The sequence below is a fragment of the Rhinatrema bivittatum genome, chromosome 1 (assembly GCF_901001135.1).
Source record: "Rhinatrema bivittatum chromosome 1, aRhiBiv1.1, whole genome shotgun sequence".
In the NCBI taxonomy this organism is placed as follows: domain Eukaryota; kingdom Metazoa; phylum Chordata; class Amphibia; order Gymnophiona; family Rhinatrematidae; genus Rhinatrema; species Rhinatrema bivittatum.
The window spans coordinates 289239487-289361382 of record NC_042615.1 but is presented as its reverse complement, the minus strand read 5'-3'; the positions used below and the strand labels follow the sequence as shown (position 1 = coordinate 289361382).

At 42.4% G+C, this 121896-nt stretch overlaps 1 protein-coding gene across 1 annotated transcript; it reads right to left on the bottom strand.

Annotated features, from left to right (window-relative positions):
- Positions 1 to 1846: 1846 nt before the first annotated feature.
- On the bottom strand, positions 1847 to 64999 carry FAM241A (family with sequence similarity 241 member A). The gene is made up of 2 exons (XM_029596184.1): positions 64513 to 64999; positions 1847 to 2475 (listed from the first exon to the last, which is right to left on the bottom strand). The coding sequence occupies exons 1-2, from the start codon at positions 64642 to 64644 to the stop codon at positions 2230 to 2232; spliced, it is 378 nt and encodes a 125-aa protein (XP_029452044.1). The 5' UTR covers positions 64645 to 64999; the 3' UTR covers positions 1847 to 2229.
- Positions 65000 to 121896: the final 56897 nt, after the last annotated feature.

Here is a 121896-nt window from a genome sequence, read left to right as displayed (position 1 = left end):
TGAACTTTATCATCTTGGATTTCTAACTGCAAACGTTTCAGCTACCAAAAGTGTTCTGCAACCTTATCCTCCACATCCAAAGTCCATCAAGTGCGAGCAATGGCTGCCTCCATCGCACATCTTCACAATGTATCTTTCTCTGATATCTGTAAAGCAGCCACATGGTCATCACTGCACACTTTCACATCTCATTATTGTTTAGACAAACAAACGAAAGATGATGCAGAGATGGGGCGGATAATCCTAGCCAAGAGCACTACTACTTCAACTCACTTAGAAGAACCGTTCGCCTATTATGTAGTATTGAGTGTCAATTACATATAAGTCCTCACATACCTACATGCTCAATACTTCAGCTGGTGACTCCCAGACAGCATGGCTAATTCAGCTGCTTATCTATGGGGGAAAAAAGCAAGTTTGCTTACCGTAAACAGTGTTTTCCGTAGATAGCAGATTAGTTGTTGGGTTTTACAGTTTGTGATTGTGATGGGTAGACTGCTGCCTTTACTTTGTATACTGTAGTCTTGTCTTGTTTTTATTATGATTTTACATGATGGAGTTTGTATTTTGTAATCTGCTGGGAGCAAGTACTTCAGATTGGCAGGCAAAAAATGCTTGTAAATAAAATCTGGCTCAGATTGGTCTTGGCCTAACTTCACCTTAAAAGCATTATTTATTTATTTAGCATTTTTCTATACCGGTATTCAAGATAAGAATCACATCATTCTGGTTTACATTAAACAGGGGGTGTAAAGTAAAATAACAATTGAAAAACTATAACAGTGTAAAGAAGAACTCTGAAGTTACAATAAAACAAGGAAATTCAAACTGGGTGGAGAAAAGTCTAAAGTAATTTAACAGTAAGAGCAATTATTTACAGTGTTCTAAAAATGGCTGACTCTGGTTGTCATTGAAATGAGATTTAATTAGGTTCTGGAAAGGCTTGTTTGAACAACCACGTCTTAAGCCTTTTTCTGAATGTTCGAAGGCACGATTCTTGACGAAGTTATGGTGGAATGGAGTTCCATAGTGATGGTCCTGCTGTAGAGAAAGCCCAGTCTCTAAATGTTATATGTTGAGAGTTTTTGGCATGGGGTACATGTAGTGTACATTAAAATGAGTCAGTTCTCTCATATCAGCTGCCAGGTTTCAATGCAGCCACAAGCCATTTGCAAACGTGTTTACAATCTTTCCGGATGGCCTCTGTAATCCACGGCAGAGGCACATTGAAAGGCAGTGTAAGTTAGTACACACTGCTGTTGTCCATGAAAAATGTCCTTCAACTCCATGTGTTCCACCTTGCCGTACTGTACATTTTGAATAGAAATTGGGAGTTTGTGTATCATGCTCTCTCTCTGGCCTTCTTCAAACCCAGTTGAAAAAAAACACCTTTTTGAGGCTTGTAAATTTTAATCTGTGATGCACTTGATCACAGACTTGTTGGTTTTAATCATTTTCTTAATAAATTAATTTCCCCAGCTATTCTTTATCCTATATTTTTGTTTTGATTAGATTGAAAGCTCTAGTATTGCTATAAAAATAGTTGTAGTAAATGCAGGACTTGTTTACAGTACTATTAACTCAGCACCATTCAAAACTGCCAAAATCATACACACAGACCCTACATGTATTTTATTTAATTTTTTAATAACATGTTGATAATCTGTTTATTCGGTATATTGTTTTCATATATTCCAATGCGCAGCAAAGGAAGATTTATTTAAATAAGAATTTCATGTCTTATGTAGCATTCAGATCTGAACAAGTTTAGAATACTTGGCATAACACATTTCACATCAATGCAGTAAAATACAAATTTTAAAAAATATTCTTTAGCGCACACAGTCAACCATTTTAATGGCAGATGTAATGTAAAAGGCTGAATGCTTTTTTTTTTTTTTTTTTGGAAGATCAGCTTTTGCAGTATACAAAACAGTCAACTTAAGAATGGTGTGGCATGTTGCTTTGCAATTACAAAAATGATTTGTTTCAAGACAAGATCAAGAACGTCTTTTCAAATTTGTGTCCAATTTTAAATGTGCTTCAGTTGTTTAATTCCTTACTGCAAAAGGTAATTGCACTTAAAAGCAAGACACCGAAGTCATACTAAAACCACTGTGTCACATAACTTTTAACAATGCTGTTTTAATAAAATCTCTGCTGTTCTTGTTTTCTTCACTATACAAAGCCTTTGAACCATGTCAGCTAACAGATGTCTTTGGCCACACGTTATTGTTGCATATGGAGAATGACAAGGCTTAGAACAGCAACTAGCCCAAGAGCTTGCACACCAAGGAACCACAGCATAACACAAAAGAACAATATAAGCACTGGTTCTACAGTCCGTTCACCAAAGTACATCCTTGTGAAGCCTGCACTGATCAGGATTTTGTTTATTTCCCCAAAAAGAGTCCCCAGCTTTTTATAATCATCTATAACTTGCTCTGTGCTGTGGTTACTTTGCTCCTGATTGACCTGTTTGGAGAAAAATAAATAAATTAGTATGTAAGGACACAGTCAAAAGCATGTGAATATATAGCATGCTATTTTCTTTGGATAACTTGCAGAAATATTACAACTACTTTACTTCTCAGGCATACTACCAGACTCCCCTAAAAACTGACAATTTGGTGAAAAAAAAACCATATGCATCATATCAGGAGTTCTAGTTCTAAAGGGTCAAAAATTGGGTCTGGTTTTCAGTATAAACAATGAATATTCAAGAGATATATCTGTATTAGGGGTGTGAATCGTGTGATCGATCGTCTTAACGATCGATTTTGGCTGGGGGGGGGAGGGAAATCTTATCGTCGTGTTTTGGTTTTTTTTTAAATCGTTAAAAATCGTAAATCGGGGGAGGGCGGGAAAACCGGCACACCAAAAAAAACCCTAAAACCCACCCCGAATCTTTAAAACAAATCCCCCACCCTCCCGAACCCCCCAAAATGTTTTAAATTACCTGGCGACGTCGCCCGTATGACATAGTGAGGGCAAAGGTAGCGCCAGCGCCATTTTGAAGATTGGCAATAAGGCCCGTGTGCAGGAGGTCGCTCCCGGACCCCCGCTGGACTTTTGGCAAGTCTTGTGGGGGTCAGGAGGCCCCCCAAAGCTGGCCAAAAGTCCCTGGGGGTCCAGCGGGGGTCCGGGGGCAATCTCCTGCACGTGCGACGTCGGGAACCAGGAACCAAAATGGTGCCGGCGCTACCTTTGCCCTGTCACATGATAAGGGCAAAGTGCCACCGGCGCCATTTCTCTCAACGCAGCCGTGGCCAGAGAGAGGGAGATCGCGTCGGGACCCCCCCACTGGACCCCAGGTAATTTAAAACATTTTGGGAGGGTTCGGGAGGGTGGGGGATTTGTTTTAAAGGTTCGGGGTGGGTTTTAGGGTTTTTTTGGTGTGCTGGTTTTCCCGCGCCCTATTCAACGATACAATACAAATGCCCCTGACGATAAATCGGGGGCATTTGTATTGTATCGTGCACTCTAACGATTTTGGACGATTTTAAAATTATCTGACGATAATTTTAATCGTTCAAAAACGATTCACATCCCTAATCTGTATGCATTTGGATTATCTGAACAGTTTGGTTAACCTGGAAACCAAACTGGATTACCTGCATATGTGCACCCTTGCATTAAATGCAAATATCGTATGCTGTGCAACACCAATATTCCAAATGTTACATTTATCTACATCTTATTGCAGTTTTCTTACACTGTCATGTGTTCTTTATCAACAATTTATTGATATATGATCATAGGAATAGTTTGATTGCAAAGGAAACATTCAAGTGCCATAACAGATTGAAATTTTTATTTATCTGATTTATATTCCACTATTTGGCACTTCAGAATGGATTACATTCAGGTACTATGGGTATTTCATTGTCCCCAGTCTTGTGTATGGACCTGCATGCATACCTTGTGACTAAGTCCAAAGAGTACTTAAAGGATTGAACTAGAGTACAGACACCAGAGCTTCTCCATTTACTGAAATTCTTTTTTCTTCTTCTTTAACAATAAAATGGCCATGATTAAGATTACCGATCCAAAGTAACCTTAAAATGAAATTACACAGGCAATCATGGGCAACAAACCTGACCAAGATTTATGTTATTAGGGAAAACAGAGTTGCAGCAAACTGATTTTCTGTCCCCTGTGATTCAGTAATGGTCCTGGATAACTATACTAGGAAAGTTGGTCAATTCTTTTCAGATCAGTGCAGAAATGCCTCACTCCTGTTTCAACTGAATAAGCAGTCAAGAAGTTTCAACACCTAAATACTATAATTTCAATCCTGCACTTAGCAACTTGCAGAGAAATAATTTAGAAACAATTTTTCCTCAATAATTTATACAAAATTATGTTCAAAGAATGTTATCCTGATAAACTAATTGTTGCTTTAAAAAAAAAAAGAGAAGCATTGCTCTTTAAAGATAATCAAGCCAAAATCCTTTAATGCTTCCGTCAGAAGATATGAAAGCCATCTTCCAATATTTCAGCCATTAAATCAATGTTTCTAAAAGGAAACAAGGTTGGTAGTAATAGCTGTTTGACATTAATTATGGTTTCTCAAGTGAACAGCCCTTGGACAGAAGTGTAGGCATAATATAATTCTATTATTTGATTTTATTATTAGCACTAAGAATCAATACTATAAGTCACTGCAACAAATATTTGTGAAATGTATTTGTATGGTATTATAGAAAGTCATAAGTCAACATGGTAATACTGCCCCCATTGTGTATGTCAACCATACCTGTAAACCCCAGCTCCTTATAAGACCTACCTAGCCATGGAAACCATTCTTTAACTTTAATATTTTAGGAAAACCACCATGGTCGAAGCAATAACCAGTCCTCAGCCAATGTACTTTTAAAAAGCATTCAAGTAGCAAATATTTGACATTAGTGAAAAGGCCCATAAAAAATGAGAGGCAAAATAGGGATGGTTTCAGCCAATGTTGTCCCTAGGCACCAATTTGGTGCCATGCTTTGCCTCCCGCCCCCATGGACCTGGCTTCAGCAATATCTTCACAAAGCATTGTGTGGGGACTAAGTCTGCACTCCAGGCTAGACCCCCCCCCCCACTCGCTGCATTGTGAGAATTGGTTTACTGGAGCCAGGGTCTGGGAGGGGTGCTGGCAGGTGGGGCAGGGAGAGAGGTCTGGGTGCAAATCTGCCACCTCTCAAATGTTGTGACTTTAGGCACAGGTCTAGTAGGTCTGTGCATAAAAAGGCAGGTAGGTATGTGCATAGACAGACTGCCCTATCACCCGCTAACCCCAGAGAATCCAATATGTCAGTTTCATATTCAAAAAACAAAACTTTTTATTGAGGAGAAACTGCAAAAAGCAGAATACCAAATTTAAATACCCTTAAAAACCCTTAAAAAAAAACCCATGGGAATCAGTATCAGAAATCTTCAGTGCTGCAATCTCATGGGCTCTTGCCCGCAAAGGGCTACAACCCCTCTCCTGTATAGGCACTTATTATCACGTAATCTACCTCTTCCCGTTCCACTATTTTTTTTCTTTTTACTTGTGAAAAACTACTCTACTTATTCCCATTACACACACCCTTTAAAAGGAATCTTGGAGGGAATCTCAAATTGAGTGTCAGCAAAATCCCTCAGCTTTCCCCCTATCATCTACCTCTTCCCAGCTCTTATCGCTTGACCAGCTGCCTCCATTTAAAAAGTAGGTGCTAAGCCTGGGGCTGGGGGGAGGGAACTGTACTAGGAGGAAGTGAGAGAATGCTGGGAATAAGAAAGCTGAGACTGAGTTCCTGTGCTGGGAAAAAGTTTGCAGGGGTTGTGCTTAAACAATTTGTTATTCTATTTTAATAAAATGTAAAGAGAGGTTCAGGCCCACTAGAATAGTCTTGCCCCTGCTGAGTGCTGGCCCGTGAGGGAATTTAGTCTCAATCCTGAAATAGAAAAGAAAAAAAGAGAAAAAGATTAATACGAGGAGACTCTGCACACACCATGCTGCGTGGAGAAACAGAAGACTGAAGGAAGCGGGAGAACCACATGGTTATATGCACAGGCAGGCACATAGGGCTTAGCTCTGTGTGCTTGGAGGAGCTCCGCCACCTAGAGGACCGGAGGATGATCCCCAGATAATATGGCTAATTCAACCTGCTTATCTGCGGAAAATGTTCTTTTTCATGTAAAATCCGTTTTTATAAATGTATAATTTTTAAATGTGTGTGAGGAGGGTGTGATTGGGTGGGGAGATGCAAGACTGTAAAGTTTTCCTAGGGCACCTAATACCCTTGCATTGACCATGGGCATTGCTGTACAAACATTGAACAGTCTCTCCCAACTCATGGTGTCATGTGTTGTGTAATGGGTGAGGGTGCAGTTTTTCACTTGGCTATAGGCGCCATTCTTATAGTCAATTTCCTTGCTCAAATGAATTTTATTTTTCAGAAGAAACAGCAGATTTCTCAAATTTCACTAGGAATCCCAGCAACTTTACAAGAGGGATTTCTGGAGAAAAGTAAGCACTCCTTGGGAATGAATTTGTTGTCACAAGCCAGTCACCCAGGTAAGGGAAGACTTGGATATCCTGATACAGTAAATGCACTGCTACTTCAGCTAGGCACTTTGTAAATACTCAGTGTTGTTAACAGCCCAAAATGGAGCACTTTGTCAGTACACTGGGAGGATTACACCATCAAGCACAGGCAATGCTAATAGGAAGGATGGATAGAACAGGAGCATAAACATCCTTTAGAACTAGAGTACACATCCACTCCTCCTCCTGGATGAAGGGGAGGATTGTGTGGAGGGAATTCATCATGAATTTCTCCGTTTGAATGTTTGTCCAGCCTTCTTAAGTCTAGGATGGGTCTCAGTCCCCTAGATTTCTTGGGGATATTGAAGTAATGGGAAAAGAACCCGACCATGGTAGTGAGGAGGAACTGGTTCTATCGCCCTTTGTTTGAGGAGTGACTTTACCTCCATGTGAAGTTGTGTCAGTTGAGACCGATCTGGATTAAAGGCTAAGCAATGAGGAAGCAAGGAAAGCCAGGAGATTGGTATCCAATCTCCACTGTTTTGAGAACTCAGAGATCTTTGTGATCTTGTGCCATTCCTCCAGGTAGTGCTGGATTCCTTCCCCTTTTGGGGAGAATGTTTATTGGGTTTAGAAAGACATAAAAAACTGGGTTTTTGGCCGACATCGCTCATATATTCGAATGCAAGGTGGAAGTTGTTGCTGTTGTTGAAGTAGAAGTGGTATCCGGTATTGTTGAAATTGCTAGAAAGGGCATCTCTGGAAATATGGTCTTTTAAAAGTGTATTAATTATGTCTTGCAGAAGCTTGCTGTTCTAGTCTCATGGAAAGGGACAGAATTGCTATGTGATGTTAATTTGCACTACTATTTCTCTGAGCTTTTCTCTGAAGAGGTTATTGCTCAGGCAGGTTACAACTGCTAATTTGTCATGGAGATCACTGCAAAGGCTGCTGGCTCTCAACTAGGCTATACAGCAAGCTCTGATACAGGCCGACAAGGAATGTGAGGTACTACTAAACACATCCTAATTAGATCAGATAAGATGGCATATACACTCCTCATCATCTAACAGTTGAAGGTATGCAATTCCGCCTTCACCAGCTGGAAAATAAGTTTCAGTTTTTGTATACAGTCATTTAAGTATTAAACCAAGAAGAATTGGTGGGCAGAAATGTATGTACTGAGTATGAAGCGTTGGAACAACTTTTTGCCAAATGTGTTTAAGAGGCTGGAATCCTTTCCTGGTAGAGTATTTGAGTATATTCTTGTTTTCTTGGCTCTTTTAAGAACCAACTATGACAACTAATTGATAGGGTAACTGCTCTATTCCAAATCCTAGACATTTTTGCACTCTGTATTTGAGGTAGTTTCCTTGCTACTGGTGCATAGGAAATGGGAGGTTCCCACATTCTCATTTATAATTATTGCAGGATATGAGGGACAGGATTAGCTACTGGCTGCACTGGTGTTTCCTGAATCTGGAAGCAGCTAATGATGTTAACACAAGGATCTTTGTTCTTACACACATTTATTCCCAGTGTTTTTCCCAACTTGGAATAGAAAAGGTTTTCCAGAGATGACGAGTGATCTGAAGGCTCTGGGAAGGGGGGCACAGAGAATCCCTGTCGACCCTTCTTCAAAGCCCAGCGATGAGGAAACACTGATCTAGGGCTCCAGTGATGAAGATGGTGATTGAGGAGGGGGTCGTTGGTTGCCTCAGGGGTGTATACTCCTGGGGTACATCCTCTGGGTGGCTAGAATTCACTGCAAGAGAATGCCATGGGCTAGAACTATCCTGTAAGGATTCTGATAGAGTATCCCTATGAACTGGGGATACTGGGACTTCTCCTAGTGGGAGCAAAGATATCTGGAAAAGGAGAGATTGGAAGGTATGCTCCCTATTCTTAACCACCAAAAAGACAAAGATAGCTTTCACCAACTTCGCTACTTGGTTAAGTGGCTGACATGCCCTCAAACCTGCTGTGGGTGGTGGAACATCCTTTTCTGATATTAGAATGGAATATTGCCCATCTTGCAGACTCTAAAATTTTTGTTGGAGACAGAGTAGAAATGAGAGGTACTGGAAAGCAAATGGGATCTGGTGTTTCTAGACAAAGTCCTTTTTCCAGTAATTTTGTTAGTAAGAGTGTTCTAGTAATAAGTGATGGCAAGAAGATATCGTCCTCTTCTGCTCGCGATAACAGTTTGGCTCAGTCTGTATATAGTTGTGTATGAGACATCAAAGTTTTCAATTGATCAATGGCCAAAAGCATTGAGGATCAATGTTCTGGGACTCGATGCATCATGAACTTTAAGCACTGAAAGTGCGGGGCCTTGTGATGTTTCATCAGTGCTGATGAAGCTAGGGCCCTTAAGCCTCTATGCTTTGTCAGCACCGGCTGCTCTGGCAATTCCACAAAACGGTGCTTCTTTTTTGAGATGCATGCTGGCTATGCTTACTTGATCCTGAGGATCCAGCCTGTTCTGCTGACGGGGAAAATTTTTGAGCACCTCCCGCGCAACTCCATTCATGGTGAGGCAGACTAGGCTGGGCTGCGGGAGAAGTGACTATGGCTTCTAATAGAGTTATGCAGTTCCTTCATTTTGGAGGCCCTTGATTTCTGGGTACGAGGAGATATATATATTCACAATTATAGCAGCTGGCCTGGTCGTAGTCTAGTTCAAAGCAACAGTGGCAGAGAACATGTCCATCTATAATGGACATTTTTCTACCATACACAGACTTTAAACCCACTTACTATGGATTTTTTTTTTTTTTTGACAGATATTCTGTGGAAGAGAACATTTTTTACTTTTTTTTTTATGTTGTTTGGAGTCTGCTGAAGCAGCAAGGCAACCTTTGAGGTATAAATTTTAAAGTTATTCACAGAAAAAATAGAGGTAAGAGGTACATCATGCTGGTGCTCGGATGATAAAAGACTGAGGAAAATTACAAGGCAACACCAGAGCGGGAATTCCCACATAAGCTCAGTAGAACAAAAGCTCTCCACTACTAAGAGAGAGAAGTCTGTTCGGTGCCGCTAGAGGACATCACCCACATGTAATGGCTAATTCAGCCCTCCTTATCGAGAGAAAACAATAAGGGCACAGTCAATAGAGACTTCTTCTATAGAGCTGATAGAACATTATAGGTCAATGCTTTGAGTAAAAAATGTTGACAGCAAGCATCAAAAGCATGAGTTACTTTAGAGAAGGGAAGAAATCGGAATCAATTTGCTTTAGCAGGTTTGAAAAACTGTCATAAAAAAATCTCAAGATTAGTACAGAGATCTGATATAGGGGCCAATGTAATAAAACCCATGCTAAAACTGAGGTTAAATTTTAGAATGAATTTTATTTTAATCCAGCAGTAAAATCCAGTGGCCCAATGGGATACAGTAAACTAATGGCATGAAAATGAGCCATCAGTAAATAAAAGTGCACTAAAGCTAAAAAGCACATTTCTTTTTTTTTTTTAAACTCAGGAGTCATTCGCTTGCCACTGATCAGCAAATCCATTCATTAAAAAAAAAAAAAAGGCTCTTATGTGCAAACAAGGAGGAAAAAAATTGCAGCAAAATAAAAGAATCCTACACCATACAAATCCCGATCAGATCATAAATTCCCAACCCTCTTCTTCCCCAAGTTGAACCCCATGGTAGAACAGGCTGAGCAGTCGAACCCTCTCCCTTTCATCCAAGTTAAAAAAATAAATAAATAAATTAGAAGCCAAGGGCACATTCCCAACTCTCTCTTCACCTCGATACAGTAAGAAATGCGGGAGAGCGGGCGCTCCATGTTGAGCACCCGCCCAGGCACCTCTCCTGGACACACGATTCTGTATTTAAATTAGGTGGTGCTCACACACTTGTGGGGAGGAGTCAAGATGGCTGCTGCTGCAGGACGCTGAGTCGCACTGCTCTGCATTATATTTCCTAAAAAGTTTTTTCCTTCTTAATAATTTTAATAGAATGCCTCACAAGAGGAAGGGCAAGGTTAGGGTATATCCTCCTGACCTACCTTGCTCTTCAGGACAGCGAGTGATAACAGACTTCGCGACCTTAGGCGCTCAGACGAGGGAGCCAAACACCGCTGCGGAAGTCCCGAGAGGAGCGAGACTCTCGCCAGGCGAAATCACGCTGAGCCCCCCGGATCTCCGAGGCCCGCTATGCAGCTCTCCCCTCCTTGATGCTGGTGGTATTATACTTGCCGACCCAAGTTGATCGAACAAGTCCAAGATGGAGGAACCCCCAGCATTTTAGGAGCTGGGACAGGAGTATCTGACCAACCCCCACCGGAGAACGTGCGGGAAATCCCAGAAAGGGGAAACCCTAGTTCGGGAATTGACTCACCAGGGACATCGGGCGGGAGGCCCCGACGGGAGGAGGTAGGAACTGATATCCCTGTGCCCTGGGAGTTTATGAAGCCAGCGGAGATAACATTAGAGTCCCTATGGGTTCTAATGATGGTTAATGCCCGGACCCTCAGAGAACAGTCTCAACAGATGGGGAGTATGGTTAAAAGGATGGATGTGGTGGAGAAGGAACAGAAAGAAAAGGTTTCTGAACATACTACGGCCATCCAAGAGATTTCAGTTACAGTAAAGCAGGTCCAAGAATTAAATATTTCTCTTTTGAAAGACTGAATAACATCTCAGAGAAGAATTGAATCGATTGAGAATTTCTTGCGACATAAGAACATAAGAGTGGTGAATTTTCCAAAAGTGATGGGAGAACCTGCATTGGTGACTTTTAAAAGATACATGACAGACTCTAAAGATCCCTATAGAATCGCTACCTTCTCTTAAGAAAGTTATATTTTTACCTGTTAAAGGAGTATTTTCTCAATTACCTCATGGTGATAATAGGGTTGATTTAGATAATCTAACGCAGTATCTTGAAAATTCAAATATGGAAATTACAGAGAGGGCAGTTCTTTTTGTGTCCTTCTTCACTGAACCAGAAAGAGTAAAAATGATGAAAGCTTATTTCCAAAACATTAACACTCCCTTTATGGGAGCCACAGTTAGGGTCTATCCAGACCTTTCTAGGGCAACCCAACAGCAGAGGAAAATCTTTATAAATATGCGCCCCGAGGTTTTGGCCAAAGGGGCAATTTTCCTTCTAAGATTTCCATGTAAATGTATTATAAAGTATATGGGTAACACCTATATTTTTTTCATGCCCGAACAATTGAGACAGTTCCTGGAGGGAGGGACATAACCTATATGTATTAAGGGACATATAGTGAATTGAGGCCTACTCAGCAGTAAAATTTGGTACAGATTTCCTTGTTCTCCTTTGATTTTCTCTTTATTCTCCTCTCCCCCTATTTCCAATGTAAAGCAGTTATAGTATTACCTTAATTATATGCAGAATACATGTGGATGTATAATTTAATGTTAATTCCATGTTTATGGATTGCTGTATTTCCTTACAAGGTTGTCTTTGTTATATTATTTAAAAACGAAATAAAATATAAATTAAAAAAAAAAAATTAGGTGGTGCTAGGGACAACAGCGCATCCCTAGCACCTCCTTATTTGCGGTAGAGGTGGCTGTCAGCGGGTTCGAAAACAGATGCCAGTAAAATTGAGCATCTGTTTTCCTAACCACTGACCAGTGGGCAGATTTTTTTTTTTTTTTTAGTTTTGGTTCCTCCGACTTAATATCGCTAGGACATTAAGTCGGAGGGAGTACAGAAAAGCAGTATTTTCCGGGTTGCTCAGAATTTAACGCCCTTGGGCAGGCGTTAATTTCTGAGAGTAAAATGTGTGGCATGGCCGCACATTTTACTTTCAGTATCCCGGGCGACTTACTAATAGGCTCATCAACATGCATTTGCATGTGATGAGCGCTATTAGTTTTTGGGGGGTTGGCTACATGTTTTTTGGGGGGGTAATTAGCGCCCGTCGAAAACATGTGGCCAAACGCATGCTAAATGATGTGCTCGGCACCGTACTGTATCAGCCTGTTAGTTGGAGAGCAAGCTGAGCAGAAAACCTCTTCCCACCTAAGTTAACAAAAATAAAAGTAGTGACCAGGAACCTAAGTTCCCCCCCTCCCCCCTCCTGATATCCCAACCTTAATTAATGCAGGTGCAGCCAAGAGCTGTACTGGCAGCCCGGCAGGAGAAGCTAGGGGCTTCTCCATCTGAAGTTGGGAGATTGGGGAGAGGAGGGTTGGGAACTTAGGTGCCCTGGTGCTACTTTTATTTTATTTAATTATAACTTGGGTGGGAGGAGGTTTGCCCCTTAGCCCATTCTCTGGTCGGACGTTTAACTTGGGGAAGGGGTGAGTAGTTTTATTTTTTATTCTTGGATAGGAGGGAGGTAGGAGGTTCTCCTGCTCAGTTCCCCTCTACTGCAGGAAATTTAATTCCTGCTTTGACTAAGGAGTTACTTTTCCCACTGTAAACAATTTTTCCAAAAGTGCCACCCCTATATTGCAGAGTCATTTCTAGTAAGTTTGTTACCCTGCAATTTGCATGCACATGCACTATACCAGAGTGCAGGTTTTAACTTGTGTTTTTTTTCAGCGCTAAAACCACTATTACATACTGGAGTTGTATTAGTGCTGAAAAATCCATGCAAAAACAGAAGTTAAAAGCTGTGCTAAGGTCAGTGTGGCTTATTATCTTGGCCCCAGAGTATTTATATTCCTTTGTTTCATAATAAACTTTGGCAAAATACAATTTTGTTTTAAACAAGCATAAAGTTTTCTTATGGGTCTAAGATGCTCAAGTGTCAGTTGATATAAGGACACAGAATATGCTATGCTGAGTCAGAGCAAAGGTCTATCGAGCCCAGCATCCTGGCTCAGACAGTGGCCAATTCGGCTGACAAGAATAGATCCATTTCTTTGTGCTCACTCCTGGGAATAAGTGGTAATTTTCCCATACGTACTTGGTTAATAATTGTTTATGAATGTTCCTCCAGGAGCTTGGCCAAACCTTTTTTTAAATCCAGCTATGCTAGATACCTTGACCACATCCTCCAACAACAAAATTTAATTTGATTGTGCATTAAGTGAAAAAAACACTTTCTCCAATTTGTTTTATATCTGTTACCTGTTATTTTCTCAAATAGTAATGAGACTAGGAAAAACTAACTGTTCCCTATTTACCTGTTCCACCCCATTCATGATTTTATAAACCTGTCATAACCCCTCTCAATCACTTCTTCTCCAAGCTGAAGAGTCCTAACCTGTTTAACCTTTCTTCATAAGGGATCTGTTCTATTCCTGTCATCATTTTTGCTGTCCTTCTCTGTACCTTTTCTGGTTCTGCTTTATCTTTTTTGAGTTAGGGTGAACAGAACCGCACAAAACACAAAGTACAGTTACACAATAGACTTAGAGGCATTATGACATTCTCTGCTTTATGTCCCATTCTTTTACGAATAATCCTAACATTCTATTTGCTTCATATATGATGTAAAGAACTGACCCAGAGTCATCTAATTACTCTGAACTCCAGTTGATAAAGCAACCACAAGCTCAAAACACAGACATGTTTCTAACATGTGCAATCTATGCACATGGGACTTCAGTACTAGAATACAAACTATTTTATTTAAAAACTTGTGTACCGTAAATCAAAATTTCTAAGCAATTTACAAAAACATTTATAATACATAAATAATAAAAGAAACAATACATTTAAAATAATAAAAATACCTCTCTCAGACTAACTGCACCCATAGTCATAACTGGTCCATATTCAGTACTGGCCTTTGGTTCTTGCATGTCAGTGCTCATCATAAAAATTTGCTCATTACTGGCTACACATTAAGGGGTAAATTTTCAAAGGTGCACACCACCCGGTGCTCACACAGACGCCCGATTTTATAACATGCGCACGCAGGTATGTGGGAGGGAACGGCCTTCCCCCGTTCCCTCCCAGGCCGCTCTGAAATCAGAGCGGCCTCGGAGGAAACTTCCTAACCCCCTAACCTACCTTCCCCTAACCCTCCGCCATTTCTTTAATTTACCTTTTGCAACTGCTCCAGGCAGGCACAAGTTGCGTGCGCCAGCAGCCTGCCGGCACGCGATCCTCCAACACAGCAGCAAATGGCCGCTGTGCCGGAAGCCTCTGGCCCCACCCCCCCAAGATCTCCCCACCCCTTTTTTGAAGCCCCGCATCTTAGACGCGTCCTGGTGCTTTACGCATAGGGCTTTGAAAATCAGGCCCTAAGTGACAAAGCCTGGGAAAATAGAAAAGTCTTTAGAAGTTTCCTAAATTTTAGCAGAGAGGACGCTTCTTTTAAACCTCGAGGGAAAGAGTTCCACAAAACAGGGCCCTGCATATAGAAAAGTCTCTCCCGAGACTCATCAAGGCAAACAATCCTATGTGAATGAACATTCAGAAGCATTTGGCTAGAATAGGAGGAACAACACCATTTAAAGCTTTAAAAACTAGCATCAAAATCTTAAAAGAAATCTTCCATTTAATAGGGAGCCAGTGTAAACTCTTTAAGACAGGTGAGAAGTGCTCACGTAGCGGCATGCCAGTAATTATCCCAGCATCGGAATTTTGAACATACTGTAATGCCTTCAAGAATTTTTTGGGAGACCGAGATACAAGGCATTACAATAATCTAAAGAAAAGAGAACAAGAGAATGAGTAACAGTTCTTAGGTCTGACTTACTTAAAAAAGGTTGTAATCTGCAAAGCATATGGAGTTAAAAAAAGCACCCCCTTTCATGATTCTCAAGATATGAGGCTTTAATGACAAGGTAGAATCCATAATGAAACAGAGATTCCTTTGCTCAGCCACTATTGGATTTCAACCCCATCTAAGGTCAAAGATTTCAGGACGCTCATATCAGGGTATCTTACCAAATATACAATTTGAGAGGTGTGTGTGTGTCTGTCTGTCTGTCTGTCTGTGTGTGTGTGTGTGTGTGTGTGTGTGTGTGTGTGTGTGTGTGTGTGTGTGTGTGTGTGTGTGTGTGTGTGTGGGGGGGGGGGGGGGGGGGGGGGGTGTTATGCCCTACAATTCTGGGGCTTGATATTCCCAGTGATCCCAATATTTGGCTCTTTCAATTATGTTCTCACAGAGTGCGAGATGAACATGTGTTTTCTTTTCAGGAACATGGGTTTGGTTGACAAAAAAGTCATCCTCTCATTGGAGGGTAACTCTTGCCCAAAACCTGATCTTTGGTTTCATAGAATGGTAAAATTATTTACTTTTGAATATCTTTCAATGAGGGCTAGCTCTCCTAAACATCTTCACACCGTGTTGGACATCTGGAAGCATTTCCATGACTATCTCTCTCCTACCATTCGGAAGACTATAGCGGATGTATGAAGGTATCCTTCATAAATTTCCAGTTTTACTTATTTTCTTTATTTCCCTTATTTTCTCTCTCTTTCATTCTCTCAGTTGGGTGTCAGGAGTCTTCAGATCCCGATCTATCTTCTTCCATGTTTCTGATGCTTTGAATGTTCACTGTTCCACTGCATTGCATGGTATTGATTTACATTGTATTTTATTATATTATTTCAAGTTCTGTGTTTTATTATAATGTTATATTATATTTTGGCACAGTATTTCTCCATTTCACTTAGATGCTAGCTATGCAGTACTGTCTTTTATGTATGTCATGTGTAAGTACTGTTCTGTTTTGCTTTTTATAACTACCTCCAGAGGTTTGGTCTCTCTTCTTGGCATACCAGACATGAGGGATGGGTTGGGTTAGGAAGGGGTTATTGAAGCTGTCCTTTTAGTGTTCCACTTTACTTTTTGTGTAATGCTTCTGAAAATTCAATAAATATGATTGAAAAAAATGTTTATTTTTTGAAAACCAGTCCTTAAGGGACTCTAGACAATAGGAATTTTTTTTTTGAGAGAACAGGCAATTGATTCAGATATGGACATGAAAAGCTGAATGTCATCAGCAAATAGACTATAACCATTGTCAAGTTGTGATAAAACTTGACAAACTGGAACAATATATACATTAAACAATACTGATGAAAGGGTTAACCCTTGGGAAACCCCAGTGTCCAAAGCAAATTCATCAGACCAATGGCCAGAGACATATACCGAGTGAGAACGATTACTCAGAAAAGAAGAAAAACATTTTAATACAGTGTTTCCTATCCCTATGCTTGATAGGCGGTTGATAAAAATAAAATGATCGATGGTATCAAATGCTGCAGTCAGATCTAAGAGTACAAGAAAGAACCCTGTACCACAGTCAAATCCGCATCTAAAAATATCAAAAAATGAACAAGAGTGTTTCAGTATTATGATTGGGACGAAAACCATACTGGTGATCATCTAACATGTGATGAACATCCAAAAATACCTGAAATTGACTCAACACCACTTTTTCTATCAATCTGGCAAGGAAAGCCCCAGCTTCCAGAGGCCCCGAACCCTTTGCAGGGGCCCAGCATCCCCCGGGAGAGGAGTCCAGAGGTCGCCGCAAGCGATCCAGGGATTGACTTCCACAGCCCCAGCTTCCAGAGGCCCCGCACCCTTTGCAGTAGAGGACCACCAAAAGGCTCATCTGCATACTGCTCCCAGCATCCATAGACAGTACACCGGATCTGGCTAACCCCGGCGGAGGCCTCCCTCAAACGGGGCTCCCTGGGGACGCGGCGCCTCTCAATTTAGACCCAGCATCTTTCTCCTGGGTAGAATTCTTCAAAAGCCTACATACCTTTGTCCACATGCAACCGGCACCGCCGATGACACAGCCACAGCCTGCCCCAGAGGACCCCGAACATCCCGGAACCCTCTAAACCCAGAGAAGTGCCCCTCCCGCCTCAAAGCTCCAACTTTGGGGACACAGACACCTTGGACGAGGATCAAGACTCCCTGGAGGAAGGGGAAATCCCTCCAGGGATGGAACCTTACCGAACCATGAGGCGTTTCTTCGCTAAAGACGAACTATCAGACCTCGTGGCTCACAGCTTGAAAGAGCTTGCTATCCCAGGCACGAGTGCCACAAGGGAACCAAAGACTAAACCCCTCCTCGAGAGACTCTTGTCAGGCATCCCACCATTTCCCTTTGCTGCAGGCCCTGCAACAGCTGATTGACCTGGAATGGGAGGCTCCGTTCAAGGGGGGGACAGACCCTGGCAGCCCTATACCCCCCTGGACCCCGCTGCCGGAGACCTCCTGGCATTCCCCAAAGTGGATGCCATGGTCTGCATGGTCTGAAAGCACACTACCATCCCAGTCAAGGGAGGAGCGGCACTCAAGGATGCCCAGGACAGATGTCTCAAATCCATCCTTAAACAGTCATTCGACGTTTCAGCTATGTCACTACAGATCGCAGCCTGCTGTGCCGTGGTGACACGCGCCTGCTTATCAAAGACCAGGAACGCCACCACACCCGAAGCACTAGAACCAGCAGTATCATTCCTCACGGATGCGACCTCCGACCTGGTGTGAACCGCAGCCAGAGGCGTCTTGTCCATTGTGGCAGCCAGAAGACAACTCTGGCTCAGAAGCTGGTCAGCCGACGCGACATCCAAGATGAGACTCACGAGAATGCCCTTTAAGGGAAACCTCCTGTTTGGAAGCGAACTGGAGAAGTTAGCCGACAAATGGGGCGAATCCCCAGTACCGCAGCTACCGGAGGACAAGAACAAGAGAAACCAGTGCCCCTCCCCCCGAGCATCAAAGGGCAGGGGATCACAGCGCTTCAAACCATACAGAAGTACATATCAAGCATCTTGCCCCGCAGGCAGGGACCAGTCCTTTCGGAACAAACACAATAAATGGGGAGCCGGCGCTGGTCCAGGCCCCAGCCGCACCCTGCAATGAAGATCAGCTGACCCATCCCCAGGAAGAAGCCATAGGGGGCAGGCTTGCCCTATTCTATCAAAGATGGGTCGAGATAACTTCGGACAAGTGGGTCCTAACCATCATTCAAGGGGGATATTATCTGACTTCCACAACATCCCTCCGGACAAGTTTGTGAAATCCCCCTGGCACGACACTTTCAAGAGGACGGCAGTGGAATCTACACTGGCCAAATTGCTCGACTTAAAGGCCATAATGCCGGTGCCTACGCAACAAGAAAATACGGGGCACTATTCCATCTATTTTATCATTCCCAAGAAAGAGGGTACGTTCCGGCCCATCCTGGACCTCAGTCCATCAACCGCTAGCTGAGGGTACCTCGCTTCCACATGGAAACCCTACGCTTGGTCATAAGGGCAATACAGCCGGGAGAATTTCTCACATCCCTGGATCTGTCAGAAGCCTACCTGCACATCCCGGTCCATCAGGAGCATCAGTGTTTTTTACGCTTCTCGATCCTGGACCACCACTACCAGTTCCAGGCACTACCCTTCGGGCTAGCCACAGCACCCCGGGTCACCAAAATCATGGTGGTAGTGGCGGCGACACTGAGGAAAGAAGGAATCCTCGTACACCCATATCTGGATGATTGGCTGATCAGGGCAAAATCCCCAGAGGAAAGTCATCAGGTGACCACCAGAGTCAAAACTCTACTGGAGAACCTCGGGTGGGTGGTCAACACAAACAAGAGCTGTCTGCAGCCCTTCCAATCTCTGAAATATCTGGGAGTCCGGTTCAACACCAGACAAGACAAGGTCATTCTGACTCCTACAAGGAGAACAAAACTGATGAACCAATTGCGAAACCTGTTAAGCAGTCTTCGCCCCAAGGTGTGGGACTACCTCCAAGTCCTCGGTCTCATGACATCCACACTGGAAGTGGTCCCATGGGCAAGAGCTCACATGCAACCCCTACAGTGTTCCCTACTGTCTTGATGGAATGAGATGTCGACAGAATTACTCCGTTCGGCTCCAGCTCCCGGAGGAAGTTCGAACCCAGCTACAATGGGGGCTACAAAGAGACCATCTGAGCAAGGGAGTAAGGCTATCCCCGCCGCCCTGGATCCTGCTCACCATGGATGCGAGTCTACGAGGATGGGGAACCCACTGCCAGGAACTGACTGCCCAGGGGCAATGGGACAAGAAAGAGTCGGGATGGAACATCAACCGACTGGAAGCACGAGCAGTCAGACTAGCCTGCCTATGGTTCAGTCACAGACTCTGGGGCGAATCGGTCAGAGTCATGTCGGACAACACCACAACAGTGGCCTACATCAACCGTCAGGGAGGAACCAGAAGCCAACAGGTGTCCCTGGAAATAGACCCCCTAATGGCGTGGGCGGAATCAAACCTACAAGAGATCTCAGCTGCCCACATCGCGGGAAAAGACAAAGTCACTGCGGACTACCTCAGCTGAGAAAGTCTAGACCCAGGGGAATGGAGGCAGTCGAACACAGCCTTCCAGTTGATAGTAAACCGCAGGGGAACATCAGCCATGGACCTCCTGGCAAGCCGGTCAAGCACCCAAGTTCCCAACTTCTTCAGTCGCAGACGGGAACCACAATCCAAAGGGATCGATGCTCTCGTCCAGATCTGGCTATACGCCTTCCCACTGTGGCTGCTACTGGGCGGAATCATCCACAAGATAGAACACCACAGGGGACCAGTACTTCTAGTGGGCCCGGACTGGCCAAGAAGACCGTGGTACACAGACATGCGAAGACTACTGACAGGGAGCCCTCTCCCTCTACCTCCTCACAGGGATCTGCTCCAACAAGGCCCGATCCTCCACGAAGATCCAACTCTATTCTCTCTTACGGTCTGGCCATTGAGAGGACACGCCTGAAGAAGAGCGGATACTCGGGGTCGGTGATTGACATGCTGCTCCGAGCACGCAAGTTTTCCACATCTCTAACCTACATACGAATATGGAGAATATTTGAAGCCTGGTGTGAAGACCACGACATCCTCCCGCGGACAGTCCAAATTTGCACGATTCTGGAATTCCTGCAGAACGGCTTACAGAAGGGGTGGTCTCTCAACTCCATCAAGGTGCAGGTGACCGCATTGGCCTGCTACAGAGCCAAGGTGCGGGGCGGCAGCCTAGCCTCTCACCCGGATGTCTCCTGCTTCCTGAAAGGGGTCAAACAGATCCGACCACACCTAAAGGGCCCAGTACCTTTATGGAATCTCAATCTAGTCCTAGACTTCCTAGCAGAAGCCTCCTTCAGACCCACCCGCGGTCTGTCCCTCCGACTACTAACACTGAAGACTGCATTCCTAGTGGCAGTCTGTTCGGCCTATCGCATCTCCGAGCTTCAAGCACTGTCCTGTTGAGAACCCTTCCTCAGGTTCACACCGGGATCCATACAGCTACGCACAGTCCCCTCCTTCCTCCCAAAAGTGGTTTCTCACTTCCATCTAAACCAAATCGTCTCGCTGCCATTGCCAGACGAGCATAAGGACTCGGAAGAATCTCGCCACCTTTGCCATCTTAACGTCGGCAGATTCCTACTCAAATATCTGGAAAGGTCGGAATCTGTATGAAAGACGGAACACCTCCTCGTCCTTCACAGCGGGAAGAAAAAAGGGGAAGCGGCCTTACGGGCAACCATAGCCCGCTGGATCAAAGACATTATCAAGGCGGCCTACGTAGAGGCAGGCAAGCCTCCACCTTTACAAGTCAAGGCCCATTCTACTAGAGCCCAGGCAGTGTCCTGGGCGGAAACCAAGATGCTGTCACCCGCCGAGATCTGTCGAGCAGCAACATGGTGCTCCATTCATACCTTCTTCTAGGTTCTACCGCCTGGATGTTCAGGCTCAGGAGGACACAGCATTCGCAAGGACAGTACTAAGTGGGCCACGGGCAGCCTCCCTCCCGGTTTGAGAGTAGCTTTTGTACATCCCATTGGTCCTGAGTCCATCTGCTACACGCTAGGAAATGGAGAAATTACTTACCTGATAATTTTGTTTTCCTTAGTGTAAACAGATGGATTCAGCATCCTGCACACGGCTGCCGATAATCACAGAAAACTCTGCTGACAATTCCCTGAGAGCAAGACAAACACGGGTAAGCCAAGCTTCCCTCTAACTAGGACACCCATACCTACCGGGTGTCGGCGTTTCTCGGTTGCGTGCACTGGCGGTCTCCAGCTATATCCACACCAAGTTGTTCAGTCACACATATATCCACAATTGCTTTTCAAAGAGAATACTGAAGAGCAGAGCTTCTGGCAGGGGAATATGTACAAGGGCTCCAACTATCAGGAGCACCCTATACCCATTGGTCCTGAGTCCATCTGTCTACACTAAGGAAAATGAAATTATCAGGTAAGTAATTTCTCCATTAATCAAGTTTACTTAGGGAATAGCCACTGCTATTAATTGCATCAATAGCATGGGGATCTTCTTAGTGTTTGGGTAATTGCCAGGTTCTTGTGGCCTGGTTTGGCCTCTGTTGGAAACAGGATGCTGGGCTTGATGGACCCTTGGTCTGACCCATCATGGCAATTTCTTATGTTCTTAAAGACAGATTATTTATTGGACAATAATTATTTCTATTGGTTAGGTCAGAAATAGGCTTTTTTTTTTTTTTTTAAATATAGGTTTAACCACTGCTGATTTTAACATTTTTGGCAAAGATCAAACAGTTGATCATGTCTCTCAAAAAAACAGGATAATTCTTTACTGAGGCACTTAAATGAAGCATTAGAACATTTAGACAAAGGGCAAAAATTTGGTTTTAATTTACTTATTATCTCAGCAACGTCAACTGATCCTACAGTAGAGAAGGTATTGGCAATTTGGGACAGGAGGACGTTATCTTCTCAATCTTTTTGCTAAAAAAATGACCAAAATCTTGTGCACTTAAATCAGTCTGATTATCAGAGAGAGGAGACCTGGATGTCAAGTTTTGACAATATGAAACAGTTCACTTGGCTAGTTTGGGGCAGAATGAATTTGCATTGACAAAAATTGGTGTTTCAACTGATTATTATTACTATAGCAGTATTAAAACCTAACAGCAGAATTCTCATGAAGAGGTACAGACTAGGGCAACATAATTGGTTACATATAAACTAGAACCTGACAGGTTGTAGATTTTGAAAACTTTTTTCATTCTAGAGAAAATTTGTTTCTTGGTTCTAGAATAGCAATTTTTCCTAATGTCGCATGTGAAACTCAATTAAGGAAATCTTTTTTGGAAAAAAAAAAAGCAGAGTGTTGAATCTTGGTGCCACATTTATGCTTCAATTTCCATATAAATGTTTTATTAAGTTGAATAATGCCAAGTAATGGCCTGATTTTTAAAGGCCTGAGCGCAAAAAAACAGGGGTTACGCTTACAAGAGCCGGGCCTTGGCAAAGGGGCAGTCCGGGGGCATGGACTGGGAGGGAACTGGGGAAGCCTGATGATGAGTCACTGCACGATTTTTGCTTTACTCTGCCTCCTTTGCATGCGCCACCCGCGATTTTATAACATGCATACACTGGCGCGCGCATCTTATAAAATCACACTTGTTTTTAAAAAATCTACCCCCTGTGTATTTTTAGACCCCAAAACACTGGAAGACTTCCTTAACAACAGAGAAAGAAATGCTTATAAATCCTGAGCACAGTATATACAGTGGCATGCAAAAGTATTCAACACACTCAAGTGAGCTGATTTGTGTAGATTACAAATGACACACAGATTGTTCCAGACAGTATGTTTATTGCAAGCCAGTATGCTCTTAAAGTAAATTTTCAAAGTCACAATTCATTATTTCTCTGCATGAATATGCTCTGTAACAATAAGTAAAGATGCAAATCCCATAAGGTTTCAGAATTGTATGCAGAAGAATCCACATCAAATGATTTTCACTCTGAAACAAAGAGGACTATAAAATACAATTTTAATGTAAGAAACATGAGTGGTAAGTGCTCCTTGTTGTACCACAGAATAAAAGGAACTTAGGGCAGGCATAAATGGATGCCAATTCATGTGGCCCAAATGCAGCAGAGTTTTAAAATCTGGATTAAAAATTAAATTGAAAATGCATCATCCATGAAGCATGTGAAGTGTGAATTCATGGAAAATTATTAACATGGGAAAAATCATTTAATGCAACTGTAGCCATAACTACATTATAAACAGGTAAGCAGCATGGTTTTTGATATACAACTGTTACTTAGAAACAAGAGCATTCTTTTTCACTGATTAAATTTTATGTATTTGTTTTAGTCTCCTTATCAGTTTATATCTGAACTCGTTCCAGATGGCTAAACAGGGAATGCACTATGATTTAAGAGCAGCAATACTATTTCTTTCCAAATAAATATTTGCAATTAAAAATAGATATTACAGTTCCCATTTTGTGTTATTTTATTTAATTTCTGAGCTTTTGAAAATATCTCCTTAGCTATTCCCAGGAGTATACATTTAAGTAAATTTGAATGTGTCTTTATTTTGTTTATACATTGCTTTTCAGCCAAAATGTTTGCACATTCAATAAGGAACAACAGAATAATGCAGATATTGTCTAAATTTAATCTGGTTCCTTCTACAGAAGAAAATTGGAAAAGTAGACAATATATATAACCTTTGTTAGAATTTAGCCAAGGCACAAACATCACTACTCTTGCAAAAAGTGCTGTGCAATCTGTAATATACCAACAGAGTCAACAGTACCTAAAATCAACATTCTATCTAAAAGAAGAGTGGACACTCAGCTGTATTACATCAGTGGCTCCCAAATTCAGTGCTTCCCTATCCCAAACGGTTCTGTTTTCGTACTGTGATGAAGTGTACATCCTTCATAATAGTACAATGTTTTTCAACCACCGGTCCCCGGTAGATTTTCTGCCAGGCCACTGAGTGACGGTAATTGCAGGAGGAAGCAAGACCTGCCTTGTAGAGGCATATGCTTCACTGCAGTTGTACCACAGCCAGCAGAGTCTTTTCCTAACCCTGTCCTTCCCCCAGTTGAGGCCAGTCATGAGACCACATCTCTTGGAGGGGGAGCAGATGCAGCTGAATGTTAATGAGCCACCGTGAGACTAACTAAGCTTTTTCTCTGTTCTCAGACCCTGTCTCCCATACAGAAGACAGGAAGGGAAAGGCCACGGAGAGCAGAGCAGATATTAATTCAGTCTCACACTGGCTCATTAACATTCAGCTACGATTGTTCCCCTCTCAAAGATTCAACCTTGAGTTCAACCCCACTGGAAAATAAATGTTCACAGGGCAGAGATATTAATTGTACTAGAGTTGCTGGCTTGCCAGGAGGGAGGGATTTATCTTTTTATTTTCTTTTTTTAATGATGAGCTTGTAACTGATTTAGGGGAATGAGGAAGGAGAGAGGGAGGCTTTTTTTTTTTTTTCAACCATAATCAACTGGTGGCAGGCAGGGAGGAAGACGGAGGTATTTTTTTTCTTTTCTAAGGACAAAACTGGTGGCTAACTGGGAGAGGGGAAGAGGATAGGGATTTCATTTTTTTTTTTTTTAAGAATAGTAATTTATTTTTGTAGAAAACAATTTTCCTAAACTGACTAGATAGCTACCTTCTTAAAATGACACAGACCAGCTGCAGGGCTGACCAATAAGATTAAAAACTCAGATCCTCTCCTGCCCTGCTGTATCATTTTCCGGGGGACCCTTACCCTGCTCATCAGCACTGCAACCAGTCCATGTAATTTAAGGAAGGTAGTCAGCCGTCCCCGGCACACAAAAGGTGGAGAAAACACTGCCATAGAACACCAAAGACAGCCAACAACAGGCTAGGGATTGCAAGGCCCATTCCCAGGTAGAAGACAGGTAACAGAAAAGAAAGCAGTCCAGAAAGCAACAGGATTCTTGGGATGGAATTCTATAATGTCAGTAAGATAGGACTCTATACCCTGCCTAACTGGGTGTGGCTCACTGGAAAGGACTAAAAAGCAGCTGGAAATACCCATAGAGGGGGATGAGGATTACCTAACAAGCGCGAAAAATACTCCAGAAGTCTAAAAAATAATATTGGAGATTTGGAATGTATGGCACTGAACAAAGATGTAGATATAATAGGCATCTCAGAGACTTGCTGGAAGGAGGACAATCAACGAGTCACTGTGATACAAGGGTACAAATTATATCAAATTGATAGAACAAGTCAAACTGGTGGAGGGGTGGCCCAAAATGTTAAGAATGACAGAGTTAAACAGAATAAAAGTCCTGCAGGAGACAAAATGCATTGTGGAATCTCTATGAATAGAAATTCCATTATGTGACAGTGAAAAGTATAGCAGAAGGACTATACTACTGTCTACCTGGCTAGGATGATGAGACAGATAATGAAATACTAACAGAAATTAGAAAAGCTAACAAATTAGGCAACATAATAAGAATGGGAGATTTCAATTACCCCAGTACTGACTGGGTAAATGTTTCATTGGGATATGCCACAAAAGTAAAGTTTCTAGATGCCATAAATGACTGCTTCATGGAGCATTGGTCCTGGAATTGATGATAAGGAGTATTACTCTAGATCTAATCCTCACTGCAATGCAGGATCTAGTGCCAGAGGTTACAGTGATGGGGCTGCTTGACAATAGTGATCATAACAATCAACTTTAACAGTCACTGAAGAGAGGACATTAAAGAGAACTACTGTGGTACCATTTAACTTTAGAAAGGGAGATTATGATAAAATGAAGAAATTAGAAAAAAACCTAAAGGGAGCAGGTTCAAAGGTTAAAAGATTGCATGCAGTGTGGATGCTGTTTATAAAGAACATCTTGGAATCCCAGATTAAAAGACGACTAAATGATTGCCAATATGTTTAAATAATGAGGTGAAAGTGGCTAATAAAGCCAAAAGGACAACTTTCAAAAACTGGAAAATGGATCTAAATGAAGAAAATAGGAAAGAGCTTAAAAACTGGTAAGTTAGATGTAAAGCTTTAATAAAGTAAGCCAAATGAGAACTTGAAAAAGAAGCTTGACAGAAAGGCAAAACATACAAAACCTTTTGAGTATATCTGAAATATGAAGCCTGTGATGGGAGTCAGTTGGAATTCTATACATAATATCATTATTTTAAAATACATCTCAGGTTGCTTAGAACAACAAAAACAGTTTTCATTTCTGGAAAAAGATACAAGATCATCACTGAGCTGTTTTAAAATATGAAGTGTGCTCTCTTTTATAGATTATGCAGGTGACAAGTATCATTTGATCTTTATTTTTTCTGGGTTTAACAAGTTGGTTTGAAGACGACTGGGAGTCCTCTGCATTTTTGACAGATTTGATCAGATCCATAACTGTATTTACATCATTGTTACAAAGCCCAAATACCTCCATCTTATACCCTGCCAACACCAATACACTTATGACATGCTCAAGACACAGTATCACAAACACTTCTTAGTTTCTGCCTTTCCACGTACCAGTACCACTTAAGACACTTGTGAAAATTCTGCCCTTCAATCAAGTCTTAGGAATCAAACAGTTTTTGCACCAACAGCATCTCATCTATCTCTGCATTGGCCAGCCCTTCTTCGCATTCTCCTTCAGTACTAGTAATGCCCCCTGATATTCCTTCAAAACTCCTATAGCCTGGTATCCTTTCCACTCCCCTTCGAGCTCCCTAAGTATGTAGAGGGGCTATGAAACAGCCTTTTACCATAAGAAGAAAAAAAAAAAAAGGTATTCTTGGCCTATCTAGGATGATTACTTTGTAGACTTGTCAAAATTTACTCTCTATGCATGTTAACTATTTGTAAAGACACCCAGCTGTTTTACAAAAAAATAATTGCTACCGTAGTCCTCAACTGAACCAGGGTCTTTAGAGTGGAAATCTAATGCTCTTGCGTATGAGCTATTGCGGTTTAAGCTAGAGGTAAGACCTTTAAAACCACTGAAATACTTTTGTTTCAGTATGTCTCAGGTTTTGGTTTGGGTCCGTTATTTTACCCTGGTCAGAATACAGCCCGACAAGTTGGTACTCAATATCACCCTTATGACACAATCCAGAGAGACAAAGAAAAAAGTTAAAAGTTTATAACATAGTATTGTCACTGGCCATAATTAAAATGGAAAAAAGAATACGCAAGTACACTGAAGTCTTACTTACAGAATGAAACATCACTGGACTGTCTATGTTTTAACTATTTTAGTTTTTTAAAAAAATTTTTTTCATTTCTTAAAAAAAGAAACATTTTATGTATGTTTGGAAAAAAGGAGGGCTACAGATTCCTGGTTTGCCTACAGTATAGTTTTTTTCCCTACCCACTGCCCCTTGCTGCATGAGGTCACAGTCATGGGGCAACAACAATATCCAGTATGCAAGATTCTTGTACCTGTCTGAAAAACACAGGACACAGACTTTAGTTCAAATGTCATGTTGCCTAAAATGCAAACTGACCCGTTCATACTATCTCTGCTTTCCAACTGAAACATTTTTATTATACATGTATTTATATCATTCTTTATGACATAAGGTACAACTACTAATGCTTTTAAATAATGGACAAACAAAACATCCTTTAATTAGAAAAAAAAACTGTTGATGGGGTATCTGCAACTATCAAAGATTGTGTTGCCAAACAAAAACTGCATTGTCATCCTCTTCCAAAACATGCCCCTGCTTGTCCCTTGCTTCATCAGGGTTTCAAAGACAAATATAACAAGAGAATATCTGTTTCCAGGAGATAAGAGAGGAAAGGGGGTGGAGACAAAACTACATCCCCATCATGCCTTTCCCTGGATGTCATGAAGACATGTCCAGGCTTTGCCAGACTTGTTACAGATGAAGGGACAAGTAGGTGGTTACATTTCCCACAGCATGGCCAGACAGCTACAGTATATCTCAAAGACTGCTTTGTGTAATTGTTTGTAAAATATCTCTTAAAAAAAATCTGAGAGGAGCCAGATGATGTGAAACTTGTACAATATTTACCAAGTGATTTCAAACAAAAAAAAAATCTAACAGTTTACAAGTCTCTCAGGAATCCAGAGAGTGTGATGATAAAAGCTTTCCAAAGGAACTTCGTAAAACTTTGTGACTGGTACAAGGTAAAAAAAAAAAAAAAAAATTAATTAAAATTTGGCTTTTTTTTTTTTAATTTTCCTACAAGGATAAAAAAAATATATGCTGTTAGTTTTCAAATATCTACAGGATTTAATATGGTTTATGGGTTTCAATACTATAATTTTCTAACACTTATTGGGTAATTTCAAGTCTACAATATTGTTTTTTCCCTTTTGTGTAGTGTTACAGAGCTGTGGGGGGTGCAGGCTGTGGTATTGTCACTGTTAATGTGAATGTTATTTTTTGCATGGTGAATAGTAAGGGGAAGGCTCCTAATTCTGCTCTGTGGTTACACATTAAACCTGTGAATTTAAAAAAATAAAAATATGGTGCCTTGCCTTTTAAATATACTGTTAAGAAATTATTCAAATTATTATCATCACAATTACCCCACAAAAACTGCATGTAGCCCTGCATTTTTCCACTCCCCCTAATGCTCCTGAAAGGCGTGTCTAGGCATGCTCCTCTGGGGAAGAAGAGCACTGCTGTGTTGTCATTTCTAGTGATGTTATCCAAGATGGCTTCCCCCTTTTAACCCTGCTGTTATCCAAGATGGCTGCCCCATGGGCAAAAAAGGGGCATTGCTTGAGCAGAGCTAGGCCAAATGGCAACATTTGCTGTACCCTATATATACTACTTGTAATCTTTCAGCCATTTTGAAGTGGCTGAAAGGAAGAATCTAAATCAAATAAATATAGAATGAGCTAAAGCCTGAAGTTTTCTAACTCTTCTGGCTGAAGTTACTGTTACAAGAAAGATTACTTTCTATGCTACAGACCTGAGAAAAGCCAGCTGCAGTGGTTCAAAGGGTGGTTTCATCAGTTGCGCCAGGAATGGGAGGTTTTAGTACTGGAGGTTTAGTTTTCTACAAGCCTTTCATGCACTTGGATACTAGTGAATGAACAGAGATAGGCTTTCCCTTGGTTTGTACATAAGTTGCTATGTGCTGAGACGCATTCTTATGAAGTGGCAAGGCCTAAATAAAGTGAGAGTATATAAATCAGTAACGTTTGGTTTGCATGTGAATGAATCCAAGCGGTTGCGCTGACATCATGTGGTGGAACTTTTCTACTTAAATCCATAAGCTCTTCTAGTTGACAGTTTTCTGGCAGACATTATTATGTCTTCATCTTCACTGGGTAAGGACAATTCTTTTATTACTGAGTGTCCAACATCCAGGCCATCAGGTTGAGAGAGGAAAGGTTCGGGTGAAACAGATGTCTCTCTTCTTGAGTTAACAAGACTCAAGAGGAATCAGAGGATAGCTGGAGAGCTGAACTAGATATGCAAACCAGACTTGTCTGGGCCACACTGAAGCTATAAGAATTAGATGGGCCTGGTCCTTCAGTATTTTTTTTTACACTGTCCTGGCTATTAGCAGAATCAGTGGAAAAGCAAATATGAGATCTGCATTCCAATCATGCAGAAACACATCTTGGGCAGATCTGATTTTGCTAGGAAGAATGGAGCAAAATCTTTCTAGTTTACTGTATTAATCTGATACAAATACAACAAGTGACGGAAATCCCATAATACTGAACAGTCTCTTGGCTATTGATTGCTGAAGGCACCATGCATATGATTTTTCCAATGCTTTATCTCCTGTGTGTTATAAAAAAAAGACTTTTTTCCAACAACTTTTTTTTTTTTTTTTTTTTAATAAACACTGAAATTCCCATGCAACATAAAATAAAAACTGAAAACAAAGGTCCCTAAGCATATCTTATGGCTCTCAGCTCAAGGAAATTGATTTAAAATTGATTCTCCTGGAATGACCATATGCCTTGAGTTTCAGAAGTGCCTGTGTGGGCTCCCCAATCCTTTGTGAAAGCATCCATTACTGAGGTTCTTTGGTGAGGAGCCAGTTGCAGTGATGTTCCTTCCTGCAGAATGAAAGGGTTCAGCCACCAACTCAATTCGTATTTCATTTCTGATAAAATTTCCATTACGGTTAACTGGTCCCATTGTAGAAGAGATATGTACAGGCAGGTCAGCGATTCTACGCAGATTGCTGCCGCCACATGACCAAGAATAACCAGCTCTTCTCTAGTGGTTGACGGATCTGTGTTAAGCAGTCTCTCAAGCCAATTCCCAGAGAGTTTACACTCGATCTGAAAGAAAGAAAAATTTCTCCTGCAGAGAATCTATCCACACCCCAATGAATTTAATTTTCTAGTAGGGAATCGGAGTTGATTTCTTGAAATTCATAAGGAAGCCGAGCAACCGCAGGAGATGTATGGATTTCTCCAGGGAGGTTAGAACATCCTCTTGGAAATTTGCTGTTACAAGTCAGTTATCCAGATATGAGAACATTTGAATGCTCTGGCAGCATAGATGTGCTGCTACTACAGCTAGGCATTTGGAGAAGACCTTCAGTGTGGCTGAGAGGCTGAAAGGGAGCACTTTATACAGACAGTGAGAATAATCCACCATAAAGTGTGTGTATTGCCAATGAGCGGGGTGGATAGGAATGGAGAAATTACTTACCTGATAATTTCGTTTTCCTTAGTGTAGACAGATGGACTCAGGACCAATGGGTATAGTGTATTCCTAATAGCAGTTGGAGACGGATCAGATTTCAATATGACGTCAGCCCTGGTACATATACCCCTGCAGGAAGTGCAGCTCTTCAGTATTCTCCTCGAAAAGCACTGTGGATATATGTATGACTGACTAATTTGAATAACTTGATTAACTTTATAACTTGAATAACTTGATTAATTTGAACTGGTTGAATTGGCTATAGCTGGAGACCGCCAGTGCCCTCAACCGAGAAACGTCGATACCTGGTAGGATGGGTGTCCTAGAAGAAGGACAGCATGGCTTACCCTTGATCACTTGCTTCCGGGGATGTCCCCCGAGAATTCCATGAGTAACGGCAGCTGTGGGTGGGATGCTGAGTCCATCTGTCTACACTAAGGAAAACAAAATTATCAGGTAAGTAATTTCTCCATTTCCTAGCGTGTAGCAGATGGACTCAGGACCAATGGGGTGTTTAAAAGCTACTCCTGAACCAGATGGGAGGCTGCCCATGACCCACTTAGTACTGCCCTTTATTTATTTTTAATTTTTATATACCGATGTTCCTGTATAGAATACATATCGCACCGGTTTCTGTATAGAATACATGCCCTTGCAAATACTGTGTCCTCCTAGCCTGAACATCCAGGTGGTAAAACTTGGAGAAGGTGTGGATGGAGGACCATGTCGCTGCCCTGCAGATCTCGGTGGGTGACAGCATCTTGGTTTCCGCCCAGGACACTGCCTGGGCTCTAATAGAATGGGCCTTGACTTGTAAAGGCGGTGGCTTGCCTGCTTCCACTTAGGCTGCCTTGATAACTTCTTTGATCCAGCGGGCTATGGTTGCTCGCGAGGCCACTTCCCCCTGCTGTGAAGGATGAATAGATGGTCCGTCTTTCGTACGGATTCCGACCTTTCCAGGTATCGGACTAAGAGTCTGCTGATGTTGAGATGGCGTAGACTTCGAGCCTCTTCTGAATTCTTATGCTCATCTGGCGATGATAGCAAAATGGTTTGGTTGAGATGGAAGTGAGACACCACTTTGGGGAGGAACGACAGAACTGTGCGTAACTGGATGGTTCCCGGGGTGAGTCTGAGGAACGGCTCTTGGCAGGGCAGTGCTTGTAGCTCGGATATATGACGGGCTGAACAGACTGCCAGCAGGAAGTTTGTCTTCAATGTTAATAGTCGGAGAGACAGGCCGCGGAGAGGTCTGAAGGAGGTTCCTACTAGGAAATCTAGGACCAGGTTAAGGTTCCAAAGAGGCACCGGCCACTTTAGGGGTGGTCGGATGTGCTTGACTCCTTTCAGGAAGTGGGAGACATCCGGGTGAGAGGCTATGCTGCCGCTCTCGGTTCCGTAGCATGACAAGGCCGCCACCTGTAGCTTGATGGAGTTGAGGGACAATCCATTCTGTAGGAATTCCAAAATCTCAGGAATTTTGACTGAGTGTGGTATGATGTCGTGGTCCTCGCACCAGGATTCAAATATTCTCCAAATCCTTATGTATGTTAGGGTTGTGGAGAACTTGCGTGCTCGGAGTAGGGTGTCAATTACTGCCCCCGAGTATCCTCTCCTCCTTAGGCGAGTCCTCTCAATGGCCAGACCGTAAGAGAATAGAGCTGGATCCTCATGGAGGATCGGTCCCTGTTGGTGCAGGTCTCTGTGTGGAGGTAGCGGCAGGGGGTTCCCTGAAGATTTGGTCTGTTCCGCTGAAGGGGGTAGACATTTTAGGAGTTAGTGCTCAACTCCATTCCCAGTGAAGCAGACAAGGCTGCACTTCGGGAAGAACATTGACTGCAGCTTCTTCGAGACTTACACAATTCCTACATTTTCCAGGCCCTAGGCCTTTGTGTTCACGAGGACATCTGTACACAGTTATAACAATTGGCTTGGTCATGGCCTGGACCCAAGCAACAGTAGCAGAAGTCATATCCATCTGTAATGGATATTTTCCTGCCACAACCCTTCTTTCTGTGGCCTTTTTCTTGGTAGATATTCTGATGAAAAATCTTTTTTTTTTTTTTTTTTTTTTTGAGAAAGGTAGCACTGAAAATGCTGTTTTGGGGCTGTTGTGACAGCAAGGCAACTTTAAAGATAAAAAAAGTTTTGAAATTTTTTCAGAAAAAACAGAGTTAGTCCATGCTAGTGTTTGGATGAAAAAAAGACTGAAGGGGCTCATGAAACAACACCCGAGCTGGAATTCCCATACATGCTCAGTAGAGTGAAAAGCCTCTAGCTGCTGGATGATGTCACCCCCATGATATGGCTAATTCAGCCCTGCTTATCAACGGAAAATGTGCAGTTCTGGTTGTCCCATTTCAATAAAGATAAAGCAAAACTAGAAAAGATACAGAGAAGGGTAACCAAAATGATAAAGGTGATAGAATGGCTCCCCTATGAAGAAAGGCTAAATAGGTTAGGGCTCTTCAGCCTGGAGAAGAGAGGACAGAGGCATTATGATAGAGGTCTAAAAAATACTGAGTGGGGTAGAAAGGGTAAACAGGGAAGGATTATTTACTCTTTCAAATAGTGCTAAGACTAAGAGACACTCCAAGAAGCTAGTATGTAGCACATTTGGGAAAAAAAATCAGAAAAAGTATTTTTTCACTCAGTGCATAATTAAACTGTGGAATTTGTTGTTAAAGGACCCGGTGAAACCAGTTAGAACAGCTGTGTTTAAAATGGATTTAAACAATTTCTGGAATGAAAAGTCCATAAACCAGTTTTAGACTTGGGAAAGCCACTGTTTTTCCCTGATTATGAGCAAGGAGGATTGGATCTTTTCTTTGGAATCCTACCAGATACTTGTGACCTGGATGGGCCACTGTCAAACAGGATGTTACGCTTGATGGACCTTTGGTCTGACCCAGTAAGGCATTTCTTAGGTTTTAACTCCGGGGAATCAGACTGTGTGCACCAAACTCAGCCTACACTAGAAAGGAGGTTATGAACTGTTTTTTGAACCAATCCTTTGCCAGTAAACATGCCTAGACTATTTTGTTGAAACAGACCTCTGCCAGTAAGAGGTCCAAACTGCTTTTGAGCCATCCCTCTGACCATAAGTGATCTCTGACTGTTTTGGAGAGACCATTGGAGAGCTAATCCTGATGTACCAAGAGGGACGCAAACACCAGTAAGCTCCGCTGAATCATAGACCATGCTATGGACCCACTATATATATCATATTGAGATTTGAAGCCTTCACAATGAACAATGGGACACCTAATCTAAGTGCTCGGAGGAGGCCCAAACAAATGTATAACTAAGGGTTCAGGGAAAGAGCATCTAGGCATTAACATGGAAAACTTAAAAAAGTATTTTGGATATTATTCTTTATTCTTTCCTTAAAAAAAACAAAACAAAACACTTGGTTAGGTTTTGTATTTGTAGCTTTATACTCTGGATATATAAAGGAAGATAAGAAATTTATTTGGCTGGCCAACTAGAGTAGCAAATACAACAATATCTACACCAGCTAGCGCAACAGCAATAGGAACAGACCCAAGTGCAACAACAGCTTGAAATATAGCATGAAGTAATTCAGCAATTAACGCATCGACAGCTGCACCTGCTTCAGCAACCTCTGACTGAAATACGGGCAATCATAGGGAAGGCAGCCTTTTCAAAATCAGACACCCTGTTGATGAAATTGGAATCAGAGGATGACGCAGAAGCCTTTTTAATAACTTCTTAACAGTTAGCTGAAGCAGGCAGTCTGCCTGGCACACTACTCGTTCAAGCCTTACCTACTAAGCCAAGAATAACTATGAAGACATAAAAGCAGCAATACTCTTATCAGAACCCATGCTGATTTCAGACAAAATTTGGTACCAATACCTAATCCTGAATTATGGCCTAGCAAATGAAGAATTTTTGCTGGCAGTGCTTCAAACTGGAAGAGTAACAGGACCAGAGATGCTAGTCCTAGTGTCAGAATAGTTCTTGGACAGACTATCTTCATGGATTCAATAGTGGGTCTGGTGTCATCAGCTGTTCACCCGATTGAACAATTCTTGGATGCAGAACCTACATCCCATACACAAGAAGTGGAGAGGATGCTTGCCTGACCTGGTGCCCCTCCACAAAGTAGAGATCAAGAACCAATTAGAAAAGTCAGGATATAGTATAAATCTCCAAGAGAGCAGACTGGAACCACGAGGCACAAGAAACTTTTCAAAGGATGGAGCCAGGTAAACAGGGGCTTTGTGAACCCCTGTTGACAGGAAATCACTCAAGTGCAAACAATCCCCTGCTCACAGGCTGGAAGTCTGTTTTCCTATGGGCAATCTGAGATTATTATGAGAAATTGCTCCTTTATGGACTGCACATTTGTGAATTCCTGCCCCACTGCAGAAGCTGATATTGATCATTGCCAATCTCTATAATTTATTGTACCCACAAAAATAAGAGGAAGATTCCAACAGAAGCCTACAAAGATTGCAAGAGTTGCTAGACCCTGGTCAGGCATGGCTTGATTCAATCCCAGCTCTGGAAGAACCGAAATCAAGTATTCATTCAATGCATGCAAAATGATTTATATGAGTATGTCAGTACCCTAGTGTCTATCATAATAGTAGACTACACTACAGCTGTAAAACATAGGATTACCTTGAAGCTCCCCAATCGAGTTCTCCAGGGTTATGATTAGAAGTGGTTTGACCACAATACCACCTTAGAATTTTCTGTTGTGACCACACACTCGAACCCATGAGTCTAGTTTAGAACATTTCCTAAATCCTGAAGAAATATTTCCTTTTTTGGATCTTGGGATATTGCATCCTTGAGTTTGGACTCAGAAATCAAAGTGAGCAAAGAATGGCAAAGAAAGTAGGCCCCAAGAAAGCACTACAGCTGACTGGAGAACCCAAATCAGTTAGGGGAGCTAGAACTCATAAGGGACGGACAGAAACTGCAAGACCCAGCCCTGGACGACCCCACCTTAACCAAACAGGAGGTGTTAGAGAAGTTCCTGAATATTATACAGGATTGAACTAATGTGATTCTTTGTCCATAGTACTCACAGGTAGCAAAGGAAGAGGATACAGTAAAGAAAGAGAAAATTGCACCAACTCTTGGTATGCCAAGTCTTCCAGAAAGGCCTCTTGGGGCTGGTACACTTTATTTCATTGGGTGGGTACCAAAGGGCAGCAAACATCTTTGCTTGGTTAGTTACCCAGTTCTTCTGACTCGGGATCTATCATCACATGACGGACTATTTTGTGTGCTGGCAACTCAAAATCTATAAACAAGAGACAGTAGGGCAGAAAAAATCTTGTCCATATGTTTTCAGACTCAGAATTTATTTTATTTTATTTTTTTAATTCTTTATTTATCGTTTTTCAAATTACAATTAGGAAGCATTGCTTAGGTAGTTTACAAAACTTTGGATATGAGTAAATAAATTCAGGTTAACAATTCCACAAAAATAATTCGATATCCAATTCCTCTGGTGGAAAATATGTATGATATACAATATAATACTTGTAAACTCTACCTATTAATTTCTAAATGCTGTTCTAAGAAAAATCAGAAGCTAGAGTTGAGGGCTTAGGAAAACAAAGTGAGAGTTTTCTTAGGAATCAAATAATCAAAATTGGCATTTACATAGAACAAACTGGAACAAATCCTAAATACCCCTTAGTCGGCCGGGGAAGATGTAATAGGTCTACGGGCATCCAAAAAATGCTGAAGCTGCTCTATTTGAAAAAAAATAAAAGATTCATCTCCTTTTTTTAAACAACATCTACACGGATACCGAAGTGTGAAAACATATCCTAGAGACACAACATCCTGCCTTAAAGAAATTCTTTCCTTCTAATTTGTGTAATCTGTGCCAGATCCGGATATATTCTTACGGCTTGTCCATAAAACATCAGAGGAAATTTTCTGAAGAAATTTCGCATCACACCATTCAAATCTTGAACAGTGATAAATGCTACGAGTAAGGTATTCCATTCTAGGACATCCGTTTCAGAATTTTCTAGGAAGCTGGTTAAGTTCATTGGGATAGATGGAACCGGAACAGTCCCTGTAGTGGAAGGTCTGTTATTTAGAAACCTGCAGAAATTTATTGAAGGCATATCTTCTTCAGTATATCCCAGGCCTTCCCTAAAGAGTCTCTTTAAAGTAATATAAGGAATTTCGCCAGCCACTTTGGGGAAATTCAAAATACATAAATTAAGATGCCTGATGTTGTTTTCTAGGATCTCCAAACGTCGGGAACAGGCCATCTGTTCTCTTATGACTGCTGCGTTAACAGCCTGAAGAGACTGAATTTTGCTTTCAGCCTCTGAAACTTTATTTTTTGTCTCTGTGGCCTGTTCTTGTATTCCGAGTATCTTTTGCTGGAAATTATAATTTAAGGAGTCCATTTTCTTTTCCAGCCTTTTCATAGACTGCCCCTGTCCTACCATCAAGTCCCACAGTGACTCCAATGTCACTGCTTCCGGTCTAATAGGTGTACTAAGGGACTCACCAGAATCACCGAATGCCGATGTTATCGTGGCACCATCCACCGGCACCTCCTCCTGCTCTCCTTCACCTCGGGAGGCTTCCAGGCTCGCGGTCCCCGAAGCTATCGCGCCGGCAAAGCTCTCTCCTGCCTGCGCTTGTTCCTCTGCTCTCGGTGTTCTCCCCGAGTCACTTTCCACCCCCCCTTCGTGCTGGCTGCGTCATCAGCCTGCGGCTGGGGAGCGACTCGGCTGGGGTCTCGCTGTGCTGGAGGCGGTCTGATGTCGGGGCTGAGGGAAGCCTCGTCTGTTGGAACGCCCTGCTCTCCCCCACAGAGGCTCAAGTCTGATTCCTCGGTTCCCTCCTCCTGTTCCAGCTGGCGCATGAACCGTACGATATCTAACTGCCCCGGAGGAGGTAAGGAGTCTGGTGGAAAGATCCTCACCTTCCCTTTTCTTTTGGAAGGCATAACTTGTTGTAAACCACAAATAAAAAGGAAAACTTCGGGGAAGCAGTATTCAGCGACACGTTCAGCGACGTGTCTATGCCGCCAAATTTATTTTATTTATAATTTTCCAGAGATATCATCAGATATTTCCAAACTTCATGAAAGAGCTACATGGACCATGTTTCTTACAGAGAATTGCATCGGGAGGAACCCAAATCACAGCTTTGCAAGGTATTTAACTGCTGAGAAACAGTCTAATTCCAGGATTCAACATATGCAAATTGAATGCATTGAGGAATTTAAAAATACTTAACGGCATCCAAAGCAATGAGATTGCCTAGGGAATGTTTCTCAGCAGTTATATAACGTGCAAAGCTGTGATGTTGGGTCCCTCCTGATGCTCTTCTCTGTATGAAACATGGTCCATGTCGGGGGACTGTGTAGCTCTTTCATGAAATTTGAAAATATCTGATGATACATCTGGAAAATTACCAATAAAAGAAATTCTAAGTCCGAAAACATATGGATGCTTGAGATTTTTTCTGCCCTATTGTCTCATTTATAGACATTTCATGGTGAAGGCAGTCACCTCCCTTCGAGTCAGCTCTAAAAAGATACCAGAAGATTCCACAATCCTCCTGTCCATAACCAAAATTCTTTTCAGTCACATAAGAGTTAACCTCATTGGACCACTGGATAAAAATGCTGGCGAGTATAAATATAGCAAAATTGCTTACCTTGTAATAGGTGTTATCCCAGGACAGCGGGATGTAGTCCTCACATATGGGTGACGTCACTGGACGGAGCCCTATCACGGAAAACTGTCAAAATTTCTAGAAACTTTTGACTGGCATACTGAGCCCACTGAGCATGCGCAGCATGCCATGATCCCTCGAGCCACAGGGGTCTCCCTTCAGTCTCCTGTGTAGCATTAAGCATTAGCAAAAATAAAATAATAAAACGTATTGGACCCAGCTCCGCGGGGTAGCAGGTAGGTTTCGTGAGGACTACATCCCGCTGTCCTGGGATAACACCTATTACAAGGTAAGCAATTTTGCTTTATCCCAGGACAAGCAGGATGATAGTCCTCACATATGGGTGATTAGCAAGCTACAGGCTGAGTCATTCTTGTATTAGACCAACAGCAAACAACTTGTGCAACAGGCACAACACCTGGTGTACTGTTGGAAAAAATGAGGCAGGCTGAAATCACAATAGGTTGGATGCGGAAGGAGTTGGGATTACGATGGAAACAAGTTCTTTAAGACAGACTGTCCGTAGGCTGAATCTTGTCTTCCTTCTTTGTCCAAACAATAATGAGCTGCAAAAGTGTGAAGAGAACTCTATGTTGCAGCTCCATCACCGCTCTCTACATTAATGGTGGGGGTGGAAGGGAAATAGAACCAAGAGCTAAGAGAAACAGATAAGTATGAGAGAAAAAATGAGGGAAGCTTGCTGGGCAGACTGGATGGGCCATTTGGTCTTCTGCCGTCATTTCTATGTTTCTATGTTACATATGTCAGCTATTGGTACTGAATGATAGTGTGCTACTGAGGTTGACATTGCTCTTACTGAGTGTGCCTTTACTCACCCTTGGAGAGGAAGGCCTGCTTTTTCATAGCAGAACTGTATACAATCTGCAAGCCAGTTAGAGAGAGTTTGTTTGCCCACTGCTTTACCCGGTTTGTTTTTATCAAAAGAAACAAAAAGAGTTGAGTGGATTTCCTATGGACTACAGTGCCAGTCTAGATAATATGCAAGTGCACATTTACAGTCTAAGGTGTGCAAAACCCTCTCACCTTGGTGAGAGTGAGGTCTTGGGAAGAATGTGGGCAAGACTGTGGACTGATTCAAGTGGAATTCCGTAACTACCTTGGGAAGGAATTTAGGGTGAGTACAGAGTACCACTCGGTCATGTAAGAACCTTGTATAGGGTGAGTATGTCACAAGTGCTTGCAACTCACTAACCCTTCTAGCAGATGTAATAGCTACTAAGAAGAGAACCTTCCATGTAAGAAATTTAATATTGCAGGAATCCACGAGTTCAAAAGGAGAATGCATGAGTCTTGTCAGTACTACATTAAGGTCCCATTCTGTGACTGGTGGCCGTAACGGGGGTTTAAGGCGAATTAAACCTCTCATAAATCTACTGACAAGGGGTTGCGCTGATATCGGTGCATCCCCTATTGTATGATGGTAAGCTGAGAAAGCACTTAAATGTACCCTTACTGACGTGGTCTAGAGACCAGAGTCTGAAAGGTGCCAGAGATAGTCTAATAAAGATGATGTGGGGCAGGAAAAGGGGTCAATACCTTTCTGTGCACACCACGTGGTGAATCGTTTCCACTTAGACAGATAGGTTTTTCGTGTGGAAGGTTTACGTGAAGCTACAAGCACTTGAGACACATTAGTTGAAAGATCGAGTGGTTGTAGGATCAAGCTTTCAACATCCTGGCTGTTAGAGATAGGGATTGAAGGTTGGGATGGTGCAACTTGCCCTGATCCTGAGTTATGAGAGTGGGAGCCGTACCCAGGCGAATTGGCTCTCTGATCGAGAGGTCGAGAAGTATGGGAAACCACACTTGTCAAGGCCAATATGGGGCTATGTCCCTTTGTCCTGTTGTAGCTTTACTAGTGTTTTGGGTATTAGTGGTATCGGGGGATAAGCGTATAGAAGACCTAAATTCCAGGGGCGAGCAAAGGCGTCCCTGGCGTACTTGCTGGTCCGCTGGTATAGGGAGCAGAAATTGTTCACTTTGTGATTCAGTTCGGATGAAAAGAGGTCTATAGTTGGTTGGCCCCAGCGCTGGAATATTCTGGTCGTTACCAAAGGATCCAGGGACCACTTGTGGGGATGGAACTGACAAGTGAGGCAATCTGTGACAACGTTGTGGATGCCTGCTAGTTAAGTGGCCCTGAGAAACACGGAATGTGTCAGGGCCCAGTCCCAAATCTGTGCAGCTTCTTGACAAAGGAGATACGAGCCCGCACCTCCCTGTTTGTTCAGGTACCACATGGCTACTGTGTTGTCTGTCTGTATAAGAATAGTCGTGTGAAAGGCAGTCCTTGAATGCATGCAGAGCATAACGTATAGCATGAAACTCTAGGAAATTGATTTGAAATGTTGCTTCGAGTGTTGACCAAGTATCTTGAGTTTGGAGATTGCCTATGTGTGCTCCCCAACCTAAGGTGGATGCTTCTGTAGTTAAAGTTACTTGCGGAACTGGTTGTTGGAAGGGTAGGCCTGTGCGCAAGTTGTTCTTGTTTGCCCACCAGAGGAGAGATGAACAAAGTTGGAGGGTTATTTGAATTGGAGACGACAGTGGTTGAATGGCTTGTATCCACTGTGATCTTAATGTCAATTGGGTTATTCTCATGGCTAATCTGGCCATAGGAGTGACCAACTGTGGAGGCCATGTGGCCGAGCAGAGTTAGAAACTGATGTGCTGTTGCCTATTTCTTTGTGCACAGAGATTTCACTAATGAGGAGAGTGTCTCTGCCCGGTCCTCTGGGAGGAAGGCTCTTGATATTATGGTGTTCAACTCTGCTCCCATGAATTGCAGTAGGTGAGATGGCATGAGGTGGGATTTCTGGTAGTTGATTAGGAATCCCAATGAGTGGAGCAGATTGATTGTGAGCCTGAGAGAAGTGATAGCTGCCTGCTTTGACTGGCTTCTAATGAGCCAGTCATCCAGGTAAGGAAAAATGTGTACACTTTCCTTGTGCAAATGAGCAGCTGCTACCGCTAGGCACTTTGTGAATACTTGGGGTGCTGAGGCAAGTCTGAAAGGCAGAACCCGGTATTGAAAATGCTGATGACCCACCAGGAAATCCAAAAACTTGCGATGAGGAGGGAATATTGGAATGGGAGCGTAAGCGTCTTGAAGATCCAGAGAACAGAGCCAGTCTCCTGCCTGAAGAAGGGGAAGCATGGTACCCAAGGAAACCATTCTGAATTTTTCTTTCCGTAGAAATTTGTTGAGATTGTCGAGGTCTAAAATAGGACGTAGGCCTCCTGTTTTCTTTGGAATGAGGAAATAACGGGACTAGAATCCTCTGCCCTGCTGAGATCGGGGAACGGTTCCATGGCCATGGCTCTCAGAAGGGTGGATAATTCTGTGTGCAGGAGAGTGATATGATCTTTGTTTATCCAAAGAGACTTTAGTGGAGAGTCTTTTGGTACTGTGAGAAAATCCAGTTGGTAACCATGTGTTATAATGGATAGTACCCATTGATCTGTTGTAATGTTTGACCAATTGGGTTGAAAGAAAGAGACCCGACCTCCCACTGGTAGATTTGGGATCGGGTTGGTGGAGTGGCTGCTGTCCTCTGGCGGGTTCTCAAAATCCTGATGCAGGGCCCGTCTGAGGCGGAGGTTGAGGCCTAGATGCACTTGGTTGTCTAGGCTGACTTCTCTGTGCTGGTCTAGAAGCCATACCATGGGGTGCTGGTGGATAATACCTCCGTGGTCAGTAATAGGGTTTTCTGGTGTCTTTCCATACTGTCCTATGTGCAGAAGCTGGTGTTTCTGTTGGAACAGCAGAGAGCTGGCGTAGAGTTTCAGGGTGTTCTTTTAATTGTGCCACTGCATCCTGAACCTTTCCTCCAAAAAGGATGTCACCAGCACAAAGCAAATCTGCTAGCTTTTCCTGAACCTCAGGCCTGAGGTCAGAGGCCTTCAGCCAGGCCCACCTATGTGCACTGATTCCAGTTGCAGCCATCCTGGATGAGGTTTCAAAACTATAGTAGGCTGCACGGACCTCATGTTTGCCTGCTTCTAGGCCCTTGTGTATTATGTCATTTACTGAGTCTTGATACTGTTGAGGTAAAGTCTCAGATAGTTGTTGCATCTGCTTCCAGAGGTTGTGTTGATACTGAGTCATATATAGTTGATATGACGCTATCCTGGAAATAAGCACTGAGCCTTGAAAGACCTTCCTGCCCAGAGTGTCTAAGAACTTTTGTTCTTTGCCAGGAGGTGTCGATGAGTGGGGTCATATCCTCTTAGACTTCTTTTGGGCGAATTCTACCACCACAGATTGGTGTGGGAGTTGGGCCTTCTGGTAACTTGGAATATGCTGAACTAGGTAGGTGGTGTCCATCCTCTTGTTCACCGGTGGGATTGAACATGGGTGCTCCCACAGTCTGTGTTGCAGGTCCACCAAGACTTTATGTACTGGAATTGCTAAGACTTCCTTAGGAGGATCCACAAACTGCAGGATTTCCAGGGTCTTCTGCCTGGTGTCCTCTTCTGCCACTAGTTCAAAGGGGATGGTATCAGCCATCTCCTTTACAAAGTTTGAAAAGGAGAGGTCCTTTGGAGGTGACTTCCTCCTTTCCTCAGGTGGGGATGGCTCAGACAGTACATCTTCTGATGAGCAATCTGTGTCTCCCTCCTCCCAGGTGTCTGATGAAGGGCGTCATGGGGGAGTAGAGTGAGGTATGAACACAAAGGCAACGATGGCATCGGTGCTTTTTGCGGTGGCATCGATGGAGGAGAAAAAGGCATTGATGGAGACACTGGAATTCTCGGCCGAGAAATCCAAGATAGCCCTGGAATAGGTTCAGGCATAGGAGAAACACTGGAGGCCTCGTCTTCAACTCATGGGCATCAGTATTTGCGGTGTCTTTGGTTGTGTGGGGAGAGCACTGATGAGGGCAACAAGCTTCGACAGGATTGGTGCGAAGATTGAAAGGTCCGGCGTTGGCATCGGCACGGGTGTCGGCTCGGATGGCATCGATGGTTGAAGGTCTCAGAGAGCGTCTTTAACTGCCTGGAGGATAAAACCATCCAGTATCTCCTGTATAGATGGTGAGTTCAGAGCAGCTATAGGGGGTGGCAGAGAAGGTGGAACCGGCACTTCCACAGGGCCCTGTGGTGGCTTGGTATCCGGCACCGATACCACCGGCACCGATACCTTGGAGTGAGAGGCATCGAGAACATAGATGGCTCTTCCATTTGAGACCTTTTCGGTGATGGTTCCTTTGGCATCGACAGCGTTCCGGGAATCGATGTGACATCGGGTGTTGACGTCCGATGACAATGGCGATGCTTTTCCCGATGGTCGGTGCTTTTCTTCTCAAGCCGGACAGCAGTCAACGACCTTCTGACAGAAAAATTCTGTTTAACTGGAATTGACTGGGAAAACACAAGTACTCACCGGCCAGTGAAGACAGGGAGACCCCTATGAAGGGGATGAAATAAGAAATTTTAAACATTTTTCTCTTAGTATTTTGTGTGAGAAAAGTCACACAGGACTCCTTCACCGTGATGCTAACTGCAGCGTGGAAAAACGAAGACCCTGTGGCTCGAGGGATCATGGCATGCTGGGCATGCTCAGTGGGCTCAGTATGCCAGTCAAAAGTTTCTAGAAACTTTGACAGAAAGTTTTCCGTGATAGGGCTCCGTCCAGTGACATCACCCATATGTGAGGACTATCATCCTGCTTGTCCTGAGATAAATACTTTTCCTAGTTGACTACACCACCTAATACCCATAGGTTGTACACGCCTTGCACTTTATTTCTTGCAGAACAATTGCAATAGATCTGGAAAAAATCTTCAACAAAGTAGGACACCTAAGAAAGATCCTCACTGATGGGGGACTAACTTCATGCATGTTCTTGGGGATCAGATCTATAAGGACATCCAATCTTTCACCCGCAGACATAGATTAGAATACTCTAAACAGTCTTTCAAGAATATGCTACAAAATTTTGCCACAATAGATACACAAGACTGGGTCAAATTGACCCCCTTTTTGTTATATGAAGTACCATCAACAGGCTCCATAGAAAAGAAGAAACTGAAGGAGCCTCTGCGTGGATGTGTGATATGGTAACATGCTGGAGCTGCTCAGTGAGGCATGGTCAAAGTTCTAGAAACTGACATAAAAGTTCTGAACCAGGCTGCATCAGATGTCACCCACTTGTGAGGAAAGCCACCCTACTTGTCTTCGGAGAAAGTAAAAGTACTTTTACTGGAGATAGTTGCTTTTGCCTTTTTGGTGGTGTGGCCTTCACTCATGGGATTTTAAGCATTTCCAAACTTGGTTCTAACTTACTTCTTTCTCTATGTTTGGCAAATAAAATAAATTCTTCATGAATTATTGGAACATTTTTCTTACGTTTTCCTCTATTTCTATTGAGCGGATCAGCTGGTATTTTTGTGGACATTGTAGGTGAAGAATCGTTTGACTCTGGGAACAAGACTAGAGGCATTTTCTACTTCTTCTGAAGCAGAGGGGTTAATATGAACAATGGTTCTTCCAGTTGCCTGTATTTTGTTCTCTCCAACTGATATAAAATACATCAGCTCCAATTGGATACTTTCTGGCGATCAGCACCAAGCAGCAGATATTTTTCTTCAGCACCATGGCAGTGCCTTTGGCTCCCTTCGACATCTTGGCTTTTCTTCACAGTGCCTTGGCATCTTTCTTAATACTTTTCATTTTAGCACCAATCAGTATTTCTTTGGCAATGTCTGAAGAAGTAATCTCTTGGCACCCTAAAGAGGCCCTTTTGTCACTCCTTAGTGGAGGAATGGAACTCTCCCTGTTCCATGGCTGGGCAAACAGTACCAGTGTACAAGGGAGGCTTCCCAAAGATGACTTTTTACAGGGCCTATCTGGAAGTAGACAGCATCAGATTACTCTGACTTGAGTCTTTAGATGATCGAGTTGATTTGGCTTTCAAATGGCAAGAAAATGGAATTTGACATTGACAGCAAAACCAAATTTCACTCAACTGAAGGCTTCTGCTCTTCCTTGCTCTAGGGAACACATGAGCACTAAGGGGTCGATTTTAAAAGGCGAGCGTGCACATGGACGCACCGATTTTATAACATGCGCGCATTCACACACGTTTCCCATGCGCGCTGGATTTTAGTGTCCATGTGGGCAGGTGGGTGGCCTGCTCCACGCGCGCAGGGGAGGGGGGGGGGAGATTTTAGAATAATATACGTGTCGACACAAGTAGGGCTTCCCCAGTTCCCTCCCGATCCGCTCCTTTATTCAAGCGTACCAGGAGGGAACTTCCTTATCCCTAATCCTAGCCTTCCTCCCTCTTCCCCTCTCCTCCCCAACCCCTAAACTAACCCTACCTATCCCCATTTTTTTTTTAAATTTTTGTACTTACTGCTCCTCTGGAGCAGAAGTAAACTTCGCATGCTGGCTGACTGCCTGCACGCGCTTCCCCAGGGCAGCATCTAATGGCGCTGTCCCAGCCTGCCTCCCACCACCCCCTGGCCCACCCATTTTAACACGCCCAGCACTTTTCTGCATATCGGGGGCTACGCGTGAGGCTGGGTCCAATCTAAAATGTGGGCAGTGTGAGCAAGGCCCAGCCACATGTGTAACCCCTGATTTTTACACATGATCCTTTTAAAATTTGGACGAAAATGAGCAGTCTGGCATGTCATGAGACAGTCCAAGGCAAACATGAGCTTTATGGCCAGTCATTGACATTTTTCTCCTGCATTCTCAGATTCTTAGGGCTTTTTTTTTTTTTTTTTTTAACATTTTGAAAATCAGAAAGGCAAAGTTGAAATCTGTTGTAAAAATTGAAAGGAATTGGAAAAGCAGAGGGGAGCTTTTTTAATGTCCACAGGGACAGAAGGAAAACACAAATGACCTGGCACCTCACTTTCCCAGGTTTTACATATGTCTGAGGAATGAATTCCCCCCTTTAATAAAGCATATTTCTTGCCATCTGGTGTATGCCCAAAGGCCCAACAAGATCAACTTGTCAACTTGGTGGATATGTTGCATTTAACCCATTATGTCTCAAATTTTTAAGAAGCTGTGCTCTAAATAGGACATTGGGTCATAATGGGTCAAATTGTTTTTGAAAAGTTATTATCCAGAGATCTATGAGGGCTACTTTATTAGTTTTTTGTTTTATTACTGAGTAAGGTTTAAGCGTTGTTATGAAAGCCTACTTTAAAAATATGAATGTTCATTTTTTAGGTTAGAATGTTTGAATTTATTTGGATTTGGCTAAAATTACTCAGAAGAGACAGAAAGGGTTCTTGGCTTTACATCATAAAGTTGGTGGTATTGGGGTCTCATTTATGTTATGTTACCACTTTAGTGTGTGGTGAAATACAATACAGATTATGCATTTTTTGCTCCTAAATAGCTGAAAGTTTTTATAAATGCCAAGAAATTAGTTACATCTTAGCCAGCATCTAGTCAGAAAAAGTTATTTAGTCTTTTGTAGGTATCAGGTTTTCTCTCTCTGATAAAGCCGTTTCTGGATATTATTTTCAGTTACTTTGAATCTTCTATAGTGATTTCGCCTCCTTTTTAGTTTTATAGGCTAAAGTAATGAGAATGTACATTGGAATTATATTTGGATTTTCTTTTTGCATCTCGTTGTGTTTCTTTATATAAAGTTTATTTGCTTTGCATTTGTTTCAAATTTTGAAAATAGAAAGTTAAAAAAAAAACCAACTGAGGTGGCTCATGAAGGGGCAGCTGCATAGGAACTAATGCACATATTCAGAAAGTTTTTCTAGCAATTTCTGAGCTCTGTAGAGCTGTTCTGTCTCTTTGCCATCAGATGACGTGTGGTTAATTTCATTCTGCTCGTCAGAAAATCACAATAACTAATATCTCATACTTAAAAGAAGGGATTTTTCATATTCCAACATGTTTTCAAATATTAAAGTACTGTAAAAACAAACATTAAAACATTATAATGCACCATAAGATGTAATGTTATGTTACAAATATTAATGAACCATTCAAAAATTTAATTTAATTTATAAACTGTCCTTCCCAACAAAAATTGTATGCAATTATGAAAATAGAGAAAAAAAAAATAATTGTAAAATATATAATCATATAAACTAATAGGTTTTGTTTTATTAAATATGATAGTATTTCACAATGAGATAGTCCAGCTAACAGCAGCAAGTTTTCAAATAAGGAGTATTACTTAAGTTCTATGCTTTTTTTTCTAAACTCAAACTATATAGGAAACATAAAACACTTATAACTCAGGAAACAGAGTATTTTGTTTTTCTTCCGCACATCAGGATGAAATGGGTGAACAGGAAGGCTGAGAGGCATTGGGTTTCCTCTAACTTGAAAAGCACGCTGCTTCTTTGCTGGCTTTCCTCTACAGTCAGAATTGCACGGGGCTAGCAGGTCTTGTGAGACTATGGGGCCCCATGTGGTTTCAACTGCAGAGAAGGAAGCAGCAACACTAAATAAAAGCTGATCACCAACTCCCCCTGCCAGCAGAAGTACATCCTGCAGGTCAGGTAGTGTGTGTCTGTGTCTGGAGAGGGGCGAAGGGAGGGAGGAAGGATTAAAAAGCTATTTCCTTGGCCAGTAGCGGTGGCAATGGTTCAGGCCCGCCTCATCTTTTTCTTCTTTTGGGCTCTGACTAGCTGGAGAAAAAGTTTATGGCAGATCTGTGTTTCAGCCACAGCACAGCAGCTGGAAAACAATATCATAGGAACTGCTCAATTGATTAAAAGATACAGAAAATATCTCAGAAGCTAGTTATTCTAAATATACAAGCTTATCTGCCATTGTAATGTAATAATTTTTCAGAATTATATTGATTCATGACTTGTCACTATTTTCATGTAATTTGAAAATATAAGGTAAATGCATTCTTCAAAATTTATATCTGAGCCTCTTGGTTTTCCATATGTGTTTACTCTTATTCCACATTCCATATGGTGTTTACTCTTAGCTGTTTTGAAAGCAATCTCCCTGTGGTTTTAGACCATCAGAAAGAGATAGGGTTACTATTATTGTTATACTGTGCTACCAAGTATACACAGCTCTTTACAGAGACACGTTTGAGACAGTTCCTGCTTCTTAGAGCTTAAAATCTAGTCAAGACAGACAGATAAGATATACAGAATGTAACTCACTTGAGCTACAATGAAAAAGGCATGAGCTAAATACACTAAATAAATAAAGATGAGAAGAAATAAGAGGCTTTGAGTTAAACAGTGAGGCCATAATTGAGAAAAAATAAACCAGATGGATATAGGTGGAATTGAGGCAGGGGCAACTTTAATCGAGTAAATCAGCAAGGAATGAAGCCTCTTAAATAGCAGTAAGGGAGGTGGGGTGGGTGGGATTCTTTCCTGTTCGGAGTTGCCAGAGTATAGCATTGTTCACACTTTTTAGGAAGGACTTAAAAAGTATAGAAACATAGAAACAGAAATGATGGCAGAAAAGGACCAAATGATCCACACAGTCTGCCCAGGAAGCTTATACCCAGGGTTAGACTGATAGCCATGGTTTCTAGACAGTTTATAGACCATGACGCTTCTTCCTTGCTCCAAACTCCTTGAGTCACCTAATTACGACAGTGAGTATCCCATCCCACAATATTCACATCTAAATTTATTATCATTCATGCGGGAGATTCCAAATTCATTCCCTTTAACAGATTTGAGGGCGTTTCCCTTCAAACCAGGATATCCCATATTTAAGGCAGCAGAAGCAGCCAAATTTCATAGTTCTGAGACCTGGGCAACCAGCAAGACAGCAAAGAAAACTGCAAAAGCTGCATGTGAACCCTGGCCCATGGGACCAGGTCCAAGGTGGCTGCCATAAATCCAAGGAACTGGATATAGTCCTATACTTTGGGCACCCTTCCAGACAGAAATACTTGCACCTACAATACCAGTTTGTCAACCTTTTTCTAAGTTAAAAAGACATTACATTTTGGCATTGAACCGGGCTCCTAAAAATTCCAAGGACTGGGAGGGATTCAATGTACTGAGTAATTACCATCCATCCTAACCATTCCAGGGCATGCCAGCTGATTCTCCTGGAATGATTGGCCCTGATGAACCAATTGTCCAGAGAGGGATGCATCATAATCCTTGGGTGAGGGTTTTTTTTTTTTTTTAGAGCTTCCCCAAACAGAGAAAGAAGGGGTGGGGGGGGGGGGGGGGGGAGAAAGGAGGAGAGAGAGATGTCCTGTTGGCCCTATTCTTGTTTTTTCTTAGTTTAAGAGCTACAAATTTCCTGCAGGATCCAGGAACCATTCGCTGGGGGCTCCACAGACCCCCTTAGGGGTAAGGGATAGCCACCCATGGCTCAACCAGGAAAGGTGCTGGGAGAAATGTTCCCACTGGGAAAATCAACCCCTAGTTGTCCCAGATGCAACAAGGACTCAACCAGACGGGGACACATCCAGGTTCTGGGAGCTATCACCCTTAGGTATTTGCAATTGCCGGAGGCAGAGACTACTAGGAATGGACTAGGAAACCTCTGTGGAAAGTGAAATACCTTCTGCACCTAAATGTGTTTCGCCCTGACTTTGGATTTTGAAAGATAATTAAATCTAAAAAATCAAAATTCAAAAATTATAGCTGTAACACAAAAATATTAAAACAAAATATAACTGCTTAAGCAAACTTTGGGGTAAAATTAAAACATGCTACAAGGAAGTTTAATTTCCTCTTATTACTATATTATTAACTCATCATGAGGAGGCAAATTTTACAAGTATCCTTACTCTCAGCTTTTTTTGTGAATGAAAATGTGCACTTAACTGTGATGAGCAGTTTCCATTTACTGGGGTTTTGCTACATACTAATGCACGTTATCACCAAATTACCTAAGAAAAAAGGTAATGATTTGAAATTGGCAGGTGGATGAATAACTCACAGAAGTTACAGACAGAAAAAGAGGGGAAGTGTGAATGAATGGCTGGGATGTTATTATGGCTACTATTCAATATTATGCCATTTCTTGCAAAGTAGATTTTACCTAGTCATGTTACCCATGATGGGCCTTAAATTCTGAAAAGTTGAATTTGCTATGTTGTTTGCTCTCTGCTCCTATCAATTTAAAATCAGTTTAAAATAAACAGTTTTAAAGTCATGCAAAAAGGTAAAATTGTTCTTACTTTACAATTTTCTTTCCTTGATTCCCTCTAGACCAGTTCAATACAGGTGGGAGATACAAAAGCTATGTTTAGGCTGGGTGGGAGGAAGACAGGACTGCCTTGGAGGACCCCCAAATCCAGGATCAGACTCTTCCCTCATTTGTACATCCAGCCTGTAATGTTTGGCAAATGAATGCAGGGATGATGAAATGGCAGCCCTGCAGATTTTGCCTGAGTAGACAGACTGTGCTTCTGCCCAGGTTTCTGACTGCACCCTTGTATAATGAGCATGGAGTACCCCTGGTGCTTGTCTTCCATTAAATAGGTAGGCTGAGGTGTTTGCTTGTTTAATCCACCTCACTAACATGGCCTTTGTCATGTTGCTCTGTTTTGTGGACCCTTGAACACAATGAACAGCCTATCAGATTTTCTAAATGGGTTTGTCACTTTCAAGTAACTTAATACAACGTGCCACAGGTCCAGAAGGTGTAATCTTTCATCTTTTCTTTTTATTCCTTTCTTTCAAAGGTTGGTAATGATACTGTTTGAGGTGAAAGGGGGACACTACCTTTGACAGAAATGAGGGTACTGGCCAAAAGGTGCTTGAATGTTGAGAACGCAGCAAGTATGGTTCCCTGCAAGAAAGGGTCTGTATTTCTGAAATGCTCTGACAGAGCAGATCACTATCAGAAAGGTAGTTTTAAGGTCAGGCCCTTCACCAACGTTTGCCTCAGAGACTAGAAAGGTGCCCTTACTAGACTTCTTAAGACCAGATGAAGGTCCCACTGAGGAACTAAAAGTGTGAAGGGTGGACATATCATCTTTACCACCTATAGGAAGCGCACCACATCCAGATGCACGGCTATCTGGGTACTTCTAATTCAGCCCCTGTAGTAGAAAATGGTTGCTCCTTGCACGCTAATCCTTTGTCCAAGCCCCTCTGCAGGAAGTATAGGATTTGTGAAATATCTGACTTCCCTAGTAAAGTCCTACAATGCCGATGGTAAGCTTCAAATAGCCTCCAGACTTGTATATAGGCCATTGAGGTTTGAGATTCTTTGAGCTTTTAGCATGGTCGTCACCACTGCCTGGGAAATAAACCCTACCGTGCCCTCTCAAGGGCCAGGCCATAAAAGAGAATGGAGCTGGGCCTTCCGTTAATACTGGGCCTTGCTGCAGCAATGTCTGTGCTCTGGAGAGCTATAATGGGGTCCCCACTAGGAGCCTGATTAGACCCACATGATGCCACTAGTATCACCTTTGAGGGACAATCCTCTATTCTTTTAATCACCTTGCCTAGCAGAGGCCATGGTACAAATATATACAACAATCTATCCTTTGGCCAAGCATGGATTAGGAGTCTATCCTCCTAGATGCTGCTTCCTTGCGACAATTACAGAACCTGTGTACCTTGGCATTGATAGGCATTACCATTAAATACACTGCTAGTAATCCCCATTGTTCCAGTATCATGCAGAAGTCTTCCTGGCTGAGTTCTCATTCCCTTGGGTCCAGCCTGTTCTGAGAAAATCCTGCAATGTGGGATTCTGATAGCTGGGATAGATTTCTCTTTGCCCATCTGATAATCCTTTGTATCTCTTCTGCAAGCCCTCTGGCTATGAGTGCACCCCTTGTTTGTTCACATATCACTATGGCACTGTCTTAATAGATTTCTGACTGCCCTTCCCTTCAATCTTGGTAGGAATGCCTGCAATGTCATCTCTAATCTGTTTCCTCTTCCATCCAGCTCTCTTGGTCCACCTGGCCCTGACAATGAGCTCCCCATTCACTCAGGCAGGCATCTGTTGTCAGCACCAGCCAGTCAGGTGGTTCTAGGTCTACCCCTTTTGAGAGGATGAAGAGATCTGGTCACCAGCCCAGGCTCTCCTGCATCGCCAATGGCAGCCAAATACAGCACTTGTAGTCCTGAAAGGCTGGTGCCTGAGGGGTTAGCAGAGTCTGTTGACATGGATGCATATGCAATCTAGCCCAAGGAATCACGTCTATGGTTGCCATAAACAGATCTAGTATCTGTAGATAGTCCCAAGCACTGGGATATCTTATGGTGCAAAAATTATTTTCTTATATTTTATTGCATCCTGTCCCAAATTTGTTGGAGGGGCAGATAATAAATATTTTAAATGAATTAATACTTGTTCCAAGAGCTTGGTGACTCTCTTGGGTTTGAGCGTCACCTGTCCTGGCCCTGTATCTAGTATGGCGTCTAAGAACTCCAGTGACTGTGAAGGCTCCAAATTGCTCTTCACATAGTGCACTGCCTAATCCAATCCTTCTAGAAGCAGTACTATCCTGGCTGAGGCCTGCCGATTCTCCTGGGTGTTTTTTTGCTCAGATGAGTCAGCTATCTAAGTAAGAATGTACCAGTATTCCCTGCTTGCGCAGAGCAGCTGCCTTGATCACCATGACCTTGGTAAAGATCCTGTGGGCAGCTGCAAGCCCGAAAGATAGGGCCTTGAATTGATAATGTTGGCCTAGAATGCAAAAATGCACATGCTTTTGAAATGCAGTCCTATAGGGATATGGAGATGGGCTTCTGTCGGGTCTAATGACAGATATTCTCCCTTGCTTACTGCTGCCATCACCAAGCAGAGTGTCATCATTCTGAAATGGGGTATCCTTGAACATTTGTTGACCCTTTTAAAATCTAACACAGGACGAAAAGTCCCATCTTTCTTCAGAACTACAAAATAAATTGAATGTGCCCCATCTTTCTTTGGGGGGTGGGGAGGGATAGGGGACTGGGACTATGGCTTCTAAATCAAGCAATTTCTGCAGGGTTGCTTCTACCACACTTCTTGACTTGCAATGTGCAAAGATACTTAGTATCAGGTAGGCACTTTCAGGGGCATATCCCCTTGAAATTATGTCCAAGACCTATTGGTCTGTGGTAATTTGGGTCTGCTCTACATAATACCTTGATAGGCATCCACCTATTCACATTATTGTCAGAAGGACTTGCTGGATATTATTGGGGTGGGGGGGGGGAAACCACTCCCTACGGTTGCAGGAGGATCCCCCCCCCTCTGTCTTTTGGCTCCTCAAAAAGACTGAGACCTTCCACAGTTTGAATGCACTGCCAAGAGCCCCAAACTTCTTCCTCTATGCTGATACTTAAAATGTTTGCTGCACACCCCTCGCATGTTCAATCAGCCTCTATCTTCAAGAAGTTTTGGGGGCTTAGATTCCCTCAAATCTTTTACCAATTTCTCAAAGTCCTCTCCAAATAGCAGCTCCTCCTGAAGGAAAATTTGTAGAGGCATATCTTAGATGCCGAATCTGCAGCCCAGCTGCAAAACCAGAGAAGCCTCATGGCTGCGACCCCAGAACTCACTGATCTTGAGAATAGCTTAATCAGATCATACATTGTATCCACCACAAAAGGCCATGGATGACTCCAGGCATGTTGTGTCTTGGCTCTCGGATAAATACTGAAAACTGCTCATTCTACATAACCTCCACTGATGGAAGCTTGAACAGATAAGGTCCCTAAAGAGAAAGCTTCTTCAAGATCACTTCTATCTTTCTATCCGGGGGGTCCTTTAAAGGATGTCCCCTTTCCACTGGGCTAGTAGTTCTGTGGGCTACTGATGATACCAGGGCAACCAGCCTTAGCATCTATAACAACTTATTTTTATCTTCCACAGGAAGGGGTATAGCTTCCCTATCACCTTGCCTCCTCTGAGCTCCCCCTGTGGGGATTCCCATTCAGCCAATACCATTGACCTTAGGGCCTCATGTAAGGGAAAGGAACTTGATGATCTCATCATCTCCAGTAGTATGGGGTCACCTTCTGTTGGGTCCTCCAGGCTATCTGCATGTTAGCAGTGAGGACTACCAGTTCCGCTTTGTAGAACAGTCTCACTATGCAGGGGCTCTCTTCCTTCAGTAAGCAGTGCCCCTCCTCCTGAGAGCTCGGGGGTGCACTAGGCTCCAAGGCATTTCCTGACCAGTCTCCCCCCTTAAACTCTGACATAGATGAGAACCCCTTAGGAGAGAGGGCTTCTCACAGGTGCTATGGTGCCTTGCTTTTACCCTCCAGTCCCTGATTAGGCGACTTCAATCCCACAACAAATCCAGGCTTTTACACGGCACAGAAAGCCTGGTGCAGTATATACTCTAGAGAGAAGTCTGAAGGGTGAACTCCCCTGGTCTCTAATCAGAGCCTTGTCCTGCTTGCAGTTTCTTCCTCGAGCTGCTCTTCTATCTGGGGTACTGCCGGGGCTGACTGCCCCAGGGGCAGTAGCTCTGCACCATGGAAGGTGAAGCAGCCGTTGGCCTTGCCACCACCTACAGCTCCTCTCCTGTACTGCAGGGGGTCCTCATCGGGCCTAGATACAGAGGATAATCCAGGCCCTCCCATTGCACACTGGGCAGAAGGATCTGACAGTGCTAGGGACTTTCTTTACCCTACATGATCAAATTTGGCGGCCTTAGAGCATTGTACTAGCTCTCTATTTTTTATTTATTTATTTACAGTCAATCTGCTGGTGTGCCATGGCTCCGCAGCCCTGTATTTTCTAATATGGCACCACAACGTCAGTGCCGAATCTCCCCTTGCCTTCCCGCCAAGCCATTCAGTTACTCACCATCTCCAGGGACTCTAGCAAACGTGGAGGTGACACTGCACACAGCTCTCCTGCCAGGCATTGCCATGCACTGCTTGGCTGCCCCTTTTTTTTTTTTTTTTTACAACTTTGTGTGTTCCACATTGAGCTTGGGAGAGCAGAGGCCAAGGCAAAGAAAAGTACTGGAGGAAAGGGAGAGAAGAGAGAACCAAGCATGAGAGACCTCAAGTTCCCCAAAAAAATCGTTAGAAGGGCTAGGTCCTCTCAGAACCTCTACTGTCAAGGAGTAGGGGAGGTCCTGAGTACCTCGAGAGCAGACACCCACACCTAGGTGCCTCAACCAGGGGCCACCTGGGAGGCAGCTCCAAGGGAAAAAACAGTCCCGAAGAACTGCTGCCCCTGGAGCTCAATGTTCTCCCAGGACAGGGAGGAAGTCCATCTACACTTGTCCACAGCTTGTTGGAGATAGAGAGTACTGGCAAAGGCCCAATGACAACTCTGCTTTATGACCAGGAGGAGGTCATCGGGGGCTTGTCCTCTGTCTCCAACAACTGTGGAGCCGGGAGAATTACAAGTATAATGGACAGGTCTAGCAAGTGAAAAGGAATTTTAGTTTCACTATTATTGTACTGTTATAGTACTTTATTTCAAATATTTCTGACAGACTGAAAAAAATAGATTGTCTAGGGGCTGGCACTACCAAAGCAAGAGACCTTGGAATTAACTCAATTTTTTGCTTCTCTGATTTGCTAAGGCTGAGCTCACTACTTGAGGTAACAATTACAACCCCTTTGGAGATATCTGAGCCAAGTGTTGCTTTTGTTTTGCAGCACTGGCTGCAGCTCAACACAGAACTGCATCTCAGGAAATCAAAATAAGCTGAAGAGTGGAAAGAAAAGAAAATAGTGTGGTCACAATAGAAGGTACACACTTCTATTTCCAAAAGTCTGAAAACATAAAAAAATGAAAAACAACAAAAAAGCAAAAGCTTGGTAAAAAGAAGCAGCAAAAGGGAAAGGACAGGCTAGCTGCTGGTTTTGAGAGACCCAGCTTTGTTTAGAAATATAAGTATAGATATAAGTATTTCTTAATATCTCAGGTACAAAAGTCACAAGTTTTAGCATGAATTACGACTTTGGACCTTGTTTACTGAAAATATTTTCCCATTCTCTGTCTATGGAAAACAGTTTCGTTAATCAGACGCTTTTTATTCATATGTTTTATCCATGAAAAGCATGCTATTTTTTATAAATAGGACATGTTTGATCATTTAAAAACCACTGCTTCTTAGTCTAAGCTATAAGCACAATATAGCAAGTTTGCTTACAATAAACAGGATTCTCTGTAGACAGCAGGATGAATTAACTCATCCAACAGTATCGAACAGACCCTTCTCTCTTAGCTCATAGAATTTTTGCTCTACTTAGCATGGGAGTTCCCACGTGGGCTCCATCTCTTGAACCCCTCAGTTGATTGTAGAGCTGAGCTTTACCTCAGTAATTGATTCTCCAGGGAGGAGAGCAAATAATAAGCACAATTAATTTATCCAGCTGACTATAGAAAACCCTGTTTATAGTAAGCAAACTTGCTTTCTCTGTTGAAAAGGGCTGAATTAGCCATGACAAGTAGGCAACATGATGGCTTGATTTATATGAAAAACTGACACCACTTTTGGTAAAAACTTGGGGTGAGTGCAAAGTGGAAAAACTGCATGTATGGTGAGTAGTGCACCAATGCTCACTGACTTTTCTAGCCAACATAATGGCAACCAGGAATAATAATTTCCACATGAGGAACTTCAATGAAGCTGACTCCAGTGGTTCAGGAGGCTTCATGAGATGCACCAAACCACAATTGAGGCACTGGTGGTTTGGCTACCGAAGGCCTTGTATGCCATAAATCTTTCATGAACTTTGATACTAAAGGATGATTTGAAAACCAACTTAAATATTTAAAAGAAGAGAACATACTACTGGGCATTTGAGTGAGTCTTTAAAACAAGATATGGGGAATATGATGGAACAACAAATGCCGATGAAAGAAAATCAGGCCCTGTCAAACAGGATTGAAAATTTGGAGAATCAAATCCAGGGAAGGAACTTATGTTTATTAACTTTCCTAGAGTTCCTTATACCTTGGCAAAGGATATGTGGAAGAGATATTTGACAGAAGCATTAAAACTGCCTGAACAAGCGATACCTCCTAGTACAAGATTTACCATTTACCACCTTTTAAGAAAAAATCTGAAGAGGGCCAGAATATGCAGGTTCTGTCACATGCAGATTCTGGTAATTTGAATATCTCAGAGGTCCTTGAGACCTCTGAAAGTGAATTAGCTCAAACAACTTTAATTGTTTCTTTTTTACTTGAATCAGATAGGGCTGGATTCTTAAACTTTTTTTTAGACATTCGGGCTGACAGAGTGCACTGTTAACCCGCCATTGGACGCGTGTTTTCCCTTACCCCTTATTCAGTAAGGGGCCGAAAACGTGCATCCAATCCCCCGAACCTAATAGCGCCCGCAACATGCAAATGCATGTTGATGGCCCTATTAGGTATTCCCGTGCGATTCAGAAAACAAAATGTGCAGCCAAGCCGCACATTTTGCTTTCTTCGGGCACTGGGAAAGTGCACAGAAAAAGCAGTAAAAACTGCTTTTCTGTGCACCCTCCGACTTAATATCATGGAGATATTAAGTCGTAGGTCCCGAACCTTTCCAAAAGTAAAAAAAATTTGAAGTCGGCCCGCGGCTGTCGGGTCGAAAACCGGACGCTCAATTTTGCCGGCATCCGGTTTCTGAGCCCGTGGCTGTCAGCGGGCTCGAGAACAGACGCAGCAAAATTGAGCGTCGGCTGTCAAACCCGCTGACAGCCGCTGCTCTGGTCCAAAAGGAGGCGCTAGTGTCCCTAGCACCTCCTTTTACTTGGTTTTACCGCTGGGCCTAATTAGCATACTGAATCGCGCGCAGAGGAGAGTGGCCTGTGCGCGCGCCGGGAGAGCGGGCATTTGTCCGCTCTCCCGTGGACGTTACTGAATCGGCCCGATTGTTTGGAATCTTTTCTCCATCTAAAAGTTCAAGTGTTTCCAGACTTAGCAAGGCAAACACAGAAAAGGAGGAAGCAGTTCCTCTTAATGAGGCCCAGAGTATTGCAGCTGGGTGCCTTTTTCATTTTGAAGTATCCATGCAAATGTCTTAAAATATTATGATGTTTCTTATATATTTTCTTTCACCCATCTCAATTGTTTAAATTTCTTATTGATAAATTGCCTACTGTGGAAGAGATTGTGTCTTTGAGTGCTAGCTGACCTCATATTAGCTGGATGTACTCCTTCATATAGGATTAATACTCCTCTCATGCTAGTTTTACCTGCATGATTTTGTATATTTCTATACGGAAACATGTCTGGATCCCAAATATTTGAGGACTTGGATCATATATTTGGCATAGATATTATTTCTCATTTTACTTGAAGATTTGACTTCAGGTTATTCCTTGTTATATTGCTATGATGCCATTGTTTTCTCCTCATGTTTTTGCTTGAATGTCTTTATAAAATGCAATAAATAGAAAAAAACAAAAAAACTTCAATAAGTAATTTACTTAATTTCAACAATTACTTTCCTTTCAGAAGTAATTTTTTCCTCTAAGAATTTATTGCAGAATTTTGAAATTTACTTTTTGGCTCTGTCCATAAAACCAGTGCAGTACATTTAGGGCAGGAGCAGTCAAATCTGGTCCTCAAGAGCCACAAACAGGGTTGGTTTTTAGAATAACCTCAATAAATATGCATGAGAGAGATTTGCATGCACTGCCTCCATTGTATGCAAATCTCTCACATGCAAATTCATTGTGGATATATTGAAAACCAAATCTGTTTATAGCCCTTGAGGACAACAGTTGGCCACCTCAGGAGTAGGGTACTAAATTGCTGGATATCCTGCACAAGGGATGGACTATTACTGGACAGTCTGGGGTGGATTTTCAAAAAAGTGTTTATTGGCTAACTTCTGAAGTTAGCCAGTTAAACCTCTTCTTTAAAAAAATATTTACCCTACTGACCAGCTAAATTTTACCCAAATTCTGTTTATCACCATTCGTTTATTTCTGCCTGAATTTTCCATAATAGAATTACTGTAGGCACATTGCCTCCTCATGATCCCACCTTTATTACATTCTCCCTTCCATTCTCTCTATTCCGTCTTATTTATTTGTTTCCTACTCCCTTTTTTGCTCTTTCTTTCTAAAATGTTTACCAATATGGCTATGTGTTCCCAGATATGTGTGTGTGTGTGTGTGTGTGTGGGGGGGGGGGGGGGGGGGGAGATAGGATTGGGACATGTTTATAAAGATAAAACTGGTCAATCATGGTTATGTACTGCAATACTTTGATATGCACAGCTAATATTAAGGAGCATTTACAGTTATGTTTTGTATTCAATGTTTCATATCTGTCTTTTTACTGTTTCGATTGACAATAAAACTCTTTATATACAAATTTTATCCAAATTCTCAGGATGACCACATTTAGCCAGTCATAGCCAATTAGCTCTGATTTTCAACACTACTTATTAAGTTTAGGCAGGCAACCCCCAGCCAAATAACTGTTTTAAATCTAGCTGGTCAAATTTTGGCCAGCTAGATTTAGGAAATTTTCAACAGAAAACTTAGCAGGTTAGGCTCTTCTGAAAATTCGTCCATTATCTGTTCAACAGCTCTTTGAAAATTGTCCCTTTTTGTGAATGAGGTATCCTTCAATAAGAGCAGTTTCACTGAGAAGCTAGGTGACATCCCAGGGAGAAAAGCAGGACTGTTGAGAAGGATGTGTATCTTGTTTATTGCTGATGGTTTATTCAATTAAGCGATAGTGCCTTTGGCAAGGGAGCAAGCATTCTCATGAGATGATTGTGCTGATAGCTGCCCTGAGTCAAAGGCAAGGGCATGTTATGTTACAGTAAAGACAATTATCTGATAAAATATATGCCAGCAGCATTGCAAGGCATGCAAAAAATCCGGGGTACAAACCCATAAGCCCTCCAGCTTCCTCCTCTACCCTTGAGATTTTGATAATGGGAGTGAAGTGCAGGGTTTATACAGTATGGGGCAGAACCCCAATTGAAATCAAGTGTCAAATTATATACACACCTTGCATCTACATAGCAACTCCCCCATCAATGGGTGCAGAACAGAACTAGGACATTTCCCCTTACCATACTAAAATTTTCAGATGTTAGTGTCATCTTAGTAACTGAAACACAGACTCCCTCCACTACCAAAAACCTTGTGAAGTAATACAAGTCTGCAAAAAACAAACAAAAAAACAAAAAAAAAAACCCCACCACCTCACATGCAGAACCTATAAAGCAAACACACAAATTACCAGATTCCATCAGCATCCTGCCTATGAAAAGAGAGCAATATAAATATTACACCAGATCCTAGAACAGTAATATACCTCATACTGAAAAAACAGAACAGGCCAAACTGCAGAATACTTCACCTGTGACACACAGACAGATCCTCAAATACAAACTAAGGGCCTCATTTTCTAAAGTATCGCAGGCCTGTGATACTTTAGGTAATGAGGGGTGGGGGTGGGGGGGGGGTTGACCCGGGGGGGCGGTCCTGCGCTAGCCGGCAGTGATCGCACGGCCACGGTGCGATCACTGCCGGTTTCGCACCCAATAGCGCCACCATAGAAGGTGTAGCTATTGGGCACGAACTCGGACGCGAAAAGGCCCTTACCTTTTCGTCGTCCGCATCTTCGCGGAGTCGGCCCCAGTGACGCCCCAACTCCTCCTCTTCCGGGGCCGACTCCGCCCCCATCCTGGTATCGCATGCGATAAGGGACTTTTCGCGTGTGAAACGACCCTTATCGCGTGCGAGCCACTTGGAAAATGAGGCCCTAAGTGACCACAAATTAAACATGTAGACAAAAATTGAAATGGCAAGTCAAAAAAGACTGACTTTGCATGCAGTGCAACACAGAGAAACTGCAATGCATTTCCTCCTGTACTGAGAAAAAACAAATAAATCAGAGATACATATCCCAAAAGTTAACATTCAGTCACTAAACTGAAAAAAAATCCCACTTATCTACCTCTGTTCTACGGATAATTTTATTTTCTTATAATAATGGTCCCCATATATTTTCCTCTTTCCTTTGTCTGCCTTCTCAACTCCTTTTCCTCTATTTGTGTTTCTTCTTTCTCTTTCAATTTCTCCCTGACATATGTCTGACAGTTTTGCCATCTCTTCTCTGCCTCTATCCTCTCACACATATTTCACTCCTTTTCCCTCTCTGTCATTCTCCACTCCTCAATCTCCCTCTTTTCACCTCTCACCTACTTACCAGCTTTTCATCTCCTACTCACAATCCTTTCCCAGTCCATCTTCATGCTCACATCCCTTCCTTTCCCAACATCCTATTTTCCTTTCACCCTCTCCCTATCCCCCATTTCCATCCTCTGTACTCAACCCCTCCATCTACCTTCCTCTACTTCTCATCCTTTCCCAAGCAGTTCCTTCCTTGTCATGTATCTCCTCCCATACCTCCAGTTTCTTTCTTCTCTTATCCTACCCAGTACTCTCCTCCCCAGCCCAATTTTCATCCTCTCACCCTCTTCACAAACCCATCCCTTTCCACTGCCTCTCAACCATTTCCCAGCTTTAGGTCCTTCACACCATATGTCAAGCTTTCCCCACATCTTACATCCACTTATCAGTCTCACGTTTCCAACACATCTAACATGCTCACATTCATTCTTCACCATATAATACCTGCCAAGTCCCCAATCTCCCTGCTCACCCCCAAGTCCCTGCTCTCTCCCAATCTCAAAGTCCCCAGTCTCCCATACAATTCCAACCCAGTCTCCAAGAGCCCACTCTGCCTACAGACAAATCCCCACCATTCTCCCTCTCCTCCCCACCTCCAACCTGGGAGTCCCTGCTTCCCTTCCTCCCCCAATATGGGAGTTCTCATTCTACCCTTCCTCAATCCTCATCCACCAAATTTAGGAAGTCCCTCCCATCTTCCTCCTCCATCTGAGTCTCCACTCTCCCCCTCCACTCAATCTGGAAATCTCCACTTCCTTATCCTCCCACCCCCTAATCTGGGTAATGTCATAGTCCCCGATCACTCCTCATCCCTCTCCACCCAATCTGGGAATCCTCACTCTCCCAAACTTGAGAGACTCAGTTCTCTTCTCCTTGCCCACAGAAACTGGGGTCTGTGCACCTGTACACCAAGCCCTTTTCTTACGACTATTTTTTTTTTATCTGCCTCCCTCCCTCTTCTGTGTCCCGTGCTTGTGACCTGATTACACCTGCTTTCCACATATCAGCATCTCTCATCTTCAATCATGCAGGCACAGTTTACAACAAACTATTTGAACCACGAAGCTCTATAGCTAGGGAACCCCAAATGGTTCAAATAGTTTGTCATTGAACTGTGCAGGCTACAGGTGTGCAGGCAAAGAGAGGTGCCAGTACAGCAGAAACAATTGGATTACAAGTGCAGAACGGGTATGGAGGAGGGAGGAGATGGGGATTAAAAAAAAAAGTCAGCTCCAAGCAAAGGTTAAAGCTCAGGCAGTGGGAGGGACTTGCGGCACTAATGAAGAGACTCAGGGCATAGGCCCTTTGTGGCCATAGCTATCATTACCCCTGATGCATGCTAACAAGAATACTACTGCCATTGAAAAATATAGTTTTAATAAAAACATTTTAGATTTTTTAAATTACAATATCAAAGGCAAAATTCAGTGGACTTCTACGGTCAGTTAACAGCCAAGGATGCAGGTATTAATATATCATCTAGATCATCTTCTGATCTACATTATTTTTTTTTACCATCTCCCTCGGGGGGGCGATCTAAAAGAAATACCTTGAGCTCCACCAAAACTGACAGGACATGGTCATGACTGTGACCAATGAGGCCAGTGTTGGACACCACTATTTAAAAAAAAAAAAAAAAGTGTATGAAATACACTGTACACTCACTATAGGCCGGATATAAAAACCCTGCCGTGTGTAAATCCTGGAGTTTATGCTTGTGACCGGGGCTTACATGCGCTGGGCCTATTTTCAAATGGGCCCGGCCACGCACATAAACCCCAGGACATGCGTAAGTGCTGGGCCTTAAAAGAGGGTGGTCCAGTGGGCGGACTGGGACAGCGCCATTCTTCGCTGTCCCGGCTGCTGGCAAGTGTAAGTTACTTCAGGTCAGGCCCTGAAGTAACTTGCAAAATAGGTAAAAAAAATTTAAAAAGGGTTTTAGAGCGTGGGGAGGAGAGGGGAAGGGAGGTTAGGGTAGGGACGTTCCCTCCCAGTCCGCTCCTTAACTGGAGCGGACTGGGAGGGAACTGGGGAAGGCCCCGATCTTGTCACCGTGCGATTTTGCATTATTCGACCTCTCCCCTTGCGTGCATTGCCCAGGATTTTATAACATGCGCACGCATGTTAGAAAATCGTGCACACATGGACGCGCACGTGTATTTTTTTTAAATCTTGCCCTAAATACACAATAGCTAGATACTTGTGCATTTCTGAAGCGAGCAGATGTATGTATGTGTAACCATCTCAGGATATCTGTGTGCATGTAAATGTATGAAGCACAGGTCTATTTCAAGTCTTGTTACAGGGTGTGGCAGCCTTGCCCCCTTTTGAATGTCACAACTTTTCCCTGGTGCCTCCAGTGGAGGCTCCGAAGACTAAAAAAAACAAACCTAGGCTCCTTTCAGCGCCACTAGACCTGGCTTAAATCGAGGTGGCTCAATAATGAAAAATTAAAACTAAAATGCAAATACTGCTGCTATTTGCCGTTTTCCTCTCCAGTGGCTGCAACTAAAAGAGGGGGGAAAAATGGATGGATTGGGGAGGGGGGAAGGTGGGAGCCGTGATCCTGACAAGGGAGACTTTGTGGTTACTACTGCTTGCCCAAGGAGCAACCCTCAAGACGTGCGGTCAGACGGGTAGGTGTGTCTCACTTTACCTAGGTGCTAGTTCTATGGGTGCTTAAACACCCCCAAATATTGATTAAATTCCTTGTCCGGGTCCAGGAACGGGGGGGTAATCTGTGTTGAGCTTAGCACCCCACCAAATCGTTTGCAAGAGTTGGCGCCTATAGTATGAAGTGCTGGATGGGGGGGGGGGGGGGGGAGCGGGTAGGTGTGCTAGGAGGGAAAAGGGGTCTTCCCTTTCTCAGGCGGCAGTGCTGGTGAAGTACGGCCGACGCGAGTTTCTCACTGACCTGCTGCCTCTCCGCTACTCCCTCGAAGTCCCTGCCCGGTTCCAGCCGGCGCCGCTGTTGCAGCTCTTCTTCCCCGCTCCTGCGCTCCCATTCCCTTTGGTATCTCAGCAGCTCTTCCGTGGAGGAGCACATCGCGGGGGGGGGGGGCTCTCCGTGTCAGGGGGGAATCCCACGCTGTCAGTCGCCACCGGAAAACTAACCGGCAGCTGCCGCGCCTTGCTCTCCCTCCTTCCCTCCACAGCACCCGCCTGCGGCCGCGAGCCCTCCGACTCCCGTTACCCAGCGGCTACAGGATGTGAGCCCGCCCCGCGCGCGCACCCACAGCTCCCTTGCACCGGCAGTCCCCGGCTCTAGGTTGCCTGCGCGCGCGCGCTCGTGCCCGCCGGACAAGGGTCCCTGTGACGTCACGTGCGCCTCTGCGAGAGGTCAGCTGCCTGCGCTCGCGGCGTCGCGGCGGTTGGCAGAAAGAAACCGAAAGCGCTGCCGTGCAGCGTGGGCCGGCGGGAGGGCGCGTGCGAGGGTCGGGAAGCGGCCCGGACGCCTCGGTGGCTTCAAGCAAGACAGATGGGATTGGTTTAAACAGGAAGTCTGCTTAGAGAAGCTAGGATGTGAAGCCGAGCTGTTTCGTGCCCAAAGGGACACTTCGGGTTCCTGTGGTTGTTTTTCAGAAACGCTGCGATTTGACTTCACTCAGCTGAACTGGTGTTACTGCTGGACAGCATTAAGAACAGGGCTGGTATAAGTTTCCTGCTTCTACTTCAAATGTTTTCTCCCAGTCTCCCCCCTTTCCACCGCTTTTGATGCTTTTTACTGTGGCTGCGCTTGCCCTCCCAGGTTCTCCCCCACAGCTAACACATAAAATCTACACTGGACGCTTGTGTCTGAGCGCCAGTGCTGTCAGGTGTGTATCAACTAAACTTGTAGACCAGATTCATGTCAAAACTAGCTAAAAATCACTTCAAATACAAAACTAGCCACATTTTTTAAATTGAAAACAAATACACCGATTCACATTTGGCAATTAACGATATGTATAATACAGTGGCGTAGCCAGAAATGAATTTTTGGCTGGGCCCAAGGTTAACATGGGTGGGCACTAAACAAAGTCTGCATTATGGAACATATAACAACCCTATCTATGAAAAGGCAACACTACAAATATTAAATCAGGTCCTAAACACTAATACACCTCCTATTAGGAAAACAGAACAAGCCAGGCTGCTATAGAGCCCCACAGAGAAATAACTGTAAAACTATATTAATGAATATTTCAAAACAGCTGATGAACAGAATAACATCCAACAAAACTCATAAAAATTATTAAACATTGCCCAAATATCAATAAAATATTTCAAAACAGCAGACACATCACATAATACTCAATAATTAAAATGGCAGTCAATCAAGAAAAATAAACTTAAAATGCCACTTTTACTTACCCTCTCTAGCAACTTTCCTACTCCTTTCCCTTGAAAGCACATATCAGGAGCAGCAGCGGCTGCTGAAGCTCTGTCCTCATGGTCCTCTTTTTAGGCCCACAAGTCACACACACAGGGCCGGTGCAAGAGTATTTGGCACCCTAGGCGAACCTTCAGTAATGCAACCCCTCCCCTGGATTACCTATTGGCAGCAGCTCCGGCACAGTGCCCCCTCCTCTGGTATTGGATTTGTCGCAGGACCTCTTGTGCCGGTGGGAGTTTGCAACCTCCCAAAATTGTGGCGCCCTAGGTCACCGCCTAGTTTGCCTAATGGAAGCACTGGCCCTGCGCGCACGCACGCACACACACACACACACACCAATTAAACCCTACGATCAGTCTCTGTCTCTCACACACACCCCAGTCACCTCCCTGCCCAGACTCTGTCTCTCACACACACCCGTCACCTCCCTGCCCAAACCCTGTCTCTCACACACACCCCAGTCACCTCCCTGCCCAGACTCTGTCTCTCACACACATCCCAGTCACCTCCCTGCCCAGACTGTCTCTCACACACACCCGTCACCTCCCTGCCCAAACCCTGTCTCTCACACACACCCCAGTCACCTCCCTGCCCAGACTCTGTCTCTCACACACACATCCCAGTCACCTCCCTGCCCAAACCCTGTCTCTCACACACACCCCAGTCACCTCCCTGCCCAGACTCTGTCTCTCACACACACACCCGTCACCTCCCTGCCCAAACCCTGTCTCTCACACACACCCGTCACCCGTCACCTCCCTGCCCAGACTCTGTCTCTTACACACACCCGTCACCTCCCTGCCCAGACTCTGTCTCTCACACACACCCGTCACCTCCCTGCCCAAACCTGTCTCTCACACACACCCCAGTCACCTCCCTGCCCAGACCCTGTCTCTCACACACACCCCAGTCACCTCCCTGCCCAGACTCTGTCTCTCACACACACCCCAGTCACCTCCCTGCCCAAACCCTGTCTCTCACACACACCCGTCACCTCCCTGCCCAGTCTTTGTCTCTCACACACTCCCCAGTCACCTCCCTGCCCAGTCTTTGTCTCTCACACACTCCCCAGTCACCTCCCTGCCCAGTCTTTGTCTCTCACACACAGTTTGCTTAGAGCCCCAATGCTGTGTTTCCCTTTTAATTTCGCAGTGGCAGATTTCCTACTGCTGCCACTGCCTTCTCAGCCGCACTGAAGCAGCAAACATTTATTTTAGAAAAATATGCCACAGCACTCAAGCCTTTCTTCTGACTGTCAGGATATCCCTAGGCTCCCGCGGCCCATCTGCCTGCTTTTACGGCCGCTGGGAGCTCCAATTGCCCCATCTGAAATCAGCAAGGCTGAGTGCCACTTTTACTTTAAATGCGGTTCTGCCGCGCACACTGGGGGAAGGAGGAGACTCCACGGAGCGACCGGCCTCTGCATGTTCCTGGCGCGGCTCTAGCCTCGTTTCTTTGGGGCTCTCCGCATTTCCGCACTTGCAGCCCATGGCTTGAACACTGCCACTCCTCCCAGCCCGATGCCCCCCTTCTTCCTGCCCCACCGGCCAATCAGAGGCTTTCTTCTCCCACTGGCAGGGAGGAGGCTTCCGATTGGCCCGCGGGGGCAAGAAGAACTGAGGAGGCTTCCAGTTGGCCCACGGGGGCAGGAAGAAGGGAGGAGGTTTCCCATTGGCCCGCGGGGGCAGGAAGAAGGGAGGTTTCCCATTGGCCCGGGGGCAGGAAGAAGGGAGGAGGTTTCCCATTGGCCCGCGGGGGCAGGAAGAAGGTAAAGGGAAGTATTACTGAGGCTGTGGGACACCGGGAGCTGCAACACATCAGCTGGTTTTATTAATTTTTTTTCTCCCTTGGGTGCCTGCTGATGCTGCCTGCTTTATATTGGCTGCAGTGTCTTGCAAACAAATTTGGGTGGGCCTGAATGGAAAGTGGGTGGGCCACTGCCCACCCAGGCCCACCCGTAGCTATGCCACTGGTATAATAGCCTCTGCTTTCTCTGTTTAAGAAACAATAGCAGATCAAAGAGAAACTTAAGTCTAAACCAGAAAAATAGTTTAAAAAAATGGTGGGAAGCTGCCTGAAAGTCCATATGTATCTGAAACTAAGGACAAATGGATGTGTGAGGAGTTCAAGTCACCATTCAGTTAGAGCAGAACAGGTAGATGTTGTGACCTCTAGGGTGGTTGCCAAGGTAGGAGGTAGAGTTGGTGTTTTTTTAACTCCTTGATCCTTTGGGCTGCTTCAGAAGAGTTCAGCACACTTTCTGGATAAACAGGCAGGTCTCAGTCTCTTCAACTATTGTGATGGAGATTCTGATTGTGAGTTGCCACAGTAGAAGACCGTGTTTGCATTTTTTTCAATCAGTGATCCATTGGCCAGAGAGAGGATTTGTAATAATAAGGTGCACAGCTGAAGGCAGAGTTTGTTTCTGTTGTTAAGTCCTTGATTTATTGGATTGCTTTAGAAGTGATGATGTGTCAGAAACAGAAGAAAAGAGAGGGAGAAATCAGCAATTCAGCTACCTTCAAGCCAGTATCCTAGGGTTGCAGGATTCTTGTCTCCTGATGCTTTCATTTCAAATGGACAGAAAAATCTGGGAATAACTAGTATACAATCAATATGAGAAAATTAACTAGTCATATTTAGAATCTTTGCTGTAAGAAATCAATGCAATAACTTTATGTTAAATTCTAACTATTAAAATCTATTTTACCTTTATTTATTGTCATAATTATTTAAAAAATTTGTTATGAAAAATTTTTTTTGATAGAGAGAAGACCTCAGTATTGGCAAGAGATCCGAATTCTCAGAAACTTCTTATGAGCCAATTGTTGCAGTCACTGGTCTTTTACTCTCTTTTTGTTTTTAATAAAATTGCTTGAAGTCACTTTCTGTTAATCACAAATTATGGTACTGCTGTGTTTCCAATAAAAGTTCTTATGATACCTTTGCTGATCTTTTCTTTCACACAGCTATAGATTATATATATCTTCAACTGATGTGTATCTTTCATATAGTGGTATCTTCAATTTTTACAAGCTTTGACCATAATTGTACATTTTCACCACAGCAAATCATCTATATTGAATTTTACTTCAGCCCTTCTTAAGATCTGAAAGGGAAACCTTCACACTGTTCCGAATAACTTTTCATTTGACAGAACATATGTCCTATATGTCCTGTAACAGGTACTTCATTCCCAACAAGATCCCGACAAGTTTTAATGGCAAGGCACTTATCTTTTTGCTTGTCATGTGTTTGTTTTTCTTGACCGCATAACCGTGCTTTCGCCAAGAATTGCTTGTTAACCGCTGCCAACGTGGCCGACGTTTCGCTACAATGCTGCTTCAGGGCGGACTAGTTTTTGTTGATATCCTTCTTGTTCGATTGTCTGGCTTAATCTGTAAAAAACCCACGGCTTTTGGAAGAAAAGGAGTGTTTGAAAATTTTTTAGAATTATGGTAAACTACCATAGAGAGCTATAATTTTTATTCTGTACTTTATAGTGTTTGGCCTGAAAATCAGCAATTTTTAATAAATTCATGGATTTGACTCCTGATAAAAAGGCATAAATTAATCTGAAGGATGAAATCAATTCACAATTCAAGCAATGGACTCGGACTGCAAGAACAGAAATATGAAATATGTAACTGTACCTTTTGACTTCTACTGAAAGAGTTAGCAAGTGGGCAGAAGAGTTCAAGCCCAGCCCCTAAACACTGAATCCTGGTTACATGAGCACCACAACAGTAAGTGAGACTGATAGAATTTGCATTTTTTTTTCACACCATCATCTGTTGACCAAAGGAAGATGCAACAATAGGGTTCACAGTAGAAAGCAGAGTTTGCATATCTTGTTAACTCCTTGATCAACTGGACAAAAAAGGAAGTGCAATAGAATGCATGGCAGAAAGCAGAGTTTGCATCTTTTCAGTCCTTGATCCACTGACCAAAAAAAGGAAGTGTAATAGAGTACATGACAGAAGGCAGACAATCAGGGCGATGCAATATCGGTGGACGGAAAATGGGCACTCATGATTGAGCGCCTGTTCTCCTAATACGTGCCAATCAACCTCTCCGGGCGCCTGATGCAATATGCAAATGGGGTGCCGCGGTAAAAAGGAGACTATAGGGGAAATTATGCACCCTAGCACCTCCTTGGCAGCAGGTGCCGAGGAGAAGTGGCTGTCAGCAGGTAAGGAAAAGGGATGCTCATTAATTGAGCATCCCTTTTCCTAACCTGACCACTGCCACAGTTTGAAATTTTTTTTTAACCTAACTCCTTTTTTCACTTCCTTCGACTTAATATTGCCATGATATTAAGTCGGAGGAACTACAGAAAAGCAGTATTTTCTGCTTTTCTGTTAACTTTAGGGGCTCCTCAAAACTTTATGCCTGTTCCAGGGCACGCGTTAATTTCTGAGGGTAAAAATGTGTGCGTCAGGTGCATTTTTTTCTTTGCAGTGGGAGGTAATAGTTAATAGCCTCATTAACATGAATTTACATGTGATGAGCACTATTAGCTTTGTGGAGGGTTGGACACGTGTTTTGGATGTGCCTAATCCCCTTGTTGCATAAGGGGTTGTGGACGTGCGTCCAACCATGGATTAATCAGTGCGCTTAGCTGAGCGCACTGTATTGCATCGGCTTGTTTGTGTCTTTTTAAAATTCTTGATGCACTGGGAAAAGAAAGGAGGTACAATAGAATGCATGGTAGGAAGTAGAGTTTGTGTCTTTTTCATGTTTGATCCATTGGCCAAAGAAAGGAGATATAATAAAAGGGTGCATGGCCGAACGCAGACTTTGCATCATTTGTTAACTCCTTGATCCTTTGGCAACTCTGGGAATGTTGATGCCTCAGAAACAGAAGAGATAAGCAGGTGGGTGTCAGTCTCCAAACTCATCAGCTATTTGTTTTGGAGATTCTGTTTGTGACTGGTACAGTAGAAGGCAGAATTTGCATCTTATTCAATCCTTGATCCATTGACCAAAGAAAGGAAGTGCAATAAATTGCACAACAGAAGGCAGAATTTATATATCTTTTGTTAACTCTTTGATCTATTGGGCTGCTATAAGAGTGAAAATGCCTCAGAAACAGATGTGAACAATGAACTTTCTGTATTAGCAGGTCTGTCTCAGTCTCCTAACCTCTTCAGCTATTTTGTTGGAGATTCTGTTTGTGAGTGGCACAGTAGAAGACATGGTTTGCATCTTTTTGAATTCTTGATCCATTGACCAGAGGGGGTGCAATTGGATGCATGGTGGATGGAAGAGTTTGTCTTTATTTCCTATAGAAATCTTCATTTGAGTCTGCATCCTAGCTAGCGGATGAATCATATGTAACCCCTGGGTGGGATGGATCCTTTAACTAGCACCCAGGGGTGCATAGAAATAGACGGACCCGTTTTCCACAACCACTCCATTGTCTCTATGAAACTCTTTTCCTCCTACCGAATAGTTTTACTCTCTGTGGTCCAGGCTTCTAGATGCGGGGATGAACAATAATTCTCGTAACCTGCTTCTTTGCATTTCAAGCCCCATTTTCCCATCCTCGGTACACAACACTAAGCTTTACACTGTCTCTGCATCCAAATAATACACAGGAGAAGAAGGGTGGTTTCCATCTTCTTTACTGATAGTTGATTAGATGCTATTTACAATTAAACTTTCTTTGTAGTTCAAGTAAATAAATAATAAAATAGCAAGATATAGTAAACTTGTGACTCCAAGTCTTCATCAAAATCTCTATGCTCAACTGCAAGCTCTTAGATTTATACTGAATTCCTTTAATCTCCAATTTCTTTCTCTAATACCCTAGTAGATTGAATGTAGTCTAATCCTTCTTTAACTCCTAATTTAATTCTTAAATCTTCCCACTGAAGGTGGTTAGAATGTGTATAGTCCCAATATTTAATCAGAATTTAGTCCCAGATTTAATCTCTTCCAAGAAATCCTTTAGACATACTTTAACGCCTTATACAGCACGAGGAGGGTATTTTACTCCCTTTCTTGATTTCTTTTAACTCCTTAGGCAGTGCCTGGCGGGCACATTTCACTCCCTTATGTAAAACTTCCTTCAATAGCAACAAAGTTCTTGTTACCTTCTTTGTATCTTTTTTGTTTCTCCTAATAATTCACTTTATTGGAATCCCTTATTTTAGATGGAATTTGTAACACCTTTGTATCTCTCTGGGTGAAAGACTTTCCTCTTCCAAAGGTTTGGTAAATTGACTCCCAGGTAACATGGGTTATTTGTTCCAAGTGGAAAAAATATTAGATGAACCAAAACTGGTGAAAAATCAAGCAAGCAGGGTGGAATAAAACTTCCATGCCTCCAAGCAGAAGAGATAGTTCAAAATACAGTTAATGCAGGAGATTTTGTAGTTGTCTTGGGGTGGGTTTGGGGTTTTGTGTTATTTTCCTCATTATCTTTGTCTTGGAAATTGTTTAAATAAAGAGTTTAAAAGAAAAAGACAGTTAATGCAAAATATTCTTCCTTTGGATCATATCACTGACAGGACTGTTTTCTGAAGGCGATATAACACACTGCAAGTCTTCCTTACCCCAAATCCAGCCTAGAATACAGGGACGCCCCAATCCACTGCAATCAGGGAGATTGACCCCTCACGGGAATTCTCAAAAATTGTCTCAAGAGTCCAAATCAATACTTAGACTGGATAGTCAGGTCAACGAAGGATGGCTTCTACATAGGGACTCTTCCTTACTCCCATGACTTAGAAAAAATGACATAGCAGGAGGCAACCAGCTCCTTACTGCTTTAAAGTCTAAATCAAAATCCATGAGGATAGAAGGTGCGTGGGAATGATAAACAGCTAGGAGACACCATCAGTATGTTCCCACCTGGGGGAGCAAAACCCAAACCTGTCTCACTTATTTCTTCATTGAAACCTGCCCCCCCCCCCCCCCCAGTTTATTGGTACACTCATTTAGTAAGGGGAAACCAAATGTCCTTTACATATATATACCTGTGTTGAAGAGAACAAGCATCACTTAAGGTGGTTGAAACTGGTTGCGGTAGATTTTGTTTCTTTGCATGTATGTTCTGATGTGAAGATTGTTTTCAAATAAGCCGTTTCATTTTGTTTTTCAGTTTTGTCTTTATCATATTTATTTCAGAAAATGTGTATTCTACAATTACATTGCTGAATGACGAGGCTAATAATGAAAGGGTAAATGAACCCAGCTCTGTAAAGCCCTTGTCACCTGCAGCATTTGAATAGCTTTTTCCCCTCAGTTCAAGACTGTTCTGTACAGGATTATTGTTTCTGCTCCTCCCCTCACTACCTCCTTTACCAGCAATTTGAAAATGTTAGAGAATTATTCTAGACTGTTTGACTGAGAATAATATTTATTAGGGAGCTACCATAACGTGAGCATTAAAACTGTGTGCTAGTGCATAGGCTGTCAATGCAGATGTTATTGCACCAGTCTGCTTGTGATGAGGTAAGGCCCTAATAACCCTAGTAATCAGGCAAAACCCCTCATTAGGAAACAAAACAAATGGTTACAGAGACATGCTTGGCATCTTGAAATTATCAGATTACAGAATTAACTCTAGCATCACATCACCCTAGCATAGACTTGCATATAAGGGTGCTAAGGAGCCTAACTTACTAACCCATAGACCATAGCCAGGAATAGAGCCCCAGTTTCTCACCAATGTGAAAGACTTTCAGTGACATCTGCTCCCTGCAAAACTGCCTGCGGTTCCTTGCTCTAGTGATATCAGCTCTCCATGGCTCCTGCTGTACAGCTCTTCTGCTCATGTTATCTGTAGCGTGTGGACTGGTTCTGTGGTTCTCTTCTGCTTCAGTCTCTTTTATCCCAGGTGCAGGGAGCAGCTGGCAGCCCTTGGATGGGTCATTTCTTCTTCTTCTTGATGGACGGCAACCAACCCTGGTGCTTGGCTCCTTGCTGTTTTTAGGACTTACCTATGCATAATTCAGTAACCTTCATGCATAGTACAATGAATGTACAATTCAAAGTGCGAGAGGCTCTCTTTTCCTACTCTTTTTGCTTCTTTGTCTCTTTCTCTTGTTCATTCTCAGGCCAGCCGGAGATTTCCTAGCTGTTTGCAACTGACAGTTAACTGATAATTCTCCTGGTACTTACTGGCCCGAAAGTCTAAAAAGAGGCCCAGGCTATTCTTTCCTCACACATTCATACAGTACCAATGTCCTTATGTTCTTCCCTATACCTACAGGGCACCTTCATGGCTGGCACAGCTCAGTAATTTTAGTAAGTAGTTATTTATATTAAAGCAATCAAGCCATATGCTGTACTTCTTATCCCTCCCATAGTCCATGAGAGCGCAACTCTCCCGCCCTCTCAGCTGGAGAAGGATTGAGGGAAAATCCAGTGGAACCAGCTGTCTGCCCCTCTGCTTAACAGAGGCTCCTAAAGGGGCTGGTAGAATCATAAGCTGCCACTACTGAAGAGGATGGCTGTCCTCTTTTTTTTTTTTTTTTTAAGCGTCGTGGTTTAAAAAAAAAAGAGTGGGGAAGATTATATGATATATCTTACTTTAGCAAGGTGATTTCAATATGTCTATTTCTACCTGTTTAGCTATGTTTAACCAGCTGGTAGTCTGGTCCACACAGGGAGAATTTTCTCCAGGGTGGAAAACTGAGTCAGTAAGTGAGCATTGCCTTCAGCTATGAAGTCCATAGTTAGCAGAGGAAGGAAAAAGGTTTAAGGATTCCCAGGTCAGAAGGAGAAAGCTCAACTAAACCTGTCTTTCCTTCTCATTATCTCCCCAGACTAATAGGTACAATGGTTCTGGGTCTCATATTGTACTGGCCTGGGTCCAGCAGCCCTCAGGGAGGTCAAGGTGACTTTTTCCCACAGGTAATAATCAACAGAGAGGGTGAGGTTGTGAACCTTCTTACATAAGGTCCCAGATGGAGTAATGGTTGGATTCTCGCAGAGGAGAGGTAAGTGCTGGGGGTTGCTCATCTAGCCTGGTTGGGGCAAGTTCAAGAGGGGCCAGAGGCCCTCTGCAGAGCCCCCTCACAGTAGGAGTGGAGGAGTGGCATGGTGGTTGAAGCAGCAGGCTGTGGACTGGCAAGGCCAAGGTTCAGATCCAGTGGCTGCTACTTGTGACCTTGGGCAGCTCACTTTGCCCTTCATTGCCTTAGGTATAAACTTAGGGGGTCATTTACTAGAAAGTGTTAGGGCTTTAAAACACTATATCATGCTATAAATCCAAACTTGCTGCACAGTATTTTTCCATGGTAAAAGAACCTTTTATGGACTCATCCTAGTAGGGGAGTACGTATCAGAAACTCCTTCTGCATATCAGCCAGCCCCCCACCAACCAGAGAAGGTCCTGTTTGAGGAGGTGGGGGCTGTTTAAAGGCTAAAAGCCATCAGCTTAGGAATTTTTCTCACTCTCTTCCTCGGAAGTAAGCCATGTCATGAGTTTCATCAGGCGTTAGTCACCATTGTTATTAAGGACTCCCAGGTACTGGTGTATCGAAGTCATAGAAATGCAGGGATTTTCTTCTCTTGAAGGCATAATATCAATAAGGGGATTCCCTGTCCCCTTATTGGTAGGCCTATGAACAAATTAGTGTTCAGATGCCTTCTGGAGCCCTCAAGGACAGCAAGAAGGTTTAGATGGGACTCCAGATACCTGAGAAACAAGAAGGGGTAAAGCCTAATTAGACTGGGAGGGAAATTAGTTCCTTCTTTTAAGAAAACATTAGTATAGGGCCAAGGTGAAGCCCTATGCTCACGGATCAGGATCTCAAATACTAACTAGTCTTCCCAAGCTTCAGTATATAGAAGGTCTCACAGCTTCCCTGCCTGCAAATTGCACCCTTGGCATTTGCCATATAGGTTGAAGTAGGATATGGTCAAAACTAGCAGACGTTTGGTTGGGAATCCTAGCAGAAAACCAAGGCGATTGGGCCCAGGCAGAGGACAAGAACCAACCATCTAGAATTTCCCTGATGGTCTAGAATTCCAAAGTATCGCAATAAGTAGGCAGCCTAGAAGGTAGTAGCCAATAGTGTACCTTTAATGGCTGGGAGCAACCTGAAAGAACAATTAGCTCTCACATACTCTGGGAAGTTAGTCAGATTCAGGCTATGAGGGGGTTCTCTACCACTGAGCAGCAGCTCATAGAACCAATATAATTGTCCTGTGTATGAGGTGTCTGGAGCTGACACTCTGCAGACTCAGATGGTAAGGTCTGGCAGAAGTAACCTTTGCCCTGCTAAGGCTCAGGTAATGCACTGTCATAAGGGTTTTGAGGTAACCTCATTAAGTCTTAGACAAGTAAGTTCTTAGGCCAAAAAAAAAAGAGAAAACGGGAACCAGGGGGTTCAAATGTCCTGGGAAGACCATAACTGGCATCCAGCCTTTGGAGCATGGAGTAGCCAGAAGCTTGTATAGCCACTGGACTTAGTCTGAGAGGTACACGAAAGGGTGCATTTTTTTTCTACATAGCCAAATTATTCTTCCCCAGAAGATCCATGACTTCTTGGTTAAGAGAAGCAGACTATATAAGGAGGATAGTCAATGACAGGTGTCATTGCCGCTGGTGGTGCGATGGTGGACCACACAGCAAAACATAGAGTCTGGAGCCTCTGTGGGGTCAGGTTGCAAAAGGTATAATACTTCCTGTGGGGGAGTCCACTTCCAGCTCTTGATGATGGCCTTCCACCAAAGGAGATGGGGAGTAAGGTATGTTGCATAAAGATTACAAGGGCAGGCTCAGTCTGGCTTGCTGAAAAAGACATACAAACGAATGCTTCCTCACTCCCCCTCAGATTACTTTCTTCTGAGGTCAGGCCTCCTTAACTTGGAGGTGGACTCACTTAGGAGAGGATCAGCGATCACCCTCTTTTTCAGATGTTATAGGGTAGTGTCCAGGAGATGGTGGTGGAAATTTGCCTCCATGATGCCTTAGAAAATTTTAAAGGAAAAGGTATCAGGGTGCCCAATGTGAGCACTTTGTTTCAATAGTGGTTTCTCGTAAATCAAGAGATTTCATTACTGGGCCTTAGGAAACAGAAGGGCAAAGTCAGAAGTGGGATGTCAGAGTACTAGAGGTGCATAAGGCTCTGAGGCGACAGTGAGAGTTTAGAAGGAGTACAAGAAAGCCACAGACTTGGGTGGCAGCCACAAGGGCCCACAGAGGGCAAGGGGGCTTGTAATGAAGCAAATGAACACCAGATTAACGGGCTGATACAGTAAAGTCGGCGGGAGAGCAGGCAAACGCCCTCTTTCCCGATGCATGCACAGGCCACTCTTCCTGTGCGCGCAATTCAGTATTCAAATTAGGCCCGGCAGTAAAAAGAGGAGCTAGGGACACTAGCGTGTCCCTAGCGCCTCTTTTTGGACAGGAGCGGCGGCTGTCAGTGGGTTTGACAGCCGATGCTCAATTTTGCCGGTGTCGGTTCTCAAACCCGCTGACAGCCACGGGTTCGGAAACCGGACGCCGGAAAAATTGGGCATCCAGTTTTCAACCTGCGAGCCTTGGGCCGACTTCAAATTTTTTTTTTTAACTTTTTGTAACTTTCGGGACCTCATGCTTAATATCGCCATGATATTAAGTCAGAGGGTGCACAGAAAAGCAGTCTTCACTGCTTTTCTGTGCACTTTCCCGGTGCCCGGACAAATTAGCGCCTACCTTTGGGTAGGCGCTAATTTCTGAAAGTAAAATGTGCAGCTTGGCTGCACATTTTCCTTTCTGAATCGCGCGGGAATACTTAATAGGGCCATCAACATGCATTTGCATGTTGCGGGCGCTATTAGGTTTGGAGGGGTTGGACACGTGTTTTCGACCCCTTGCTGAATAAGGGGTAACGCTAGCACGTCGATAACACGTGTCCAATCGCGGGTTAACAGTACGCTCCACCAGAGCGCACTGTACTGTATCGGTCAGTAAGTAAGCAATTACGGGAACAGGTATATTGAAGGCAAAGCCGATGCTCCGAGAACCTAAAGCATTCTCGGCATAGGCCCAGGCATCATCCTGGACATAGTATAAACTAGTGGACACAGCAGAAATCTACAGGGCGGACACAGGAGCATTTGTGCATGCATTTACAAAACATTTGAGGCTGAACCTTTAGGAGAAAGGCACAATATTACCTCAGGAATCTTGGAAGCAGGTCTAAATTACTCCCACCCAGGATAGGTACAGCTTTAGTACATCCCACTTGTACAGATTGGTCTAGCAGGATGATCAGGAAGGTTTATTTATTTATTTATTTATCGAGTTTTATATACCGTCCTTCGGTTTCGCTATCATAACGGTTTACAAAAAATATGATGTTTACAAGGTTAAAGTTCTTACCTGCTAATTGACTTTCCTGTAGTCCTGACAGGCCAGATTATAGCCCCACCCCGGGATGAGAACGGGGTTAAAAAAACAAAAAAATCTGTGTGCAGCAGTATATACATATATATGTATGTAGGTATAAAAGTTGACATACACAGAGAAATGAGTGAAAGGATATTGTTTGTGTCTAATATCTTTCTTTGAGTTCCAGGGAATCCTTATCTTCAGAAAACGAATGGCGAGTAAGTTGTTGGCCATACAGAAAGCAGCATTCCTAATCAGGAGCGTGAAGTAGGAATTCTTGCTCCTGTGCTAAGTAGCCAGGAAGTAAACTTTGGTGATGGTATCAGGTTTTGGTTATGATGGGGATTTGGTAACCAAACCTAGCAATTGTCTTTGGATGTTTTTAGCTTTGGCATAAAGGTGCTGAGGAATGGAGGCAGCACCGGATGCTGAGAAAGAGCTAATGATGAGCTTTTGGTGTCTGCCTCCATCTGCTGGTTGGAGGATAATCCCATTTGTACATTCTGGTCTGTCAGGACTACAGGAAAGCCAATTAGCAGGTAAGAACCTAATTGGAACTTGTTTTAGTTATTTGTAGTAATTTTTTTTGGGGGGGGACTGTTGTTCTTTTCTGGATGGAAGTAATCAGTACTGAAGGAATGACAAAATTGCAAATTTTATGGAATTGTAGGAGGAACGGAGGAAGAAAAATGAGAGAATAATTTTTCTTTCCCTTTCCAATTAGTAAGAGGAAGAAAATAGGAGGAAGAAGAGAGAGAAAAGAAGCAGGAAGGGACCAAATAAGGAAAACATGTAATAGGAATATAGAATTTACTTGCAAAATGGAAAAAAGGTGCTGGGATGGAAGGGACAATGAGAAAATATGTAACCTCCCAGAATGTACTTAAAGTACAATAGTTTGGCAGTTTGTTGTTAACTGCCTAATTTATGGTTGGTATGGTAGCAGGTGAAATTTTTGGTGGGAAAACGGGAGGAACAACCTAACTCAGGGCTAACTACTCCTTTAGAGATTGCAACTCTGGACCATGATCATGTATTAGTCTGGCCAGAAACACATGTTCCTTTCTGACCATAACAATGCTTGTTCCTGGCGCAAACACAGGATTTAGTAAACTATGATATTTGTACGCAGTTTATTAAATCTTGCACGAACCAGCTCATTAAGCTGGCCAGAAAACTTTCCAAAAATTAATGTCGATTTCAGAGTTTATGGAGATCCATGTTACTGAATGCCTTTGCATGCAATACAGCTCTTTAATATTTTGCTCAAGTTGGGGTTATTAGTTTTGTAATATCATAAACTTTTGCACAATTATTGCTGATATTGCATGCTAACATGGGATTAATGTCCCATTGTTGTTATAAACTATGTAGAGTTTGGTTCCTTTTACAATGGGCAAATTCGTAGCCCCGGTTTCCTATTCAATTATTCATTCTCTCGCTCTTTTGCATTGTTTTTGTTCATTGTAAACCGGTCTGATTTGTAATTTTTTACAAGAAGGTCGGTATATAAAAACCCAAAATAAATAAAATAAATAATGTGCATTGCTGCATTATCACAAATTAGCAAATAGGCCTGAAAGTGTGAGAGACAAATGGGAGGGGAGCAGGAGGTGTTGACAGGTATAAGGAAGTAGAGGAATTAGAGTGACTGAGAGACAGAGGGAAACAGTTCCAAAGTGAGGATGGAGCTGGTGGTGAGGGTGAGAATGTTTGAGAGCACCATTGCTGCCAGCACTGTCAGCCTGCCTTTTCACAAAAATGAAAGGCATCTGGGAAATTTAGTATGATGCCAAAGTGATCCTTGATTGCAAAAGTTTTGGAACCACTGGTCTGATGTGTTATTTGATACAAGTAACCATAAGTAAATTGTCAGTTCATCCAGGAAAATTGATAGTTTGTAGATTATTGGTGCCATCTAGTGGTAAAAATGGCACATCATTTATCCTCACATCATGCAATTTCTTCTGTCAATAGCAGGCTTAATAGCGGGCCAATACAGAAAACCTCGCGGGAGAGCCGGCGAGCGCCAGCTCTCCCGATGCAAGCCCAGGCCACTCTCCTGGGCACGCGATTCAGGAAGCCAAGGTATGCAAATTAGGGCCCGCGGTAAAAAGGAGGCGCTAGGGACACTAGTGCGTCCCTAGCGGCATCAGTTGTCAAACCCGCTGACAGCCACGAGTTCGGAAAATGGACGCCGGCAAAATTGAGCATCAATTTTCCATTAATTATTTATTTATTTATTTTTATCTTTGGGGCCTCCGACTTAATATCGCTATGATATTAAGTCAGAGGGTGTACAGAAAAGCATTTTTTCTACTTTTCTGTACACTTTCCCTGTGCCGGCCGAAATTAACTTCTGCCTTTGGGCAGGCGTTAATTTCTGAAAGTAAAATGTGCGGCTTCGTTGCACATTTTACTTTCTGTCTCACATGGGAATAACTAATAGGCCCATCAACATGCATTTGCATGTTGAGGGCGCTATTAGTTTGTTTTTTTTTTGGGGGGGGGGGGGGGGGGGGGGTTGGCCGCTCGTTTTCCACGCGCTATTACCCCTTACTGTATAAGGGGTAAAAATAGCGCATCAAAATCGTGCGGCCAAATGAGGGCTAAAGGTACGCTCGGCCGAGTGCACCATACTGAATCGGCCCGTAAGTGTTTTGATTTTAGTATTTGCTAACTGCTAACTAATGTTCTGTTAGTTAAAGTTAAAAAGAACTTAAGAGTGATCTTCATATAGCATTTACGTTTTTGGAGACCTTTTGTTTTAGTCATTTTTAAAATTATATCAATGTGGATTTTAGGCTGATTGGATACCAAACATATTGTAATAAATACTATGGCATGGGCCACATTAACATTCTTAGAGGAAAAGCAAGATGGTAGTCCTCACACATGGGTGACATCATCAGATGGAGCCCCATAAAGAAAAATGATGTCATAGTTTCTAGAACTTTGACTAGGCATACTGAGCATGCCCAGAGTTGCAAAAACTTATGCAAGAGTTGCAAAAATTCAGTAGTGTATCTGGCTACCAGCTAAATGCGTAGGAATCGGAATTCCTGAATATCACGTTATCAGCGGACCAAGTCGCAAGAATCAAACAGTTGTTCCCCTTGAATTTAGTTAGGGCTTATGTGGTCTTCCTTTTGAGCCCCTCCGGCAGGCTACGTTGAAGGATTTGACACTCGACTGATTTTTTTGGTAGCCATTACCTCCGCACGGTGAATTTCAGAGCTTCAAGCTTTGTCGTGTCGGGGTGAAAATAGGTGCCAATTTGGATAATCTTATGGAGGTCAATTATGATGGGGTGTGGGAGAAGATACAAGGGGACATGTATAAATGGGACAGGGCACCTTACTCCTGGGCAGAGAGAATTTGTATAGTCAAAATAACATTCTACCGAGGTTGAGTTACTTATTTCAGATGTTGCCAGTATATATTCCAGAGGCTAAGTTTCAGTTGTGGCAATTTAAGCTTTTCCATTTTATCTGGAAGCATAGGCTACCACGAGTCAGTAGGAGGGTTATGTATCTCCCAAAAGTCAAATGGGGAGATGGGAGTACACAGCTGAAAGCGACTGTAGACTGGCACCTGGGGGGGGGGAGAAGAAGAAGGTGGGTGGAGCTAAAACAATCAATGCTGCAGGACGCGCCACTCACAGGCTTATTATGGCTACCTGCCTTGCATAGAACTTTACCTGGGAAGACTCCCCCTACTGTTGCACTGACTTTGAAGCTCTGGGATAAGTGGCGGGTGAAATTGGTGGGGACTCGCCAACACTTTTATAGCACACCTATATTTTATAATACTAAGTTTATACCAGGATGCTCCAAAGTAGCAGCGAACAGATGGAGGGGCAAAGGATATTGGATGCTGGGTCATTTATGGGATGGAGAGCATGTGAAACCCTTTGAGGATGCGAAACAGATTTACCATTTCGATAGCTCTGATTTTTATCTATATTATCAGACTAGCCAGTTCATATCTAGGAAGGAGGTAAAGAGTGACATGTATAGGGTTAACCCTTATTTGAGGGTTACTGTGAAAAGGCACAATATATTACTAAAATTATCTAAAAAATTTACGCATTGCTCAGTAGAGACGAGGGACCAGTTCCTCCTCATGTAGTGAACTGGGAACTAGATCTATCCTGGGCATTAGGGGGCAAAACCTGGGAGATGTGCTATGGGCAGATAGCCAAGAGCTCTATATCAGCGGCTATAATACAACAGGGATACAAGATGCTCTATCGATGGTATTTACCTCCAGTGAGAATTGCAAACTTTTCCCCGGGTACTGACAGTCTATGTTGGAGAGGCTGTGGATTACAGGGGACATTTTATCACATGTGGTGGGAGTGCCCGGAAGTATCAAAGTTCTGGGATGGGGTGGTGGATCTCATTAGGGAAATACAGGGGGCGAGTTTAACAAAAGACCCAACCTTTTTTCTTTTAAATATACGTCCCTTTAGTATGGAGAGAGATGCCACTTTCTTGGCCCAACAGATAATCATGGCAGCCAGGGGGGAGGCAGCCTATGCATGGAAAGATACGCAACTCCCACCTTTGCAAAGAGGAGTACAAAGGTTGCAAAAAAATCTACTATTTCAGCTTTCTAACAGCAACACGGCATAAATGGCCCAATAAGTTTGAGAGGTTATGGCATCCCTGCACCCAATGGAAGAAGTAAGCTATCCAGGGGGTAAAGATGATGGAAGAAAGGGGTAGCAATCACCCTGTGTTAAGGCTTTATTACCTCTCTCCGTGCGTCGGGGGTTGGGCCGGGCTGCCTTGAGGCTTGCGGCGTGTCGGTCTCCAGTTCAGCCTGATCGGGACTGATGTCGCAGGCCTTGCCCGTGCGTGGTGTGTGCACGCGCGTCGGTGACGTCATCGGACGCGCGCGCATGCTGATTCTTGATGGGACTTTTTTCGTCCCTGTGCCATGTTTGGTGCGCATGCGTCGGTGACATTGTCGCGTGTGTGTTCGCATGCCAAGGGGGGGTTTGGTGATGACTGGTGCAGGGAGTCAGCGCGGGACGGAGAGCATTCCTCAGCTGTTAAAGTTAACAGCTGAGGGATATAAACAGCGTCGCTGAGCGTTCTGGTTGCCTTGGCAACAATCAACATCGGAGACAGGCTGGTATTCAATGTGCTCTTGTCTGTTGCCTTTGTTATTTTAGTTAGTTATTTTAATTCAAGTTAATTTGTTATTTCTGAATGCTTAAATGTTTTTGCTACTTATTACTTCATTAATTAATGGACTGTGTATTTGAATACACTTCTGTTCTGAAGCTAGCATGTATCTGTGACTACAGACCAGTCTGATCCTGAATATACTTTTGTTCTGAAAATTAATATTTTTCTGTGACAATTACAGATTTCAGTCAGATTCCTGGTTTGTTTTTTAATCTTTTATCTTGTCTGACTGTTCTGATTAAACCTCGTATTGCAGAGAAATTAAAGTCATTTTTATTGAACTGTTTCCTATTTTTCAAACCGCCTATCATCTGATCAATTTATATTGATTAGTTGAACTAAGGATCCACTAAATACTTTCTAACACCCTGGGAGATGAACATTGGGGGTCATAGTGGAAGGGGGGGGGGTGTTAAAGGAAGGTGGATGTTTTGGGCTGAATGACTTGATTGACAATACTAGGCATTTACTTGTAGGGCCGTCATAAAAGATGTGCACGGTGGGATCAAGGTCGAATATCGGCAAATATAAAATTCTCAGAGACTGCACATTTGCTTGGGTTGATGTCTAATCTTTATTAAGCAATTTGTATAACAATAGATAATATTGTTTTGCACATGTTTCCAGTGGGGTGCATCGAGGCGGCGGAAAGTAGACTGACAACTTGTTGCAGGATATTATTTTTTGCATTTCTCAATGTAAGCAGGCAGCATTTTCTTTTACATTCATGTATGTTATTTTCTAATCTTAAATGCATTTATTGTGCTCGCCTTGTACACCTGGTTTAATCAGAGCCTACCTGACAATGTGTTACTAATTTAATGTTGGAAATTTTCAATAAAATATAAATTACAAAAATAGAATAAAATAAAATAAAGGTCCAGTATTATTTTTATTGTTAAGAATGACACAAGGGAAAGACAAGTACTTTATCTGAACAGAAATTGCATAAATAGTAACCATCCCATACCAAAACACCAATTTCCGGCACTCAAACAGTAACCACGTTACCTAAGAAGAGGCAACACTGAAAATATTACACTAGGCCTTAAGACATCGATACACCTCATATTAGGAAAACGGACCAAGCCAGACTGCTAAAGAGCCCTACACAGAAACTACATGCCAGTAGAATACCTCACCTCAGTCACATGTGCAGACCCTCACGTAACAATGAATAAAGAGTCCATAAAGCATAACTAGAAACATGCAGACAAAAACTGAACTGGAAACCACAACAAGCCAGAGAGACTGTATGCAGTGTAACAAAAGAAAAAGAGAAACTTCACTAGTCCTCAAAACAAATCAAGAAATATAAAATCAATAGCAGTAAAACCATACTAACAAAAAGAACAGATTTCAAAATAGCTGATGAATGGAATATCCAATAATTAAAAACTCATAAAAATTTTCTAGATACCAATAAAATATTTCAAAATAGCAGAGACAAAGACCCAATACTAAAAAATAAGGATAAAAAAATGTTTTGTTCTGCATACCTTTTCATATCCAGGTGCCCTGAGATTGCTTTGAATTCGCAGAAGAGATGGTTTACTTGCAACTTTCTCCTCTCTCTGTCACACACAAACTCTCTATCTCACACTGTCTCTCAATCACACACACATACTCTCTCTCTCACTTTCATAGGCTCTCAATCACGCACATATCCACGTGCTTTTTGTCTCTCACTTATATAGGCTCTTAATCACACATTTACACACATGCTGTTTGTCTTTTCACACTTACACATAACACACATACATACTTTCAATCACACACATACATGCTGTCTTCCTCTCACACACATAGACTCTCATTCACACAAATCACCTGGACCGGATGGTATGCATCCTAGTGTACTGAAAGAACTCAAAAATGAAATTTCTGATCTATTAATTAAAATTTGTAACCTATCATTAAAATCATCCATTGTACCTGCAGACTGGAGGGTGGCCAATGAAACCCCAATTTTTAAAAAGGGCTCCAGGGGCGATCCGGGTAACTATAGACCAGTGAGCCTGACTTCAGTGCTGGGAAAAATAGTGGAAACTATTCTAAAGATCAAAATCGTAGAGCATATAGAAAGACATGGTTTAATGGAACACAGTCAACATGGATTTACCCAAGGGAAGTCTTGCCTAACAAATCTGCTTCATTTTTTTGAAGGGGTTAATAAACATTTGGATAAAGGTGAACCGGTAGATGTAGTGTATTTGGATTTTCCGAAGGTGTTTGACAAAGTCCCTCATGAGAGGCTTCTAAGAAAACTAAAAAGTCATGGGATAGGAGGCGATGTCCTTTCGTGGATTACAAACTGGTTAAAAGACAGGAAACAGAGAGTAGGATTAAATGGTCAATCTTCTCAGTGGAAAAGGGTAAACAGTGGAGTGCCTCAGGGATCTGTACTTGGACCGGTGCTTTTCAATATATATATAAATGATCTGGAAAGGAATGTGACGAGTGAGGTTATCAAATTTGCGGACGATAAAAAATTATTCATAGTAGTTAAATCACAAGCGGATTGTGATACATTACAGGAGGACCTTGCAAGACTGGAAGATTGGGCATCCAAATGGCAGTTGAAGTTTAATGTGGACAAGTGCAAGGTGTTGCATATAGGGAAAAATAACCCTTGCTGTAGTGACACGATGTTAGGTTCCATATTAGGAACTACCACCCAGGAAAAAGATCTAGGCATCATAGTGGATAATACTTTAAAATTGTGGGCTCAGTGTGCTGCAGCAGTCAAAAAAGCAAACAAAATGTTAGGAATTATTAGGATGGGAATGGTTAATAAAACGGAAAATGTCATAATGCCTCTGTATCGCTCCATGGTGAGACTGCACCTTGAATTCTGTGTTCAATTCTGGTTGCCGCATCTAAAAAAAGATATAGTTGTGATGGAGAAGGTACAGAGAAGGGCAACCAAAATGATAAAGAGGATGGAACAGTTCCCCTATGAGGAAAGGCTGAAGAGGTTAGGGCTGTTCAGTTTGGAGAAGAGAGGGCTGAGGGGGGATATGATAGAGGTCTTTAAGATCATGAGAGGTCTTGAACAAGTAGATGTGAATTGGTTATTTACACTTTCGGATAATAGAAGGACTAGTGGGCATTCCATGAAGTTTGCAAGTAGCACATTTAAGGCTAATCAGAGAAAATTATTTTTCACTCAACGCACAATTAAGCTCTTGAATTTGTTGCCAGAGGATGTGGTTAGTGCAGTTAGTGTAGCTGGGTTAAAAAAAGGTTTGGATAAGTTCTTGGAGGAGAAGTCCATTAACTGCTATTAATCAAGTTTACTTAGGGAATAGCCACTGCTATTAATTGCATCAGTAGCATGGGATCTTCTTGGTGTTTAGGTAATTGCCAGGTTCTTGTGGCCTGGTTTGGCCTCTGTTGGAATCAGGATGCTGGGCTTGATGGACCCTTGGTCTGACTCAGGATGGCAATTTCTTATGTTCTTATACATGCTCTCTCTTTCTCTCACTTACACACAGGCTCTCAATCACATACATGCTCTCTTACCTATACTGGCTCTCAATCACACACAGACACACGTTCTCTCTCTTACTTATACATACACTTGATCTCTCTTAGTTATACTTACCGGTTTTCAGTCATACACTTACTTTCATGTTCTCTCTCATACCCAAAGGATCTCAGTCACACCAGGCTCTCAATCACACACTTACACATACAGGCTCTCAATCACTCACATATTTGCTGTCTCACACACACACACAGGATCTCAAACACATATGCTTGCTCACTCTTCCACCACCGATCTAGCGTCAGCAGCAGCCTCCTCCACTTCCAGCCCTGTGGCCTCGAGAAAGGAATCCCATCCGCCACAGGGGCTGAAGCTCCTCTTTTGCTGCAAGCCACGCTGCTTTTCCTCAGGCCGCGCCTCTCTTCTTTGGGTTGATGCTACATGCATTAGCATGGTCTCTTCTTCCTGCGTGCGCAGCTGCTGCATACCACTTCCTCTTCCGGGCCGTAGGGGGCAGGAAGAAGAGACCCATGCTGTTGCCGCTGACTCCAGCTCTCCTGCCTTGTTCCACCCGAGCTATCAGCATATTAAGCCCGGGCGGAGGATGACTTTCTATTTCGTTGGGGCAGGGGGAGAAACTGGGTCAGTGGAGGACCGGGAAGTGTGGCGACACACCTGCGTGTGCTTGGAGGCACACTGGTGTGTCGCGACACACCGGTTGAGAACCACTGGTATAGGGCATGTTGGGCATGCTCTGTGTGACTAGTCAAAGTTCTAGAAGTTTTGACATAAGCTTTCTGTATCAGGCTCCATTTGATGATGTCACCCATGTTTAAGGACTAACATCCTGCTGTCCTCGGAGGACACCTGTAACAGGTAAGCAACTCTTCTTTCTCTCCTGAACACCTGCTGACTTCCCAACTTCTTTCTCAGCTTACACCCCCATGGCCATATCACAATATTATGGCAGTTTAGGAGATCTTTCAAGAATATTTTAATTTGTGGTTATAAATAATTTGTGCTATCTGCACATCTTGACATGCTGTAATATTTATTTATTTATTTATTTATTTATTTTTCTATACCGATATTCGATTCGAAATATCACACTGGTTTACATACAACAGGATGTTTAAAGGCAAGCCTTTTGGTGACATGATACAGTATAACAGATTAACCAAGTAAATATAAAGAAAACTTGCTTAAGGCATTTAACAATGAAATCTAATTTTGGCTCTTTCTTACCCCTCAAAACATGAAACAAAAGTTTAGTTCATTAGGGATTGTAGAGCTGAGCAGATGGTGTGGATAGGCTGTATGGTATTTTTCTGCTGTTAAATTTCTATGTTTCTATTTTAGTGGAACTCTAAGTGATACACTTTTTTTCCTCCACACATATCCCACAGTGCCCTTCAAATTAGCTTCTTAAATGTAGCTTCCATACTATCCATTCCTACCCACACTCTCTGGTACAGAACTGTTACTAAACTTTACAAGGGTTAATTGAAATATATATAAGGCAGTGCAGCATAACCAGACTGTGATGTCACAAGTTGAAGTAACCTAGGTCTTAATGAGAACTGAGATGAAACTAAACTGCATTAATATCCTATCCAATAACTCTTCAGTTTCACCTTGAATCTAGCCCTCTACTTTATTTTGTTTTGTTTTAGATTAATTACTGGAGGAAGAGCTGCCATTACAACTTTAACAATTTTATCGCAAATTGTTTTGTTTACTTTTCATGTTTTTATGAATTCTTTCTAAATTTTTTTTTTATTGTGATATTGGCAAAAAGGAACAAAACAAGTCAACATTTTTAACACTCACAATCAGTAGTAAATAGTAAGACAGACAAATCGCTTTAGTGGTATTCAAACTTCTTCTGCCATATCATTATATTCAAGATAATAACACAATCCCCTGCTATACAATTCCAGCCTCCCTTCCCTGAAGAAGCAAACTAGTTATACATACTCTCACTCACACATCTCTCATACACCCGCTTTAAGTAGTTATTCAGACACATTCTGGTCTCTCAGTCGGCCCTTCTTTTTCCATATTGACAAATACCCAATTATTCTGAGCAAATTTGTTCACTTAATGGAAATAAATCGTGTTTCCAGGCCTCTGTATACTCTACAGACATGGGCCGGGGAGCATACATCATATCATTCCATTTGCATGAGAATAGTCATTTGCACACAGCACAGTGTATAAGATGAAGGGGTTTTTGGTGAAACATTTATGCCCCACCAAAAGGTTTATTGGAATGAAATACCGACCCTTATTCAGGTGAGGAGAATTCATAATGGCCTTAGCATTCCCTAGTAATAGAATGTCATATTTTCACTCTAATCTTTCCCAACTTATGTTGGTGCAGAAATTCTACGAAAATTTACATGCAATAAATTGAAATAATTTTTTGTATTGTGCTAGGTGTGCATTCATTTTGGACTTTTTTTTTTTTTTAATCTGAAAGTTTATGTGTGCCATCTAGTGGGCACTAGAAGACTTCACTGCATACTGGACAAAAAGCTTCTATATGAAAATGTTTATCAGCACTCCTTTTGTGACAGAAACACAGAATATGAAAGCAGATAAAGGGGTACATTTTCAAAGCATTATTCAAGAGTTATGCAGGTAAAATTACACAGGTAGAATGCCTGAATCTTCTTAAGTGGATTTTCAGCTAAAATTATGTGCGTAGTTTCACAATTTGCATATATTTTGCTGCAGTAGAAAGAGGTATAACTTGGTTGTGAGATAAAACTACATGTGTACATTGAAGTTAATTTATTGTGCGCTCTCATTGGAGATGACTTAAAGTATACGTGTACTTTTTATCTGAACAGACAAGCAATCTTGAAACACAAAGTAGTTTTGTGTTTAGAGATCAAATTGGTTTGCTTGGGATGAAAAATATGCACATACCTTGTCAGGTAGTTGATTGAAAATTTACTCAAAACTGTAAGCCCCTTCTAGTAGACTCATTTTCTCTTCCTGCTGTAATATTGCAGAACTGAGTAAAATAATATGAATATTTTTTACGGTCAGCACAGGGTCATTCCTTTATATTCATATATTGAATTGGGCTAATTTTATAAAGAAGTATATAAATAAAATAAAATGTCTGATCTTAAACATGAAAATTGTATTGCTATAGGAAACAAATACTTTGTAATCATAGAAATATATATATATATATATTATCATAAATGATTCTACTGGCTATAGTCACTAGATAAACCTGTTGAGAAATCTTGGGGGGCAGAATCTTCAAATGGGTTTGTTTTGCACCTACCTTGGCAAGAATAAACCTCATTCATAAACCAATATGTTGGGAATGATCTCAGTCTCTCATATTTACTGCTAATGCTTTTCTTTGTACTTGCATTGTGTCAGAGAGCCTCCTTCTGCAGTTCATAGGATATAATATGTAGGAGCAACTTATCAAGGTGCCACCTGAAAGTTCCTTTTAATCAGGTCAGTGGCACCCAGTACAATTTTGGATTATTTCTGTATTTTTCTGCCATAGTTTTTGGTCTCTGATTGCATTCCTCAGTATCTGAGGATCTTACATTCCACAGCGTGGAGATTCTCGGATCAGCAATGCCATTGTTGTGTTTTTCTCCTTTATCACAATGTCCAGTTTTCTAGCATCCAGCTTTTTATTGGTTTGAATGGGAATGCCCCAGATGATTACATCTTCTGCATTCTCTACAACTCTGTTAAAGAGGTTTTTATTTAGTAGGCTGGCGAGCGGTAAAGTTATCCACGTAAACTTACCCGGATAACTTTAATCATGACGCTGAATATATACAGCTAAAATTATCTGGGTAACTCTATTTGGATAACTTTAGCCATGCACTGTATATTCATTGATACAACTAAGGTTATCCAGGTAAGGTTCCCTGAATAACTTAAGACTTAATCGAGCAAAAATAAATGTGTGGCAAATAGCTTTAGACTTAACCAGCTACATTCAAATATAGTCACAAAAAAGAAAGGTGAAGCAGGCGCGTTCCCCCAAACCCTTCCACCCTACAAAATAATTAACAAAAATCATTGCCTAGTGTCCGATTCCTCCCCACTCCTCAAAATAATAATTTTACCATCATAATGACCTGAGGTTTCCCTATCAGATAGGAAAATAAATCAGCTTGCTGCAGGCCCCCTCCTGCCTCTTGTCCCACCCTCCTGCCTCAGTTCAAACTCCTACTGCCATCCTCTTTCCCCATCCAGAACCCACCACCTCTCTAAATTCCCAAGGCCCGGTCAGGACCATTCCTATTCATGTCAAGGGTTAAGATAGTGCAGAATATAAATTAAAAAAAAAATAATGTTCTGACAACAAGCTGATAGCGTACACTCTATTTTCGTACTCGTTTTCCTTTATATTACAGTTTCCGTTAAAGAGATGATATCAGTTTCTCTTAATTTTCTTTTAAGGAAGTTTTCCTTAGCACATTTTTCCAGGCTAAATGTCATTTTTTTAAAACTATTTAACAAACTTTTTCGGCACTTTCTATATCCACCTGCCTTTTTCTGCACTTTCAATATACACCTGTAGCACAGCACATAGCATAAAAGAAAAGGAAATCAGGGCATAGCAGGTACAGGAGATCCATAATGTGCATGGTACAAACCCTATACTTTTTCACACTTACAAAATTTCTCTTTTAGGTCCAGCCGTAGCTTTTCAAGCTCAGCAATATCTCAAACATGGGTCCACCAGTAACCCAAATTGGGGGTAGATTTCCAGTAGGTGGCAATGGTGAAATGCGTCGAAAATAGCAGCTGATGCACCGACTTCCTACACTTCACTGGTACTCAGGGCCAGTCCCATTTTCCAAAGAGAGCAAGCAAAGGGCTAACATATAGGGGTAGATTTTATAAATGTACGCGTGGGCGTACTTTTGTTCATGCACCAGGCGTGAACAAACGTATGCTGGATTTTATAAGATACGTGCGTAGCCGCGCGTATCTTATAAAATCTGGGGTCAGCGCACGCAAGGGGGTGCACATTTGTGCAACCTGCGCGCGCCGAGCCCAGGTGCGCTGCCTGTTCCCTCCGAGGACGCTCCGAAATTGGAGCGGCCTCGGAAGGAACTTTCCTTCGGCCTCCCCTCACCTTTCCCTCCCGTCCCCTACCTAACCCACCCCCCCGGCCCTATCTAAACCCCCCTACCTTTGTTGTCAGATTTACGCCTGCGGAAAGCAGGCGTAAATCTGCGTGTGCCAGCGGGCTGCTGGCGCGCCATCACCCAACCCGGGGGCTGGTCCGGAGGCCTCGACCACGCCCCCGGGCCCACCCCCGAAATGCCGCGTCACTCGCGGCCCGCCCCCGAAACGCCATGTCACTCGCAGCACGCCCCCCAACACGCCCCCGACATGCACCTCCATGCAAGCCCCGGGACTTACGCGCGTCCCGGGGCTTGCGTGCGCCGCCGAGCCTATGCAAAATAGGCTCGGCACGCACAGGGGGGATTTGGGGTAGGTTTTCGGGGGGTACACACGTACCCCTTTGAAAATCTACCCCTTACAGTAGTATCAATGATATCAGCAATTTCCTGTGCAATTTGGGACCAAAATGTGTGAACTACAGAACAAAACCATCACATGTGAATAAAAGAAGCCTCTTTCACCACATCTCCTCTTGCATTCCGTTCTCACATTGGCAGAAAATGTTGCGTAAAACACTGGAGTGCGGTAAGTCCTATGGAGCAGTCGGACCATGAACTCCATACATCTCGCACAGATGGTAATATGATGGCCCTTATTCCATATAATCTTCCATGCACTAGAATCAAGATTTAGGCCCAGATCTGCATTCCAGATATCGATGAATTTCTAGGAGGTAACCTTACTAAATTTATCTGTTAAGATACCCTGATATAGCATTGCGACACCTTTCTTAAGTGTTTCTGTACCTGAAATAAAACTTTCCATACCATTTAGGGGACAAAGGGGCTGTGCCAAATCCATGTGACCCTCTATGGCCCATTGCAATTGAAAGTAAAGAGCACAGGAACCCTGTTCTAGTTTATAATCATCCTGAAGCTCATTGAATTCCAGAAAACCATCCTCATCCCACAACTGTGCTACATATAACAAGCTCTTATCATGCCAGAGATACCTGGGCTTGCATAGATAGGGGAGACAGGAAACAAGCTCCCTTTACCCAGAAACTTGTTAACCTGCCTCCAAATCTGCATTGTGTGGGAAAACATAGGACTATTTCTGCAGACCCTTCGTCCATGTGGTGATTCAGAAGGCAAAAACAATAAAGTAGCCAGGTTAGTCATTTTGGCCTGATCTCACTCCAGGGCCACCCATGAATTGACATGATTACCAAATCAGGCTTTTAAACAGACCAGATGAGTTGCCCAATAGTAAATGCGAAGATTGGTGGGCAAAGCCATTCCCCCTTGATCCTTAGGCAACTACAACTGCTCTATCTTAATCCTGGCTGGCCGTCTTTTCCAGATGAATTTAATAATAGAACTCTGTAAAGCAATGAAAACAGTGCCGGAATAAAACAGGGATATGCTGAAACCTATGCAACACCTTCTGCAATATGTTCATTTTTAAAAGACTAACACTTTCAGCCCATGAGATCATTAAGTGCTCCCAGTCAACCATATCCCGCTTAATTTTCCCAACCAGCCCAGCAAAGTTTGTCGCATATAAATCCTTAACTAGGGATGTAAATACCCTAAATATTTAAACCGTTCCCGCACTTACCTAAAAATTGAAAAACAGTCTGGCACAGTTATTCTAGATCCTATGGAAAAGTGTTCATAATTTTCTAAATTTATTTTATAGCCAGAAAAGGGAGCTATAAGATATCAGGAGCTCTAGCAAAGTTGGACCTGACTCCTGTGGCGCCATCACATATAGCAGAACATTGTCCGCATATAGTGATATTTTATGCACCTGTCCACCCAGCTTTAAGCCATGAATACCCAGATGTTGCTTCAACATCACCGTGAGAAGTTCTATGGCCAAATCGAATAGCAGGGGTGAAAGCAGGCATCCCTGTCAGATGCCTTGCTTTATAGGAATAAAAGAAGACAATACTCCATTTATTAAAAGCCTGGCTCTATGCCTTTCATACATAGCTGCCACCCAGAAAACAAATCTCTGTGGAAGACCTAGATGAGACACAACCTCAAATAGGAAGGCCCACGATAACCTATCAAAGGCCTTCTCTTCGTCTAGGAAGAGGATTAAGCCCGATATACCTTTCTTACGAGCCATGGAAATGATATTAAACAAACACCTAGTATCAGATGTAGATATCCCACCTTTCACAAAGCCAGTTTGATCTTTATTCACCATCTTAGGGAAGACCTGCTCTAATCTCATTTGCAATACTTTAGTCAGTATTTTGATGTCCGAATTAAGGAGAGATATAGGCCCCACAGTCTGCCTCATCCTTACCCTATTTATGAATCAAAGTGATAGTAGCATCAGCCAATTCTCCCAATGAACCTTTCTCAGTTACTTGTGAACCGACATGATGTGTCCTACGAATGCCGGTATATAAAAAGTGTTAAATAAATAAATAAATAAAATAAAAATGAACCATTTGCTAAACCAGCAGAGTTAAAAAGTGGAAAAAGGAATGGAAGAAGGTCTGAAGTATATTTTTAAAAAGATCAATAGCATAGATATCTGGACTGGGACATTTACCCCAGGGAGAGCTTTAATTGAAGATTGTATCTCTAACATAGTTATAGGAGCAGACAATGATTCCCCCTGAGCCTCAACCAGCCATGGAAGATTTAAATTATTAATAAAATCTTTTATACTCTTGACTAGATCCAGCAATATCCTTGCAGAACTCTGTAAAAAAAAGAACAAAAGCCTTTTCCACCTTTCCAGGGTCTGATGTAACTTTTCCATTTGTTTATCTGATTTTGTATATATGTGAGCACGATTAGCCTTACGCCTCACAGCCTTTGCTAGAAACACCCCAGACTTATCACCTGATTCATACAATTTGAGCCTGTATAATTTGGAGCTCTCCCAACCTTGCCTATCTCTAAGGATGCTAGTTCCCTCCTCAATGACTCCAAAAGCAGCCTTGTGCTATCGGAATATCTCTTTTAGGCTGGGCTTCCAGTACCTTGATACAGGCTGTAAACCCATCAACCTGTTTTCTCTTTTCCTTTAGCAAGTATTTAGCCTAGCTAATAATCTTGCCCCTCAAAAAAGCTTTAAAGACTTCCCAGCATAGTGTGGGTGTATAGTCATCCACAGGATTACAAGCATTAAAATCCGCAACTGCAGATTTTATTAATGTAGGAAAATGCTTATCCCCCAAAAGTGAAGTATTCAGGTGCCAGTTAAAAACTGAATGCCTAGGACTCCCTAACAAGAGGCTGATCTGAATGGGATGATGATCAGAAAGAGTACTACTCAGGATTTCAGAGGCATTCACTTGAGCCAATAAATTAGGTGTACATAAGAAATAATTCTGTTTTACATGTAGTGCCTGAGAGAGTAGTAAGTATAGTCATTTTCCGCAGTAGGATGATGATGTTGCCAAATATCAATTAAGTTGAAAGGTATCAATTATATCTTTAGCACTGTGAATGGTTGGGTACCCAGCTTTTGGAGCAGAAGTCTTGTCCACCAACAGGTCAGGGTAAACGTTCCAGTCACCTCCATTACGTAGAGTGGTAGCTCCAAAAATGACCAGCCTGTCAGTAAGCACATGGTAAAAAGAGTCTTGATCCGAATTCGGGCCATACATGTTAGCCAGAGTAAAATAAGCATTTTGAAAGGAGCAGTCAAGAATAATGTACCTTCCCTCGGGGTCCTGGACAGAACGATTCGCCACCAGGGGGAAGCTTCTTATCAATCAGTATACACACTCCTCTAATCTATGAATTAAAAAAGCACACCCATCCCATTTTCAACTTTTCATGCTACATATTTGTCAGGAGCATCAATATTTGTGCCTTATACTTACAGGCAAGTTGTATTATATGTTTCCTCTTGATAGGGGATAAGATCCCATACACGTTTAAGAAAAGACAAGTAATATCCATCATACCACAATAAGAAAACTAATATCACTCGTTACAGGATAAGTTGTATTATAGTCAAGAATCATAAAATAACAGCAAGTCTAATACTACACCAAGTCTAATGTATTACTGCATTAATGTAGAGTACACTAATAGTGCAATTAGCATTTTGTGTAAGTGCTGTACTGAATCTTAGTATGTCTTTTTTCTCCCACCCCCCTTAACCAAAGAAACTTAAAATCCTCAACCCCTTGCTCCCTGTCAGCTCAATCCCCCAAACAACCTCCTCAGAGCCCTGCCAAGCCTGTCCACCCCAACCTCCCCCAGAGATTATCCAACTTCCCAGCATTGAGGACCCCAAACCCCTCCTGTGGGATTTAAATCAGGACCTGAGGGAAGAGTCCACTTCTGCTAGGAACCCACCCATTAGCCTTTGAACCCACAAATACACTCTCCTAAACCTCCCCACCTGAAACCATTCCTCCCCCCGACTCCAAAGAACCCCAGAAACCAATCCCACCAGACCCCATATCCCAAAAAAAACAGAAATACCTCCCCACCCCATGTACCTGACGAACCCAGTTATGCAACCAGTTCAGAAAGTAATAGCCACAAAACAAAAAAAACAAAACAATAAAAATACAAAAAACCAGTGTCCCAATTTCAATGCTCTAACTCATCAGCCTGGATATGAATAAAAAATAAAAAAAAATAAGAATACTGCCCTCCCTTTCAACTCTAAAAACCTGTAATATTTAAACCTTATGGGGTAGATTTTCAGACCGCGCGAATAGGCGTACTTTTGCTGGCGCATCAGGCGCCATCATTTTCACATGTGTAACTATTAGCCTGGCACATTATTTCATGTAACCCGCAAAGGTCAATATACAAAAGACATACAGGGTTTCACTACAGGAAATTACAATAATAAACAATATAACAGCAGCCAGTGTATGTATTTTTCTATAACAATTTATGTTAACAAATTGTATCAAAAATTAATTTAAAATATTAAATATATACCAAACAATTTATATTATTCATATAAACTCATACACTCTCCACATTCATACCAAATACAATTTATCACATGTAAATTACACATCAAAAATATCAGAATAATTTATTAGACACTCCCCCTTCAATATTTTGTTCTTATATATGTGTCATCCACAGTGGTATCCTCCTTTCAATTTCTTTTCATTTCTTCTTATTCTACTTAAATGTAATTTCTTCACATTTTCCTCTTCCCGACAAGAGACTCCTGTTTCACCCAAGGTTTCATCAGGGGATATAACAGCTATTTCACACAGGATCAGCACTAATATAACAGGAAGCCATATATTTGAAATCTTCTCGTTGCTAAAAATCCTAAACAAACGACTTTAACCCTTCTTGCCCATATTCAAAAATTATCTGATCAATATATCTTCCATACACAAAAACTGGAGCATTTCCCGCCGATATTTCAATGTTTCTTTAATGTGGCAACCTTTATAATAATATCTCTCATAACACCAATTTTTATCATCGCCAAGAGCTATTTCAATGTTTCTTCAACACGGCAATCTCTATAATTTCCCTTCTCATGCCACCAATTTTCATCAACACCGTTAGCTTCAAACAATCATCTTTTCCAAAGAACGACGCGGCAATACAATTTGTTAAAATAAATCGTTTTAGGAGATCACGTGATGTGGTGAGCAGGGAAGGAGGCTGTCTTTCCGGCTCCGGGTTCTGCGCTCCCCAAAACCTAACATTTGAACTGCTAAAACCAAAGAACCCAGACAAATTCAATAGAGTGAATACTGAGATAGCGTGCTGCATCATTTGTGCAAGTGGGATAGAAGCTATGAGTGCCAAACCGGTGAGAAAAGAAAAAACAAAAATCGCCGAACCAGAGCCTAAAATGGCGGACGCCAGCACCAGCCGAGACAGCGTGGCGCTAGACGAGCAGGCTGTCGCTCGTATCACAGACGCAGTTATAAAAGGCCTCGAGCCTAAATTTGATTATCTGTCCGAGAGATTCGGGGCCTTAAAAGAAGCGATGGGAGACGATGGGCGTTGGATCGACATTGTAGAAGGTTGGGTATCGGCGGCCGAGGAAGACATCATGGCGGCGTCCACGAGGTTGTCGGCGGTGGAACAGAGTGTGAAATAGCTGTTATATCCCCTGATGAAACCTTGGGTGAAACAGGAGTCTCTTGTCGGGAAGAGGAAAATGTGAAGAAATTACATTTAAGTAGAATAAGAAGAAATGAAAAGAAATTGAAAGGAGGATACCACTGTGGATGACACATATATAAGAACAAAATATTGAAGGGGGAGTGTCTAATAAATTATTCTGATATTTTTGATGTGTAATTTACATGTGATAAATTGTATTTGGTATGAATGTGGAGAGTGTATGAGTTTATATGAATAATATAAATTGTTTGGTATATATTTAATATTTTAAATTAATTTTTGATACAATTTGTTAACATAAATTGTTATAGAAAAATACATACACTGGCTGCTGTTATATTGTTTATTATTGTAATTTCCTGTGGTGAAACCCTGTATGTCTTTTGTATATTGACCTTTGCGGGTTACATGAAATAATGTGCCAGGCTAATAGTTACACATGTGAAAATGATGTACAAAATTGTGATTACAGATAGTAAACAAACCACAAGAAATCCACCATTTTAGAGTGGTCCTGAGACATATGCAGTAGTTTTACCTTATCAGTCATTTTGGCAAAACTTCAGGAGTTAGAACAAAGGAAATTGTTCTGAGCATGAGCCAGCTAAGGACAGAAGGTGGGATAGGCAAGTCTGCTGATGAGAGCTGAAATGAGAAAAAAGACCCAGAGTCTGTATGTTTGTTGTTTGTTCCCAAACATTCTCATAAGCATTTGGTTTGTGCATATATTATACATTGTACAGAAAAATATAGCTTTTCATACTTTCACAGGGCTGTAGATAAGTGTTTCTATTTTCTTGGTTTGTGTTTGTATGATCCAGACTGCAAGGCAAATACCTCATTCCTATACCCATTACAATTTATTATATTTGTTCTGCACAAAAGAAAAAAGTATAAAAATCCATTCTATAAAAATTGAAAAAGGTTTTGAAAACAAAGTGTCTTGATATGCTTCATGCTTAAACAAATGTATTCCTTTGTAGGTTGGACCTGTTGCAGGAAAGTCCATACGATGCCTTAATAATTCTATTTTTCAGGAGGATGCCACAAGGAAGTTGTGACCAATATTTACTCTTTTCTCTTCCTAGGTATTGGAGGAACTTATTTCAAAGTTTCTCCCTGTCTATGGAAACTGATTAAACATAGAAACAGATTTGATGGCAGAAAAGGACCCAATGGTCCATCCAGTCTGCCCAGCAAGCTCCCATAGTTATCAGTTTCCCATACTTATCAGTTACTCAGACTGCCAAGGTCAGGGCTCTTGTTGGTTACTATTTGAGTCCAATTTCCTTTCACCCTTGCCGTTGAAGCAGAGAGCAATGTTGGAGTTGCATCACAACTGTAGTATCAGGTTTTTTGGTTAAGGATAGTAACCGCTGCAAGAAGCAAGTTACCCCCATCCTTATTTGTTTTCCCAAACCATACAGTTCAATGCTTTGCTGATTGTTATCTGAATCTAATTCCTCTTTTCCCCCTGCTGTTGAAGCAGCGAGCAATGATGGAGCATAAGTAGTATGAAGGCTTATTGGTTAAGGGTAGTAACCACCACGCCATGTTTATCCCATGTCCTTTTGAAATCTTTCACCGTTTTTGTGTTCACCACCTCCTCTGAAAGGGCATTCCAGGAGTCCACCACCCTCTCTGTGAAGAAATATTTCCTGACATTGATTCTGAGTCCTCCTCCTTGGAGTTTCATTTCGTGACCCCTAGTTCTACTGGTTTTTTCCAATGGAAAAGGTTTGTTGTTGATCGTGCATCGTTTAAACTTATCAAGTATCTGAAGGTCTGTATCATATCTCCCCTGCTCCTCCTCTCCTCCAAGGTATACATATTTAGGTCCTTCAACCTCTCTTCATAATTCATTTGATGGAGACCTCCCATCATTTTGGTCACCCTTCTCTGGACCGCCTCTATCCTGTCTCTGTCCCTTTTGAGATATGGTCTCCAGAACTGAACACAGAACTCCAGGTGAGGCCTCACCAAAGAACTATACAAGGTGATTATCACTTCCTTTTTCTTACTAGATATTTCTCTCTCTATGCAGCCCAGCATTCTTCTGGCTTTAGCTATTCCCTTGAAACATTGCTTCGCCATCTTCGGATCATCAGACATGATCACCCCATCAGTTCTCCACTCTGGAAAACCCTAAGGGATTTTATCTAGTGAAGGAAAGTGAAGCTTGTACTATCATGCTTTTCTTACAGAATGATGAGAGCTTCCTCCATCAAACGTGGGTTGAGAGAGAACCCGTCATAGCCAGCAGTGGCAGGGCTGGTCAGCTTTTCAATTACTTCCAATTTCCATTGCATTCTGTGGAAATTCAATGGTATGGATGTTAACCTTTGTTTTGAAGAATTGAGCATCATGCCGTGCAGGACAGTACTTACACCTGGTGTAGAGTCTGCTTAGGCCCTGGTACTAGCCCACACAAAAATGGATGTATCGCTCTCTTGGGACATCTATTTTTACATGTTGTAGTATGATGTATTGCAATGCAATAATGTAAGTTTTGGTGATTCTTCTGGAAAATGTGTGCATGAGTTTCCACTCATACTCAAATTTTGATTAAGTGGGAGGGGGATGTAATGACCCTCTGGGCTCATTACCATTAAGCCCCTTCTGAATTCCTTTTTAGCTAGGGACAAACAGTTTAGAAAATTGGGGAGGATCCATTTGGTGTTGGGATGGCTATCCCCTGTGGTTTGTAATAAAAGCAGCCCTGTCCTAGATGCTGTGGAGGCAAAATAATTTGGTTTAGGTATAAAAATGTATATCTCTCACAGGTAACGAACTCTTAAGGTACCCCTGTCACTCCAGGCCTAGGAGATGAGATTCCTCCCCCCCCCCCCCCCCCAACAAAGGACTCTGACCCTGGGAGAAAGGAGTTTTGTGTGTGAGGTAGCCCATGTGATCCAGCCCCAAGGAGTACAAATACTTTTTTGACCCCATCAGTGTTAAGAAGCACCTGGAGAAGGTGTTACATCATAAAGAATATATTTTTTGCTTCCAGTTCAATCTCCTCTCTTCACAAGCCAGGTGATAGCATTGTAGTCCACATCCGAAAGGTGCTATTGTTCTTCTTTTAAGGTTAACATCTCCTTCCCCAGAATGAATGAGAATTCACTCCTGCAGTAATCTTTAAAGGACTATTGAGCTTCTTTGACTGAGAAACTCCTACATTCTTTCATAATGAAATTCTCTGAGTTCCTGGTTCCAAAAGGAACTCAATAAAGTTAAAAATAAATCCAGTTTGAAAAGGTAACCCAAAGAGGAAAAGAAGAGTGGATACACTTCTTCCCCATAAACAAAAGAGTCAAAAGCTGGAATTTTTAAAATGGGAGAAAGACACATCTTCTAATACAGGTCTTTTTCAAGAAACCCAAAGGTCATTTTTCCCCAAAACGAAATAAAAATGGGGAGCAAGCATAATTGCATGCTGCCTCTGAAAAAGTTAAGTCAAAATACACACCTACAAATTGGAGCCTTGGGTTATTATAGGCCAGGACTCCATCGTTAAATTCTCCCATGTAAGGGAGCTAAAGCTCAACTAAACTTAATTATTTTCTCTATGCAATTTAATTGAATGTCCTTTAGTAGACACCCAGTAGGACTCTCTATATAGATATAAATGCTTCCTCCTTCATACACATTGTACTGTATATGCACTATATATCGGAGCGGCCTCGGAGGGAACTTTCCCTCGCCCTCCCCCCACCTTCCCCTCCCTTCCCCTCCCTAACCCACCCCCCCCCCGGGCCCTATCTAAACCCCCCCTACCTTTGTTGCCAGATTTACGCCTGCTGAAAGCAGGCGTAAATCTGTGCGCGCCAGCGGGCTGCTGGCGCGCCATCACCCGACCCGGGAGCTGGTCCGTAGGCCTCGACCATGCCCCCGGGTCGGCACCACGCCCCCGGTCCCGCCCTGAACCGCCCCTGACCCCGGTCCCGCCCTCAGACACGCCCCTCCCTGCCCCTTTTACGAAGCCCCGGGACTGTGTGCGCGCCGGCGGCTTATGCAAAATAGGCACGCCGGCGCGTGAGGGCCCTGCGCGCGTAAATCTGGCCAGATTTACGTGCACAGGGCATTTAAAATCCGGCCCACTGTGTATATCAAGTAGTGCTATAAATATGATAAGTAGTATTATTAATGTTACTGACTGCTGCTATTGCTACCTCAGTTTTGAAAGTAAAAGTCCTTGGAACCATCATCACTTTGTGTGAGTGTATTTATTGAACACTGGGGTTTATTAAGTGAAGCAACTTTTCAGCTAACCAACTTAAAGCTGAAATTATTGAACCACTGAAACTGGCTTTGACTTTAAAATTTATGTGCACCAGGGTTATACTTAAAGGACATATGAATAGTATATTGCAGACATCATTGTAAACCTGCAGTAAAGAACTTTACCTTAAAAGGAGCCAAATTTAATTAATTAAAACATTCATATTCTACTGCTAGGCAGATTACAATAAATAATTAATGAGAGAGAGAGAGATTAGAAGAGTGTCACAGTAGTCAACTTTATATCACTATAGGAGGGCCAGCTAATAGCTCAAGGTGAGGTGTTGGTGGTGGTTTAAGGTTTAGGGGCCAGTTTTGCATGCAAAGTGAGACGTACAAACAGCACAGTAGATCTTGGTGAAGATTTGACATCATTTGGAGATTTCTACAATGTTCTCTCATCCTAGCTTGATGTACAACTCAGATTTGTGAGACTTTCCTCACTCCAAATGACGTCAAATCTTCACCAAGGTGTACTGTGCTGTTCATAAATCTCTCTCTGCATGTAAAACTGGCCCCTAAACCCTAAACCACCACCACCTCACCTCGAGCTATTAACAGGCCCTCCTATAGTGATATAAATAGTTGAATATTGTGAAGGCCTCCCTAGAGGTGCTTTCTCCCTCTCTCTACCCCTCACCCCCACCCCCCTCCCAAGCCTAGAAATGGCCAAAATGCAATTTGCGATATTTAATGAAAATTGTGTATGGCCACTTCAGGCATATTGCACAGTTTAATGCCAGGAAAAAATGTGTATTTATTTCCAGCATTAAAATCATGTGACAGCATGCATTGTGGTATTGAACAGTGCAATATTGCCCCTCATTCTAATTAACCCAACCAAACCCCTCCCCAATCCTGCCCCTTCAAAAAATTTGCATTTGCACCATTTGGTAACACAATTATTGCATGTGTTAAGGTATTAACACGTGAGTTAGTGCGTATTCGCGTGTGTTAATGCCATAATGCATTTTGATGAATGACCCTGTTTATTTGCAAAACTGAGAAAAAACATTTTGTAGGATTCTCAGGATTGAACTGAGGAACAATAAGTGTTAAAACTGTTAAAGATATGAAATTGGTGGTGATAGCTGGCCATCGTTAGTTATGTATTAAATAATTCAACTTGCATCATTTTTTTCTGTGTCTTGCCTCTTAACTCAATTTTTTTGGTCTTATTTTAGGTATTCTTGCTTTTTCCTCTACCATAGCATACTTCTTCTGTTATTTTTGATGAGGAAACATTTCACGTGTTATCACAAGATATGTAGTTTTGGCAGCATACCATTAATCTTCATAAGTTTCCCTTTTAACAAATTATAAAGCATTACATAAAGAGCAATTTGCAGCTGTGTGCCATATGATCATATGTTATGCCAGAAGATAATATATTGCTACTGCAAGGAACCATATTAGTCAAAAATGTTAAGGTATAGGATATTCAGTACTTTGGATGCCTCTCAATTAATTCAATACAGGTTACCACATTTTGTAGTATTTATGTAGCATGTCTTCTAAAATAAATGATTCTTTTTAAAGAAGCTCTTTGTTTTATTTTTGTAATTTCTTTAATCTATTTCTTCTATAATCTAGTTCAATAATGAAGCTTTATATAGTCTCATCACCCTATCGATGGTTTCTTGTCTTGACACTGACTTTGCTGCCAGTTCTTTAATTTCTGCTTTGGTTTCTTCCTTTGATCATCACCATCATCCTACTGTGAAAGGTAAGAAACATAAGTTAAACATAGGTTTAAACATAAGTCTTTTGATGCTCTTGGTGAAAAACACTTGTAAATGCTTTCAAACAAATTAAAAATGCAATCATAAAGCAGAGAAGTGTTGTATATATATCACAAGAGCAAGGTTTTGCACTGTGGTGATTCAATCATAGTGCCTTTTATGTGCATTTAAAAATAAAATTCCTTTGCACTCAGGCAGGCCAATCCAAACAAGTGGGTTATGCACTTCTACCAGCAGATGAAGACGGAGTAAAGTTGACATCATGGACGTATAGCCCTGCCTTGACATCAGCCCACCAGTATGCTCAGTCTCCAGCAGATGGTGGACATACATCTCCCTATTAAAGATTGCTTATAGTAAAAACATTTAAAGGGGAAAAATAAGAAGAAAGGGAGAAGTTGCAAGCACCACATAGGCTCCTGAGGTGACATCAGCTGGTCCCTCCTTCAGTTGAGTGTCTTGAGATCGGCAGCCTAGCCAGGCAAGGACTTAAAAAAAAAAAAGAAAAGCGGTTTGGAGGATGAAGGAGCCTCGGTGGTGAAGGCTTTCTCCCTCTTCCCCCATAACCAGAGAACCATTTGCGCTCTCACCAGGGAGTTCTGAGTTCAGGGAAAAAAAAAAGAGATTAGGGAAGTTTTATTTCCCCTATTCTTTCCTTACTGGGTCTTCTTCCCTCGGCATTGGTGATTGGCATCTTTTCCCTTCTTCCCCCTCACTTCTCTGGGGAGTTTTAGTGAGGTGCAGAGGCAGAACAAGCTTAGCAAGTTGAGCAGCCTTTGGCTAGGCCCCGCTCTCAGGCTTGGTCTCTGCAGCTGTGTGGTAGGCCACGTTGCAGTTTTTTGTGTGCTTGTGTGTATGCACTCTCGCCAAGCGGCAGTGTACTGACGTTGACACACATGTGTGCACCTACTTGTGTGTACAAGGTTGTTTCCTATATTTGTGCATGTAGTTAGGCACTGGGTTTTCCTGTTCACATACTTCTGCGGCCTTCCGATGAGTGCATATTGAACGTGTATTGAACTATGTATTTAGCACATTTTTGAGCATATATTTTATTTTACGCATGCAAGAAACTGCACACGGATCAGTGCAGGGAAATATGGCACCATTTATGAAGAATTCTAAGTGCTGAGCGATTTGTGCTGCTTGCCATATAAGGACAATACAGTTAGGGATTTTTTGACTTTGTGTCAGCACTGCCTGGATGCTCCTACTGATTTTGCTGATGCTGGTCCATCTCCTCAGACATAGGGGAGTAGGGCTCAAGGCAACACAATGGTGGTGTCCCCTTCTTCTGCTTACCCGATAACAGAGACATCTTCAGGGGATGATCTTTTAGAGCATGTCTAATTGGGGCCTGGTGTGGACCTATCCTCCTTTTCCTGGGTGGAATTTTTCCAGGGACTACAGACCTTTCTGCATGGTTCCCCTCAGAGTCAGTGATGCCTTATACATTGAGTTTGTGTGCTTGGGGTTCCCACTTGTCCGCCACTGTGTGCAAGCGCCGTGGTGATGCAGTCCCTGATGATGTTCTGGAGGATGTGGATAAGGATATGGGATGATTCTGATGGAGATTTGGGTTTCTCCCCTCTGGAAGAGAGGGACATTTCCCCAGATTTAGAGCCACATAAAACTCTGCTCCATTTCTTTCATAGAGATGAGTTGCCGAGTCTGTTATCTCAGACTCTGAAGACACTTGATGTGGCTGAGGGTGACTCTATGGGTATGCAAAAGAAGGACCTCATATTGTTCACCCTATGCAAAGCATCATCTTTCTTCCTCCCCTGGATACAGCTCAGGAGTTGATTGACCTTAAATGGAGTGCTCCAGAGGCAAGCTTTAAAAGGGGGTACGCTTTAATGTTTTGTACCCCTTGGATCTGAAGCAAGGGAACAGTTGTGTTTCCCAAAAATAGATGTGCTGGTGTGTTCTGTTATTAAGCAGACCATCATTCTGGTAGAAGGAGGGACAGTTCTAAAGGATGCTCAGGATAGGAGAATTGAAACTATCCTTAAGCAGGCCTTTGAGGTCATAGTGATGAATTTGCAAATTGCTTCTTGTTGCTCTGCTTGGCTTGGGCTTGTCTGCATTTCCTTCAGGAGACTGAGGGAGTGAGGTCAGATAGCAGAGCGGTAATGGAATTGGGAGCTGCTTTCTTAACTGGTATGGGCTGTGATCTTGTTTGCACTGCTGCCAGAGGGATGGCTTCTGTGAGAGTAGCTAGGCATCAGCTGTGGTTGCTAAATTAGTCAGTGGACACAATTTTTAAGTCCAGTCTCACCAGTTTACCCTTTAAGGGTTCTCTTTTGTTTGGCAGTGAGTTGGAGAAAAAGGCAAATAGATGGGGGAATCCCAGGTCCCTCGTTTGCCAGAGGATAAGAAGCCGGCATCACGTCCTTTTGGGGCAAGAGGCTGCAGTAGAGATTACAAGCGTTTTCATCCTTATAGGGGAATGACTACTCAGAGGCCTCATCCCTTTGGTAGATCTCAGTCCTTTCAGCCCAGAAGCCCCAGAAGGATGAGGGCTCCAGGAGTGGAGCACCCCAATCTTCACAATGAAGGCATGTCGATTTACCTGCTGGTGCAGGAGATAGGCAGGCATCTAGCTTGCTTTTATCAGAGGTGGGTCCAGATGACATCAGACCAGTGGGTCCTGGAAGAAATAAGGGATGGCTATGCTCTAGAGTTTCTTCGCATTCCTCTGTATGCCTTTATGGTCTCTCCTTGCAACTTCCTACAGAAGAGGGTGGCAGAGGAGACTATCTTAAGGAGGCTGTTGTACTTGAAAGCCATAATTCTTGTTCCTGAACATAAGAAAATATGAGCCAATATTCCATTAATTTTATCATATCCAAAAAGGAAGGGTCCTTTAGGCACATCCTTGATCTCAAACAAGTCCATCAGCATTTGTGGATAACTCATTTCCATATGGAAACTCTGTGCTCCATGATAATGGCAGTGCAATTGGGAATTTCTCACGTCTCTGGATCTGATGGAGACATACCTGCATATTCCCATTCACCGGGAACATCAATGGTTCCTGCGGATTGCCATTCTGGGATGTCAATATCAGTTTCAGGCCCTGCCCTGCAGACTGGCCACTGCACCCAGAACCTTATCCAAGGTCATGGTGGAGGAAGCAGCAGTCGTGCACAAGGACATCATCCTGGTTCATCCATATCTGTATGACTGGTTGATTTGGGCTAAAAGCATGAAGGAGAGTCACCTGTTTCTCACAAGGTGGTCTCTTTACTGCAAGAATTAGGCTGGGTGATGACCTTGGCCAAAATCAGCTTACATCTCAGATGCTGGAGTATCTCATACTCCAGCATCTGAGTATGAGATACTCTGAGGGCAGAGTGTTTCTGATGGAGATCACATTCAGAAGTTGATTGCTCAAGTTCAAACTCTGAGAAATACTATTCGCCCAACAATGTGGTTGTATCTACTGGTCCTGGGTTTGATGGCAGCCACATTAGAGGTTGTCCCCTGGGCAGTGGCACACATGCAGCCTCTTCAGTGCATGTTGGTTTCCCAGTGGAATCTGTAGTCACAGGACTATATGGTGAGGCTTCACTTGGCATTGGAGGTAAGCATCTACTTGCAGTGGTGATAACTAGTGGATCATCTCAGGAAGGGGATTTCCTTGAGGACACCAGATTGATTAGTGCTCACGACAGATGCAGGCCTTCTCGGTTGGGGGGATTCACTGTCAGGAGTTGCTAGTGCAAGATTGCTCAAGTGCTGAGGAACGTCAATGAAAGATCAATCAATTTGAAGCACCTGCAGTTCAACTGGCGTGCTTGAGGTTCTCAGAGCATCTAGAGGCTTGGGCGGTCAGAATAATGTTAGACAATGCTACAATGGTGGCTTACATCAATCATCAGGGTGGAACCAAGAGTAAACAGGTGTCAGAGGAGATAGATATGCTCATGGTATGGGCAGAACAACATCTTCAAGACATTTTCACCTCTCAAATTGCAGGAAATGAAAATGTACAGGCCGACTTTATCAGCAGGCAGATCTTGGACCCAGAAAAGAGGGAATTAGTGGATGAAGCCTTTCAACTTAGAGTCGCACACTGGGGCCACCCATATCTACATTTGTTGGTGACTTCCGGCAACGCAAAGGTTCCGCGGTTCTTCAGTCACAGAAAGGATCCAAAAGCACTGGGTATCAATGCTCTTATTCTGGTGGCTCTGGATTGGCCCTGTAGGCCATGGTATGCCAATCTGCAGAGACTGCTGATGGACAGTCCTCTCTGACTGCCACTCATTAAAAATTGTTGCATCAAGGACCCATTCTACATAATGATCCGGGTTGATTTTGTCTTACTGTTTGGTCCTTGAAAGGGCTCTGTTATTGAAGTGTGATTATTTGGTTGCAGTGATTTCCACTTTGCTGCAGGCCAGAAAATTTTCTATATCTCTGGCTTATATTAGAGTTTGAAGAGTTTTCGAGGCCTGGTGTGAGGAGTGGGGTTCTCAGCCTTTGAAAGTGGAAATTCCATTAATTTTAGAATTTTTACAGGAAGGATTGCTTAAGGATTGGCCCTTAACACCTTGAAGGTTCAAGCAGCAGCTCTCGCTTGTTATAGGGGGCAAGTTAATGGTGGGCCTTTGTCTTCCCATCTGGATGTGTCCCGGTTCTTGAAGGCAGGTAAGCATCTTCATCCTCCCTTGCGGCTACTGATGTCTCTGTGGGACATAATCTGGTCTTGAATTTCTTGGCGGGTCCTACCTTTCAACTGCTGCATGGCCTCTCTTTGCAGTTGCTTACGTTGAAGACAGTTTTTCTCACGGCAATCTGTTCAGCACGTTGGTTTTCCGAACTGCAAACCAATTATGCATGTGACTTCAGGGACAGTACAGCTTCAAACTGTACCTTCCTTATTGTCGAAAGTGGTTTCAGAGTTTCATTTGAATCAGTCTATTTCCCTGCCCATGCTGGACAGTGGTAGAGATGAGAGTGAGTTTTGTCTTTTGCATGCCTTGGATGTCAACCAGCATATAATGTGGTACTTGGAGGTTACTAAAACTATCAGGAAGTCTGATTAACTGTTTGTACTTCTTGGTGGAAGTAAACAGGGTGAACTGGTGATGCGGGCATCTATAGCTTGTTGGGTTAAAGAAGTCATCACAGCTGCCTATGTGGATGCAAAGATTTCTTTGCCTAAGCAAGTTAGAGCATGTTTTACTAGAGCTCAGGCGGTATTGTGGGCAGCACTTTGATTATTGTCTTCTGTCACGATTTGCTGAGAAGTGACGTGGTCCTCCTTACACATTTTTTCCAAGCATTACCGCTTGGAGCTCGGGTTTAGGAGAACGCTGCTTGAGCCTGAGCAGTTTTGACTGGACCACAGGCAGCCTCCTGCCCTGTTCAGGGGTAGTTTTGCTACATCCCACTCGTGTGGATTGGCCTGCCTGAGTGCAGGGGAAGGAACAATTACTTCTTACCTGATAATTTCCTTTCCTCTAAGGAAGGAAGGCAAATCAATGGCCCACCCTCGGCTACCAGCTTGCTTTTAGTTCATCCTTTAGGTGCAGACGACACATAGCTTTGTTCCTGTTATTCATTGGAGAGCTGGTAAGTATCGTAACCAAACCCTCAGTTTAATGAATGTTCATTCTTTTCTCTGAACTCAGTGTTCATAATTGGTTGGAAGAATGAGTGGTTGTCTGTTAATAGTCATGTTCAAATATAATCAATTTGTCCACAGTTTGGCTTTTCCAGAGAATACTAGAGGGCTGTTGTCAGGGCAGGACCCTGTGTCCATAATGTCAGTTTTACTTCATCTCTATCTGCTGGTAGAGATGCCTAACCCACTTGTGTGGATTATCCTGCCTGCCTTAGAGGAAAGGAAATGATCAGGTAAGTAGTAATTTCTCAGTTTCAAACCATTTTTTGTGCAAAATTTTCATATATAGTCAATGATTTATATGGACTAATAATAGTCTTGTAGTATTTTGCATTCCTTTTCACTGTGAAACTTGCTGTAGGTACATAGTATCCAATGCAATTTGCATCTGCTTTTTGTGTGAGTACATTTTTCATGAAAAATAATGGGCATAGAGTTGAAAATGTAATTATTTAATACATTTGCAAATGGGTTATGTGCATAAAATTAGCATATATGTGCATAAGTATAATATTGTAAAATTGCATAAGTAAAATTGCATAAGTATAAAATTGCATAAGTATAATATTGTAAAATTGCATATTCACATACATGCAATTTTATAAATATCAAAACTACATGTATATTTTTGGCTTCACATGTACATTTACTGGCTCAAAAAAGGGTGGTCTGGGTTGTTCCAGAGTAGGGTCAAGAGGTATGCCCAGAAGTTGCTAATTTATAAGAGATTTGCACTAATATATTAGCCAATGTATTCATGTTCTTTTACACCTGCTAATTGACCAACGCAAGTGAAATTGAACTTGCCTGTTATTTGCAATTTTTGGGTAGGAGGTCTGAGTGAATTGGAGGGAGTTCAGGGTGAAATATTAGAGGATCTAAGTGAACTGGAGATGGACTGTTTGAACTGGCAGAGGTATTGCCAAACTAGTGATTTCAAGTATACATGCATATTTTAAAATATACCTGCCTACATGTATATATATCAGGATTTTATTGCATAAATGTTATTTTTTTCATGCATAAAAGATACGTGTGTATGTTTATAAAATAGGTAAAATACATGTTTTCAGTGTATTGTAAATATTTGTGTATATTGAAACATATGCTCATACTTTCAGAGCAGAACTATGCGGTATTATATAAAACAGTGTAGCTCCCACCACACAGTTTATAAAATACTTGGGTAAATCTCCATGTGTCCATTTATCTGCATATATGATCTACAGTGAACAGGTTTGAAAGTTATCCTCTCAATGTGTTATTTTCCATCCTTGGGAATGCCTCCTCTAAATGTGGGAAAACATATATGTGTTGTGGAATACCCCATATACTTTAAGCCACATTTAAGGAAGGCTTTTCAGATAGCCAATTTGCATGCATAAATTACTTTGAAAATTGTTGTCAAGTAGAGTAATTTTATAACATTATGGGTAGCATATGTAGCAAATATGTGCATAAGTTAGACCAGTTTTCAAAGTGAGTGTAGCACATTAGGGTTGCCAACTGGATCGGGATTTTCAGGATATGTTGATCCAGCCCTGGGTTTACCCCACTGCCTGCATAGACTTGTAATTCTGATGTCCCTATTGATTTTTCTCAGAAAAGCAAGTTTACAAGTCCATCAAGCCTTATATGAACTTAAATTAATGCCCTCTCTGCCAGCTGGGGAACATCAGCAATTGCAAACTTCCAAAAACATATCTAAGTCTTTGTAGCTGGTATGTAAAATAGATAACACTCACATACAATAATTAAGATTGTTTGGATCCCAGATAATAAAACAACCCTAGCTCATTAGGAACCAGAACTGTTATACCTTTTATATTATGGATTTTATTGTGATGTATAATCCCACAATGAATGACAGACAAATGGAACATTACCTAGATGTATTATGCAACACCTGTAAATCATTCTGGATTCAAAAGTACCTAAGTCACCAGTGGCAAAATCAGTTCTGACCCACATTTCTTACACATATATTGCAAAGCTAAATAGCCAGTATAGAAGTGTAAACTAGCCCATATCTTAAGTATACTTGTCCAGAAAGTAGCAAACAGGTCTGACAATAATGTCACAGTATGGAGGTTAGGTCCAAGGTCTGCTCTCAGTGCTAGCAACAAATGCAGGGAGTTTTGCTACCCTCACATCTTAGGTTGAAGATAGATCCATTTTGTCCCTGTAGTCTGGAAACATCTCTTATCAGTCACGGAACAGCAGTTGACTTTCTGAGAGAAAAACATATTGATAGACAGCTCTCTGCAAGTCACAGACAAGTCCTTAAAGGCAGGTATATGGCTTCTTATATGAAGGGCAGGATCAACCAAGAATGTGTTGGCATGGCAGATAGACACCTGGCAACAGGCATGGATAGGAGTTTTAAGATAAAAAAGCATCCAGCAGGAAAAATCCTGTCCTTATTAGGTTTCTTTTTCTTACTTAGGGCCCTGTTTACTAAGCATTTCCTCAAAGACATAGAGTAGGAGAAAACCTTTAATAAATAAGCTCCTTAGTTCTTTCGTCTTAGACTGTCAAGGTACCCATTGGGTTCTCACATGAATGACCAAAATCATTGGTGGATTTTCAGAAACTGATTTTTGCTTAGCAACAGGTGGAAATCGGAGTAGATGTGCTACTAGATACAATTTCTTGATCATAATATGCTGCTTAGAGGGATAAAATGTCTGTCAAGGCCAATACAACTTCAACATGTTCATTTCGTACTATTTCAGCTAGTTTCAAGTTGCCTTTTTAATTAAACAATAGCCTCCCTTTGTCCCATAAATTCTGTAGCATCTCCTTTGTTTGTTCAGAACCATCTTGTTTGGTTCAACATATATACATATACAGAGCATTCTAAGGGCGACAGGGCTAGGCTCTACATGTGTATGGTTGGCCACATATAAAGATGCAACATTTTTTGTCTAAGGATGATATTCTTCTAAAGGGACATCACTCTGTCCAGGAATTATATCAAAATATCCTTTTATTTGATTTAAGAGATCTTTGAGGGATCAAATATTCTGATTGCTTTCTCTGCCCAGCTTCACCCTTCCCCTCTTGTTTCCTTCATAACAGGAGGCAGAGGAGAGCGGTCAACAGAAGGTGAGAAGTCTGGATTGAGGTTCAGTGCCTCTTCATTCATCTGTTCTGTCTACTTCAGTTTCACCTCCTCTCCTATTCCCTAAAGGCTGTTTGCAAGGGGAGGGGCTGGAGCAGGAGCAGAGAGATAGCTGAAATTGAAGATAGGTATCCTACAACTTTCTTCAAAAAATTGAAGAGGTGGGAAAGTTTCAGGAATGTTGAATTGAAAAGTCAAAGCCAGTGACCCTAAACAAGGATGTGCATAATGGAACTTGGGCCTGCAGCCACACACACAGACTGAACCAAAAAGTGTAGGCCAAGCAATATAAAGATGGAGTCTTCAGCCACATGATGATCTTGGCAACTTCATATGGGATGTGATTCACACAGAGGAAAGAAACTGTGATTGTTCTTCCATATCAAATATCTGTCTGCACCTCACAATGTGCTGGGATCCCAAGGACACAAGAACTGTGAGCATGTCCTTGGTGAAAACTTAGTATCTAGCCATGAAACCATCTATGAAATGAGTATTTAGTTAATGTCCGCTGATGAATTTCATGAGAATATTCATATGCATCTGAACTCAGACAACATCATTTGCATTTCACTGATCCTGTGTCTATATACTGTGCTAACATCCAATCAAGATCAACATTAAAATTGAATATGCAATGAGGTTCCAAACAGAGAAAATGACTCTGAACTATACAGACTGGACAGTTTCATAAGGGACATTTCTCAAATGGATTTTATTCCCCAGAGTTTAAAGACTGTAGATATTTTTCCAGAACCTTGATTGCTGCAGTTCACTACATTTGTGAACTAGCAAGTCTAAGACAGAGTTCTGTGCTTAGCATATCCTGCTCCGTACCATGGGAGTAGGGGTCTTGCCAACTTATTCCTTGAAAGAGCTTGGGCTAAAGCCAAGCACTTCTTTACTCTGTTCCTGCTGGCATACCTCACACATCTGTGAAACCTCTGGGTTCTAACTTTCCTGTCATCTGCCAGCTGGGGATTTGCTGGATTTTCCCCATGGCATGCTATGAGACAGGACCTGGATTTCTTGGAGTAAAACCTGCCAATGACTAAGGGTGAAATCAAACTGGCTTAATTACCTTTTAGCTAGGTTAATTAGTTTGGCATTGTATAATTGACAAGTACAAATTAACTTGGAGAAAACGCATGAGTTCTGCTAATTTTTTTTCACAGTGCTTTCCAACTTAAAACAAAGAAAAAAATATATGTACCATATTAATTCTTGTATACTTATGCTGCTACAATAAAACTGATTGATTACTTCACAAAAGTATAAGTAACTGCTCCCTTAAAACTAATGAAGTCATATCATAAGATTAACAATTAAATCTTAATCACCTGTAGCCATCTACCCTACAGCTGGAAGTTCTCACTGAGATATTTTAAGAGTTTAAGCAGATTACTTGCACTGAGAGTATCTATATTTTAAGCATGCATAAGTTGTTGTTACAGAAATAAGTGAATGTCATGGTATACACTGACACTAATTATAGTAATGTACAGTTAGAACCATTTTCTTCTTGCATAAAGGGTTAATCAATATTATTACAGCATGGGTGTTAATTGTTAATCATTGTATAACTGCCCTGTCCAAATGATAAGTGAATACAGTGTTGGTTTTAAAAGTTTGTCTGTGTTGCATATAGACACACAATTATGATAGTTTGTGGAAGCTGCAGGCATGCTTGCAGCTTAGAAATAAGGACATTTATATCATTTGATTATTTTCCTGGAAAAACTAATGGTTGAATTTTCCTGGAGATATGTGAAAGTGAATGTAACTTCACACTGCTAGGACAGAACAAGACAGAATAGGACAAGGACACCATATAACATGGAACATGAAAGCCCGAAGGCAACATAGGTAAGAAAGGTCCCGAGGGACAAAGCAGAGAAAGGCCTAGAGTCAGGAAGAGACCTAGGAAGGCCTCAGGGCTAGGACAGATGTTAGGAGTCAGAGAGAGGCCTAGAATAGGGAAGAGACCAAGGAAGGCCTCAAGACTAGGCCAGTAATCAGAGAGACAGAGAAAGGCCTAGAGTCTGGAAGAGAACTAGGGAGGCCTCAGGGCTAGGCCAGAGGTCAGGGAAGACCCCAAACACAGAAGGACCCGAAGGCTCAGAGGCCACAAGGCAAAGACAAAGAAGGCTGAAGTCAGAAGGCTCAGGGGCCAAGAGACCAGTCAAGGCAAAGCAGGAATAAGAAGGCCCAGAGGCCACAAGGCAAAGACAAAGAAGGCTGAAGTCAGAAGGCTCAGGGGCCAAGAGACCAGTCAAGGCAAAGCAGGAATAAGAAGGCCCAGAGGCCACAAGGTGATACAAGGCCTTAGAAGACCACAAGGCAAAATGGCTAGAGCAAGAAGTACAAAGGAACTCGATGCCGAAGCATTGAGGTAGAGGCTAGATAGGATTAAATAGGACTGGGGTCTGGGTGTGGTGCAAGCAGGCAAGAGAGGCTTGGCCAGCCAGGGAAGTGAGTTCATAGAGGTCCCTTGGTGGCACGGAGGCTGTAGGACCGGCTGAGGAAAGAAACCAGGGACATGTAGGAGAGTACAGTTTGGAGCCAGGGTCACCGGAGTTCTCTGATGGAGGGGAGGCCATGCAGCAGCTGGAAATGAAACACAGAAAAGGACTATCTGGTATTATTAAGAAGGCTTGAAAAAACAGAGATTCCATTTGGTGATACAGGCGATTCCCACAAATCTGTTAAGACTATAGGTGTAAATTAAAATAACCACTGAGCTACAAAAATCACAATATTCACAAAGGAGAAAATAATGCAATACAAGGGATATGATTCCTTATATAAAATCTAAAAGGAGAAAAAGTATCAGAACTCAAGGCTCAATAATTATAATCCACAGGCTCTTGCCCACAATGGGCTGCATCCAGTATCATATGTTTGAGTGCAAAACTTTTACCTCATATACTATTTCTCTTTTTACAATGCTATTAAAAACTTCATTCTAAAAATCTTTATTGAGACAAAATCTTAAACCTTTTTTCACCTATTATATCGTAATATTGTTCCAAAAATAAATGAAACACTTATCTGTGAAAGTACATTATATTGATTCTTCTCATTATTTTAAATTGGCTGCAAAATACTCAAACACAACCCGAGTATCCGACATTGCCAATGTTTCGGCACTTGCTGTGCCAGCCTCAGGGGAGCTGCAACAGTCTCCATGCTCAGCGCGCTGTTCTGACATTTGTCCCACTCTGTGGGAGGTCGAGGGACGTGGGCAGCTTAGCGGGTTGAGCAGCCTCTGTCAGCTAAGCCCCGTTCTGAGACTTTTTCACTGCATACCACTTGGTGGATCTCAACGGCGTTTTGTGCGCTTTCTTTAGGCTGCCCTCTACAGGATTGTCAGTTTGGTGTGTGCATCTAGCCATGCATCCAAGTTGTGCATCCAGTTTTTGGATGCTTAGGCAAGCCTAGTAGTCTGCGTCCAAGTTAAGTGGCGCCTTAAGTTGCCGGCCGCTTATCTGTACACACAAGTTGAGCATTGCTGTGCGCTTAAGTTTTTTTTACAGCACCTATCACTAGGTGTTGGACGTGTAATTTTTGGATGCCTAGAATATTTGGATGCCTAGAATTTATGGACATCCTAAAAAAATAAAAAAGCAGCTAGACACACGCCTCTGGCTGCCGATCAGCATGCTGCCGGTCTAATGGCACTTATATCTAAAAAACCCAAGCACGTTTTTCTTTGCACTGCCTTTCATATTCGGGCATCTCAACCAGGAGTGCCCACTGACTTGTGCCAGCACTGATTGGAGGCTCAGGGAGAATTATTTTCTTCTGATTTTACTAAGCCTGGTTCTTCCCAGGCGGATGTAGGTCTGGGTAAAGATGTTTCAGGTTGAGTGCCTGATTTTGGAACTCCCCTAAATGGTTCTTCAGCAGGGGAAGGCAGCTCAGTGAGTATGCCTCAGATACCTCCTGATCTGGATACTTCTACATTTTCATGGGTAGAATTTTTCCAGGGATTGCAATCTTTACTTCAGGCGCAGTCCTCATTCCCGTCCAATGCTCCCAGGGAAGAGTTGCAGGTGGAAACCTTGACTGGACCTATTATTAAGCGCCAGAGTGCTCCTAGAATGGCAGCGAGACTGCCCGATAGAGATCTGGATGGCATGGATAATGCTGCTGATCCTGACTCTCTTGAGGATGGTTAAATTTCTCCAGGATTAGAACCATATAGGACCATGCTATGGTTCTTCCATAGAGATGAACTGCTGGCCCTGATTTCCCAGCCCTTGAAAATATTGGGAGTACCTGGGGCAGATTCCATGACTGAACCAAAGTTTCTCTGCATAAAGCCTCTTGTTTTTTCCCCTGTGATGGAGGCCATTCAAGAATTGATTGATCTTGAGTGAGGCGCCCCAGATGGATGGTAACCAAGGGAGAATAGTTTGTTTTCTTTTACAGATGGAGAATAAAACCCTGAAGGTCCTCTTCCTGATGCTGCTGCTAATGAGGTTGCCAAGCTGATTATACTTAGTCCTACCTCAGGAATTGTGATACAGGACAAAGAAGGATATTGTCTAGGTCTACAATTTTATAAAACAGCATAATAACATAAGAAACGCCATGCTGGGTCAGACCATCAAGACCAGCATCCTGTCCCTGACAGTGACCAATCCAGGTTGCAAGAACTTGGCAGATCCCATAAAGTAGATCTATTTTCTATTATTCACTCTCAGTGATAAGCAATAGCTTTCCTTAGTCTACCTGGCCAATAATGTTTTTTGTCTAAACCTGTTTTAAACCCTACTCTGCTAGTTGCCTTGACCACGTCCTCTGGTAACAGATTCCACAGCTTGATTGTGAACTGAATGAACAAGTACTTTCTACTATTTGTTTTAAATCTGGTGGTTGTTATTTCATGGAGTTTCCTCTTTTAGTATTTTTTGAAAGAGAAAATAACCATCTTTTATTTACCCATTTCACCCTACTCATTTTTTATAAATTTCTCAGCTATCTCTTTTCCAAGCTGAAGAGCCCTAGCCTGTGTAGCCTGTCATGATAGGAGAGCTGTTCCATTCTCCTTATCATTTTTGTTGCCATCTTCTGGACCTTTTTGAGTTTTGCTGTGGTTCTTTTGAGATGGGGTGACCAGAACTGCATACAATACTCAAGGCGCAGTCGAACCATGGCTTGATACAGAGGAAATATGATATTTTCTGTTTTATTCTTCATTCCTTTTTGGATTGTTCCTAACATTCTGTTTGCTTTTTTTCTTATAGCTGCTGCACACCGAGCTGAGGATTTCAACATATTGTCTACAAGGACTCCAAGGTCCTTTTCCTGGATAGTGATTCTCAGTATAGAATCCAACATTGTATTCCTGTAGATGGGATTATTTTTCCCTATGTGCATCATTTTGCACTTTTCCACGTTAAAATTCACCTTTCATTCAGTTGGCCAATCTTCTAGTTTACAAGATCTCTCTGCAGTATCTCACAATCTGCAGCTGCTTTAACAACATTGAATAATTTTGTGTCATCTGCAAATTTGACCACCTCACTTTTCCATATCATTTATGAATAAGTTAAATAGCACAGGTCCCAGTACCGATCCTTGTGGTTCTCCACTAGTGACCTTTCTCCATTTGGAAAATTGACCATTTTTTCCTATTCTCTTTTACCTGTCTTTTAACCAGTTACCAAGCCACAGTAGGGTGTTGCTTCCTATCCCATGACTTTTTAATTTCCTGAGAAGTCTCTCATTTGGGGACTTTGCAAAATGCCTTCTGAAAATGCAAACACACTATATCAATCAGTTCTACTTGCTTATTTATACCTTTAAAAAAATCTAAAAAATGTATAAGGCAAAACTTCTCCTTGCTACAACCATGTTGACTCTTCCCCATTAAGCCATGTCATCTAGCAATCCAACTAAATCCCTCACAGCTATTTGTTGCAAATGTACATGAAAAAGATTTTATTATTAGTTTTTGCCTCACTGGCAAACTTCTCACATTCTTCCTTGGCCTGTCTTAGAACTATTTTATATCTAACTTGCCAGTGCTTATGCTCTTACCGATTTTCATCATTTGAGTCTGTTTTCTATATTTTTGAATGATGCCTTTTTGAAGGAGTTAATAAACATGTGGATAAAGGTGAACCGGTAGATGTAGTATACTTGGATTTTCAGAAGGCGTTTGGCAAAGTTCCTCATGAGAGGCTTCTAGGAAAAATAAAAAGTCATGGGATAGGTGGTGATGTCCTTTCATGGATTGCAAACTGGCTAAAAGACAGGAAACAGAGAGTAGGATTAAATGGACAATTTTCTCAGTGGAAGGGAGTGGGCAGTGGAGTGCCTCAGGGATCTGTATTGGGACCCTTACTTTTCAATATATTTATAAATGATCTGGAAAGAAATACGACGAGTGATATAATCAGATTTGCAGATGACACAAAATTGTTCAGAGTAGTTAAATCACAAGCAGATTGTGATAAATTTCAGGAAGACCTTGTGAGACTGGAAAATTGGGCATCCAAATGGCAGATGAAATTTAATGTGGATAAGTGCAAGGTGATGCATATAGGGAAAAATAACCCATGCTATAGTTACACAATGTTGGGTTCCATATTAGGTGCTACAACCCAAGAAAGAGATCTAGGCGTCATAGTGGAAAACACATTGAAATTGTCGGTTCAGTGTTCTGTGGCAGTCAAAAAAGCAAACAGAATGTTGGGAATTATTAGAAAGGGAATGGTGAATAAAACGGAAAATGTCATAATGCCTCTGTATCGCTCCATGGTGAGACCGCACCTTGAATACTGTGTACAATTCTGGTCGCCGCATCTCAAAAAAGATATAATTGCGATGGAGAAGGTACAGAGAAGGGCTACCAAAATGATAAGGGGAATGGAACAACTCCCCTATGAGGAAAGACTAAAGAGGTTAGGGCTTTTCAGCTTGGAGAAGAGACGGCTGAGGGGGGATATGATAGAGGTGTTTAAAATCATGAGAGGTCTAGAACGGGTAGATGTGAATCGGTTATTTACTCTTTCGGATAGTAGAAAGACTAGGGGGCACTCCATGAAGTTAGCATGGGGCACATTTAAAACTAATCGGAGAAAGTTCTTTTTTACTCAATGCACAATTAAACTCTGGAATTTGTTGCCAGAGAATGTGGTTAGTGCAGTTAGTATAGCTGTGTTTAGAAAAGGATTGGATAAGTTCTTGGAGGAGAAGTCCATTACCTGTTATTAAGTTCACTTAGAGAATAGCCACTGCCATTAGCAATGGTAACATGGAATAGATTTAGTTTTTGGGTACTTGCCAGGTTCTTATGGCCTGGATTGGCCACTGTTGGAAACAGGATGCTGGGCTTGATGGACCCTTGGTCTGACCCAGTATGGCATGTTCTTATGTTCTTTTGATATGCTCTGTGATTTTGATCTTTAGAATAGTTTCCACTATTTTTCCTGGCACTGAAGTCAGGTTCATCAGAATACAGTTTCCCAGATCACCCCTGGAGCCCTTTTTAAATATTAGGGTTAAATTGGCCACCCTCCAATCTTCAGGAACAATAGATAATTTTAATGATAAGTTACAAATTTTAACTAATAGATCTGAAATTTCATTTTTGAATTCCTTGAGAACCCTGGGGTGCATACTATCCAGTCCAGGTGATTTGCTACTCTTTAGTTTGTCAATCTGGCCTACTACATTTTCCAGGTCCACCGTGATTTGTTTCAGTTCATCTGATTTATTGGCCTTGAAAAATATCTCTAGAACCGGTATCTCTCCAACATCCTCATTAGTAAACACAGAAGCAAAGAAATCATTTAGTCTTTTTGCAAAGGCCTTATCTTCTCTAAAAGCCCCTTTAACCCCTCGGTCACCTAATGGTCCAACTGACTCCCTTGCAGGTTTCATGCTTCAGATATATTTAAAAAAGCTTTTATTATGAGTTTTTGCCTCTATGGCCAATTTTATTTCAAATTCTCTCTTAGCCTGTCTTATCAATGTTTTACACTTAACTTGACAATGCTTATGCTTTTTCCTATTTTCTTCAGATGCTCCTTCTTCCAATTTTTGAAGGATTTTTTTTGGCTAAAATAGCTGTTTTTACCTCACCTTTTAAGCATGCTGATAATCGTTTGGCCTTCCTTCCACTTTTTTTAATACATGGAATATATCTGGACTGCGCTTCTAAGTTGGTATTTTAAAACAATGTCCACACTTGTTGTATACTTTTAACCTTTGCAGCTGCACCTTTCAGCTTTCTCCTAACTATTTTCCTCATTTTATCAAAGTTTCCCTTTTGATAATTAAGTGTTAGAGCTGTAGATTTACATATTGTCCCCCTTCCAGTCATTAGTTTCAATTTGATCATGTTATGATCACTATTGCTAAGTAGTCCCACCACCATTACCTCTCTCACCAAATCCTGCATTCCACTAAGAATTAGATCTTTCTTCCTGCCGGATGAACCCTGGTTTTTGTGTAGTTCCCTTGTTCTAGCTAATCCACCAACTGGGGAACCCATTTCAGATATATCAGAAGTAACAGAACTGGAGTGGCAGATTTTAGGAGGATGATCACTTGCTTTGCCAACATATGTCTCTGCTTCACGTAGACATGGGGAGGGTAATAATGGAAGCCATTCCTACTGCTAAAATTGCTTTTTGCTTACGGAAGTCGGGGCTTCATTATTGCCCACCTTCAATGCAAGCACAATTAACCACATTGTTTACAATGTGGATAATTTTGCCTGCATTGTAAAGAGGCATTTCCAGGGGTAGAGAGAAGAGAGGGATGGAGCAATATGTATAATTTTGAATAATCAAAACTAAGTGTGTTGTTGAACCCGAAAAAAATTACCCACAACGAAAAAAGGAGCAAAACTCTACAGATATTTTTTGAAG

Coding starts and splice junctions, on each gene's coding strand:
- FAM241A (XM_029596184.1), bottom strand. CDS start 64,644: ATGTGCTCCTCCACGGAAGAGCTGCTGAGATACCAAAGGGAATGGGAG. Junction 2,476..64,512: donor GAGTAGCGGAGAGGCAGCAG/GTCAGTGAGAAA, acceptor TTCTCCAAACAG/GTCAATCAGGAGCAAAGTAA.